At 48.4% G+C, this 141,990-nt stretch overlaps 2 protein-coding genes, 2 long non-coding RNA genes and 1 other non-coding gene across 24 annotated transcripts; 3 read left to right on the top strand and 2 right to left on the bottom strand.

Annotated features, from left to right (window-relative positions):
* Window positions 1–5,890: 5,890 nt before the first annotated feature.
* LOC131492551 (uncharacterized) lies at window positions 5,891–8,812 on the bottom strand. Its single transcript, XR_009252125.1, has 3 exons — window positions 7,238–8,812; window positions 6,727–6,910; window positions 5,891–6,185 (listed from the first exon to the last, which is right to left on the bottom strand). It is a non-coding gene; the product is annotated as an uncharacterized LOC131492551 (long non-coding RNA).
* A 41,041-nt stretch (window positions 8,813–49,853) lies between these two features.
* IRF2BP2 (interferon regulatory factor 2 binding protein 2) lies at window positions 49,854–53,468 on the top strand. 2 transcript variants are annotated; one of them, XM_058696189.1, is made up of 2 exons: window positions 49,854–51,664; window positions 52,249–53,468. In XM_058696189.1, the coding sequence occupies exons 1-2, from the start codon at window positions 50,614–50,616 to the stop codon at window positions 52,962–52,964; spliced, it is 1,767 nt and encodes a 588-aa protein (XP_058552172.1). In that variant the 5' UTR covers window positions 49,854–50,613; the 3' UTR covers window positions 52,965–53,468. The 2 variants fall into 2 exon arrangements, with proteins under 2 accessions (XP_058552172.1, XP_058552173.1); XM_058696190.1 differs by having other exon boundaries at window positions 49,856–51,616.
* Window positions 53,469–58,502: 5,034 nt separating this feature from the next.
* Window positions 58,503–132,954, top strand: LOC131492546 (uncharacterized). 19 transcript variants are annotated; one of them, XR_009252111.1, is made up of 11 exons: window positions 58,503–61,401; window positions 97,420–97,528; window positions 98,417–98,601; window positions 104,295–104,672; window positions 105,053–105,968; window positions 106,206–108,186; window positions 108,386–108,493; window positions 119,662–119,787; window positions 124,136–124,235; window positions 132,519–132,588; window positions 132,732–132,954. XR_009252111.1 is itself a non-coding variant. In XM_058696188.1 (9 exons), exons 4-9 carry the CDS (start codon window positions 104,619–104,621, stop codon window positions 132,565–132,567), a joined length of 528 nt encoding a protein of 175 aa, XP_058552171.1. In that variant the 5' UTR covers window positions 58,503–61,401; window positions 97,420–97,528; window positions 98,417–98,601; window positions 104,295–104,618; the 3' UTR covers window positions 132,568–132,703. The 19 variants fall into 19 exon arrangements, 2 of the variants coding, with proteins under 2 accessions (XP_058552171.1, XP_058552170.1); XR_009252119.1 differs by lacking the exons at window positions 124,136–124,235; window positions 132,519–132,588; window positions 132,732–132,954 and adding an exon at window positions 120,584–122,634 and having other exon boundaries at window positions 105,053–105,143; window positions 105,721–105,806; window positions 105,901–105,968; XR_009252121.1 differs by lacking the exons at window positions 124,136–124,235; window positions 132,519–132,588; window positions 132,732–132,954 and adding an exon at window positions 120,584–122,634 and having other exon boundaries at window positions 104,295–104,380; window positions 105,053–105,143; window positions 105,901–105,968.
* Window positions 71,956–72,028, top strand: TRNAV-UAC (transfer RNA valine (anticodon UAC)). The gene has a single exon. It is a non-coding gene; the product is annotated as a tRNA-Val (tRNA).
* Window positions 108,859–116,345, bottom strand: LOC131492549 (uncharacterized). Its single transcript, XR_009252124.1, has 2 exons — window positions 112,895–116,345; window positions 108,859–112,320 (listed from the first exon to the last, which is right to left on the bottom strand). It is a non-coding gene; the product is annotated as an uncharacterized LOC131492549 (long non-coding RNA).
* Window positions 132,955–141,990: the final 9,036 nt, after the last annotated feature.

The raw sequence follows: 141,990 nt of genomic DNA, 5'->3' as shown, positions 1-141,990 counted from the left end.
TACTTTTTGTGTGCCATTCCATCTGAAAAATCACTGTGATTTTGTAGAGGAAGTTGTGATGGAAAAGGCACTCTGAAGCAAGTTTCTTGTGAAAAGAAGCCAACCTACTAAAACTACAGTTAAGAAATGTAAAAAGTTACCGATTTTACTCCTTCGGATGAAAAGAAATTTATAAGCAGGAGAGAAATTATGGATAGAGGCAAGTTTTGACTACAGTAGTTCAGAGACAGGAACTCTAATTAGCCAGAGCAAGAGGCGACTGCTTCGGGAAATTTCTGAAATGTTAAATAGGAAAGCTGAGGGTCAAAAGCATACCGTGATGAGAATAAATGCAGAAGACTGTTTGCAAGGAGCTACATTGCATAACCATCAAAGGAAGGACAAAGACAGAGAAGGAAACCTGAAGCCCCAAATAAATAACAGAACACAGACCATAAAAGACGCTGAATATAGGGGCGCCTGGGTGGCTCTGTCCGTTAAGCACCCAACTCTTGATTTCGGCTCAGGTCATGATCTCAGGGTTTGTGAGTTTGAGCCCCACATCGGGTTCTGCCTGCTTGGGATTCTGTCTCCCTCTCTCTCTGCCCCTACCCTGCTTGTGCTCTCTCTCTCTCAAAATAAATGTTAAACAAACTTAAAAAAAAAAGATGCTGAATATAGCACACAGATACTCAGAAGGTACGGAAAGATAAGTCAGAAGCCAAAACTCAGTTACCATTATCATGCAAAGGAACAACATCACTCTTGGTAAAAACAAATGACTTAGCATGTGACCAATACTGCTTTTCTTAAGTACTGCAGAGAAAAGCCTGATAATCACCCTCTATCAAGCCCTACAAGTAGGAGACCTAGAAATGGTTACTGACCATTGTTATCTCTCAAGGAGTTGAAGCAAACTGACCTTACACATTGGAGTTCGTTAGCACTCGCCAACACAGATTACAAAATATAGGGAGGAATTCTCCTTGGGACATTAAGCAATATTTGCAAATGTGTGCAGGTAAGTGTTGACTACCTTATCACTCTGACCAGGAAATGGTTCTCAGCAACGGTGTGATCTCTTTTTCAAAGTGGAAAACATGAATATTATCGTCACCAGCTCATCGCGGGGAGGCACGGTGGAAGGGACCAGCGAAAACTGCAGCTCTTACGAGAAGAAATGGAAATCCAACTGACAACAAATATTCGTTGAGCACTACACTGTGCTAGGCACATGAGAACTAATACCTCCATGGCTGATAAAGCCTTTCGGAAGTAAGTCTTCAGTTAATCTGCCCGAGGTTAATTGAACTGGAGATCTCCTGATTTCTAGTTTTATGTCCTTCCTGTGTACTTTCTACATTTAGATGTTGGCATCATTCCTCCTTGGCTGAGTTACTCCAAGAACCCCTGCATTCTCAATCGTTAAAATGGAAATACGAATGCCTACCACATACGGTTGTTGTAAGGATTCGGTGTGTAAAAAAACCGAGACATGGTGCCGGGCACATAGCAGGTCCTCAGCCAATGTTGGTGTCTCTCCCTTTCCTTCACTGACGTCCAACTGTCCGCCACGGATAGCACCGCCAGGCGAGAATAAAACGGAGCGATGTCCCAAGGTGAAACGAGGGGACCGGCCAGCCAGGGCTCTGGGGTCAGGCATGGGAGTCCTCTTGGGCTGGAGGGGTGTCGTGTGAGGCCTGGGAGACATAAGGGACTTGGACAGAGCTTAGTGGAGGAATGAGATTTGCATGGGTGGAGAGATGGGCAAAAAATGAGCCAGTAGAGAGAACAAAGGCACCAAAGCAGGTGAACACAGCAGTTGTGTGCGAAGGACCCCAGTTGCTAACCAGTTTGCTAGGCAGCAGGCTAATAGTGAGGAGTGGAAGAAGGGCCAGGGGGTAGCTGAGGCTCTCCTGTGAGGAATTTCCATGCTCGAGGGTTTCAACTTGATCCTACAAGCGAAGGGGAGCCAGCGACGTTTTGTCAATTTGGAGCTCGTTTATTAAGATAAATCTGGGGCCAGTGTGTAGAACGGACTGTCAGGGAAGAGGTCAAAAAACAGAGAAATTTTATATTTTATACACACACGCACACGCAGTCTTTTTCATTATAATATATATATATACATATATATATATTTATTTGTATATATATAAAATCTACTAATTCCATTTTGAATGGCTTGGACATTAATTTTGCTCTTGTAATCGATTATAGAGGCTTAAAATGGCTGTGTTTTTTGCTTTTGTGACATATTATGGTCATATCTAGAATTCATTTGCTGTTAAATCAAGAATAAAACTCTCAATTACATTGTTGTTCCTACGGTAAAGCATAATCTACTTTCAGGCTTTCCCTTTGCCATAAACTCTCCAGGAACGAAACTCGATAAAAAGCAGAGACTCATTGCATACGATGGTAATTAAATCTCTGCTTGACAAGTAAAAGAGCGGGACGGTAGGGACAGGTCATTTGAGAGAAAGAGAAACAGACTTTAATATGTCAGCAAAGCATACGGAAGTGGGACACCCGTCATCTGTTTTGGGGATATGGGATTATGATATATATTTGAGACAAACCAAAATCCCATCAGTACCCAAATGATGGGATGAATTGTACTTTCAGAATGCAGGCTGGAAGGCCAAGATCAAGGCGTCAGCAACTTGATTTCTCCCAGGGCCTCACTCCTTAGCTTGTAGGGGACCATTCTCTCTCCATGTCCTCACGTGGCCTTTCTTCCTTCAGGTCTCTTCCTCCTTCAATAGAGACACCAGTCCTATAGGATTAAGGTCCACCTTTATGACCTTTTTTAACTATAATTACCTCCTTAAGGACCCCCATCTCCAAGTCACATGCTGGTTATGGTGGGGGGTGCGGGTCAGGACCGCAACATATGAATGGGGGGGGCGTGGAGGAGGGGACACAATTCGGCCCATAACAGGCCTTCCAAGGAGTTAGGGCTGTGGCTAGGCTATCCACCCAGATGGAGATACAAAGAAGGCACGGCAGGGATCTGCTAGCTGTGGGGCCCAGTGCAGGTGGCGGGGTGGGGGGGGGGGGGGACCCAGGAGCCCGACACCCAGCGCTGGGCTCCCGCAGGTGTGACCGGCGTTCCTCCGAATCCCGGCTGCCGTCCTGGAGATGTTTTTAAGTGTCCCCAGTTTCTGGAAAGGGAACTGAGCGTTCCCTGCGCCCCGGCTCCCTGTTGCCAAAAAGGCACGGGATGGAAAAACCCGCCTGGGCTGAGGACCGAGCGAGGGCGAGCGGGCTTTTGGGGCTCCAAGCCGATTTAGGTTGCGGTGGGTGGCTGTGGTGATTGGGCCTCTCCTTGGTGATCGGTATGACCTGGAGGTTGGCGTCGTTAAGGAGAGGTTTTTGTGATGACTTCAGAAAATTACTGTAAATAAGACGGTATTTCGCTGTTTGTAATTTTATGCAGCTCATTAGATCACGGTCAGATGAAAACCTTGACATTTGGGGCAGGAAGCATGTGGCAAGTGGGGGCGGGTGGACTGCAGGCGGGGCTGCTGCCCCCCGAGAAAGTCATGCAAGGGTCTTACGGAAGGGAGACGCGCAGAAGGATCTTTCGAAATCGATGCTGGTGACTTCCTCTTCCCGACAAAGTTCTCTACTCCTTAAACTCTGTCCTGCTGGTCGATGGAGGCAGGAACAGAGACATTGGGGGATGGGAGGGTGGACTCTTCAGGACACGTGGGAGACAGGCGTGCGGTGGCGGCAGTGTTCTGATTAGATCAGGCCAGCGGAACACGCTGTCCTTGCTCTGCTGTCCTTGCTCTGCGGCCCTTGGCCCTGGATGTCAGACGAACACAAAGCCTTGACACGTCTACAGCCAGGCTGCGCTGTTTGGGCAAAGCTCTAAGTGTTTTTCTGGATGGCTCAGCAAAAGGCAGAGAGTTTTTTATGGGTTGCTCTTACACTCGGCCCAAAAAAGCAGTCACCCAACACTGAACTGCAAAAAATGCAGACCTCTTGGTACCTCTTCTAAAAAAGAGCTTTGAAATGCATGCATATCTGTGCAACAAAATCCCACTGAAGATCTGTCCTGCATTGAAAAAGGGAGTATTGGAGCAGCAGCTAAGAGAATGGGCTTTCGGGTCAGGAGACCTAGGTTTAAATCCAGGCTCCGACGCATTCTCGCTGAGTGACCTTGAACAATGAGATACCCTCCCTGGGCATTAGGATAGCACCTACCTCCTGGTAGTGTCGTGAGAAACACTCAAGCCACGGCTGGGGACAGTGACAGGCACGTGGGACAAAGAGAGCTCGTGGTCGTAATTACTGAACAAAGGCTCCTTTGGACATTTCACCAGGGGTTAAGGGAGAGAGGAGACAGGGAGGGGGAAGGAGAGAGAGCGCGGCTCCGTTTACCTACCTACTCGGCTGCATATACCTACCTAATCATGGTACCCAGCAGGGGAAGGGCTAAGTCGCTCTTAGGAAACATCACTGTAAACGCTATATGATATTAAACCTCTCTTCCGAGGGCTTAGTTGACAGGCCACACATTTATTTCCTCTCCGCGTAGAATATGTTACATTTCCCTTTCTCTGACACTCTAGGGTCTTGAAAAAGCCAGGAAATACCTTTACATGCCTTGGCCCAGATTCGCCTTCCTGTCCTCTTCATCTTGACAACTGTCCCCGGCCAGGAGTAACTGACCTGCCGGCCCCAGCCCCTCCGGGTGAGAACTGCCATCACGCGAAATCTTCCCTCTGCCCAGCAGGTGCCTCAAAGCTTCTGGGAGTTTAGACCTTAGAGCAAGGCAGTGAGGGGAAGCCTCTTTCTCCCAAGAGAAAACCAGTGAAGGGAGCCTTTGCATGTAAATATATATATAAATACAAACCTTCGCAGCAACCAGGATAAATTTAACGTGCAGAAAAATACACACACCAGGATCTTAAGTGCAGCGGGATGCAGGATTGTAAACATGGTTATGATTACAGTAATGTGAAAACCAAATAAAAACCGACAATGCATTGGCAGAAAAATTTCCAGAGCGTTAGCCGTGGTGGTGGTCTTTGGGAGGTCGGGGGGTGAGGTGGGGGGCAGGGGTAGTTTTCTCCTTCTTCTTCTCCTTCTCCTCCTCCTTCTCCTTCTATAACAAAAAGAATCAATACGTCTATTCTAATACCCCTTTCACCTGAGGTTCCATGCATCACCCATGACCAGGCGACCCACCATCCAGAGAGCTGTGGAGGGGCCTGTCCCTCTCTGTCATATTTCACTCGCCCCTTTTCAGTTCCGGCCTCTGTCTCCTCTCCAGCCACGTTCAGTCACATTCTGGCGGATGTTCTTTCCTCTTCGGATCTTCCTGCATTTCCCATTCTCCTCCTCCTTTGCCCTGTTTGGCTACCTCCTACGTTCTCACGCATCCTCCCTGCCACTCCCTTCGTTCTGGGTCCTTCCTCCAGTCCAGCGTCTCTCCCCTGCCCTCAGGATAAAGTTCCAGCTCCTTCTGGTGCCAAGAGGTTCCTTGCTTGCCCTTCCCCACCTTCCACCGGACCAGGCTTCAAGCCTCGTCCTTAGGCTCCGGAGAAACCTGTGAATATGTTTGCCACAGCACTTAGCACATTTTACTGAAATTATCTGTTTCTTATCCATCATATCCCCCAAACGGGAAAGGTCTCTAAGGGAAAAGACCATGTCTTAGTCATGGTTGAGCCACCAGTTCCAACCACAGTCCATGGCACATGATAGGTTCTCAATAAATACTGACTCTCCTCCCAAAGCTTTTCCATGGCTGACCTCTGAATGCAGTCCAAACCCTTAGCCTGAGGAACATCCATAGGCTGATTGGAACCTACCTTTGCTGTTTTATTTCCCACAGCCCCCCACCCCCACCCCCGCTCCTGCCCAGCCCCAAGACCCCCAGCACTGCCATGCTGAATATCCACTTCCTCCCAAGCCTACCTTGGCCATAGTCTATCCACTCTTTTTCTCATATATGTGCCTCTCACTTCCCTAGACCTAATTAGACTTACATAAACCCCAAGCCACGGTCTGCAGGAAATTGGATCCCCCATGGTGTCACGTACATAAGAGCCTCTTGATGAGAGCTGTTGACTGGCTGCTGTTGGTCACTGGCTGGTGGGGAGGTCACTGGGCTGGGTGTGTCTGTTTTGGTTCCTGAGCTGTGGGTCCCTTTCTCACACAGTGTGCGCCTTGAGGGAGGGCCCTCAGACCTAAAAGGGAAAGGTTAGGTCACTCCAACCCTCCCCCGACTGCCCTGCCTCTGCTTCCTTATTTCCTGCCACAGGACAGCAGAGAGGCCCTGTCAACAACTGGCTGAACCACCAGGACCGGTAGGCGAAGGACCCCACACCCCGCAGCTAGCATCCTGGCTGGTCCCCAGAACCACCCAGCACTCCAGAGTTTGCTGAGTCTGTAGGTAAACTCTTATTGTGCAGGGGCGAAGCATTAAGAAAAAGAAAAGCAGGTTTGTTTTCTTTTTACTTATCAACTTCCAATAGCTCCCTTCTGAATGCTGTCCGGGGCAGTAGACTGGCATTCGAGAACGTACAGGTTTTGTATCCGTATCTGTCTTTCATCAACCAGACACGATCCAAAGCCACCCAGCCTGCACCTTTCACTCACTTAGCAAGAACCGGGAGGATTTTCACACACTGAATAAGTAGGTGAATTAATTAACTCAGTTGGGATTGTTGTGTATGTGACCTCACGTGTTCTTTAACAAAAGATGTCGGCATCCGGGAGTGGCTCTACCTCGTCCTGGTTTGTATCACAGGGGCTTTGGCTTGAGCCAACACGGAAGAATGTAGAGCACAGACCTCCTCAGCCCTGCGAGAACACAGGGCGACGTCACCGCCTCACCCCTTCTTGGTGTTTCTTCTCCCTCCATGGGTGTGACGTCAACAGGGGACCTCTGGCCTTGAAGAAGGGACTTGCCCTGTGGAAGAGGGGTTGGCTGAGGACTACTCAAAAAGGCATCCCCCTTTCCCCCCACCCCCAGTGAATTGAGGGGACCCAGGCTTGCATGGCTCGGGGGACCAGGAAGCACTGTAGCGAATAAGGGGATAAGACCCTTAGGGGCAGCACGGAGGGCAGTGGGTTCTCAGTTCTGGTTCTCCAACCCGGACCTTCAATTGTCCCCCATTGTATGCAGATCAGGGCGGGCTCCTCACCCACCACCGCAGGGCCTTCAGGTGTTCAAAACTGGGGCATGGCCTCTGCTTAACTAGAAAGAGGCCTGGGCTGGTGACTCACGCGAACTCACCTGAGAATGTGCAGCTCTTTGGTCCCGGCCCAGATGGCCTGTCTCCCGCGTACTGAGCCTTCTCCTCGTGTCTGTCGAGACAGCCTCAAAGCCAAGGGACCGAAGAGAGCAAACTTGATTTTTTTTTTTTTAGTTTATTTATTTATTTTGAGAGAGACAGAGACCGCTCGAGCGGGGGAGGAGCAGAGAGAGAGGGAGACAGAGAATCCCAAGCAGGCTCCGCCCTGTCAAGGCTGTGGGCACAGAGGCCCATGCGGGGCTCGAACCCACGAAACTGTGAGATCACGACCTGAGCTGAAACCAAGAGTCCGATGTGTAACCGACTGAGCCCCCCAGGCGCCCCAGGGCAAACTAGAGTTTTAAAACCTGGACAGTGGTGAGCATGAGCCTCCTTGGGACGCGGTCTTCCTCCCTCGCTGGCTTCTCTCACCTCCAACCACCAATTTTTACCTTCTTGAACTGTTGAGGCTGTTTGTGACCTCCTGGGAGCAGCTTGTCCTCTGAACTTGTGCATTTGTGGTCTCCTTCCAGACTGCTGCAGCCTGTCCGTTTTTAATGGGAAAGAAGTCCTGGTGAGTGTCAGAAGCCCTCTGTGCCGTCCAGATGCTCACGTAAAGACGGCCGCCATGATGGAGATGTTTCACCCATTGGTCAAGTGCCAACAGTATACAGGGCAGGACAGAGATTACATGGATTGCCCAGCGAACAGGCTGACCATCGACGTGCCCTCCGTGTCCCCATGGGCACCCCCCACTCAAGTTGATATTTTAAAAGAAAATAAACACACCCAGACAACCATCTCCCATGCCTCTCCCCCTTCCCTTCCCTTCCCTCTGATAATGGAAGAAACCCTTTACCAAGTTGTTGGCTGTTGGCCAAAGGCCACAGATCCTAGCCCTACACCCAGGGGCTGGGCTCACCCTTGAGACTGGGTCAACTGGAGATCCCAGTTGTCACCGGACCTCTCTTCACTTCTTAGCAACGCCTGTCACTGGATCCAGCTACATCCTGGCTCCCAAGCGGTTCTAGCTAGATTAGACCCAGTCTGAAGACAATTTGAGACTCTTGCCCAACAGCCTTTGGGAATCCTGAGCTTTTCCACTGGGAAAAGGGAGCTGCAGAAACCTGCCTCCCCCTGGGGCTCTGCCCAGCACCCGGCATCCTGCAGGGTTGCCTGGGCCCCTCCCAGCCCTGGTCTAACCCCAAGTGAGCTGGCATTGGCTGGTCGGTCTGGTCTCACCCGGAATCCTTGTTTGCCTTGGCCTCTGTCAAGGAGGCAGGGAGCCCGAGGAACCAGAGGGTTAAGCAACAGCTTCCCAAGGGCGAATTCCTGCCTGGCGTATCTGATTCCCGAGCCAAGCCTGGGTAGTTCTGTTTCTGCTGATTCCCCATCATACTGCACACTGCGTGCTGGTTCTCTCCTCTTGCCCGGCTGCCCCCTCTCAGGAGAAGGAGCTCGGTCTGACTGCCACGGCCCAGATGTACATCTTGCATGGGTACGCTCCTGCCAACTGAATTCTCAGAATATAGTAGGGGCTACCCTTGGGGCCGTTCTGGAGTTCTGTTAGCCCTTCCTCCAAGCCCAGCTTAATCGACATGGCCACGTGTTATTTACGATACCCCAAATAGGCAAGTGCTTGATATCAGGGTAGTTTAAATGTCAGAGGGGCAGGGCCTGGCATAACTCGTGAGGCTGGGACCTCCAAGGAGCAGATAAGAGCCTTCGTTGTCACTATGATGGCTTTGCCCAGTGTCACCCATCATTCTTCAGACCCTACACCCCCCACCCCCCGAGTGTTACAGGGTTGTATCTGATTATTTTTTCACATGCTTAGAAATGTATGAAAGACAGAGTTTCTCGGCCCTTCTCTAGAGCAAAGCTAATGGCACAGGCTGCAGCAAGCAGCCGTTCTACCCCCATAAGCTGGGAGGTGGTAAGCTGAGGAAAGCCTGCTCCTATCCCCATTTTCACATGAGATTCTAGAACCTTCCGGGGACCACCCCTCTTAGTAAACCTGTCTCAGCATAATTGTTAACACCCCCTCCTGCTCTCAAAAGCGCCAGCTGGACAGTGGGTTCTATAGTCATCCCACGTACCGAGGACGTCGCGTTCCTTCTAGCCCTGGTAAGGCTGGCACAGCTGAGGGTGAGAAAGGGAAGTGACTCGTCCAGGCTCACGCGGTGAGTCAGTAGCTGAACAATTTCAGAGAATCCAGGAGCTTTGACTAAGGTGCCACTCACCCCTGACCCCGCCCTGCGAAGGGAGTTGAAGGGACAGAAATTGGTTGAAACCGCACACCAGCGCCAAGAGGTGAGTAAAAACGGTGAGGAGACCAGCAGCAGAAAACATCCAGAAGACAAAAGGAATCCCTCAAGATATGTTGGTTGCGAGGAGAATGCCCACATGCCCATGCAGCTAACCAGCTTTAGAAGACACCCAGGCGGTGGGTGCAAAATAATACCGTGCAATGAGCCGACCCAGCATAGTGGGGGCCCAGTAGCTGCCGGATGATGGGTGAACGGATGAGTTACAAGCCCCCCCAGGGAGAAGGGAAGCACGAAGGAGTCATTGCAGACAATCTGGGGAGACGGCAGGGAGGAAGCAGGACGCTCCCTGCTGCTGGCAGGTGGCACAGGGCCGTCCTGGCCAGTGTGTGCTCCGAAGGACCCCGGGGTTACCTGCAGCCCCACCGCAGGGGGCTGCTTAGCGAGGTGAGCGTTAAGCCGGCTTCTGGAAGAGGAAGTGTGACCAGGAGAAAGAGGCAGGACAGTGCTTGGCTGGAACCCAGCGTGAATGAGGGATGTGTGGGGACAGTGGGCAGACGGGCCTGCCTGGGGCAGAAGCGCTGGTGGGGAGTGGGGGGGGGAGTGCGGGGGGGAGTGTGGGGGGGGCGGGGGAGGGAATTCAACAGAGATGGAAGAAAAGAAACAAAGAATGTCTGCCCAGCATCCTCATTTTTTTGGTTTTCTGGGAAAATGGTGAAACTCTTTCTTGCAAGCAGCGATTATAGAGGGTAGGAGTAGGAGCGAAACCACAGGGATTTTTTTTTTTTTTTCAGGACCGAAAAAATGTTTTCCCCAAACTAAACAAAGTTAGATTGAGAAATTCAACATGGTACCTTAGGGACCGGGTAGCTCATTGCTACCCCGAGGCCCGCCTTCCCACAGGCGCCTGCTTCAGGCTCTAATGGCTGTCTGGGGAGGAGAAGGGGACACTTAAACTTTTCAAGATCCAGACACTTAGGGTTGTCTTTCGGCAGAGTCGTTTTTGTCCCCTCCTGGAATGGCACTTGAGCCCTCCTTGGTAGTACCCTCTGCAGGCCCTCAGCGGCACAGGTGAGTGTGCGTCCCGCGCCCCCCTTACCTGCCCTGTGACCAGCCTTTTCCTCAAAGGCAGCTGGGAGCCTGTGACTTCAGTGTGGTCCTCCCCATTCAGTGCCCTCAGGGCTGGTGGCTGCCTTGTTACCTAAAAGGTGATTTCCCTCTAGATGGGGATTAGCGTCATTAAAGAAACAAAGGCATCCCCTAATTACAAGACTAAACTCTGCCTTCAAAGGGGGCCGGGGGGGGGGAGAGTGGTGCTGGGCCCTGGGTGGCCTTGCCCATACCAGTGTTTCCGTGATTTGATTCACTGAAACCATTCATTTGTAGAACTGCCTATTTTTTTATGTTTTTATTTTTTTAAGCGCTGATTTCTTCCTCAGTTTTCTTTTCTTTGCTTTTCTTTTTAATGTTTATCTATTTTTGAGGCAGAGAGAGAGAGCATGAGCAGGGGAGGGGCAGAGAGAGAGGGAGACACAGAAGCTGAAGCAGGATCCAGGCTCTGAGCTGTCAGCACAGAGCCCGACGTGGGGCTCGAACTCATGAACCGCGAGATCACGACCTGAGCCGAAGGGGGACGCTCAACCGACTGAGCCACCCAGGCGCCCCTGTTTATTTATTTTTAACAAAAACATAGGACGATTCAACCTTCTTTAGCAAATTGCAGTGATTTTTTTTTTTTAAGTTTATTTATTTTGAAAGAGAGAGCAGCATGGACAGGAGAGGGGCAGAGAGAGAGAGAGAATCCCGAGCAGGCTCAGCGCTGTCAGCACATGGACCCCCCACCCCACGCAGGCCTCGATCTCATGAACCAAGAGAGTGTGACCTGACCTGAAATCAAGAGTCAGACGCAGAGCCAACAGAGCCACCCAGGTGCCCCCAAGTTATAGTGAGTTTTGAGTGAATAAAAAAGTCAGTGGCCCCCCATCTCCCTCCGCCCCCCCATCAGAAACAATGTATCTGGTGATGGGAAACAGCACCCCCTCCCTCCGACTTAGGGGGAAAAAAAAACCCCTGCAACGGCTCCGTAAATTTTTGCTCTCAGCCATCTGATTTTTGTTAACTGCTAGATCTAAATCTAGTCAGGTCTTGTGCCTGCAAACCCCTTTAATTAGCATGATATCTTAAATTGTTTTTCAATTGAGGTAGCAGCCCTTCTGGTTCTTATCTGGGAAGCTGGAGGCCCTGAGGCCACCTGCGGGGACCCACAGGGGTGAGATCTCCCTTCTCGCCCAGGCCCCTGCTGTGGCCTGAGCAGCGAAGAAGCCTCGGATGGAAATCTGGGCCTTGTGCTGGGGAGGCCTCAGTGGGCCCAGCCTCTGCTGGAGAGAGGAGAGGGACAGGGATGTTTTAAGGGGCTTCCGCTCCTGCTCTGGGGCCTCTGAGTTGCCTTAGGGTGTGGGAAAACCCAGATCCTGCTTCTTCTGAAGTGCAGAGTGGGGACTGTCCCATCCTCAATGGGGGGGCGGGGGAGGCGGGGCTTCTCTGTCTCACACAAGGACCAGGGGCCGACCTGCAGTGTGGGAAGGAGGTGCTGTCCCGAGCTCCCCAGGCAGCTGGCTTGGATCCCGGACCTTGGCAGTCACTGGTGCCAATGTCTATGTCAGTGACCCAGCAGCTGTGTCTGTCTAGGTAGGTGAGGGCCCCATCCCAGAGCCAACCTCACTTTTTTCCAAGTAACCCAAGATCAGCCAATTGGAAAGACATCTTCAGCTCAATCCCAGGCTCTGAAATATCAATGGAGGGCCAAAGTGAAGATCTCACCAGAGGCTTCCCCCTACCCTGCCCCACCAAGTCAAATGGGTTAATGCCACAGGGGCGGAGGGCCTCGCACCTTCTTAAAGTTGGGGCCGTGTCCACATAAAGTCCTACAGTTGTCCACCTGCACGGAGACAAATGATTTATTTCACATTCCATTTTGCGCGTTGCTAGCTTTTCCCGAACGGGGTCCATCCAGAACGCTCCGTGAAAGCAACTCACCGTGGCTTGGCCTAGCGCGCTGACCCAAAACAGGGTCAACGATGTTCTCCGCAAGGCCCGGGGTGGGGGGCCGGGGGAACAGGGTGGGGTGGCTCAGCTCAGTCCCCAAGGTGGGGCACGCATCTCCCTCCAGTGAGAAGGCCGACAGGAGGACCACTGCCAGGCTTCTCAATTTTCTCTCCCAACGCTACAAGTCACATCTGCTTCAATTCTTGGTCACTGTCACCATCTGCGCAGAGGGGTCGGTGGGGTTGGGTGGGTTAGGTAAAAGGTAGCAAGAGCCCCTGGAAAGGGGTGTGAAGAGAAATTCTTCCGCAAATGGTGTAGGAACCGTTCGGAAATGGCTGGCCATTTGGAAAAAGAAGTTAAGCTTACCTTACTCTTTGGTCCCAATACATTTCTTGTAGGTAAAACTCAAAGATAACATTTGAAATCCTAAGATTTCACAATCACGGGAGCATTTGTTGATCATGTCTGCACAGCAAGTCCCTTCTGGCAAGGAAGTCACAGATGTAAAAACCATAAATTCCATACTACCAGAGCATATCTACTTTTGTATGACAAAGGCACCTTTAAAAACAGGGAAAAGATTTGCAACATATACTAGAAACACGGGACTAATTTCCTTAAATCACAAAGATCTAGTACAGGGGCTCCTGGGTGACTCAGTCAGTTGAGTGTCAGACTTTGGCTCAGGTTCCCACGGTTCGTGGGCTGGAGCCCCGTGTCAGGCTCTGTGCTGACAGCTCAGATTCCCATTCTGTGTCTTCCTCTCTCTCTGCCCTTCTCCCACCCGTGCTCTCTCTCTCTCTCTCTCTCTCTCTCCGAAATAAATAAACGTTAAAAATTAAAAACAAAACCAAAAGGCAAAACAAAGCACTCGTACAAATCAATAGACAAAACGCAGAATAACCCAATACAAACATTGGGCAAAGAATATAAATTGAGCAGTTTATAAGAGACGTAATACGAATGTCCAACAAGCACTTTCACTTGAAATTGAAGACACACATCCAGGTGGTAACTGGATGTCGCTTGTCGTCCGACTGGCAAAGAAGGTAAAGTCTGTAATAATTACTGCCTGTGAAGATATGTGGAGAAACAGGTATTTGCAAACATTGCAATGAGGACCGTCAACTCGAGGTCATTTGCCAATATTAAGAGTCTTCTAAGAGCAATTTAGCAACATCAATCATAATTTTCAATGTACATAACTTTTGCTCCGGGAATTCCGTTGCCTGAATTTAGCCCACAACTACAGCGGCAAAATCGTACCATGACACGTCGTGTTGTTCGGAATGTCAAAAACGCTGGGAACCACTGAGGCTGGTTAGCAAATAGAACTCTCTAGGGCACCTGAGTGGTTCAGTTGGTTGAGCGTTCAATTCTTGACTTCAGCGCGGGTCATGATCTCCTGTTCGTGGAATCGTGAAACCTGCTTGGGATTCTCTCTCCTTCTGCCCCTCCCCTGCTTGTGCTCTCACAAATAAAATAAAATAAAATAAAATAAAATAAAATAAAATAAGAAAATAGAACCCTGTGAAGCAGTTTCTAGAAAAAGGTTCAAAGTTTATTGGTGGATCTTGATTCAGGGGATCATTGATTTGTTGTTGTTGTTGTTGTTGTTGTTTTTAATAAGCAGAGAATGAAAGCCAGGCTCTGGACAAGATATTAGCAATATCTGGCAAAGTTCCCGCCCCCTTTTATTTACTGTGTATTTATTTATTTATTTTTTGTATTTTACTTGTGAGAGAGAGAGAGAGATAGAAGACGAGTGGGGGAGGGGGAGAGAGAGGGAAACAGAATTCCAAACAAGCTCTGCACTCAATTATCTGACAGTTTTTAAATGGTGTGCCTCATTAGCAAAACCTTTGGAGCACATTCCCCAACGTATTTGTTGATGTATTTATAAATATTTATGAGTACACATAAACAGTTTCAAAAGTAGCATAAAATGAGTAGATTAAAACACAGAAATCTAAGCTCTAATATTTTTTCTGCCTTCCCCTCTCCCGCATTGTTTTCGAGATGCTGTTAGCTGTGTGTACTTGTTCCACAGTAGAGAGAAGAGGAGTGTATCCCTGTGGCGATTTAAAAACGTGTATACAGGGGTGCCTGGGTGGCTCAGTTGGTTAATCGTCCAACTTCGGTTCAGGTCATGATCTCGTGGTTCATGGGTTCGAGGCCCGCATCGGGCTGTGTGCTGACTGCTCGGAGCCTGGACCCTGCTTCCGATTCTGTGTCTCCCTCTCTCTCTGCCCCTCCCCTGCTCACGCTCTGTCCCTCTCTCCCTCTCTCTCAAGAAGAAATAGGCATTAACAATTTTTTTTTTTTACAAATGTGTATACACGTTCTTTGACACAATTTCCGCCCAAAGGTGAGGTCTATATGCCTCGTCCCCTTGGAACCAGGCAGATGTTTGTGATTGTTCTGACCAACATGCTTTGGCGGAAATGACATGTGATTCCAACTCCACGTTATGAAATGTGACACTTGTTCCTGAAGCCTTCGGCCGCTAAGTGAGCAGTCAGGCTGCCCTGAGATCACCGTGCTATGAGGACGCCCAAGCTAGCATGGGAGGGAGGGAGTTGCCGTCCTGTCCCCGGTGGCCCTGGCCTCTGTCCGGCTGCGACTACAAAGCCTTACGAAGCCGACCACACAGCCGAGCCCTTCCCACCTTCCTGACCCTCAGAAACCATGCGAGGGAGATAAGAAAACGCTGGTGCTGCTTTAAACCTCTGCATTTTGGAGTAATTGCCACACAGCCATAAGTAACCAGAAGAATCGTGACCCTAACTTTTCACACGTGGCTGTACGTATGTGCATGCTGTGCGTGCACGCACTCTCTATAAAATTGTGGAAATTCCATCATGCATGCACACTTGCTGTATTCTGCATAATTGTGAAGGGGTAGAGAAGAAACCGCTGGGAGTGATCATTTTGGGGGTGGTGGGATGGGAGGCAGGGAGGTCATCTCTGCCAGAGGGTCACCGGCCATGTTCTACCATTGTTTGCATGCTGTATCATTTTTTCCCCCTGGAATCTTTCAAAAACGTTACCTGGCTTTGGAGGAGACATATTCACCTGTCCGAAGTCTGTGCACGTGAGGATTCTGCACGGTACCAACTCTGACTGGACAACAGCAGCTACATGCTTAACATGATCCGAGGCTGACCCTAGTCATTGATTGTGAAGACTCTGAGGTCGGTCCACATCCTGGCTCCACCGTTTCCTGTCCTCTCTGAACCTCGGTTTCCTCTTCTGTAAAGTGCAAATGATCCCAGCACCTGCCCATATTCACCACCCGCTGCTGCATAACAAATTACCCCGGAACATGGCCGCTTACGACGATAATCCGTTTATTATCTTATAATTCCCGGAGGTTATGAATCCAGGCACGACTTAGCTGGGGACTTCTGGCTCCAGGTAACTCATGAGGTCCCATCTGAAGGTCTGAGGAGGGGAGGCCCCTCTTCCATGTCAGTGCATGTGGTTGTTGGCCCCATACTATTTCTCGCAGGCTGTTGGGTCTCAGCTCCTCCCTGGCTACCGGCTGGGGGGCAGGGGCGGGGGTCTCAGTTCTCGGCCACATAGGCCTCCCTGCAGGGCAGCTCCCGGCATGGCAGCCGGAGAGCCCGAGATAGAAGCCAATCTTTTTATAGCCTAATCTTGCAAGTGACATCCCATTACTGCTACCGTGCTGTCCTTTAGAATGGAGTCTATAAATCCAGCCCACCCTCAAGGGGAGGGGGTTACATAAGGAAGCGAATGTCAGGCGGTGGGGATCATCAGGGGACATCACAGCACCCATGGGGTGGTCCAGAGGATTAGACGAATTAAGGTCTGAAACACATAGCCCGGTGTTTGAGACAGCATTTGCTCAGCAAATGGGAGTTCTAACTCATGTTAGAGATTCCTGTCTCGGTCTAACATTAAATGCCCGAGCGCCCTTTCTGCCACAAATTTATGGTGAGAGTTCAGCGAAGCCCTTTCGCCAACAACATATGAACTCATCCCTGCTGACGTTTTCCTGGAACTCCAAGAGCAGGAGTCCCTTAGAAGCTGGATCTGACCCTTTCATGACTCTGGGCCCCTCACTGAAGCTCATCATGTAGTCAACCTTTGCATAGGTATTTAGCACCTACAAGGAGACAGAGACTCAGGGAGGAACGAGGCCAACCCGGCAGACATAGTTACTGCCTTCACACAGCATACAGGTTACGGAGGGGGTCTGGACAGAGAAACGGCAGCTTTGGCCATTCTTGGGGACTCTTAGCCCTGCTAATGGGAGAGGTGTGCACCTAAATGATTGCTGAGGGTAAATGGGAGGGCTTTTAATTACTTTTTATGTTTGATTTCTGGAGCATTTAATTTTTTTTTTTTATTAAAACACATTTACTCTTTTTATTTTTATGAAATTCACTGATGCTGGGCGTGCCCTCACTCGGGGCCGAGACAGGGTAGTAAACTTCCTGCCAACCTCATGGGATTGGCTTCACCATGTAGAGGACACCGTGGTTCCCTGGGAAACTCAGCCCTGGTTGAAGGGGGACAGAGCTAGGATTTCCATGAGTATGGTCATCCTACAGGGCATTTAACTATTCTTTGTAAGAGTATCTATATCGTCTCAAAAGTACGTATTCATGTAGTCAGCCGCTACTTCATGAAAAAATAAGCAATTGCTACCCTTTTTTTTAAGGTGTATTTGTTTATTTTGAGAGGATGGGGGAGGGGCAAAGAGAGGAAGAGAGGGAATCCCCAGCAGGGCTCGAACTCACGAACCACGAGATCATGACCTGAGCCGAAATCAATGGAGCCACCCGGGTGCCCCTGCAATCACTACGCTTGAGGACTCACTGTGGCCTATGAGCTACAGAGAAAGCAAAGGAACAGGAACCCACGAGCGATTTATTATGTCTTCATAGAGACCAGAGGCGCCCGCAGAGGAGAGCCCAACATGAGCCGGGGCTGGTCTTTGGCCAAAATCCAGATGTGTCGGGGCACAACAGTCAATCTGTGAAAAGAGTGAAAGGCCAAGGTGTCATTCTGGATGACTCTGGCTGTAATTAACAGAACACCTGATGGAGTGGCCAAAACCAAACGATGCCTATCATCCTGCATAACAAGAAGTTTGGGGGCCAAGTGGATCAAGGATTAGTTAATTTAGAGGTTGGTATCGAGGACCCGGGTTCTCCCCGTCTTTCTGCTTCTCCATCCTCAGCATTGTTGGCTTTTGTCTTCAGCCTTGCCTCCTCATGCTTGTAAGACGGCTGCCCCAGCTACTGACTTCATGAGCCTTTCGCAACTGTGTGGGGAGGCGAACACACTAGCCACTGGCACCTGTTAGAAGCCATGTGGTGGCTCTCGGGAGCTGCGTGACAGGCTACATTGGATACGCCCGATCTTAGTAGAAGAGAGAATCCGTAGGTGAAAGAATGGGAATGAAGCAATGAATTATCTTATCTACCTTGCATTACATAAATTAAGTTCATGTGCTCACTTTAAGTAAAAATGGGTCTTTGGGTACTTTGGGGATCCTCCTATTGCTAAATTTCAAAGAGTGTGTTCTCTCAGTTCATGGTTCTCCACCAAATGTCCTGTCAAGAACATGCATCGGGCTCTAAGAAGACCATCATCGTGGGCTTGAATCAATCACGGGGGTAACAGCAAGAATCCAAAAACATTCAACAAGCAGAGAAAAGGGGCAAAAGAATGTAACTACAAAGTGCAAAAGGTCTCAAAACATTTTAGACCTTTGCTTCGGACTCATGAATCCCCTTTCTGTGTGGGCCAACAAAAAAGAAAAAAAAAAAAAAGAAAGAAAAGAAAAGAAAATTACTTACATGAGGCATGTCTTCTAGAGTGAGCTGATCCAGAGTCTTTATGAGACGAGATGAGAGCTAATTCATAATGACATATACAGGGAACAAACCTTGCTATGAAGGCAACGTGTTATCTTACCTAAACCGTATGGTATTAAAATTTATTCATTCGATCAGCAAGTATTTTTTTTAGCACCTACTCTATGACAAGCATTGTTTTAGGCTCAGGTTTTGTCATGGTGGCCCAAGTTTCCCCTTCTGATATTTACACTCAATAAACACTTATCAAAAACACTGCTGGACCTCAGAGCTATAACCTGAAATCAGCCATACCTTCCTGGAAAATATTGCCAAAACTTCAGTTGGCAAGATCAAGAACTCAGAAAATGGGGAGTTTAGAGCACAAAAAATGACAATGGTATTGTGTGTGAGTATTCGCACACCCATAAATGTGCACCCATAAAACAAAAATTCCGGAAGACAACAATTTTGAAAGAGGCTCTGTCTATATTAAAGATCTTCTCGCCTTAATCTGCATCAGGCGTTCGGTACCGATCTGTGGTGCCACGATTTCCTGAGGCATATTCTTCGGCAAATGTTATGTTACATAAACTCTGTGTTCTTTTTTGTTTGTAAAGCAGTCCTTACTGGCTTAAAAGGCAGTATCTTCTTGCGCTCACATCCTCCCTTGTTTTATTTGTGCCAATCTCAGCAAAATCTTGTGTAACTGTAGTAGTCAGCTCAACTATGTAACAAGCAATCCCCAAACCACAGGAGTTTATAGCCGTAATATATTTCCACTTCATGACACATGTAGATTATGGGTCGGCTGTGGCTCTGCCCGTGTTTTTTCTGATTCCAGGATGCAGGGGGAAGGAGCAGTGCTTCTCTGGAGCATGCTCTTCTCCTAGAAGGGGGCATAAGAGTGAGAGACCAAGCTGAACCACAGAATCACATTTAAAGTTTCTGCTCCTACTGGTATGTATCGTGTCTACTCACGTGTCATTCAAAGTAACGCACGTGATCGAGCCGGACAACGAGGTGGGGAAGCATTCTCGATCTATAAGGTCGAGACGTGGGTAGGGATGTATAATCCTTTTAAAGGAGAAGGAATAGGGGTACCCGGCTGGCTCAGTTGGTGGAGCACGTGCCTCGTGATTTTGGGGTTGTGAGTTCGAGCCCCACACTGGGTGTAGAGCTTCCTTAAAAATATAAAAATTCTTGGGGGGCGCCTGGGTGGCACAGTCGGTTAAGCGTCCGACTTCAGCCAGGTCACGATCTCGCGGTCCGTGAGTTCGAGCCCCGCGTCAGGCTCTGGGCTGATGGCTCGGAGCCTGGAGCCTGTTTCCGATTCTGTGTCTCCCTCTCTCTCTGCCCCTCCCCCGTTCATGCTCTGTCTCTCTCTGTCCCAAAAATAAATAAAAAACATTGAAAAAAAAAATTAAAAAATATATATATATAAAAATTCTTTGAGAAAAAAAAAACAACGAAAGGAGCAGGAGCAAATAATTGTGAACAAGGCTCTAATCCACCACAGTAATCACCTGGCTATGCCCCAAAATACTGAGGAACTCAAAAGCGCATTTTTTCTTGGCCTTCCTTTCCGTCCATTCACGGAAGGAGAGAACAGAGACACCTCTCCAAACCTGGCACACCTAACCCAGGAGAAAGGAAAGTCATCCTATTAAGGGGACTGTACTAAGCCCAGCATTTGATAAAGGGTCATGTACTTTTGGGTTTCAATTAACTAATACAAAACCACATTGTCACAACACCAGGTTTGCCAAAGGATTGCTGCGGTTTATTCAGCATTACGCTGGCAACGTCACCGGTTTGCTTTCAGTCTCTTGGGATTCAAAACCAAAAGAAAGGAACAGAAATGGCTGGTGCGCACGCTAACGCTTGCGTAATGCTTCCGAATTTGTTTAGGCTGAGCCTTCCACTGCTGTGATGGTAGGTGCAGCAATGATGAACTCGGCTAAGACAGACATGCTCCACTTGGAGACTCTGAATTAGAATCAGGAGGGGCAGGATAATATTTGCCCTTATGTGCAGAGTAAAATTATAGGGCTATGTGTGATTAATCACTGCAGGGACCTAAGTCATTGCTGGTGTCAATTTATGCCATTTGGACAACAGGAGAAGCTGGGACCTCATGCCTGCCAGCCTGCCTTTTACTATTTTTCACCACCTGCTCCATGCCCGACACCATGAGATATTTCACATTTACATATATACACACCTATTATGTCTATGTATCACTGATTTTTTCACCGTAACCAGGATTTACTTGTAGTCATAAAAGATGGCTTACCTTAGATTTCTTGCCATAAAGCTCTTTCCCTTTATATGACTTCATACTTTCTACACTTGGCTTAAAGGACACATTTTATGATGAGAAAGCTAAAACGAAGTCTTTCTAAACACCTGCCAAAAATGCAATTAACTAACAAGATGACTACTTCACTCCTCAATCTGTGACCTATTGAGATGATGGATGAATGGATGGGTGATAGATAGATTGGTCAATCAATAGAGAGAGGATAGATAGATGAATAGTTTGCCACACCCTCACTCTTGGTGTAAGAAGAGGAAGGGAGGAAACCAAGGTAAAATAGTCGTTTCTCATTGTCTTACTACCCACTTCGAATTGGAGAGACTTGTCAGTCTAGAAAAAACAAGAGCTTCTCAACGTTGCCATTCCAATGACCACTTTGAATATTATCTCTTCTTAAAGAGCTTGTTTTCACATTTTGTGACAATGGCTAGCGTATTATGAAGACGACGAGTCTTTAGTACTTTGTTATGGCGGCCCTGGCGCAAGCCAATACAGTAGATATTTTTAAAACTCAACTTTGGTTCAGTTTGTCGGGAAACAACAACAACAACAACAACAACATTACCGATACTTATCATCATAGGGGGAGGCAGCCTAGTATAGTGGTTCTCTGCTTGCCCTGGTGCGGGCCTGGGTTCAACTTCTCACTCCATCACTTAACTAGAAATGTGGCCTTGGACAAATCACTTAATCTCTTTGGGCCTCGGATTACATAAATATACACAGGGGTAATGGTACATTACCCTTCTCTCACAAAGGCATTATGGGTATTAAGTGAATTAGTGCTTTAAAGCCCTTCACAGAGCGCTTCACACCTTGTGACCGATACGTAAATATTAAATAACGAGATGGGAAAGTATGATGAAATCCAGTTTACAGAATCTTTCTAAATGCTAACACATTAACAAAATTCTAACTCTGGAGTACTCTTGTTTCACAGAGGGAATACCTGTTCATGGCATTCAGAGTTTTAACGTGTGTCGAGTCTGGGTTTATGTTAGGACAAGTGTCTACGACCAATGAACGTGGGTCCGACAATGACATTGGTAACCTCCATGTACTTCGACAGCAGTGACTGTGAGCCACGTCTGATGATTGTAACATTTGCCAGAGATTCGACGATTGCTGGCTTTCCTCCCAACATTTGGGGTGATGATAACATGAAGGAGAAAGTCCAACACATGTGCTGAAAATGTTCGCAGGTGCTGTTTGCATATGACTTGCGGCAGAACTGGGGTAAACACTCCTTGATTTCTACTGGTAAAACTTTAACCCAAGATAAACTTGCTGACTGCAAAGTGTCCCACATGACTGTTCGGTGCACGATAACTAATATAAACAGTGCGTGGGGAGCAGAGGCCTCCCAGGGTCCAGGGACCACTGTGTGGACCTTTCTGGAAGGCCAGCCCCGCCCACAGTCTGCTCCGCATTCCTCAGCCTCCTGAGTTGCTTCTGGAAGACCACGTGTGGGAGACACTGGAAGACATGGCACAGAGTTGTAAATCAGGAACATCACACAGTGAATGTTGACCGTGTGTGGTGACTCACTACCCCCAACCCACTGACTTCCAATACCCAGGATGGTTTCTGCCAGGAAATCCCGAGGGCCTGCTGATTGCCTGTGGTACATTTTCTTTCTTTTTTTACTTTTTAAATTTTTTGTAATGTTTTTATTTATTTTTGAAAGAGCGTGAGACAGAGCATGAGCAGGGGAGGAACAGAGGGAGAGGGAGACATAGAATCTGAAGCAGGCTCCAGGCTCTGAGCTGTCAGCACAGAGCCCGATGCAGGGCTTGAACTCGCACACTGTGAGATCATGACCCAAGCCGAAGTCAGACGCTTAACCGGCTGAGCCACCCGGGCGCCCCTACATTTTTGACTAATAGAATCTTAAACAGAAATGGCCAGTCATAGAAAATGCATCTTATAAAGCATTTGGGGAAAGAGGGAAATGGCTTCAAAAGGACATAGCCCCTGAGATAGATTTCTGAGGATATTATTTCTCTGCGATCAAACAGTGCCTCTGATACATCGAGAGTATTTTTACGAGTGTAAAAATCAACTAAAGGAGACTTGAACTAGTTTCCTCTCGTGTCAATTCAATCCACAGAGCCATTAAAATTTTCAAAACTTCAAGGCACTGAATAAATAGATTATCTGAACGGAAGCTTCTGAATAACCCATAACCAGTCTCATATAACTGGAAGTGGGTAGGCCCACAATACTTTATATATTTTTTATTTACACAGAACTGAACATTGTATAACCTTCCTTATCCAGAAAATAGCTTAGGATCAAGGGATTTTTTTTTAATGTTTATTTATTTTGTGGGGGGAGGGGCACAGACAGAGGGAGACACAGAATCTGAAACAGGCTCCAGGCTTTGAGCTGTCAGCACAGAGCAGGACACAGAGCCCGAACCCACGAACCATGAGATCATGACCGGAGCTGAAGTCGGATGCTCAACCAACAGAGCCACCCAGGTGCCCCTAGGATCAAGGAAGTTTTAAAAATTAAAACAAAATGGGGCGCCTGGGTGGCTCCGTTGATTTAGCATCTGACTTCAGCTCAGGTCATGATCTCGCGGTTTGTCAGTTCGAGCCCCGCGTCGGGCTCTGTGCTGATGGCTCAGAGCCTGGAGCCTGCTTCCGATTCTGTGCCTCCCTCTCTCTCTGTGCCCCTCCCCCACTCGCACTTTGTCTCCCTCTCAAAAATAAATAAACATTAAAAAAAATTTTTTTTTAATTAAAACAAAACTTGAGAAATACTTTTCTTATACACTTACTTCTCTCATAGAGAAATAGCCCTTAGGCCCCGACTCAGGAAACGGTTAATGTTTAGTGTACTGCCTTCACCAGTGTGATTTTCTCACTTTCATCCATACAGCACTTAAAAATACGAAATTAGGAGTAGAGAGACATTGCTATAGACATACATGCTGATGAGAAGTAACTACTGACATCCTGCAGAAGGGGAAAATAGAAAAACACGGAAAGCAGACATGACAATTCTAAAGGCACAGTGATCTCGGTCCTCTTGGTGCACAGGCCAATGTCCTATCTATCCCGATTGCCTCAGCACATACTTTTGTCATACAATAGCATTAGAATAGGTTCTCACTGGGATGACGTTGAGACCAAGAAAAGAAAAAAAAAAGGTGTTAAATATAAGCTTCCCACATTCTCGGAAAGCAGTAGAGATTGAATTGCATTTTTAGAAAGCTTTCCACCCAAAAACATCTTGTTTCCTCTCTCTTTCCTTTTAAAATTATTTTATTTTATTTTATTTTATTTTATTTTATTTTATTTTATGTATCTTATTTACCTTATTTTAGTTCGTTACTTTCTGGTTCTTTGAAACACAAGCCCTCGATTGCCTAGAACGGCTACTCCCCCAAAGAGGGCTGGGATTTTACGGTGGTTGTGTACAATGTGCCATATATCCAGCTATGATTATTACAGATCATGTGATCGGTGTTAGTTCATATCCTTTATGGGTCATCTCGCAGTTTTCCCGTGTTTTACTGAAGCACCGTGAAAGGTCTTGTTTCTTGCAAGAAGAAATGAGGGGTGGTGGGGAGCGGGGAATGCACGGAGGGGCTTGTAAGGAGAGGGTGTGTCAGAAAAGAACATCACACTGTCAGGGCAGGTGGGAGGCAAAAAGAGGTTTCCTGAAGAGGAGGAACAGAATTCCGCTGTCCCGTTTATTTTTACTTTAGCCCAGCTCACAGTCAGACCTCTGAAACAGCTCACGGTCACCAGAGGCCCTTTCAAATGATGAAGAGCTGAAAGAAAAATCCAGGTGACCCCCCCCCCCCCCATGATAGGCGTATCTTCCCAAGGAAAGAAAGTGCAAACGCAGCCGTTTGGAAGGCAAGCCTTGTCAGTTACAGCCTTCCTTTCCTCCCACGCACCATGCCTGCGCGTGCGCATCTTGTGTCGGGAACACTGCCACGTGGGGAAGGTGTAATAACTCTAATAGCTACCTCTACCGAGGACTTCCTATCAGCCAGGCACTGGGTCAAAGGGCAACACTAATTATCACCTGACCCTGTTAGGAAACTTAAGCAAGTTTCTTGAAAGACACAGAGCTTGCGCACAAATGACGTGGGATTTGAAACGAGGGTGCTTATTAACCCCTGGGCTATCGTGTCTCCTATTGAGATCTAAAAGTGTAACCCTGTAAAGAACCCTCATTTTTCCCAAGGGACAGGGAAGGGTTGAGGAAAAACAGCCCCTTTGACTATAAAGACCCGGAACAGCGGTAGACCCTTCTCTACACCGAATGATACTGCGGGGTGCGCTGGTGCTGACACACGGCCTCTCTGGGTGACTCACATGGATCCCCAACGTCAGGGGTTGGGAAAGGCTGTGGCCCCTGTGAGAGGAAGGCATATCTGGGGGTCGGGCAGAGGGGTTTTTGCAGCAGAAAACTGCCTGCTTACATGCTTCCGTGTTCACCGGGAGGCTCTCTGGGAACTGTCATTTTAAGGGAATGTACATGAATATCCCATAACTTTAAAAATTAATAGTTCTGGTATTAAAAGCCATATGGGCTCGTTGTAGAAAAATCTTAGGGGCGCCTGGGTGGCGCAGTCGGTTAAGCGTCCGACTTCAGCCAGGTCACGATCTCACGGTCCGTGAGTTCGAGCCCCAGGTCAGGCTCTGGGCTGATGGCTCGGAGCCTGGAACCTGTTTCCGATTCTGTGTCTCCCTCTCTCTCTGCCCCTCCCCCGTTCATGCTCTGTCTCTCTCTGTCCCAAAAAAAAAAATAAATAAAAAACGTTGAAAAAAAAAAAATTAAAAAAAAAAAAGAAAAATCTTAAAATACTTTTTAAAATTACTTAAAATACTTTAAAGAGCCAAAACCATCACCTGCAATCACAAATCCTGCCACTTAGAGATAATTAGTTAAAATGTTGGTGTTTTTCCCAATGCTTTTCTTTTTACATGGACATATATACATATTTAAAATTATGATTATATGGAATTTATGATTGCATATCTGCCTTTTTTGAGTGCTACAGATTGGGCATTTTCCTTTATGAACAAGTATCTTTGAAAATAGGATTTTAATTTACACAGCATCCCATCACATGGATGGGCTATAATTTATTTAACTATTTTTGTACATCGAGCTTGTCTTTAACTTTTCTTATATTACAAATGCTCCAATAAATATACGTATTCAAAATCATTCTACACACTTCTGATATTTTCTTAGGACAAATATATAGAGGCAGAATCAACAGGGCAAGGGATATAAACACATTTAACAGCTCTTGCTAAATATTTCTTAAAATATTTTTCAATATTTTTCTTAAAACACATTAAAAACTAAGATCTAAAGAAAGTTATGGAGAGAAATGACAGGTTTGGGTGGTTTTTTTCCTCTTCATTTCATTTTTTTTTTCCCTATTGCCTTGTTTCCTTTGGCCCAGGCCAGTCTAAGTATTTGTCATCTTTAGAGTTCAGAATTCATACCGCTTTTCATGTTTTTCCCTTGTGTCTTGGGAGCGCCCATCCTAGAGATTCCTCTATTATCGATGGTCTGTGTTGCCTTGCCCACATCTGGGGGCCCCTGACCTATGGTTCAAGGGCACTCTGATGGACCCTGTGTAGAACCAGGATTTCTCCTTAGGGAGTTGATATCAAGGTTAGAACACACACTAAAAGGCTTATTGTCTTTCAAAAGGCAAATAAAATATACAAGAAATGTTTATTCCATTGAAGTCAAAATCCTCTGTTAATAGCTTCTTGACTCTGTATTTCTACATGCTATTTCCAGCATTTTAGCCGATTTCAGGAATATCAAGGAACATTGTTGGCTGCAGAAGACCTTGCTGACTCCTCAAAACTCAACAATGGTCATTTTTGAATATGGTGTGCAGTTTATGCAATGAAGTTAGGGGTAGTGCAACTTTTTCTTTTACATAATAAAAAAATTAACTTTGCTGTTTATGTTTATTTTTTTTATTTTTATTTATTTTTTTAATTTTTTTAACGTTTTATTTATTTTTGAGACAGAGAGAGACAGAGCATGAACGGGGGAGGGGCAGAGAGAGAGGGAGACACAGAATCAGAAGCAGGCTCCAGGCTCTGAGCCATCAGCCCAGAGCCCAACGTGGGGCTCGAACTCACGGACCATGAGATCGTGACCTGAGCTGAAGTCGGACGCTTAACCAACTGAGCCACCCAGGCGCCCCTGTTTATTTTTTTAAAGTAGTAGTTTTTCATTGTTGTTTTTTAACCTGTATTTATTTTTGAGAGAGAGACAGACAGAGTACAAGTAGGAAAGGAACAGAGAGAGAGGGAGACACAGAATCTGAAGCAGACTCCACTCTCCGAGCTGTCAGCACAGAGCCTGATGTGGGGCTCAAACTCAGAAACTGCAAGTTCATGACCATAATTTTTCTTTTTAAAAAATGTTTTATTTATTTTTGAGTGAGCACAAGCAGGAGAGAGGCAGAGAGAGATGGACAGAGGATCCACTGACAGCAGAGAGCCCGATGTGGGGCTTGAACTCACAAACCATGAGATCATGACCCGAGCTAAAGTCGGATGCTCAACCAACTGGGCCACCCAGGCACCCCAATAAATATATTTTCTTAAGAGCTCCTCATGATACTTCTCATGCCCTACTTTTCCCCACTTTACTCTTCTTAAACTTTGTCTTCTATATCATACCAAACATGTCTTGAAAAACTTAAGCCAAATAATTGAATATTATGTACCAATAGAGTCACCAAATATATTCTCATATTTCAGGAACTTAGGATATATACACATCCCTGCTGATAGAATCATAGATTCCAAGAAAAAAAAAATGGACTTAGCTGGGATCTCAGGATATTAGCCATAACTTACTCATTTGAGTAAAGAAATCACAGCCTGGGAAACTGAAAAGGCTGGATACTGAATCTTTGGGTTTGTCATTTAATCAAGGATATGGAATGGGAAAAATAATAGTCAGAGTAGCTGACTTCTTTATAGCCTTTTACCGTTTATGAAATACACTCACATTCAACCTTAAAAGGTACCTCAATTCCGGGCTTTCAGCAAATGAAACCCCCACATTCTCCTCCATTCCCCTCCAGGAGACCCATGTGGCTGATTTTTTGTCTGGTATTTATTTCATTTATTGGTTGTTGCTGGTGATAGTATCCTCCACTTAGAGCTTCAAAAGGCATTTAAGATGAATTCATGCACAAAACACAGGCTATCATTTTAGGTAGACTGATCTTAAATGGAGAGTAACCCACCTTGCCCTAAAAGTTGAGGAACTGTGGCCACATCTGGGAGGCAGAATCACGGGATCAGTGGGATTTTTCAGATTTTTTAACAAAAGGGTTACTGGTAACATCCGCCACTTAGAGCACCAGGGACTAAATTGGATCTCCAAGAAACCCAAGATTGTGTCTTTCAAGGACTGAGAGAGTGGGCTTTGCCAATGAAGGCATCAGATCTGATTTAAAATATAAATCAGATTATATATATTATATATCAAATTATATATAAAAATATAAAATATGAATTTAAAATAAAATATAAAAAACCGATTTCTCTGCCAGTTTTATTTTACAGAAGACGATGACAAATACTTCTGTGATGTCATAAAGAAATGCTAATCACTCATCTGGAAAACACCGTCTCATGAATTCATTCAGATTTTCTACATGCATTGAGCACTTCTGGTTTTCAGGCACAGAGGAGGGATGCAGAGAACAAGGCGTGCCTCCTGCCCTCACAGTGCTCCCAGTCTGATGGCGGGGACATCCGCACGGCCACATCTAGAGAAGCAATCTCAAGCCCCGGGAAAGCTGTGCCTCTCCTGTAAGAAGGTGGCATAGTTCATGGTGACCATCTGGGACAGCTGGGACACCTTTTCTTCCATGAAGTGGGTTTTACAGTATCATGCGTTTACTCGCCCACAGGGTGTATGCGTGTCCTAAGGCTGCTGTAACAAATTACCACACCCCGGGGGGCTTAGCACAACAGACATTTTTTCTCATGGTTCTGGAGGCCAGAAGTTCAAAATCAAAGTGTCAGCAAAGCTATGCTCTCTCTGAAGGCTCTGGGGCGTATCTGTCCTGTGACCTTCTCTTAGCTCCAGGTGTTGCGGGCGCTCCTGGGCATTTCCTTGGCTCGTAGACACATTCTCCAATCTCCATCTCTGCTGTCACCTGGTGTCCTTTCCCGCGTCTCTTCTCCTCTTCTGGTCGGGCCCACAGTCACGTTGGATTAGACCCACCCTAACCCTGCATCATCTTATCTTCACTTGATTACATCTGCAGAGACCCGATTTCCAAATAAGGCCACATTCCCAGTGACCCTGACCCTAGTGACCCTCAAGGTCACCTCCCAGGGTTTTAGGACTTTAACAAATCTCTTGGAGGGACGAAATGCAGCCCATCACACGGGGATCTGAGACGTCTGTGCCCTTTTCTCAGCAGAGACAGTAAAATGCACCAGCTCTCCCCCCTTTGGATGGCAGGCTGCAGCCCCATGTGGCTGTGCTCAATGACAAACCTGAAAACCCCGGGTTCCTCAAGCTCCAGAGTGGGTCACAGATGGTTAAAATAATGCGGGATGTGTTCTCGGGGGCAAGAGGACGGAACAGGCTAAATAAAGTAGACCTTCAAATAAGTGACATTTCGTGGATCCCTGTCTCTTTCATCTTTCTGTGTCTTAGAACATTATCCTTCATCCTTCCGTCTTTTTCTCCTTGTTCCAGTGAAGCAGCAGCGAGAGTCAAAGTGCCGAGCTCCCGCAGTAAATTAGGTGCCCCTCAGCACCCCCGTTCATCCGGACAGTTCGCCGTTCATCCTCTGCCCTGATAGATCCTGTTTGGCTCTTTTCGATGGCGTCTGAACGCGCTACCTGTGCAAACTTTTATTTAGGCAGCAGACGGCACATCCGCTTTCTCTTTCAACCCCTTGCGTTGGTAGTGTTTTCCCCCAGGGAATACACAGTTGTAAAGCATCCAGTTCGGCCTGGAGCACTGTTCCCACTGGCATCAGTGGGAGGGCTGGCAAATAATCATCCCGACTGGCGGAACCCAAGAGGGGAGATCTTCTGTTGACCTGGACGATGCTCTGCTTGCCTGGAGATCATAAATGGAAAATTGTGATGGACCCAGCCCCTTCACAGAGGACGTGATAAGAAAAACACTGCATTCTGGGGCGCCTGGGTGACTCAGTCGTTTAAGGGTCCCACTTTGGCTCAGGTCCTGATCTTGCCATTTGTGGGTCCGAGCCCTGCGTTGGGCTCTGTGCCGACAGCACGGAGCCTGCTGTGGATCCTCTGTCTCCCTCTTTCTCTCTGCACCACCCCCTCCCAACTCATGCTTTCTCGCTCTCTCTCTCTCACAAAAATAAACATTAAAAGCAGTAACAACAACAAAACAGCACTGCATTCTGCAGGGAGGGGGGCAAAAGGCAGTGGTCTGAAGAAGAGGTTCCTGTGGAGAGACAGGAAGATTCCTGCTGCGGAGTAGAGGAAAAATGATTGTCTTTTCTTGCCATCAGAAATTGTCACTAAGCTTCCACAGCAAGTGGCACTTTGTTGGGTGTCATGAGAACACATTCATCTTAGTCCCTCCTACCTAATGTGAATTGCAAGGAAAGACAAGTGTATTAAGAGCATTCAGGCAAACCAGCAAGTATATTTGAAAATCTTCAGGTGGTGTGCAAGCAAAAGGAAAATGCATATAAAAGGAGTGTATGCATTCTCTGGTAAATGAATACAAGTTCTAAGAGGTCCTTCTGCAGAGGAAGGACTCCATCTTGTAACTGGAGACAGTTTCATGAAGGAATTTTATTTTATTTTTTTTTTTAACTTTTTTTAAAAAATGTTTATTTTTGAGAGAAAGAGAGAGACAGAGTGCAAGCAGGGGAGGGGCAGAGAGCGGGTGAGACACGGGATCCAAAGCAGGCTCCAGGCTCCGAGCTGTCAGCACAGAGCCCGACGTGGGGCTTGAACCCACAGACTGTGAGATCATGACCTGAGCCGAAGTCGGACGCCCAACCAACCGAGCCACCCGGGCGCCCCTCGTGAAGGAATTTTTAAAAATCTTTATATATCCTAATTAATTAGTAACAAATCAAGGGACGAGACTTGCAGTTGCAAGTGACAGAAATACAACCCAAATAAAAGGCGATGTAGTTGTTCATGCACACAGAAAAAATCAGGAGTAGACTTTCAGGGAGAGCTGGTTCCAGCCCGTCAAACATTATCTTCAGGAACATGTTCCCAGGCTTCAGCTTTGCCTTCTCTCTCTTGACTTCGTCCTCAAGCAGGTATTCCCTACTTGTTGACAGGATGTTCCACAGAAGCTCTGGGCGAACTTCCCACCAGTTTAACCCCTCAAGAAGAAGGTTCTTTCCCAGGACTTCCGGGATACCTCCTGGGGCTGACATCCTTGGCTCTGATAGGCTCAGCTTATAGCACGTGCTCATTCCTAAACCAATCAGCATGGTTCAAATTCTCATTGGCCAGACTTGGGCCGCACACCCACTCGTGGGGCTGAGGGTGACAGTGAGCCCTGCCACGTCTACGGGGACTGGGGGTCAGGGAGAAGTAATAGCTCCCTAAAGAAAACTGGGGTCCTAGTATCGCAGGAAGTTGAGCAGGAAAAAGCAGCAGATACCCATGACGCTACAGAAAAAAACGTCAATTGTTGTGAGATTCTGACCAAGAACTACAAAATCAACCCCAGCTTTTTAAAGTGAGTCTAAAAGAGGTCAAACTTCCAGCTTCCTTCAACAGAATTTCTGATTACTCTGCCGCCAGTAACCAAGTCAGCAATAAATTCGTTGTTTCTCTTACAAATCAAGCTCGTCTAGGAACATTTCCTGTTAATCCCTATTTTAGAGTATTGCAGAAAGTCCTGAATTCTTTTGTCAGGAATAAAGGTGACAGACAGACGTAGATAAAAACAAAATAAAGCAAAAGGTTATAGTGACTTTTTCTGTTTTCGCATGATAGCGTCAGCAGGAAAGTCTATTTTTGAACAGAGAGCCAATAGGCAACTTAAAAAAAAAAAGAAGAAGAAGAAGGCTTTAAAAAAATGAAGAAGAAAAAAGCCATCACTATTCATAATAAGGATGATGTTACCAAGAAAGAGAAGAAGATGAACGCTGGGAGATAGGGAACAGTTTCTGTTGGGGTGTTATAGGAGGCAAGTGACAGTTTCTGTCACATAGAAACCAGTTGCACTGGAGGTCTAGGAAGCACATATATATCATCTTCCAGTAATGAGACGGCATGATCTAGAGCCCAGAGATGACACGGTTGTACCACAGATTTTGTTTTGCAATAACGCTTCGCCAAGAGTCTCTCCGGGAGTGTTCAGCCCCCCAAAACGTTCTTGGAACAAACTTACTGCATTATAGCTAAGCAATTTAACTTTATTATTTTATTTTCTTAATGTTGCAGAGGGCTTTTGAATGGTCTAGATGTACTCCATAATCTGATGCTAAGGCTTGACAGAAACTCAACCAGATTAGGGTACACAGAGAACAACAGAGAAACGGGAATAATGACTTAACATTATTGCAGGAATCCTTGCACGTGGGATTACCCAACTCTAGAATTTCTGGTTGTGAACTTTTATGTGCAATGTGTTCATTTGGAGATGCCACTTTTGTGTTCCCAATTTCTGTTTCCGTTGTACGTCTATTAATTTGTTGTTGTTGTTTTTCATCTTGAGTTTTGTTTAATTGACCAAATATACTACTTTGCAAGAGAGCAAGGTACTGGTTGGGTGGGTCCACATGTGAGCTTGATGCTTACAATTATTTATATAAATATCCCCTCAAATAACCAGTATGTGATAGATGTTTACAATAAGATTCTAGAAAGATTGAGTGGGTCTTATATGAGTGCAGAGCCCTTGAAAGATAGAATAGCAGGCCATAAAAAATATGAAGGGAGAGGGGCGCCTGGCTGGCTCAGTTTGTAAAGCGTGCAACTCTTGATTTCAGGGCTGTGAGTTTGAGCCCTACGTTGGGTCTGGAGATTACTTTAAAAAAAAAGAATATATATATACTATATCTATATATATATATATAGTATATATATATACTATATATATATACACACATATGTATATACATATATATATACCTATATATACATATATACCTATATATGTATACATATACACGTATATGTATATATATATATACCTATATACCTATATATAGGTATATATATATATATATATATATACCTATATATATAGTAAACATTTGAAACACAGGGGTTATTGCCAAAAATCAATGGGCCAGCACCACTAGCTCGGCCCTGGGCTTGATGTCAGGTGTAGCTGGGTGATAGAAAGTAGATTGTCTATCAAGATTATTGCTTTCACAAAGCTCAAAGAGCACACATGACATTGTCAAGGCATAACTAAGCACTAAATTCTGGGACACTACACAAGTACCCTGGGGGTTCAGAGGAAAGAGACCAATGATCATGGGTGGACCCAGGACCACCCAAATGGGGAGCTGACCTGATCTTTGAAAGCTGTATAGGATTGGAATAGGTAGTAGGGGAACATTTAAGGACAGAGTAGTCCCCCAAAACTACCGAATGAATGAATGGATGAATGGTAGAACATGAACAAAAAACAAAGACCGCAAATCCGGTTCACGGGGGAGTGAAGGGAGTCCTTCACTGTCACCTTTGGTGGGTGTTAATGTGCAGAGGTATGTTGGTCAGCACAGAGAGGGGTCCGTGTAAGCAAGGCCTTAAAAACTGGTAATGAGTTTGGGTTGAAGTAGTGGAATTATGGAGCAGAGGGGAAAGATGATGAAAAGAGTGCTAAGGTCAAGTCAGGGATGGTCAGGAATCGTGTTGTGGGAGGAAGCAGGAGCCCACAGAAGTCTGCCAGAGTCTGATGCTTGGCAAGTCAGGCAGGGCTGGGGGATGGGTAGCGAGACTCAGGTAGGGACAGCAGGGAGCACGGGACCTACCCTATGGCCCAGCCAGATCTTCAGATAAGGAAGTGAGAGAGGAGTTGAGCTGAAGGTTGACTCATAATGACTACAAAATTAGTAGTAATTCAAAGAGAGCAAAGAGAGAGCCGAAGAGGCAGGGGAAGGTGAGCTGAGTTATGTGTTTGTTGGTTTTGAGCCAGCGATGAGATACACAAGTGGAAATACCCCATGGGCAGTTAGAAGTTCAAAGTTAGAATCCGACACAAGGGTAGAGGGGGACAGAGATTTGGAAGTCATTATTAGGGAGACAATGAACAAAACAATACGATAGATGAGGCCTCTGAGGGATCAAAACAAATAGAAAGACACTAGAATACCGACGACCGAGTCTAAGGCAACGTATAAATTAAAAATATGAAAATATTCTAGGAATGTTTAGTATGAACACGTGAACCTAAAAAAGGTCAGTTGTCCTTACTAGGGCTGCATTAGGACTTTTGCGGTCCCTGGAAATGCTGCGGGCCCCTTCCTCCATTAAAAACGATGTCCTACAACTGCACTGCTGTAAAGACAAATATAATGTAGACTGAATTAATGTACATTCGCTATTGTTATCCTATTTTCTCCCTTCTGATTTTAAAAGAAATTAAAATGAAAACATTTTCATGGGTCCCTAAAAGTATCATGGGTCCTGCTATGCCTAATGGTGTGAATAATCCAAAATCATGGGTAATTAAAAAAACAACAACAACAACTCATCTACAGTTGACTTCAGAGAGAGAGAGAGAGAGAGAGAGAGAGACCGAGTGTGTGTGTGTAAGGGGACGTCTGCCTCTTTTTTTTTTTTTTTTTAATATTATAAGTTAATATTTTAAGTAACTTTGATCCTCACAGGTATAACCTTCGCTCAGTTGAAGTGGCCCTGAATTGAGATGTGTGGCAGAAGGGATTCGGGGTGAGACTGAACCAACCGTTATTATTCTTTACTGTGTAGAAGACAGGAATTTTACTTTTATTTATTTATTTATTTTTATTTCTAAGATTTTATTGTTACATAATCACTACACCTAACACAGGGTTTGAACCCACAACCCTGAGATCAAGAATCACATACTCCCCCAACTGAGCCAGCCAGGAATTTGATTTTTAAAATGCATATTGTTGGGGCACTTGGATGGCTCAGTCGGTTAAGCCTCTGACTTCGGCTCAGGTCACGATCTCGCGGTTTATGGGTTCGAACCCCGCGTCGGACTCTGTACTGACAGCTCAGAGTCTGGAGCCTGCTTCAGATTCTGTGTCTCCCTCTCTCTCTGCCCCTCCCCTGCTCTCATTCTGTCTCTCTCTATCTCTCGGAAAGTAAAAAAAAAAAAAAAAAGTTTTAAATTTAAAAAAAGTTTTTTTTTAAAAATGCATATTCTTGGGTTCTACCTCTCAGAGAATAGCATTCCCTTGTTAAAATGCATCTTATGGGGCGCCTGGGTGGCTCAGTCGGTGAAGCGGCCGACTTCGGCTCAGGTCATGATCTCGCGTCCGTGAGTTCGAGCCCCGCGTCGGGCTCTGTGCTGACAGCTCAGAGCCTGGAGCCTGTTTCGGATTCTGTGTCTCCCTCTCTCTCTGATCCTTCCCCATTCATGCTCTGTCTCTCTCTGTCTCAAAAATAAATAAATGTTAAAAAAAAATTAAAAAAATAAAATAAAATAAATAAAATGCATCTTATACAGCCCAAGAAGGGGTTGTTTTCAGAATAACTGTGCGTGGTTTTGATGCTTTAGGGGCTTAATTCCTACATCTGTTTCCTGAATAAAGGGGAATTAACAATGGACCCCCACAAAAATTGGAAACCTGGAACAGATGATATTTAGCCAGGAAGAATTTCGGGTCTCAAATGAAGAACAGGATGGACGTTGAGTCAGACGACCTTACAGGGTTTAGGTTTACTTCATTGAGCAGAGATTCTAGGAAGGGCAGGAAGGGCCCAAATACCCAGAAAACAACAGTAGGGGACGGAGACTGAAGACAGACCTTCAGCACTGCAGTTCAGGGCAGCGCCACAGACATTCACTGAGCACCTACTGTGTGCCGAGTCCCAAAACCTTTTAGCCTGGAGTAAAGCAGCGGGAGGTAGAACACATACATAGGAACTTCCGGAGTTCTTACCTTCTTTGCGTTCAGGAGGCACGGGATATTGCTTAAAGAGCCAAAGTGAGGAAAAGAATTCAAGAAGTGATCGCAGAAGTGGTGGATGACTCAGAAGGGATTAGAGAGATAAGAGTCTCTTAGAGATGGTCAAAATGAGGTCATTGGCAGCTTTGGTGATAATCCTTCTATCAACCTCTGCGGTAAGTACGTTTTTGATCCCCATTTCACAGATAAGGAGATTGAGGTACAGAAAGTTTAAGGGCCTTGCCTAGGCTCACACAGCTGGTAACAGGCGGAAAAACTGGAATAGAAACCCTAGCTCTCTGCCTCCAGGCCCCGAGTTCTTAACTGCTGGGTCACTTACCCATACTGACCCACTCTGGACGTAGTAAATCTCACATTTACAGCTGACCTTTGAACAATGTGGGTTTAAACTTCGAGTGTCCGCTTACATGCAGATTGTTTTTCGGTAAACACAGGGCAGTGCTGTAAGTGTATTTTCTCTTATGATTTTCTTAGTAACGTTTTCTTTTCTCTGGTTTGCTCTATTGTAAGAATCTAGATAGCATAGAACACCCAAAACATACAAAATGCATGTGAATGGACACATGCATGTCAACGGTAAGACTTCTGGCCAACAGCGGGCTATCAGTAGTTACGTTTTCAGGGAGTCAAAAGTTGTGTGTGGATTTTAGACTTCGGGGGGGGGGTCGGCACCCCTCACCCCTGCATTGTTTAAGGGTCAGGTGTATCTCAACCTGCAGAGGAAGTGAAGCACAGAAAAAGGGATTTGCCTGTGTTTACACAGCAATGCGACAGCAGAGACAGGAGTGGTACCCTGTCCTGAAGCCTGAGTTACCCTCCCAGGATGGAAACCTCAGAGTGTATGCCGACAGGGATTTGGAGCTTCAAGGGGAAGCTGGGCCTCTGTTAAACAGAACAAACATTTAGCTAGCCCCCAGTCCATAATCTATCTCTGCATTTCTGGTGCCCTCCAGAGAGAAAAGCTTTACTTGAGAAGAAGGGACTTTGTTTTCTCTCTCTGAACATCTAGAAAATTCTAGGGCTTCAACACCATTTCCCCATTAGGCCCACATAGTCTTAGGTACACATTCTCCATCCCCCTTGACCAGATGGATGGAAAGCTTACCCTGAACCTGACATTATTAAAGTATTTTAGTAGTATATAATAATTACATAGCAATATAGTAACATATATGCGCCTACGTGCGCCCAGACACACATCTTGGTTTTTGCTCTGAGTTCTTAAGAGGGTAAATACAATCTAAGCATAAAGGGCTGTAATTTGCTTCTTCTTCTATCAAAAGTTAATGACATTGCTTTATCAGTAGAGAGCGTGTGTAACGGACCCACTGGCCTTTCTCTTTCCAGTAGTGGAAGAACATGCCTTGGAAATGTGTCTACACGGACGATGGGGAAACTGGAAGGACAATTGTCATAATGATTGGGTAATGAAGTTAGGCCCCGATTTTTGTGACTACAGTAATTGCTGCCTCTCCTGTTGCCACGCTTAAGGAAAATGGCGGCAGAATGGCCATTAGAGAAGTTGAAAGGGAGACAGTATCATCTGTTGAGGAAAAGTAGTGTCAGCTATGACTATATTACGGATGCCATAGCTGAGGATAGAAAGAAGTGTGCCTGCCTGCCTGTTCCAGTACATTCTGTGTGTATCTTTAAAAAGTATATGGTGGTTATGTTTTTAAAAACCTAATACTACTCAAGTATTCTAGAGGAACTTACTATTTTTTTATAGCCCTGTGGTAAATTATGAACTTTATAAAGTGTTTTTTTCTATAATTCTGAATAATCAACTCCATTTTATGTGTTTTCTAAGGGATACGGCATCCCACGTAGAGTGTTGCTAAAGCTCAGTAACAGATACAAATGGGTATTAGTACTAAGAGAGGATAAGTACGGAGAATTAATGTGGAAAAATGAAAAATTCCTTTCCAGTATCTTGGAAATGACATTGGGCAGGGAGGGACTGATATAAAACCTCAAGGCCGTGCCGTTGTCTGGAGAAGCCATCTTGGCATGGCGTCCTGTTCTGAGACTCTGACTGCCCAGTTTTGCTCCTTGAGCAGTCTATGCTCTGAGTTCGTGTGGGGTTAAGAAGGGAATTTACCATAGTCATTTTCCCTCCCGACCTATTATAAAACCAATGGGCTGCAGTGATTGGCAAACTTTGTTTTCTTTCAGGACAACACAGCGAGAGGCCATCTCAAGTGCTCCATTGGGGTGGGGGCTGGGGGAGCAGGCCCAGGGTCCTGGCCTTGGAGGTAGGAGGGGGTGTGACGCTGCTCTTCTGCGGGCACCATCCCAAGGGGCGCCTGAGGATGCAGCACTGGCTGTGAGCCAGGTAAATTGGAGGCAGTCCTAGAAGTAAGAACATCCATCATGCTTAGTAAGATCTTAGGTTGTAACGGCTGCCTTGAGCCTCCAGACATTTTTTATAAAGCTCTCGGTCATGAAGCACTCTTTCCGTCTCTGCTGCCATATGTTTTTCCAGCTGGACCTCCACCAGTCTTCCGCTCTCCAGAAAGTTCTCATTCATTCAGCCCAAGGGTATCTCATCGGCTTTTCTGAGGACCTGCTGGAAATTTCAGCAGGAGTCTTGGCCACATGGAAAATCCAGCTCCCTGAGCCTGGAGATGAAGGTCTCAGACTGGGATGCTGCGCTTTTCTTACTCAGTTTAAAAGTGGAGAAATGTAAATATACATGTTTAAATATGTGAAACTGCATAAGGAAAAAAAAAAACTTATTAGCATGCATTTGCTGTGATTCAGACTTCCTCACCAAATCCAGCAGCAGGGAAATTCAAGGACGGGTTTTTGTCCACAGACTGGGATCCGCCCACTCACTTAACTCTGAGGAGCCAGTGGCCTCGAAACTTGTTTCTTATCGTTCATCTTCTATTCACCTGGGGCACCCGGGATGTTTTAGCTTTTCCAGATGCTGTTTTTCAGATTAGTTGACACAGTGGTTGGAGTCAACTCTGTGACACACTTTGGAGTCCTTGCTTAGGGGCCAAGACTTACGCTTTCGAATTCTAGCCAACTCTTTGTGATTCAGACGTGGTTCCTGCCCTGTTGGTCATTTTTCCTTTGGGTGAATTTAGAAACCAGTTCTTCATCCTCAAAAGCCTAGCTGAGAAGGAAATTGTTCACACCTTCTCTGTGGCAAATTCTCCTTGGAAAATCCTCATGAGGAATTGGGCTGTCCCTGTAAAGCTTTGGCTTTTTTGACATATTTGTATTTGATTTACAGTCAAAGCTGAGTCCACCGCCAGATTTTAATCGTGCCCCTATTACTTACTTGGGAAGTCACTGACTACACCCATCCCCCTTCCTCCCACTCATTGCCCCCCTCCACACTGCTGGTTTTCCCGTGGTCCTCCCACCCCCACCCCGTTTGCTGCTGTGTATGGCCAAATCTGTTCTCATCACCTTCACACTATGAAATCTGAGGGGGCAAAAATAATGCCTATGATGATCTAAACTATCCTTGGAGCAATTCAAATTAGCAGTATAAAATCCAAAATTTTGACAGGTATTAGTTTGGGTGGACCAATTAGATTCAAGGATAGCTGTATTTTTAAAAGTAGGCAACAGAAAGCAAGATTGTGGGCAAGTCACACCAATTTTCACTTTCTTTCTAGTTTGCTGGCTTCACTAAACGCTTAAGCGAGAACATAATTTCAGTATTTCTAAACTGATGGTGTAACTGCTCTGAACGTTGGCGGTATACCTCCCAACAGTCACGATAATACAAGCGGCATATATGTGGTAGGTTACCCATTAAACGAGTGTGACAGATCGTATTTCTGGTTAATTGTTAGTTCCTTATGACCTTGGACTTCGCCTGTGTGTTTAATAACACCATCTGCTGTATAGGGTAGCAATATGACCTTTTTTACATGAGGATTACTGTTCTTACTTTGTAAACAGCGCTCAATCGGAGGTGATGACACTCTACCATAGAATTATTTAAATTATACTACCTATGGAAAGCCTGAAGAAAGAAAGTGATTTTCTTCCCTATGCCGGCTTTATTGGTTCCACCTAAAATATCGTAATTTATATACCATAATAAAAGCATAAAAATGATTTACAGGTTGTATTCTTGGGTCTGTAAGATGAAATGTTTTGAGAGACCTCTGACTGTTGGGCCTGTCCTGTTTGGCTTTTTCCAGACTAGTTTCTCATCGTGTATAAATCTCTGGGAAATTTCCCAATAAAGCAGACAATTAAAAAATAATTCCCACAAAGTGAAATGAGATGAGACTTTTTTTTTTTTTTTTTTTTAATCACCACTCAAGATTGCACCTCTACGTCTCTCTTTTGGGGCATGTTGAGAATCCTGCTGGTGTTCGAGAAATATGAAAACATCTACTGACATGTCTCGTATAATAAGGCGAATGTTGACGGGGTTTTAAGTGGGCTACGTTTGTTTGAGACCCACAGATAGATGCACCTGTGAAATGAATCCATGGGGGCTGGTGAGGCAGGGAGGAGGATTTCCTTTTAATTTCACCAGGTTCGTGCTGTATAGTGTGCTAAGGCAGTGCAATTCTCCGACCGGCAAATCATAACTTCCTAAAAACAGGGGCTCTATGGAGTGGGAGAACCGGTTTGCACCTAACTGATACCTCCTACATGGGGGAAAGCGGCACCTTTCTGAGTCAGGAGAAAGAAACTCCATTCACCAGCTCATTCATTTATTTTTCCCCCTAACCCATTCCCAGCCTTGATGCCAAAAGGAGCCGAGGTGAATGGAAATTGCTACTTAATCTTACTAGCGAAATGACAGCTCCTTAAAGGTGGAAACTTTTTGGCCGCAACTGTGATTTTTCATTCTGTAACATGGTGACACTATTAAGTAGGAAGGAGCACTGGAAAATAAAGCATTCTAGGTCAGGGGTACACAATTTCGAACTAACTTTTGTTTTGGACTGTGACAAGGCTCATAGAATTGACCATTGTACATCCAGCGCTCACACACCCATAACTTCGTGCTAAAATGCGGACACTTCACAGAATATGGGTTATCGTTTGTTTTGTTTTAATTACTGGGAACCGGAAAGGTTGGCCTGAACACCCACCGCACGAAAATAATCAAGAGGTCGTCTACCAACAGAAAACAACTTCAAAAGTCTGGAATGTTGAATTCTGAGCCTAAACCACTTGTCAGCATCCCAAAAAGGCATGTCCTGACATGTTTTCAGTAAAAGAGGGCTTCAACATTCCAGGCTTTTAAAAGAATGTCTCCTGTTACAGCTAAAAGGGACCGTTTATCTTTTTCCACACTCTGAATTCATGGAATCTGGAGGTCTCGTTTGGGACGCTCATTTTAAAATACGTCGAGTAATTTCTACATGAGAAATAAAGAATATGGCTCCTTTTTATTTTGTTTGTTTGTTTTGAGAGAGAGAGCAAGCAAGCCAGGGAGGGGCAGAGAGAGAGAGAGAGAGAGAGAGAGAGAGAGAGAGAGAGAGAAATTCCAAGCAGGGTCCGCACTGTCAGTGCACAGCCCGATGTGGGTCTCAAACTCACGAACCATGAGATCATGGCCTGAGCCGAAACTAAGAGTTGGACACTCAACCAACGGAGCCACCCAGGCACCCCAAGAATACGGCTCCTTTTTGGTTGTAGAAAAGTAGTTGACATGAAACATTTACATATAAGTGCTTCCCACCAACACCATCTTTGAAATACATAGAATTTAAGAAACTTCATTAGGTTTTTTCATAATCAGACCCAAATAGGTGAAAACCATATGGAAGGTTATGAGTAGTTAACGATAGTTTGACGTTAGTTAACAAATTTCAAAATATCAGGATTCCTAGAACTTAAGTCTTCTAACATCCTTTATAAATTCAGTATATAGCCAGCAAAGAAGCCACATAGCTATTAAGCAGTGGAATCATGGGTGAGAATACAAAAAAACCTCAAAACAAGTTTCCACATCCTGCTGATCTATTCAGCCAAATGCCTGTCAGTGTATGGAACAGTTTTTTGTTTTTCTCAGCTGAGGTCCTCTCGAGTAATCTAAAGGGTCTGTCAATAGTATATTGAATCTTTGCCCATTTTATTTGAAGTATATACACAATCTTTGCCCGAATATGTATATAACCTTTGCTGTTTTATAAATTTATATACACAATAAGGTGGTCTCTTGTGGAGAGAAATATTTTCCGTAAGTCTCGAGAGACTTTAATTGGGCACATTAATGCTGATACAGATGCTTTTACCCTGGCTAACTTAAACTAAGCACAGACCATGGCTTAGCCACTCCTGGCCTGGGATCTGAGCCCAAACCAAGCAGACATAATGTTCTCAGATGATGTGATGATCTGAGAGCCACTTAACCTAGCAACTTTATTTGGATGGCACAATGCCCCAAAATAATGGGCAGACACTCACCGGTCATTTTTCTGCGTTGTTTTGTGATGGCACGCGTGTCAGAAGATGTTGGGCTTGGGTTTGTCCAAATCTCCCATATTCCCATTAAATCATCCACCATACGAAGGGTCGGAGTAGAAATGGTGTCAAGGTCAGCGTCTCCTCTCCCACTACAGAAAAACCCGGGCCCGGGGGTATCCAAGTGGCCTGCATCAGGTGACCTGCCAGGTGGATGAGGGGAACCCCATGGTTCCTCAGCTATTTCCCGTGCAGGCGTTTACATGTATGTAAAAAAAGAACCTGGGAAGAAAACAGAAATAGGAGGTAGCCCACCAGTGGGCTAAAGAAAGAACTGCAGTTTGGGAAACCTGAATGCTGGCCGTTGAAAACAGCGGCACCTTTTCCTCGAAGACCAAGGCTTCATGGTCTTGGTCTCCCCACTTTACCAAATTCGTAAAGTGAACCGACACGGATGTGTCAGTCATGGTGACGGGTAACGAATTGATCTGTTAATGCAAACGTAGGTGGGTGGGTAGGTAGGTAGGTAGGTAGGTAGGTAGGATGTAGCATAACAGCAGTCTGAAAAATGTTGAAAATCTCGCTGTCTCTGAAATGCTGAGAGATAACAGCCCCTAGGAAGTTCACGTGTGTGTCGTTCCCAGGCATGTTTCGGACCAGTTTCCTCACTCAGGAATTTGCTTGAAGGGCTGAGAAGGCTTGCCAATGAGTCCATCAGAGTTCATCTGTTTTTGCATTTTAGCCGTCTGTGACAAGGTTTTTAGTAAACACACTATATTTAGGCCGTCACATAGGAACTCTCTGTCTCTATTTCTGTCTACTAGTGGTCTTTTGTGAGGGCACACACTCAGGCGGTCTGGTCCCCTGTACTTCTTCCCTGTATCCGCTCAGTTCTGAGTGTGAATCTTAATGGTCTCAGGTTTTGCACTCCCCTTGGCAAAGAGGTATCGCCATGTGGGCACAGGGGCGGAAGTGTTAATGCATACACACATTTACTCTAATTAATAAATTACAGTCCTCGACGAGTCTTTTTTCTTCCTCTCTTCCTTCTGCAGGGAGCTCTCTGTGTCTCCTTTGTACATAAAACTGATCACACACACACACACACACACACACACACACACACACAAATCGGAGAAATAGTTTTGCTGTTATTTAGCTCTTTGGGTACCAATGGAATATCACCTATACACATAAAATAATTGTTGTAAATAACACTACTTTTTGTGTGTTTTGTTTTCTGTTCTATCTGTTGTGGAGAAGCTGTTGGGTTGGCCCTTAGTTCTTCTTCCAGAGGAATTGTTCTATACATAGGTGTAATTCAGTGTGTTCTGTGGAGGGGGTACGTTCGAGATCTTCCTACATGGCCACCTTGGACTGGAACGCCTTCTTTTTATTTGTTTGTTTGTTTGTTTCTAAACACATTAGGCTAGAGCAAGTAAACCACTAGGACAGATTATTGCAACCCCATTGGTAAAGGCCAAATTTTCCTGCTGATTGGCATTCTTTTATAAAATACATTTTCACCTTATCAAGAGAAAGTCAGTCTGGTTCATATTGGCTGACTTCTTTTTTTCCTAAGGGTTTTTAAAAAAATGATTATTTATTTATTTATTTATTTGTTGTTTAATTTTGAGAGAGAAAGATAACATAAGCAGTGGAAGGGGCAGAGAAAGAAAGAGAGGGAGAGAGAATCCCAAACAGGCTCCACACTGACAGTGCGGGGCTCGATCCCACGAACTTCGAGATCATGACCGAGCTGAAATCAAGAGTTGGATGCTCAACTGACTGAGCCACCCAGGTGCCCCTGGCTAACCTCGTTTTCATAAGAAATACAAACAATGACACTGAGGGCTTATTTAAATAAGTTATGATCATTTTGCTTCCTCTAGCTCCTTCATAATCATGAAATTCTATGAAATATCTGACTTCATGTTTTTTCTTTTCAGTGCCCCGCAGCCCATTGTATTTGTCTGAGTGCAAAGTAGTAGGGATTGGAATCCTACAATAGGAATTACATGATTTCATGAGATTTTCCTTTGCTTTGTAAGGAAACAGGTCATAAAGAATTGGAAGTACAGTATTCCAGTTTGGTGACTGCCCAAATCATATCCTCACCCAACTAAATCCCAAAATGGAAGTTTTTATTTTTTTAATATTTATTAAAAAATTTTTTTTAAATGTTTACTCTTGAGAGAGAGAGAAGGATAACACGCGTGGGGGAGGGGCAGAGAGAGGGAGACACAGAATCCGAAGCAGGCTCCAGGCTCGGAGCCATGAGCACAGAGCCTGATGCGGGGCTCGAACCCACGAACCCGCAAACTGCAAGATCAAGACCTGAGCCGAAGTCGGACGCTTAACCAACTGAGCCTCCCGGGCGCCCCTTTTTAACGTTTGTTTATTTATTTTGAGAGAGAGGGCAGGGTGGAGAGAGAGAGAGAGCACACACAAGTGGGGAAGGCACAGAGAGAGAGGGAGAATGAGAATCCCAAGCAGGTTGCACACTGTCACTGCAGAGCCCTGCTGGGCACCATCTCATGAACCGTGAGATCACGACTTGAGTGGAAATCAAGAATAAGGCACTTAACCGACTGAGCCAGCAGGCACCCCTGGGATGGAAGTCTTTTATCCTACCGCCAACATCAATTTTTATCTGAAGTTTGTAAAGACCAGCACAAAATAGTTTGCCATTTAAGGAGTCCCCTACCAGGCACAGTGTGGTGGCAACTGTCTCTCACCCCCATCATCTCCCTCTATCTGCTGTGACTGTTTGCTTTTCTTCGGATGGCATGTCTTGTGAACTATACAAGTACTTTTTTCCTATAAACATAGAGATTGGCAAATCTTAACATTCTTTTTGTCAACACTCACAAACGTTAACACTCTTTTGCTAGGTTTCTACACTGTGCTTGCATGATTTTTTAACATTCAAAATGCAAACAGAATCTTCTAGACTATACCATTAGACAATAGGACTCATATCTGGATTTCAGTTCTGATGCTTAACTTTAAAGTTACTGTAGGCAAATCACTTAATCTTTCAATACCTTAGGTTTTCGTTTCTTAAGAAGGATGACAAGATCATAGAATTTATGCTTGAAACAATCTTTTTTGAATGTCCATATGAAAGGCATAATAAATACTAGGCGATCATATTATTCTTAACCTTTTAGAATTGTAACATCTTCCATTTTTGTAGTCCCCTTACTACCGAAAAGTGTACTCAGGAGAGTTACATTTTAAGGAAGTAAGCTAATGAAAGAAAATTTACCACCTTAATATTTTCAAACATTATCCTCGAAGTATATTCACTATTTTGTCAGCATCTTCCTAGTGCTGTCTTTTAAAGGATTTTGGTGAGTGTCTCGAATATCCGCTAAACTCACATTCAGACATTTTTCCAGAAAAGTACATTTCATCATGCTCTTTCCAAAAAGTCAATAGGAGGGTTCTGGCATCCAATGGCTGTTGAATTCCCTCCAGTTCTCCTACAAATTTCCTTGCAGACTGAGAGAGTGTGTGACCTCAATCTCTCCTTTGTCTGTATTTTTCACTTAGCTCTTTAAATTCTGACACAGGAAGTACTTAGCCTCCATCCAAGACCCCAATTTTTACTCTAAAAGGGGACCCGTACCTGTGTTTACACACAGGCTGGTGACTAACAGCTGCTGATTCTTAGACCCTCCACAGACAGTTTATCTCCTCCACACGCAAAAGTCTCTTTAATATCTGGATGCTTTCTGTGCACAGGGGAGGTAGGCTACAGGGAGAGGTCAAACAGAGGGAAAGTATTTCTAAAAAAGTATATTTGCAATTGAAAAACCAGCAGAACTGTCTCCTAAAACGCTATTACTTAGAAAAAAGGCTCTCCTATTACAGAAGTTTCCTGTATGTCATGACTCTCTGTAGTAGGCACAGACGTATTCCCATAAACAAGTATGTTCAAATGCCTATGTATAATTTTTTTAAAGTAGATCAGACCTGAATAGCACATGCGCCCTTTCAGTCTTAACGGTGGTTTTGCATAAGGAGCTGAGGATGTTATCCACAAAAAATCCACATGACACGCGGCTGCATTTTTTTTTTCTCCTTCAAATATGTCAGGGTCAGAGTTTAAGAAGCTCTAGTAGAGTTGCAACATCATGCTATTAATAGAAACTGCACTCTAAAGAATGAAGGCTGTGATTCCACATGTGGATATAGGGTGAAGTGCATGAACTCAGCAGTCTCTAGGAATATCACCTCTTGGGCAGTGCTCCCCGTGCAACCCTCCCCCAGCTGTGTGTCCTCAGGCCAGAGTGCCCTCAGGGTCTTCTGGAAGGAACCTTTTTTTTTTTTTTTTTTTTTTTTTTTTTACACTGCCCTGTGGGGTGTCAGTACAGGGCCCTGCTGTGTTAACAAGAGCATCATCTCAACTGGGGTAAGCTCCGGGGACCAGATTCAGATTTTAGATGTTTAATGCTCACATGGAGGAAGCCCATGGAAATCTCCGTGCGGGGAGGTCAGATTTGTTCTACCCACTGAGCCATTGCTTAGAACTGCTCCCTCTGTCTTACCTTCCGATCGCTTCCCTTATCCCTGCTCTTTTTGGATGGTATCCTACAGAACGGCTCTCCTTTTGCTCCTAGACTGTGATTTTTATTTAAAAAAGAAAAAAAAAAAAGGCCTTAGAAATTAGAGCTGGAAAGGACCGTTGCCTCATCTAATCTCAGCAGAAGTGTTCCCCGTGGAATATTTCCTTTAGTTCTTAAGACAAATGGCAGCATTTCGGCGATCTGGTGAAAAGCCAGCCTCAACCCACGGCCCCACCAACACCTGGTGCGGCGTCCACCTGCCTGCCTGTCCACCTATGAACGCGTAGGAGGGCCCTGCAGCCAACCTGGTAACCTTGACTCTGAAAGGCAAAGATTATCATAATGCTCTTCTGAGAGGACCAGCAGCCTTAAGCAAGAGGGCAGAGTCTACGTGACTAAAACATACCAACTTCCTCTTTCATAAGTCATCACATGATGAACTACAATTACAATTCCTGCCTTGTCTCTGCGAATTGCAGACGCATTGCCTCACCCTAGAAACCCTGCTTCTGTGTGTGGAGGAGGCGGCCGTAGCTGCTGCGGCAGCCGATTTGGATGGGATCCAACTCCAGTCTGGGCCGGCAGGGAGGGCGGTGGGTGGAGGACAAAAACAAAGCTATGTTTACTTAGCATAGATCGATAAAGCTGCTTCAGAGCTACATGAAAGGCCAGGCAGCATGAAAGACTTTTGATACAATATAAGGAATTGCTGCTCTGGATCCAGGGCCAGCCTTAACCCCCTTGATCCCGGCTCCTTTTATGGCAAAGAGAGACCAGAAGTAAACCAGCCTCTCCATGCTCCGGCAGGCATTTCGTTAGGGAAGTTACAACAACTCTGTTTCAACATCCAACTCACAGTGTAATATAAAAAGGAAATGCCCTTCGTTTGGAGAACACAAGCTCTGCTCTACAAAAATCCTTACTTTGTACCTCTCAAGGCAGCATTTGTATTTCAGGATTTCTATTTTGGGATGGAACGGCAGGCTTTCCCTTGAGGTTATTACAGTACCAGCTTGCAGGTAAATGAGTATAATTAGGCCATGGCTCTAAAACAGAGTTGTTTTCTTTTAATGTTTCAGTCGCTGCCTAGTGGGGCCATCTCTTGGGGGTGTTCAGATGGCCAGTCTCGCTGCAGCACAAAGACTGGAAGTGTTCCACATCAAAGTCACGCGCTACAATCAGCGGCACAGGGACTGCATGGAGAGTGACCAGAGGGACACGTCCTCAAAGAGGTTCGAGACAGCAGGTACTAGGGGTGACGAAGCCCACTGGCACCAGCTGCTCCAGGGAAGGATCTGGGCAGGCCCTATTCTCCCGGCTAGAAGAGGGTGAGGCAGGATTGCAATTGCAAGCAAGATCCGGGAACAGATGGGGAGACCTTTATGGCAAGCACACCTTCTCTGGAAATCCCCAAGAGAAGACATGCAGGGTTGGCCTGTAAAAACACTTAGATCTGGCATTACGCTTTCTGTGCCACTTTCGAACAGGTTTTTTCATGTGCTTTAAGCAGCTCCCTCCACCGTTTCTCTAAGGGTGTTTTTCCTCTTCCTTGTGGTTAATCCTTTGAAGCAACCTGGCATTTTCAATAGCAACAACTAGAGAGAAACGTCAGCAGGATTTTTTTCTCTCTCCACCTACCAATCCAGTTGTAGGAAAGATAATATAATTAGTACCCTGTTCTTCCCACACTTAACCAGCCCATTCCAGTCTCACGCAGAGATGTGGGCCTGTTTTCCAACAAAAGAAGCTCCAAGGGCCGCCCTTCCAGAGTTGAAGTGTCTAGGTCCCAACTGAGGGTGACTAAGCCCGCGTCTATTAGTCGGTAAGACTAACGACCAGCCAAAAGTGATTTACCCGTAACACACACCAGCTCCTCCTCCCGATACAAGCGTGAAACTCAAGTGCTCACTTCAGTCTGGGCAGAGGCTGTGGCCGCCAACAGTGGCGGGGCGGGCAGGCTCTGCGGCCGCACCCGGCTTTCGCGCGAGGCGGGTATGCACCCGGCCAGGGACTGCCCTGGCCTGGGCCGCGCCGTGGGTCCCGCCCCACTACGGCGCCGGGGCCTTCCGCCCACGGCCCGGACCCGCGCGACAGCCGCCTGCGGGACCCGCGAGCCGGCCGGCTGGCCAGCCACCCCCACGGCCGGCGCGGACCCCGGCGCCCGCGCCCCGCGCCACCTCCAGTCCAAGTTTGGGCCCGGGGGCGGGGCCTAGAGGCCCACAGTCGCCGGAGGGGGCGGAGCCTGCGCGGTGACGCGGCCGCGCTGGCCGTAGACCCCGGATCCCTGGAATGTGCATTCGTTCAATGAGGCCGCCAGTGCCAGCGGCGCCGAGTCACGTCCGCCCGGAGCGTGCGCACTCGGCGGCAGCGGCGCACGCGGGCCCGCGGCTCTGCGCCCACGTCACGCGCCCGCCGCGCGGTCCTACATAAGGCGGCCGGGTCCGCCAGCGCCGCCGCGAGGTCCCTTGCTCGGCAGGTTGAGCCCGGGCTAGGAAGGAGGGGAGGACGGGGGAGAGAGGAAGCCTCGATATTTGCGAGGGGTTCGGCGCTCCCGCTTCCCTCCGGAAGGGCTCCGCCGAACGGCGAGTGGACGCGGTCCCAGGCTTAGGAACAGACTCTTAGTAAAACTTAAGGGGACTGGCGGCGCCTGTGTCCTTCAAAGACAAATGCGCGTGTGAAAGCACTTGGTGGAGTTCAAATGGGACTCCTTAACAACAACAACAAAAACCTGTGAACCACGTTAGATTTAAAGTCCCCATCCTCAAGAGAGTGACAGCACCAAGTCACAAAGTGGCCTTGCTTTTAAAAACACGAGTCTTGGCATGATTTGGCCTCAAGCTTCTGGAGGGGAGGAATCCTGGCTGAGTAGTGGAGGCAGCCGAGCGGGTGGAGGGAAGCAAACCGCGCCAGCGTCGCCTTCACTTCGGGGACACCGGTCGCGGCGCGGGCGGGCGGCGCTGCCCCGCGGGCGGGCGCCGAGGAGCCGGCTCTCCCGGCAGCGCTCGTTCTCTCACCGCGCGGGGGGAGGGGGAGGGCGCGAGCGCGGGGGAGGGCGGGTGCGCGCGCGAGGGGAGGGGGCCCGCGCAGGCGCCGTGCGAGGCTGTCGAAGAATCAAGTCTGTAGAAGTGGAGCGGTCGCGGCGGCAGCAGCAGCAGCGACGGCGGCGGCGGAGCTGAGGCGGGCAGGGCGCTGACGCGGGCGCTGGAAAGCGACGACGCCAGGAGCTGTGAGAGAGCAGCGGAGCGACCCGGGGCCCGCGCCGCGCCCGTGCTCCACGCCGCCCGGCTGCCGCCGCCGCCCCGGCGCGGCATGCCCCGCCGCTCGGGCTGAGCCTGCCCCGGCGGCCGCCCCCCGCCCCCCGCCCCCCCGGCCTCCCCGCCCCCCGCCCCGCACTCCGCGCCGGCCGCCGCCGCGACCTGCTGCGCTCCCCCGCGCCCGCGCGGCCCGTCTTCGCTCCGGTCTGGAGGCCGGCCGCGGCCCCGGCCGAGCTCCCGCCGCCGCCTGCGCCGCGCCCGCCGCGCCGCCCCGCCGCCCCGCCGCCGCCCGCCCGCGCCGGCCGGGGGGACGTGCTGCCGCGGCTGCAGCCCCTCGCCCCGCGCCCGCCGCCCCTCGTGCCCCGGGGGCGCTGCGCGGGCGCCGAGCCTTCGCGGGCTTTGCCGCCGCCGCCGCCGCCTCTGCGGCCACCGCCGCCGCTGGTGGGGGAGACGCGGGGTTGGGGGGGGAGGAGGGCGCGCGTGGTGCCGGCGGGGAGCGGCGGCGCCCCCTCCTCCTCCTCCTCCTCCTCCTCCTCCTCCTCCTCCAGCGCCGCGGGCTCCTCGGACATGGCCGCGGCGGTGGCGGTGGCGGCCGCGTCCCGGCGGCAGTCGTGCTACCTGTGTGACCTGCCTCGCATGCCCTGGGCCATGATCTGGGACTTCACCGAGCCCGTGTGCCGCGGCTGCGTCAACTACGAGGGCGCCGACCGCGTCGAGTTCGTCATCGAGACGGCGCGGCAGCTCAAGCGGGCGCACGGCTGCTTCCCGGAGGGCCGCTCCCCGCCCGGCGCCGCGGCCCCCTCCGCCGCCAAGCCGCCGCCGCTCTCGGCCAAGGACATCCTCCTGCAGCAGCAGCAGCAGCAGCTGGGCCACGGCGGCCCCGAGGCCACCCCGCGCGGCCCGCAGGCCCTGGAGCGCTACCCCCTGGCGGCCGCCGCCGAGCGGCCCCCGCGCCTCGGCTCCGACTTTGGCGGCAGCCGCCCGGCCGCGGGCCTGGCCCAGCCGCCGACGCCGCAGCCGCCGCCCGTGAACGGCATCCTGGTGCCCAACGGCTTCTCCAAGCTGGAGGAGCCCCCGGAGCTGAACCGCCAGAGCCCGAACCCGCGGCGCGGCCACGCCGTGCCGCCCACCCTGGTGCCGCTCATGAACGGCTCGGCCACGCCGCTGCCCGCCGCGCTCGGCCTCAGCGGCCGCGCCGCCGCCTCCCTGGCCGCTGTGTCCGGGGCCGCGGCCGCCGGCCTGGGCTCGGCGCAGCCTGCCGAACTGAGCTCCCACAAGCGGCCGGCGTCCGTTTCGAGCAGCGCGGCCGCGGAGCACGAGCAGCGCGAGGCGGCCGCCAAGGAGAAGCAGCCGCCGCCGCCCTCGCATCGCGGCGCGGCCGACAGCCTGGCCGCGGCGGCCGGGCCCACCGAGCTGGGCGCCGAGGGCGCGGGCAAAGGCCGCGGGCCCGGAGAGCAGGACTGGGTCAACAGGCCCAAGACCGTGCGAGACACGCTGCTGGCGCTGCACCAGCACGGCCACTCGGGGCCCTTCGAGAGCAAGTTTAAGAAGGAGCCGGCCCTGACTGCAGGCAGGTTGTTGGGTTTCGAGGCCAACGGGGCCAACGGGTCTAAAGCAGGTAGGGGCGGCTGTGGAGTGAGGGGCTCTAGGGGAGAGAGGGGCACGCAGAGCAGAGGAGGGGGTGCTGTTTTCCATTCGCCATTCTACCCCGGCCCAGAAACAACAAACACCCAACTTCCTGATCTGCCTGAGGCGGAACCAGTGCTTAGTGGCAACGTGTTCATGTGCTGAAGCAGCATAACAGAGATGAGTCAGACTGGGCTGATAGGCACTGACACAGGGTTTTCCTTTCCCAGCACATTCTTGGATGGGAGCATGAGGGCACCAGTCACCTTTTAACCTGTTGGGGGACGTTGGCGATCGAATGCTCGGTTTAACCTGGGGACGTGCGTGCACGTGTAGAAACAGGCTCCTCGGTGCATGCTGTGTTCTGTGGCTTTTTACAATACCGCCTCGGAGCCCCACGGGTCTAAGTGTCCTAACTTGCACGTGCACTTGAAACTCCTGTGAGATTTTATAGACCAGCTCTGAGAGAATGGAGGTTCTTTAGGGGGTCTTGTTTCGTGTTAGAAAGAGCGAGATCCTTTTCAGTACACATCCACTTACTTCCTTTTTTTCCTTTTCTTTTTTTCTCTCCCCCAGTGGCAAGAACAGCGAGGAAAAGAAAGCCTTCTCCAGAACCAGAAGGTGAAGTCGGGCCCCCTAAGATCAATGGAGAGGCACAACCCTGGCTGTCCACACCCACAGAAGGGCTCAAGATCCCCATTACTCCTACATCCTCTTTTGTGTCTCCGCCGCCACCCACTGCCTCACCTCATTCCAACCGGACCACACCGCCTGAAGCGGCTCAGAACGGCCAGTCCCCCATGGCAGCCCTGATCTTAGTGGCAGACAATGCAGGCGGCAGTCACGCCTCGAAAGACGCCAACCAGGTTCACTCCACTACCAGAAGGAATAGCAGCAGTCCACCCTCTCCGTCGTCTATGAACCAAAGAAGGCTAGGCCCCAGAGAGGTGGGGGGCCAGGGGGCAGGCAGCACCGGAGGACTGGAGCCAGTGCACCCTGCCGGCCTCCCAGACTCTTCTCTGGCAGCCAGTGCCCCCCTGTGCTGCACCCTCTGCCACGAGCGGCTGGAGGACACCCACTTTGTGCAGTGCCCGTCTGTCCCTTCGCACAAGTTCTGCTTCCCTTGCTCCAGACAAAGCATCAAACAGCAGGGAGCTAGCGGAGAGGTCTATTGTCCCAGCGGGGAAAAATGCCCTCTGGTGGGCTCCAATGTCCCCTGGGCCTTTATGCAAGGGGAAATTGCGACCATCCTGGCTGGAGATGTGAAAGTGAAAAAAGAGAGAGACTCGTGACTTTCCGGTTTCAGAAAAACCCAATGATTACCCTTAACTAAAACTGCTTGAATTGTATATATATATATCTCCACATATATATATATATATATATATATATATATACACACACACATATGTATATATATACACACACACATATATATATACATATGTATATATATATGTATATATATATATATACATCCAAGACAAGGGAAATGTAGACTTCATAAACATGGCTGTATAATTTTGATTTTTTTTTGAATACGTTGTGTTTCTATTTTTTTTTTTTTTTTTGACGACAAAAGGTATGTACTTCTAAAGGCATTTTCTTCTTTTGTTAATGTTATTAGCATATCTTTGTGCTTTATTATCCTGGTGACAGTTACCGTTCAATGTAGGCTGTGACTTGCGCTGCTTTTTTAGAGCACTTGGCCAATCCGAACTGCTTCTAGCTGTATTTGTATGCACTTATTTTAAAAAGAAAAAAAAAAAAGCCAAATACATTTTCTGACATTGTAAGATTGCCTTACTGTCTGTTATTCCTTACTGCTGGCTCCTCTCTCAGGCTGGAGGCCAGTTGGTGGAGAAGGAAAGGAAATGAGTGAAGTGGGCGGCATGCCAGTGGGAAATATCACCAAGTTTCCCCCAAAACGTTGTCCTCTCGGAGTAGTAGGAAAATAGATGGTGAATCTTTCTCTGTTTCGTTCTTAAAAGTTCAGTTGTTGGGATATTAATGACTGCCTGGGAGTTGCTGCTGAGAGATTTTCAGGACTCGTGTGGTTTTGGTGGGGGGAGGGGGATTTTTTTTTTTTTTTTAAAGGCAAAGTTGACCACTGTTCACTGCCCACGTGATCAGTTGTAAGCTTCCAATGCTGCCTGCTAGCCGGTTACATAATACACGATTCAGTGACTGAGGGCGGTGACCGCGGATGGCGCGGCGCACAAGGTGGCACTGCCATCTTTGAACAGAGCCTGGCTCTGCAGCGCCACTCATGTTTTGAAACACCCCCCCCACCCCCCCCAGAGCTCTGTTTGTTGTTGGTGTCGTCGTTCCTTTGAAAAGAGTCTCGAGGGAAGTTACGGTTCAGGTGAACTTGGAGATTGCGGGATTGGTTTCGTTTCTGTTTTGTGTTTGGTTTTTGTTTTGTTTTTGGTTTTGGGTTTTTGTTGTTTTATCATTTACCTGTAGTGCTATTGCTGTTGGTACTCTCACCTACACCCTGTTTCTAGCGAGTGCTAAATACAGTATGGTACAATGACAGGAACAGCACATAGTGCTGCCAGGACTGCCCGTGGGCATATCAGTGACAGCCCAAATGGGGGTGGAGGAAACCTGTAATTTCCTTCTTACGTGTGTTTGACATACCAAGTGAATAATACTGTTCTTCTGGAAAAAAAAAATTTTTTTTTTGATAATCTAGTGACAATTAAAGTAAGGGTTTTAATAATAGACAGGCCCCACCTCTCAAACTATTCTTAGAAACCTTTTGTAAACTAGTTTCTTTGGATCACTATTTTGCATCAGTAAACTGATTTTTTTTTTTAAACCAATAAATCATCTGTTATTAGAAATAGTTGGCTCACAGTGATACTGGTTTTTCTTTTGTGCTGTTACGATTTAACATTGACAGGAACACTATTCGAAATCCTTTTATGTTCAGGTGTTTGTAACTTGGCCCTATAATTAGGCTGAATCATGGCTTCAAGGTCTACTACAACTTCTGTGTATCGTTTACGACCTAGCTTCTATTTTAATTTGAAGATAGAGATTGTTACCCCTCTTTAGATTCTTTTTTAGTTATGTTTTTCTTTCTTTTTTAAATTGCTCAAATATTTTTTAACGGTCGAGTTATATTAACACTTGAAAATCAGATACTGCACCAAATACAGTATTTTTTTTTTTTTTGGTAGTGTTTTTAACGAGTGCACCTATAATTAATGCTGTGCAAATTCATGTTACCGGTCATTGTTATATTACAAACAGACTTGCATGATTAACCAGTTTGTTGTTACACTTTTTTTTTTAATTGGAGCATCAATGACTCAGATCAGACTGGTTTCTCTTATGTAAATGCATACATGCAGAAACACAGAGTCCATTTTACATGCCCATAAAGACATTTGTAAAGAATTCAACTATTATGGTTTGTTGTATAAATGTGTATCTAAGCACTTTATTATAAACTGGAATTTGACCTCATAGATTTTTACAAGTTGATCAGTCATTTGACCTGATTCGTGGTAGCTATCTGTATGTTTTGCAATCTTAATACAGATAAGCTTTCCAAAAAGATTATTAATAAAGAACCATCCTGCTGTTTTGAGTAAGTCTTTCCAGCTGTGGAGAAGACAGCCTATGGATTCTCTGTGCTGGTGTTTAGGAGGGGGAGAGTACGGACAGCTTGAAAGGGCTGTGTTTGAGATTACTCCTATTAAAAACTAAGACCTGGAGGAGTCTGGCCCTTGGGTGGCCTTCGTGGAAGGCTTGCAGCTGTAAAATGTTGATTGGGGTTCTTTTTCTGGCGTTCTCTTAAGTTAAAAAGTTTAACATTGGGACATGGGTTTGATCTTTTGTTGTACCTGATGACAGTGCAGAGTCTCCACAGCTGGATAAAAATGTCAGAAAGCTACTTACTGTACACGGGCAGTATCCGATTTCAAATCCTAAATATTTCAGCTGTGCTTTTAATACTCAAAATATTAGGGGATGGGGTGTTGAAGCTTTCCCTTTTTTGCTTTACCAATTTATAGAATATAACAGATGTACTGTCTTTCATGTGGCCTCACATTAAAAGTTATGAGAACGTACACATGGTTTACAACTTTTACTATATACCTTCCCTTGGCCACCAAGTATTTTTAAAGTGTGCCACCTTTTAACCTTTACTTTTTTTTAAGTTGAAGGTGATACCTTTTTCTATATATGATGAAACTCATGTCAACTGAAGTGAGTGTAATCTCATATCAACATTATTATATTTTAAAATCACGCTATGGAAATATCACCTGCATTCTGTCATTTGTCAGATTTACAGTACCTTTTTTTTTCTTTAACTTTTAGCATTAAATAAAAATAAAATTGGGAGCACTGAAAATTTTCTGAGGCCTTTTTTAATGTTTTAAAGTTAGCTTAGAATGGCTATTATTGTAATCACTAATGGCAATGCGACCAAAGGATGTGTGGGCTTGGGGTTGGGGTTTGACTGGAAGAACAGGAGGTAAAAGACACAGAACAAAAAGGCAACTGATGGTAGGGGGAAAAAAAAAGTGCTAGGGACCGGGGAAAGGACAACTGGATAGGGGAAACCGATTAAGAGAAGAGCGGAACAAAGTACAGCCAGAAAGTACTTGTTTATTTTCAACTTGTAGTAGAGCCAGCCCCTGTACAACAGGAGACTGGCAGGAGATCCTGTCCACACCTCAAAGGCTATCGAGACCAGGAGCTACTCTCTGGAAAGCATCAGAAGAAAACAGCCATGTTGGGCCACGTGAAATGCACCGAAGACAAAAGGGGGAAAATAGTAGCCTGCCTTTTGGAAAGCATTGGAATAAAATGAGAGCGAAAAGCCAGGGGGATTCCTGATGTCTTGAAACCTGAATTTATAAATAGAGATAAAAGGTGGGAAGCACCGGGAACCATTTGCAGACTACTGTCTACTCGCACATAGTAAGAGATGTTTGCAGCTTTTACTCGTTTTATTGATCAATGGCTTGGCAGACTTCTATGAAAGGAAGTTGTGAAGCTTACGTAGAGTTTGGGGATAGCGTACACATAGACTGATTTACTACGTGTTTTAAATTAAACAGCCACAGTTAATGTGTAACTGAATATTTTTCGGTTGGGGTGGTCCCGTAACTCGGACCCGTGGCTGTACGTGTTTCAATAATTTCTTTTTATTAGTAGGCTGTTTAAGGCAGTTTTCAAGAAACCGTATTCTTAATAAGTTAATTACAGCTCATGATACGCAACACGATGTTTCATTTAGGGATCAGGTTAAAAGAAATGTTAAACCGTTGACTTTAACGTAAGAATGTTAAATTTTATTTTTAGTAAAATTTAAGAGACTGCAGCTTGCAGAAGTCATTTTTAAAATTTCAAAAGCTCCTCTCAAAGTAAACTTTAATGATTGCATTCAGTTTCCAGTTAAGAAGACCAAACGAGCCAGACTCTTGATGTGGCAGATGTCTTTGTTTATTTCCCAAAGGAGGGAAAAAGTTAAAGGGAAAATACAGAGAACTCCCTTGAATTCCTAGACTTAAGTCCCTTGTTACTCAAAGTTGTTTTGCATATGATTTATAGATGGTTTTATTTGGTTTAGTGAAGAGTAAAATGTTTCTCTTCCTGATTCCAAAGGGTATGCGTGGAATCATTCAGAAAAATGTTCAGTTGTGTGTAGGCCACTAGAAGTCCTGAGTCACCCTCATTTGCTTGCCTTTTCTTCAGAGGGAACAGTGTGAGAAGACACGCCTTTCCTCTGTCACAGACCAAGGTCAGAGGCACCAATGAATGGAATACATATTTACCTACTTCATCATCTGGGGCTCTAGAAATGAGAGGCGGGGTGGGGATGCTATTTAACTCCTTCTGTGCCACTGGTTAGGCCTCTGGCAGCAACAGTATTGATTACAATCAAATAAAAATTATGGTGTGACTTTGCAGATTATTAATTAGATCCTTTGTTGCTGTTTCTCTTGACAGCCTGCATTTTCCTCCAGTTATGAACCCCTGACAGGAATTTAAAAGGCACAAAACTATACAAAAAGCCAATTTGTAAATTACTTAGGAGGTCGGAGGATGGAAAGTGACGGATTTATGGATTATCTGTGGATTTCTCTATTAATCCCCAGATAAATCCATTATTAGGGATATCCACACTATCCCTATTTACCATTAACTAATTTGTACCTAATTTAACAGTGAACTTTGTTTTAACCCATCCGTCTGTTAACCTGCTGTTGCCCCGTGTTAATACAACTTCACATGCTTGATTTAAAACAGCTTTCCTTCTTTAATTTGAGGTATAATTTTTTTAATTATAGAATACGAAATCAACATCAGCATGGATCTTTATCACAGCATATTGTGTGCTTCTGTGTGGCACTAAGCCACGTAAAACAACCCATACAAGCTACAGACGAGGTATTTTAGGGCAAAAAAGTACGCCCTAGGCAAAATCATTTTTAGAATCATTTAGACATTGGGACGTAAAGCCGTTCTTTTATTTTGAATCTGAGAAACAATCGAGCAAAATCTCCTTAATAGAACAGCCCTATTAGAACGGTATAAACAGTCTTAAATATTGCTTTGAAAACAATGTAGCCCTTTAAAACTAAAAGTCTTAGTAGAACGAGTCTTCAGTGCACAAAAAATTTATCACAAAGTCAGCCATGAAAATCCTCTAGGAGGTGATTTACTTTTAGGTCAGACAAGGTCTGGATAAGAGACCACAGGATTCCTAGTTTAAATTGGAAGCATCAATACACTGGTTGATCTCATCTTTTGAATGGACTTTAGAAGTTGGATTGCATAATCTAAAGAGCCTCCTCAGACGCCCTTGATGCTGAGATAAGACATCCTATATAGAGTAGTAATGTCCCATTTGAATATTTCTCTGTTTATATTTTGGGGAAATCAAATGTGGTCTATAATCTGTAGAACCCATCACTTAACCACTTTTGCTTAGCAATTACTATTTCATTCTTAATGTCCCTACTATCCATTAATATTCAGATGCTTACAAGGAGACAGGCATCACGCACAACAAAGGAGTCACGTTTTGTTGTGTAGGTTATTCAGGCAGCAAGTTTAGCAGACCAATCCTTGGGTCACTGCATACTTCTCTGCCTTTTAGAAAATCTCTTTCCCCTGGCAGTTCAAATCGAATCTTTTGAACTGTAAATATGGCTATTTACATTGCCAGGAAAAAATAAGTCCAGAAACATGTCCTCAGAATTAAGGGCCAAAGTTTATTTTAATGTACGGTGAGAGTTTACTAAAAGTAAACCTTTATTGTACGATTTTAAAATATTAACCACACTCATAAGAGTTCTGCAGAGAACTGAAACGTAGGAGTAGGGATGGTCTGGGGCCGAAGACATCAGCATTTTGTTACACACAGCCTTGGCTTTGGGCCTTCCATGTTCTCCAAAGCCTGAGAGACGACGCGGGATCTGCAAGACAGAAAAAGGCTGTTGCATGCCTTAACCCAGGCTAAAAGGCCTCTTACCTCCGTTTTGTTATTTCTGCCTCCAAACAGCATTCCGATTAGCTCTTTTTGGTGATAAAAGATAAAGATTTATTGTACCCCACCTACAACTGGAATCAGAATTTCACAGGAGGGTCACAGTCATTAGAGAAGTTTTTTGGAATATTATTCTCTAAATAAGCACCATGTGGGGGTGTTGCTATTATTTAACACCTATTAAGTAGGCACATCATTCTAGGCTTTGAACAGCTGAAGAGTCCGGGCCCCAGCTTTCTTGGAGCTTACAGACAATCCCGCAGACAGGCAGGGGAAGGTCGGCGTGCTCGATTAAGGGCACATACTGAGCAAAGTTTAACTACTTGCTGGTTTCCTTCCGCGAGTTTGGAAAATACATGGTCTAGGGCTAAATTCTTAACCCGGAGGATTGAGTCTCGTTCTAGAACTTCTAACCGGAACCTCGGTAGGGCTGTGACACAGGAACGCAGTCCAAAGTCCAAAGTGCTGTCACACAAGAAATTCATTATGCCCAGCATGCAACCGACATGCATGAAAGGGGCCGCTGGACCTCGGTTATCTTCCTACAAATCAAGAAGCCATTTGGAAACATCGGGGCCAGGTCAAAATCGTCAAACTGTAGCCTTGTCTTTCTCCACTTTTTTTTTTTTTTTTTAATTGTTGCTCACAGTGGCGTTTTTGAAAAGGAAGAAAACAGCCGCCAGCACTGCCAAGCCCTGTTTACTGGAGGGGAAGGAAAGGGGAGGCGGCTCCCTGACTCTCCGGCAGCCTGCGTAAGGGCCTGCGCCCACGAGGGGACCTTGCTGCGGTTTCCAGCGCGGCACCCTGACTCACGCCGCGCCCGTGTTTATTTATTCTAGAACTTCTGCCGGGGCCGCACGGCCGCCGGCACAGCGCCTTCGCCCCGCGCCCCGCGCCCCGCTCTGCGCACGTGGAGCCGGGCGGCGGGACCCCACGCGGGCGGCGGCGCCCGGACCCGCCCCGCCGGCGCGCCAGCTGCGCGGCTATAATTAGAGAGGAGCCGCGGCCGCGCGCCCCCGCCCGCGTGCCCGCGTGCCCGCGAGGGCCGTGCGCGCGCGCGCGCGGCCGCCCGCGTGCGTTCCGCGGCCTCGCGCTCTGGACCGGTTACCGAGTCGTGCACCAAATAAAGTAAAGGTCTGGCTCCTGCCGGGCGAGGCGGGCGGGCGAGCGGCGTGCCAGCCGGCTCCGGGGTGTGGCGAGCCCTCGGTTGCCCAGAAAAGATGCAACGCGCGTCAGCAAGAGCCTTGGCTGCTGCCGCGAGGGTCCCTGACGCGCTGCCGGCTGTCCCGGGTGGATTTTCTAAGTTGGGGAGGGCGCATGACAAGAGCTGCCCCAGATGTCACTCCCTTTTTGGAAATCATGAGGCTGCCTTTTTTTTTTTTTTTTTTTTTTTTAACGACTGTGGCTATAATAAGGCAAACGGTCCACGCTGGTGGAGTAAACTCTCATACTTAAGGGGCATCCGTCTTCGGGGAAAGCACAACGAGGCACGGGTGCGTGTCCATAAAAATGTTATTTATTAAGCGAACCTCAGGACATGCCCATATGGGTACTACAGAGTCAAATAAAGTACTGCAACCACCGACTGCCTAAAAGGGAGTTGCCTTTTTACAGAGAGACCTTTCTTAAAATTACAGCAACGGCCAAAAAGTTTTTTCTTGCGTCATAGCACCGTTGGGCACTGGAGGTGCCCCGCAATCCATGGACTTCTAATTTCCGTTCATTGTTAGATTCAATACTCTGCAGTAACGTCTCAAAAAAAATCCAAGAAGCATGACCCCATCCTTGCACAAGATGACGCCGAAATGGCATGTAGTACCAGCCTTGGAGTGCGGGCCGAGGAACTTCACTGTGGACTGAGGGTTGTGTAATAGTTTCAGGCACGAAATCATTTTAGAAGCGTGGGATGAATTCCTACAGAACCGTCCCCTCCTGTATTTTATCGAAGAACTCGCAAGGTTTCTCAGGTTGCAGCTCGATTCCTACGAAGCTATTTTTGCTCTTTGCCCGAGCCCATTGGTCTTGACACAGCATCGCTAGAGTCACCCGCTCCGCTCCTGGACAAAAGACCTTTGAGAGCGAATTCTGCAGAGAGAGTCTCTCTGAAAACACACCTCAGAATTGTCCAATTCTGTCCCAGACACACGACAACACTGGAACAGAGGTCGGGACGTCTCCAGGTGTTCCTGGGCTTTGGGTGATCATTTCAGGTAATTCCATTCATTTTTGTGTTTCTATGTGCCATTATTATTATTATTATTATTGACCATGTGCTTAACTTAGTGGGGGCAAAGGAATCAAACTGGACTGTCTCAATGGCAGCTTTTTGGTTTTTCATCCATCGGCCAGACATAAGAAAGCACTGGGTGTGATACCCATTAGGTACTTGGGCGCCATGAATGTGTACCACTAAAAATATAGATGCTTGGTTATTATATTAAAGAGGAAATAGCAAATGGTCTTGAAACACTGGAGAGAAGGGGCTCCCCCTGCTGTCATCATAGAAGCTGCATCGTCTCTCTGGCTAGAGTAGCAAGGACATCGCAGGGTAAAGCATAGTAGCCGACCATTCATGAAGTTCTCATCACCTTGGGGGACGTATAGTTCTATTGGAAATAAAAAAAAAAAAAAACAAACACAGACCACAAATGAAGGCAATGAATACTTTTCTTAAAAGTTTCCTATGCTCACATTCATTTGCTGAAGGGCCAGCGTCCCTATAAACCACTGAAATGGCCAACCCAAGTCCACGGATGGCTTTAAAGGCAAGGGTGGTAATTGCCACCTGGTGGCAGGGGGGATTGGGGTGAGCCTGTGTTTGAGCATAGTGTGCCTTTTTTTAAAAAAAAAATCGATAAAAGTGATGTATGACGAAAAATAAAAGAACACCACTAAATTTCGACCTTGGTAAAAATGTTGGATTTGTAAAAAAACTCGTTTCCTTTTCCTATAAATCACACTCCTCTGCACATGGGTCTTTACATCTGTAAGTAAGCCTTCAGAGCTCATGAACACCACGGATTTGTAGCCCTGGGAAGAACTCGATGGCAAACATTCCCTGAGTGAAGTGTCAGCCGTGACCAGACCGAGCCGGAGGTCATTCATCTGTTTGCTGAGAGGTTGAGGACTTGGATGGAATTAGTCGGGTCGAAGGTCTTCACGGATGAGGTCAATCGCAAGCAGTTAGGAAGGAGAGGAGAGGGGCGCCTGGGTGGCTCAGTTGGTTAAGCCGTGGACTTCGGCTCAGGTCATGATCTCACGGTTGGTGAGTTCGAGCCCCGCGTTGGGCTCTGTGCTGACCGCTCGGAGCCTGGGGCCTGTTTTGGATTCTGTGTCTCCCTCTCTCTCTGCCCCTCCCCCTTTCATGCTGTGTCTGCCTGTCTGTCTGTCTTTCTCTCTGTCAAAAATAAACATTAAAAAAATGTAATCATGAATCTGGTCACCTCTCTCCACCTGATGGAAACCATCATTATCTCTTGTCTGAAGCACTGCAGAAGCTTCTTACCTGTTCTTCCAGCTCCTGCCTGTCTTCTCTGCAGTTTGTTCTCAGTTCAGCAGCCAGAATAAACCTCAAAGATACTGGCCTGATCTTGTTTCTTCTTCATCCAAAGCCCTACGATAGTTTTCTATCTCCTTTAGAGTCAGATGTGAAGTCTTCTGCTGGCCTGCGAGGCTGTGCTACCTCTCAGACCTGGCTCGGACCCTTGCTGGCTCCATTTTAGCCACACTGACATCCGCGCTCTTTCCTGACCTTGCCGAAGAGGCTCCTGCCTCAGGACCTTTGCATTTGCTCTCCTCTGTTTGGAATGGTCTTCTGAGATGTACGCATAGCTCGCTCCTTCACTCCCTTCAGGTCTCAGCCCCAGTGTTCCTGTTGCTGTTGTAAACATTCCCACAAATTTAGTGCCTTAAAACAACACAAAATAACTGTCTTAGGGTTCTGGATGTCAGGAGGGTAAATTTAAGATGTTCACGGGGCTGGTTCCTTCTGGAGGCTTCTGGGCAGAACCCGTTTCCTTGCCCCTTCCAGCTCCTAGAGGCCGCTCACATTCCTCGGCTTGTGACCCCTTCCTGCCACCACTCTGAACCCTTGCTTCTGTCCTCACGTTGCCTCCTGCCTCCCTCTTCTAAAGACTCTTATAATTGGGGCGCCTGGGTGGCTCAGTCGGTTAAGCAGCCGGCTCTCGGTTTCACCTCGGGTCATGATCTCATGGTTGCTGGGTTTGAACCCCACGTTGGACTCTGCACTGACAGTGTGGAGCCTGCTTAGGATTCTCTCTCTGCCGCTTCCCCACTTGCACGCACATGTACTCTTTCTCTCCCTCAAAATAAATAAACTTAAAAAAAAAAACCCCGTATAATTACACTGGGCTCAGCTGAGTAGTTCAGGATACTCGGCTTATCTCAAAATGCTTAACTTAATCAAATCTGCAAAGTCTCTTTACCAAGCAACATCCCGTATACACAGGCTCAGGGTGTTAGGATGTGGACATCTTGGGGAGGGGTCATTACTCAGCCTACTGCATGCATACTCTCTATAAAATAACCGTCCCAACTTACCCCCCATTCTAGAATCCTGTCCCTGTTTCATTCTTCCCCTTAGCACTGTTCCCCATCAGACATTGTTTGTGTCTGTTGGTTTGTAACTTTCTGTCTCCCGCGCGCCCCTACCCCTGCATGCCTTGGAGTGTAAAGCCTACGAGACAGGGCAAAGCACCCCCCTGTGGCACAATAGTGGGGGGTGTGGGCATGTTCTCAGTAAATATTTGTTAAAGGGCTGAATTTAGTCTCTGATCTTAATGAGGGGAGTGTGGTGCAAAATAGTGAACGGTAAGAAAAGAGTCAGGGGGCACCTGGGGTGCATGGGGCTCAGTGAAGCATCTGACTTTTGCTCAGGTCATGATCTCGCAGTTCACGGGTTTGAGCCCCGCATCAGGCTCTATGCCGACAGCTCAGAGCCTGGAGTCTGCTTCGGATTCTGTGTCTCCCTCTCTCTCTGCCCCTCAACAGCTCATGCTTGCTCTCTCTCTCTCTCTCTCAAAAATAAACACTAAAAAAAAAATTTTTTTTTAAAGAAAAAAGTCATAAAAATGTATTTGGAAGATTTCGTGGAAATACGATCATTGGACTGCAGAGAGAGAACATCAGGAGGGCTGCACAGAGGAGGAAACTGAAGGGGGCCAGTGGCAGGGCAGGGCTTGGGAGAAGGAACAGAGCTCAGCCAGGTGGGATGGATCTGGGGATGGTAAGCAAGCACGGGGATCCTACAGGAACTGTTTAGCCTGGCAGGAGGAGAGTCCAGGCGGACAGATGCAGATTCGAAAAAGCGGGAAGAAAAGGTCAGGGGCATATGCTAAGGAACCACATCTGAGTCGGAAGGGTGATGTAACCTGAGATGCTTTCTGCAGGGGTAGGAGGTAGGGGGCGGGGTTTCAGGTAAAGCAGGAGGTAGCAGGCAGGAAGCGCATTCTCCTTGGGGGTGGGCGGTAACAGCCTCTCCCAGGGGGCCCCCCAGAATGGTGAGAATGTGTTCTGATGGCTGACCCCAAAGAGTTCAGCCTGCTCTGAACTTCCACCTTCTCCTGGCACAGGAGGAGAGAGGAGGGCGGCAGGGGTGGGGTGGGGGGATGTGCAGCAGCTTGGCTCACCTAACAGCTCCCCGGGGCTGGGGGGGGGGGGGGGGAGGGCCTTCCAGGCTGGTTGCAGCTGTTCTTTTATGGAAAGATTTGGCCAAGGACAGTGTGAAACGGTCACAGTCACGACTGCCTTGACTCCACCAGCCTGGCTGTGCCCTTGGATAAGTTCTTGGGTGTCTCTAAACCTCAGCCTCCTCATCTGTAGAATGGGGATAAGAATAGTGCCTACTCCTTCAGTTTATTGTGAGGGCTAAGTGAAGTGATACATTAAGTCTCCTCGGAGCAGTTATACCATAAACCCAGAGTCTAGTTCTTTATCCCTCAACAGGAAGCACCCGAGGCCCCGGGGGGCGGGGGGTGACCAACTATCTTCTCTCCCCTCACCCAACCCCTAGAGATCTCACCACTCAGGTCTGCCCCCCCCAACCCCCCACCCCCGGGGCCCTCTGTGGACAGATCTCTCTGATAGGCCTTCTGGGAATGCATATTTAAATTGCAGCCCTCCACCTCCAGAGTCCTCTGGCAGGGAATCTCCCCCACCACTTCCAGTGGGAGTGGATTTCCAGCCCTTCGTCCCTTCTCTAGCCTGAAAACTCCCCCCTTCACACTCGGGTTGTGAGTCTGCACGGCTCTCCCCTGCCCAGCCTCATCTCGGGGATCTCTGGCCCATCCTTGGCCCTGGTGGAGAGGACAGAGGAAGGCCACCAGGTTCTGGGAGCCGGAGAGAGGCTGGGATGGAGAAGCCTGAGGCTGCTTCAGTCCTGGTTCTGTCTCTCTCTAGCAGCAAGGGCCAAGGTCAGTTTTTTCATTTTTTATTTTATTTTCTTAAGGTTTATTTATTTTTGAGAGAGAGAAAAGACAGAGTGCGAGTGGGGGAAGGCCAGAGAGAGCGAGAGGGAGACACAGAATCCGAAGCAGGCTCCAGGCTCTGGGCTGTCAGCACAGAGCCCGATGCGAAGTTCGGGCTCACAAACCTCGAGATCGTGACCTGAACCGAAGTCAGACGCTTAACCGACTGAGCCACCCAGGCACCTCGTGTTCTAGATTAACCAAATGTACATATCACTCACCCTACCACAGGTAAGGAGGGAATGTTTAATACCTATAGTATTAGGTATAGAACCAAGAACTTGAAAAGGCACTGTAAGCTCTAAGGTAATGTAAAAATACTGACTTTTACTACTTAACCTGGGATTTCTCTACCGATAGAAACTTTACCCTACCTGAAGTTAGGGACTTACTTCCCCTCACACATAATTTGCAAAAATATCAAGACAACTTTGCTCTGATCACCTGTAAAGTATTGATCCAATAGTGTTCCCCCAAATCCCCAGCTCACCCTAAGGACACAGCTCTTTCTGGGAGGCGGTTCTCACGGTTATGGTGCAGTTACAAACCCCTGGGTCACATTTCTACGTGGCCTTGCAGAAATGTTACGCTCAGGTTGGCCATGGGCTCCACGGTGGGGGGCGGGGGGGTCAAAGTCACCAGGAGAAACTGCAGACTTCGTCCCCACAATGCTGGGAGAACTCGGGGTTAGGCTGCCCTGGGCACCAGTCCCCATAGGAAGGCCGCAAGAGACAAAGTAAGTCTGAAAACAGATAGCTGAAGAGGCTTAGTCTTTGGGCAGACCTGAAAAGAGACTGGAGGTACCCTCGCTACCAAAATACGTAATGTGTGCTAAAGGGGGTGTGTAAAACTAAGTGTGTCTTACTTCAGTGTGTGCTAAAGATTTCATGTGGGATTGCTAATGTGGGAGCTACTGCCTGTCTTCCGTTTTTGCTGAGTCACAATAAATGTATTTCTAAGCGACCATGGAGGCTTTGGGAAGACATGGTCACTCTACGGGGCAGGAAGGGGCAAAGGGAGCTGCACAGAGGAGGAGACACTGAAACTCCTCGGCCCCGGGCTCCTTCGTCATCCCACCATGAAGGCACACGTCTACCCCAGGCCTCAGGCCAATCCAGGCATGACGAAGGACTTCTGAGTGCCTCTGGGTCCCAGGATCACCTTGTACCACTCGCCGAGTTCTCATGTGACCGCCTGAGTGTCCTTCCTCGCCCTATCCTAGAACCACTGCCCCTGGGGAAGGCTTCTAGAAGTTTCCGTGGCTCCTCAGTCACAGCTCTCAGCTACCCCCTCAAGCTATAGTCTCGAACTGTAAAGGGAACTCATTGGCTCTTGGACCTGAAGAATCCACAGGCAGGTCAGCTTCGAGTTTGACTCACTTCAGGTTTGAGCCCGTGTCTAAGGGCACATGAAGTACTGTAGCCCATGGGACTGGTGACCCCTGGGGCTGAGCGGTCTCCACCTGCAGGGTCACAGGCAGCAGCCCTAATCCCTGGAGAGGACAGCTGCCTGGAAGGAGGGGTGCTCCCGCCCTGATGTCAGAGTTAGCCCTGCATGGAGGGGCAGGGTGGTGGCCGGTAGGCAGGTAGATAGATGTGTGCGCCTCAAGACTTCTTTGTTCCTGATCGGTCTTCCTCTGCCACCGAGGGAGTGATCCCCAGCACTGAACTCATGGTGGCCAGCTCTATACCTGTTAGGACACGGGCCGAGCTTTGGGGTGCCACGGGGAGCCACTGGAAGCCGAGGAGAGTGACTCACCCTCTGTTGACAGAGGTGGCGTGGCCGGGACAGAGAATGCAGGAGGAAGGTGACTGGAAGACATGTTGGGACAGCCCAAGCGAGGGGGCTGTCTCTGAGATTTTGATCTGTAATTTGTTTTTATATGTTGAAAAAAAAAATACCTGAAGTGGGACTCGTATCTTCACAAGCTATAAAATGCCTCTCTCGTGCTCCCCCTGTCTGTGCCACTTCCCTCCCCACCAGGCTGCCATTGTCGTTACCGGCAAGGGCGTGTCACCTAGCATGCGAGGGGAGGCCACCGCTGCACCCTTGCTGAGAAGTACACGGATCCTCCCCGCACCGCGCTGTCCTCGCACCGCGCTGTCCTCGCACGGGTGCTCCAGGAGCGCGCCAGCTTGGCCGCGTGCACTTGGCACTCCCATTCGTCACCGGGCGACGAGAATCTTCCACGTGCCGATGGCGGGCTGCAGGAACCAGCAGACCACTAGTTGGACCTGAGCCTTCAGGAGAAAAACTCAGCAGAGTTGTGCCTGGGGATCCTTCTGAGCTAGGGAGAGACACGCTAGGGGCAAAATGTTGCTGGAATTAAACAAGGGTGCTGCTAGATAACCTGGCACAGAATTCTAAGTTGTGCAGGAAAAAAAAGAAAAATTCCGCTGAACGCTAACCCAGGGCTGTGTGATTTACAAAGCCTTTTGCTTCTGTCAGGCCTTTGAAACAAAAGCATCAGAGAAATCGCGCCTTGCTGAAAGTTATTCGGTGAAGCCTCCATTTAAATCCAGACCTTCTAACCCTAAATCCTATCTTCTTTTTATCACTGGTTTACAGCATTTACGGGTAACGCTTTTGGGGACCCTGGCAGCATGGGCAATATTAGTTAAGCTGTGCCACAGAATGGATTCTACAAATCCCACCAAACCCTTTGCTTACCCACTGGTTTATTCTCATTCTTCATGCTTAGTTTGCTAATGTAGGAGTCACATGTCCCTGTTGTCTTTATTCTCCTGGTTTAATCAGGAAAACGAGCCAGAGGAGCCGAAATGATTAGCTTGGAATCATTAGAAGAGGAAAGAATTTATATTCACAGTGACTGTATTTCTAGTCCATTGATTAGGCAATTTTGCTTTTATGAATCAATCGGGGTGATTGCTATGCTGAATAAAATACGGAATTGCTATCACAAAGAAAACATAAATTATTAGCTTTAAAATGCATACCGTCTATGCAGGGAGCTACACAGTGTATGGAATGTTTCTCATTTCCTCTTCCAGATTTCTACCTGGGTTTTCTCAAGGGGTACTCCTATAGGCTCTTTGGCTCTGTTGTGGCACGTGACGGGATGATCCAACAATGCAGTGTCCCAGCGTGTGACATTACTGTTTAGCTTCCACTAACAGCCCCTTGTAGGTGAAGGGTGGTGTTCCAAGTCAACACAGGGCGCTTTAATATCAATATCAATAACCACGCATATCTTGACTCTGCGGCTTACAATCCAGAAGGCAAGGTGATTTTTAGAAATCCATACAATCACCTTTGGAGACTCTAAGAACTAATGCCCGAACCATCTCATCTCCTATTAACCGGTTAATTTTTTTTTCCCTAGGATATACAGAGGTCATTTCCTAAATTGCACATTTCCCACTGATTAATCTCAGTGGATTGCCTCTTACTATAGCAAATATGATAATGTCCAACAATTATAATTCATAATTATGGAACTTTATTTCATAAGAGGGTGTTTTAAAAGCCAGATAATCACTTTTAAGAAGACACTAGAAAATTGAATAGGGCAGAATAGAGGTGGAAGGAGGAGGAGAAAACAGAATAAAAATAGCAGTGGATGAAGCACTTTAAGACTAAAACCTCGCAAGGCTGGTGTTCCATGCGTTAAGAACAAAGAAGGAGGCATTTGGCTTTAGTACCGTGGGATTTTATGGATTCTGGATGCCAGAAGTTTCTTTCTTTCTTTCTTTCTTTCTTTCTTTCTTTCTTTCTTTCTTTCTTTCTTTCTTTCTTTCTTTCTTTCTTTCTTTCTTTCTTTCTCTTTCTTTCTTTCTTTCTTTCTTTCTTTCTTTCTTTCTTTCTGTTTATTTTGAGAGAGGGAGGAAGAGAGAGTGTGTGTGAGCGAGCAGGGGGTGGGCAGAGAGAGGGAGAGAGAGAGAATCCCGAACCCCAGGCAGGCTCTGTGCTGTCAATGCAGAGCCCGATTCAGCGCTTGATCTCACAAACTGTGAGATCGTGACCTGAGCTGAGATGGAGAGTCGGAGGCTCAACCGACTGAGCCACCCAGGCGCCTCTAGATGCCAGAAGTTTCTTGATTTAATTCATTTGACACACATTTATTGTATGCATCCTATACATTGAGGCACTAAGGAGTTTAGATTGTTATAATTTTTTTAAGATCTGGCCATCTCGCAGCCTACAGAAAATGGACTGGCCCATGAGATAGACAGTTGATGAGCATGGAGGAAAAGGGAAAAGAGAAAGAGAAAGAAAAAGCAGAAATGAAAGTTTAAGTAGCAGCAGCAGCCAGTGCAAACAAAATCCCGCTGCAAGACCTTTTTCCCCCAAATAAAGCTGTCAACTGTTTCTTAATTAACACTTTCCTAATTTTTCTCAGCGAGCACTAGGTTCTGTAAGTTATAAGTACCTCCCAAGGCACAGTGAGGAACACAAGATAAATAAGATTCAGACCCTATTCTCAAAGAACTTAGACTCTATTTGGAAATTTCAAGCAGTGCACATTGAATCATGGATCCGCTCTAAGACAGCATTCAAGCAGGTACAGGAGACCTGATCCACACTCTGGGGGTGCAGTTCAAAGAAGGCGGTAGGCCCGGCAGGGGTGGCAGGGACAAGGAAGGGTTCCCACAGAAGATGGACACCAGAGAGGCCTGAGAGGCGGCACAGCAGAGGGGAGGCAAGAAGACACAGGCAGAGCAGAAATTAGCATCGTGTGTCTTGGGATCAAGAAGAAAAATCTGTGCCTTCTGTAACCGCAGGATAATTACGAGGGGGTCACGGGGAATGCTGTTTGAGTAAGCGGGGGAAGCTGGGACCTCCAAGCTTTCGGAAACTCAAGCACAGGGAGGTCGGGAGGCTGGCCGCGGGTGAGGAAGCCGGCCACGGCCCAGATACTGGTGGAGAATGGAAAAACCACTTTGCTGACAGGCCTTTACGCCACTCCCTTCCACGGAACTGGTCCCGGATGGCCGCAGAGGAGCTCACGGAAGAGAATTTCAAAGAGGTTGTTGATAAGGCTTGGAGATGGAGCTGATTTCGGGCAGGGGCGAGAAGAGGGTGTGGAGGATGACTCCAAACCTGCGAATATGCCTCATTTCCGCCAACTGGAGCAGGACTCGGGCTTGGGAGAAGATGACAAATGCCTAGATCAGAAGACTAAGAACGACTCCAAGCGCAGCTGGGGTAGCCTCAGGGCGAGGGTCAGAACTGCCCGGTCCTCCCCAGCCCCCAGGGTTAGGCAAGGATGGCAGGAGGTGTGCGAAAGCTGCGGGGGTGCCCGGTAGGGCTGAGCATGGGAGGGGGCGGGGGAGGGGGGGAGAAGGGGGGCGGGGCATGGAGCTCTGGGCGCTGGGGAGACTCACTCCGTCACTTCCCCCCCCCAACCCCCCCACGGGGAGCAGTGTATGCATCTGTGCTGCCCGGGCACTGCTCCTTGGCTCTCGTGGCCTCTGTGGCCTCATTCAGGGAGCCCGACCCGCTCACACGCGTACGCCAGGCACCGTGCGGGGTCCAGGAGCTCATGGGGGATGGGGGGGCTCTCAGTCTCCCGGGGAAGGCAGAGATAAGCAGATGTGGAGATCCGAAAATACGAGCCGTCACTCCGAGGAAAGCATCCGAAGCAGCCTCCTCGGGTATTTCCTGGGGGTGCTGTGTTGAATTGGCATTGAAGGGGGCAAAGACTTCAGAGCACTGACCGTCCTTCAGCAATTCTTGGCAGGAGCAGAGGGTGGCATGATTTAGGGTGAGAAGTTTGTGTCTCAAAGTTCAGCATATAAGAGTCTAGGGCTGTCGTCGCAGCAGCTCGAGGAAGTTAACCAGGGTAGCCCCTGGGAGGCTAAGACGAGGGTAGCCCCAGATTAGACGCTGGGATGCGTTCCCACATCCCCAGTGGATGCCCGAACCCCACGGATGGTACCCAGCCCCATCTATGCTATGTTTTTTCCTACCCCATACATCCCTATGATAAACACCTACTTCCTTTATAAATTAGGCACAGTAAGAGCTGAACAGCAATAACTAATAATAAAATCGAATAACTATAAGCCTATACTGTAATAAAAGTTACATGAATGTGATCTCATTCTCAAAATATCTTATTGTACTTCCTGCGAGGATGTGAGATGATAGAATGCCTAGGAGGTGAGATGAAGTGAGGCGAGTGAGGTGGGCTTGTGACCTGGGATGTGTCAGGGGCTCATTTTCTTCCCAACTGATTGACGGCAGGTAATGAGCCGGGAAAAGTGAAAACACAGGACTGTATAGCACATGCTCTTTGAGCCGGGAACTGAGTCTTCAGGTTCCATGGTGTAGCGGTTAGCACATCTGCCTTACACGCAGAAAATCCTGGGTTCGATTCCCAGTGGAACCACAAGCTTGTCTTAGTTTCCATTTAAAGCTGGAGGATGAAAACGGGCGTGTTTTCATCTGTGCCAATCAGGATCTTCTTAAATACGATTTCATGGGTATGTGCAAATGTCCTGAAGTGCAGATTTTCTTTTCATCAACTTATGGCACAGAGACCCGGCTGAAATCTCAGCTCGAAGGTCCCCAGCTCCGGGCCCAGATGTTCCTGATCTCTGTCCAGCAAGGATGACAGGCACTCACAGCATGGAGGGGAGCCAGGAGCCCCCAGTCCAGGGCCAGCCCTGGGGGCCGTATGGCACTATGACCTCTTCTCCCTGAGGTTCCTCTGACTTCACCCCTGAGATATCCTGAGTCCTAGACGCACTGCTGTGCCTAGAATGTGCGGTACGGAGAGAGGAAGACATTCGGCCGAGTCAGGAATAGCCTGGGTTTTGACATCAAAGAGTCTGGATTCCAATTCTGCCTCCACAGTGCCGTTAGCCATGTGGCCTTGGACATGCTCTTTGCCGTGGTTCTGTCCCCGTGTGTCGACTAGGCGTAAGCAAAGCACCGGCATCACGAGGAGTTTGTGCACGCTGGACGAGATGATTATGGAAAGCGCTTAGCACTGGCTCCTGCCTACTGCTAAGTAGGCACTCAACGGGCAGCCCTCGGTCTCAGAGTGTGGCTCCCCTCCCCGTGTTCTGTGTGAGCTAGGACCCAACAGCTCTGCCTGTACCCTTCTTCCCTTCTCTCGGGCGACACAGCTCCAATACCGGCTACCAGAATACGAACCCTCGTTAACAGGTGGCATCACCTCTGAGGTACCTCCGCAGTGCGGCCTGAACCCCACTCTGCCCCCCACCGTGTTGTTCTCCGGCTAATGTTCTGGTTAATCCAACCGCTTGAGCAGAAGTGTCACCTCCCACGCTGTCCCACATACTACCCACCGGAAGATGGGGAGGCGGGATCACGGCAGCCCAGAGGTCTGTCTTGCCCAACAAGTCCTGTAGGAGAGCCCACAAAAGAAAGAGGCTCTTTGCCACAGGAGATTTATTATTACTATTACTTTGCCGACAGGCTCAGAATTTAAATATAGGACGCTGAATGGCCAGAACCTCGGCCCAGCCCTGAGCGCCTCCGGGCATGTTCCTGAACCAAGAATTCGAGTTTCTGCCCAGTGGGCCCGCCGTCTGAACTTTCTGTTTCTAAAATCACAGTTCTTGGTAGCCAGCTCACATTCTGAGCCACAAAATTCTGAGAATTGTTGCACTCGTCAGCTGCTAAGTCACCTGTCCCTCAGCCTGGTCCCTTCTTCTGTCATAACAGGACTTGTGTTAGAGTCTATGAATTTCCCTGTCACATGAAAATTGGCATCCCTTATAATACCATAATCGCCCAGAAATCCACCGTCAGGCCTGTCATAATTAATCCATTTTCAGGATCCCTCAGGGTCTCCAAATACAATGACCGGTGGCAAATTAATAGATCCTTTGGATCGTCTCCTTTCGCTTCATCAAAGAACTGACCCCGTGATGGAAATTTAGTTTAATTAGGACAATCGCTCATATTTAAAGAGTGCCTCACAGCAAAGAAGCCCCCAGATTCCATCTCTTAAGCTTCGAAGCCGCACCTCACGTGACTTCGAGCCAACTTTCAGGGAACAGGGATGTTCGTCCCCATTTGCTGCCCGTTGACAAGCAAGAAGATACTCACAAAGCTTGGGACTCCCGCTTCGGTGTTGACTTTTGTTGCTTCAGCTTATGTGTATGAACTATCGGCGGCACAAAAATATATATGGGATGGTTTCTTTTTTTTTTTCTGAGTACCTACTTCATGAATAGGGTATCCTGTGTACACGGTGAGGCTGTAAATAGACTTCAGTAGTGGAGCGCTGGAGTGGACAAATATAGAATGTAGCCTGTGGTCAGCAATGCCACACACACTCCCCCAGAGAGCCCCATGCTGGTATGTTAGCTGGTCTGTCTGGAAGCTTTTTTTTTTTTTTTTTTTTTTTTTAGGTTTAGTTGCATGATAGTACAAAGAGCCTTGTGTTATGGTCTCAACACTACTATTTATACCCCATGACCCATTAAGCACTGATTCCTTGGTTGGGGTTCTCCCAACAGCTCGAGAAAAGAAACAGGGAAAAAAAATAGCCTGACTGGAAAAAAAAAAAAAAAGGGAGTTCTCATTTACAATCCTTGAGTCAAGAATTTGGTAACATGACCCCGGCCAAAGCCTTCGGAGGCCTCGTATCAGATGTTGTTATTTTTGGGTGGCTTGAAAATACGCCTGGTTGAGGCGTGGGCACCCGAGTGGCTGTCGCAGGAAGCAGGAGCCAGAGTGGGCCCGGGGCTCTGTCCCGAGAAAGTCCCCCCAGGCAGGGCCCAGGGGCAGCCAGCTGCCGGGCTGGCCCCGGGCCTCACAAGAGGAATCCGCAGCTTGGCCGGAGGAGAACTTCACCTTCCCTCAGTCAACCTCCCTCCCCTGCAGAGGGGTGTCAGACCTCAACATTCCTCTCTTGGTCTCCCAAAGGCAACTGGACACTCTGTGCCCCCCCCCCCCCCCCAAACACCCTAGGCACTGAACCTCCCTGGAGTCTGACGCACCTCTCCCCCCACTTCCCCCAGGGGACTTCATTTTCTTTCAACAGGGCATTTCCCCTGAAAAGTGAATTGCCTCCCCTGTTTGGGAAGAATGCCCGCTGGAGATATTTTTACGCTCTGTCTGCAGCGGGTGAAAGGGAAGCCCGGCTGAAGTGATTCCCCGGTAATGCGCTCCCCGAGCCCCACCGTGCTGTGCCAGCGTCCGAACGGACACGCTGCCCACGTTCGGGAACGCGGCTCGCTTGGCCTGTCCCGCCGCACCTCCCTTCCAGCCCGTCGTGACCAGCACACGCGCGTGCTTGCACACACCCGTGTGCACCCGTGCACTTGCACACGCATGCACGTGCACACGCGTGCGCACACACATACGCGCGTGCGCACACACACACACACACACACACACACACACACACACACACCTGGCTCAGAGGCCAGATAGATGGTTAGGTGCTGTGTTGTGGCCTTCTAGTACATATTTGGAAACTATTCCAGAGGAGCATGAAGGGGACGTGTGGGCCCCTCTTCCGTGAAAATAACTAAGAAAGATCTCAAATAAACTGTCCCGAGCGCACCCTGGAGTCGGAGACAGGAAGCCGAAACTCTCTGCTTGCATAATTCACGTGCCCTCAGAGTTACCTTAGTTGAAAAGGTCTTTAAAATATTTAGACCCGATCCCTCTTCCTACGAAAATCGATGCTTGGCGGCCTATGAATCCTGTAAAGTAGGAGACTGTCCATTCTTTTCTTTTAATTTTTTTAAATGTTTATTTATTTTTGAGAGACAGAGAGACAGAGTGCACGTGGGAGAGAGGCAGAGAGAGAGGGAGGCGCAGAATCCGAAGCAGGTTCTAGGCTCTGAGCTGTCAGCCCAGAGCCTGATGAGGGGCTCGAACTCACGAACTGTGAGATCACGACCTGAGCCGAAGTCGGAAGCTTAGCCGACTGAGCCACCCAGGCGCCCCAGGGTCCATTCTTGGCACAAGTGTTAGTGCCTCCAAGATGGCTTCTGACTGATCTGGCCCCACAGGCCTGTGTGCACCCACCGGCCCTCCTTATGGAAATTCAACTTGTCCTTTCTTGTAGCTCAAATCCCGCCTTCCCCGAACAACTTTCCACCGGGCCCCACGGTAGAGATGGGTGTCGTCCCATCTCCGAATGTTCCATGTTTGAGCTGGGCCTGGCTGGTTGAGGAGGGGTTAGCGGGTCAATGAGATGGCTAGAGGATGCAATCGTGACGAGCCAAGGGCGGTGTCGCACAATCCAGAGAGGCAGAAAGATGCGTTAGGTTGTAGGAAAGAAAACGTGGGGAGAGCTGGGTTGGAGAAATAACAAACCTGAATTTCAGGTGTTGTCAGCCACGTGAAGGGGGTTGGCTTTAATTGAAAGACAACAGGAAGCCGTGGTTTTAAGTCGAAGCGTGAGTGGATGTTGCTTGCGTCCAAGGGGTATCACTAACGTGGCAGCCCAGAAGTGTTTGTGGGTGCATAAATGAACATCGGAAAACTGTTGTGGAGGGCTCAGAGAACCTCTGTGACAGTGTTAGTTCACGTTACATCCTCCCATTGGGAAGTTGTTGTGGTCTGAATGTCTGTGTCCTCCCTACATTCACATGTTGAGGCCCTAACCCTCAACGTGATGGTGTTTGGAGGTGGGGGCCCTTGGAAGGAATTAGGTTCAGATGAGGCCATGAGGGTGAGGCCCCAAGGGTGGGATTAGTGTCCTCATAAGAAGAGCAAGTGAGTGAGACCAGAGCTCGCTCGAGTTCTCTCTCGCTCCCCATGCCATAGGAAGACACACTGAGAAGGCGGCCATCTGCAAGCCAGGAATTGGGCCCCTCCCCAAGACCGAATCTGCCGGCACCTTGACCTTTGACTCTTGGCCTCCGGAACTATGAGAAGTAAGTGTCTGTTGTTTAGGCACACTGCAGTATTTTGTTATAGCAGCCTGAGACAACTAATACATAAGCCATCCGAAATGCATTAATATAAATAAAAGTTATTTTGGGGGGCACTTGGGTGACTTAGTTGGTTAAGTCTCCCCACTCTTGATCTCAGCTCAGGTCTTGATCTCCGTGTCCTAAGTTCGAGCCCCGAGTTGAGCTCTGCGCTGGGCGTGAAGCCTACTTAAAAAAAAAAAGTTATTTTTCTATCAAGAACTCAGTTCCTCATCAAAATAAGCATAGTATGCATGGACGCAGACCTGAAGACCTGTGTGTTGCTTATTCTCAAAAAGACCAATCTCATCTCATCTCTCTAATAGATAGATTGGGCTCGTCAGCAGCCTCCCAAAACTCAGCAGAGGCATGAATCTACTGTCTCTGGTGCGAAACGGTCAAACATTTTTCAGTCCGTCCCAGACAAGATATTATGGGGCTTAAGATGAATTAATGTGAATTTAATCCACGGCAATTTTGGGCCAGTAATGTGCTTTTCAGCCTTCATGCTGCCAAGTGTAGGCTTTGTGGGGTTTTGGCCTAGCATTGCTTGGGCTCATGAGTGTAGTGCGGGATGATGAATTGCCATATTCCTCTGGAGAACGGTGTAGTTTGTCTTGATAGTGGTGCTAGGTGTATGGCAATGGTATGTCAACACAATTTTATTTCTCAGCCCCAGATATTTTCTCTCCCCTACCAGGTTGTCCAGTTTTCTTAGGAACTTTTTCTTAGACTTGGCCCCTCCAGCGGATTCTTGATGGTCTGGTTATAGTTTGGAGAGTACAGCTCTCAGATCCAAGAGATTGGTACCTTATAAATTGTTTCTTCAAAGACTTTAGGAAGAAGAAACCCACTGTTTTCATTCCCTAGAACCAATGTACTTGAATTCTTTCTGCACCTGCCACAAAAATATGGAGTATGTTGTATGAAATACGTTGTCGGTATATGTAATTTCCTAAGAAGGAAGACTTATAAATCTGTGCCTCTCTCGCCTAATAACTTGCAATGCCAAGAGTTGGTTTCCACCCAATGCAGTCGAAAGTCAGAGCGCAGAAAGGAAGGAAAGATCACAGGCATTCATTATGATGCCTGTCTGATGAGGAATGCCTAGGACGGTGTCTGGGGATTCTGGAAACTCAGGTGAGACTACATGCTTTAGCCTCTAACTCTGAATTTGGATACTTCTGCTGTGGCCAGTAAGGTCTGGAGCCACCCAAGGTGTGTGCGTAGCCTTGCACAAAACTCCAGAAGCTTTTTTATTCCTGAAGCACCCTTTCTGAAACCTGTGTATTGTCTCACGTTTAATTTTTTTTAGGTAGAGAGAAGGTTGACCTGAGCAAAAATAAAACTTCCCTCTTTAAAACCAAACCAAACAAACAAACAAAAAAAATACATGCAAACAAACAAACAAACACAAACAACCTAAAGGAAAAATGCAAGTCTCTGCTATCCCTAAGAACTCTTCTTTTCAGCAGCATTAGAGAGGAGAGGTGGAGGTCACTGGATTTCCTGCCCCTCGTGTCCCTGGCTTGGTCCAGTGCTGTTGAAGTCCTTTCTCTTCTGAGTGGCTGTCTGCAAGTTCGGGGGGCAAAGCACAGGAAGGGATTCGGTTTTCTAAGCCTGAAAGAAAGGCACATCTGGGTCAGATGCAGCTCTGAGGAAGGCATCCCTTTGAATGTGTTTGCTCAGGCCCACCTTCCAGCTCTCTCGATCCCCAACCCCTCCTCTACAGAAGCTCATGTCCATTTCCTCCCCTCCACTCCCTGCCTGCCTGTCCCCTCCGCAAAGCCTCCCAGAGTGCTCTCCACCCCCACAGGCAATCACCATCCTCGTGACTGAGCCCGTGCGTCCCGCGACAGTCACATGTACTTCGGGGTGATGTTTGTCAAATCAGCTAAAATGGTTCTTGATAGCTAACGACCACCGTCAACCCTTCACCTTATTCATAAAATCCTGGGCTGGCCTTCATAGAGCTCTGCTGGTTGGTGCTTCTCAACCCTCTGTGTGCCTGTCAGTCACCCGGGGCACCCGTTATATTCCGGGTTCTGAGTCAGTAGGTCGGTGGCACTGGGTGAGAGTTCTTGATGTTAAAACCCAAGTCAGGCACAGGTGAAGCAGATGTGTAACGGAGGCTCGTGGTGGCTCCACTTAAAGAGAGTTTCGAGGCTCCTGGGTGGCTCAGTTGGTTAAGTGTCCCACTTCAGCTCAGGTCACGATCCCATGGCTCCTGAGTTCGAGCCCTGCGTCCGGCTCTGTGCTGACAGCGCGCGTCCTTCTTCGGCTCCTCTGTCTCCCTCTCTCTCTGCCCCTCCCCTGCGTGCTCTCTCTCAAAGATAAATAAACGCGAAAGAAAGAAATAGAGTTTCACCCCAGCTTCTTCTGAGGGCTTCTTCCCAGCTATTCATTGACATTTTTATGTCCCTCGAGGCTCGCTTCCAATCTGGCACACCCCTACGAGAATGCCAGAATCCTCTCTCAAAGGCCGGAGAGCGGTGACGTACCCAGCGGCACTGGCCACTGCAGAGAGGAGGCGTTCTGATCATGAGCTGCTTTTATCTGGAGCTCACTGACCAAGCGGTTCCACGTCCCTGGGGAGCATTTGATGGACAGCGCTGCCTTTAGAAAGTGATAGAACTTTTCTGTTGGCAGAATTTGTATTAAAACCTCAAGACGCTCGGTTCTTTTCATCTCCGCTCCTCCTAATTTATAAGACAAAGCCTAAAGTGCTTGATCTGTAACATGCATCTTGCCAACGGCAGGCAGACTTAGGGAGAGCCTCCTCGGCCAGGTAGCTTTCATTTTCAGGGATGTACAGAGCCAGGGAGCCAGGCCTGACATGCAAATGATTAGGTAGTAGCATAAATCATATGAAATTGGGCCCAAATCCATCATTCTTACTTTCAGAAAAAAAAAAAAAAAAAAAACTTTCTAAATAAATAACATGTTTTCAGTCTGAAACTAACATGATCCCAAACCGTTTTAAAAATAGAATAAAAGAAAAGGAAAAAGAAAAAACTCGCTCCAGTACATTAATAACCACTGTTAAATGCAACAATTATCAGCATTTCGTTGTAATATTCTTTTGCTTTTCCTGTGTGTCTGTTTTCATGTGTAGACTAATTTTTCCATAATTCTGACATACGATATGTGTCATTTTATATGCTTCTTTTTTTCACTCACTGTTTTATCTGTCATAAGTATTCTCCATGTGATTATAGCCTTTATCACCATCATTTCCATGTGCTGCAAATTAGTCCATTGAATGGTTATACCAACGTTTGTCAATTCAGTTATTAATGCGGCTAAACGTATTAGGCATTTAAGCTGTTTCGAAAGCTTTACAAATACAGTTGGGGCACAAATGTGATTTATCAAGTGTCTGCATACAGAATACAGTGTGTTTCAATATTTTAATGAGCTTGAAGTCCATAACAGATGTATTGATCCAGATTATATGTGTATGTATGTATATATATATATATATATATATACATATATATATATATATGTATATATATATATTAATGCTTACTTATTTTTGAGAGAGACAGAGACAGAGTGTGAGCTGGGGAAGGGGCAGAGAGAGGGAGACACAGAATCTGAAGCAGGCTCCAGGCTCTGAGCTGTCAACACAGAGCCTGACACTGGGCTCGAACTCACGAGCCCTGAGATCATGACCTGAGCCGAAGTTGGATGCTTAACTAACTGAGCCACCCAGGTGCCCCGATCCAGATAATGTTTTTAAAAATGTATTTATGAGAGAGAGAGAGAGAGAGAGAGAGAGAGAGAGAGAGAGAGAGAGAGACACCCAAGCAAGCAGGCTGGGCACTGTCATCACAGAGCCTGACACGGGGCTTGAACTCACAAAGCGGGGGATCGTGCCCTGAGCGGAAATCAGGAGTTGGACGCTTGACCAGCCGAACCACCCGGTGCCCCAGATACAGATAATTTTAAAGAGGTATATAACAGGTGACACAATTAAAGCATTTATCAAGGATCTCGAGGAAGCCAACAGGGAACAGACATGGCCTGTCAGCCTCTGCCACGGAGAGGGCGTGGGAAGGGGGGAAGAGGCAGGGATGGTTGCAGAGAGATTTAGAGTCCCAGGGGCCAGGGTGAGCGACCACCACTCACCTGGACGTCACCCCATGCCCATGGGTCAGTGACTTCCCTCCCTGCGTCCCAGCCTCCCCATCTTTTTTTTTTTTTGAGAGAGAGAGAGCAAGAGAGCGAGTGAGCATGAGCAGAAGAGGAGCAGAGAGACAGGAAGACGCAGAATCCGAAGAAGGCTCCAGGCTCTGAGCTGTCAGCACAGGGCCCGACGCCGGGCTCGAACTCAGGAACCGTGAGATCATGACCTGAGCCGAAGTCGGATGCTTAACTGACTGAGCCACCCAGGTGCCACCCCAGCACCGCCCCCCCATGTAAATCAGATCGGTGCCTACCTCAAAGGACTGTGGCAAGGATGAAGGGAATCCACAAAGTGCTTAGTAGGATACGTGTCCTGGTGCGCATACTCAACGAGGTCAGAAAACACCATTGGGGCAGCGATCATAGGCATCGGGAGCTGCCTCCTCCTGCTGTTCACCAGGTCTCCTGCTCTGGTGCCACATGTCTAGTTATTTAAAAGCAGTAAATGAGGCCAATAAGCCATTTAAAAAATGTTTTATCCTCCCACCTTGATATGCCTTCATGACACAAAAGAGAAGACTCTTTATAGAGAGGCACCTGGGTGTCTCATTGGGTTCAGCGTCCGACTCTTGATTTCGACTCAGGTCATGATCTCATGGCTCGTGAGATCGAGCCGTGCGTTCAGCTTTGCGCTGACAGCACGGAGCCTGCTTGGGATTCTCTCTCTCCCTCTCTTTCTGCCCCTCTCCCTCTCTCTCTCTCTCTCTCTCTCTCTCTCACTCTCAAAATAAATAAATAAACTTAAAAAAAGGGAACATATTTATAGAGCTATGGTTTTTCTATGACTAAAAAGTAGCAAAATATGGAAGGAGGAGGAATATGATCCTTTGTAAGCCTGTCTGGGATGTTGTTTGGCAAGCGTTGGTTGGATGACTAAAGAATAAAGACATAAATTTATAATTTTTTAAATGTTTATTTATTTTTGAGAGAGTTAGAGACAGAGTGTGAGCAGGGGAGGGGCAGAGAGAGAGGGAGACAGAGGAGCCGGATGCTTAACCGACTGAGCCACCCAGATGCTCCAAGACATAAATTTATAAATTATTATATATTTATTTAATAAAATTCATCTTCTTACCTTCATTTCAGTAAAATCATTAATTATATTCTTATAATCAAGAGTTTCACAATCTGTGTTCCAGTGATAGCAGCAATCTAACAGATTAAAAATAAATGTAATTATATTAAAATATACAAAATTGTAATATATTTTAATCAACATGTAGATTAGCATCAATGTGAGAAGCTAAAAATTTAATTATTTTAGATATGTTTTCACAAAACTAATTTTTATTCCAAAATATTCAGAATTATCCATTGTAACTGAAATGCAAATACAAATTACTTAGTGAATATGAAAAGTTAAAATAAAATTATTTAAGTAGATCTGAAGGTTTTTAGAAGATTTTTTTTAGTATATAATTACATCTCAGTGTGTATTTTTATAAAAATAAAACTATTTGCAATTCTAGTAAAATTTGTTTGGCTGCTAATGTCAAGAACTGCTTTTACACAGGTGCACCCGGGTGGCTCAGTCGGTTAAGCATCTGACTCTTGGTTTCGGCTCAGGCCATGATCTCAAGGTTCGCGTGTTCGAGCCCAACGCTGGGCTCTTTGCTGACAGGGGAGCCTGCTTGGGATCCTCTCTCCCTCTGTCTCTACTCCTCCCCTGCTTGCACTCTTTCATGCTTTCTCAAAATAAATAAATAAACTTAAAAAAAAAAAAAAGAACTGCTTTTATACATCACGTATATCTATCTAGGACTATATTTGTGTATATAAGTAATGAAATATGAGTTATGTGGTATTGCAAAATGTATGTGCAATTGTCGGGTATCCTGTGTGTAATTTTTTAGCACCCCAGGGACCCTGGGTTGGAATGTGAAGAGAAGAAAATGGGACTTTCAGCTCTACTGGGAAATAGTTATTGATCACACAAGAATTTATTACATCTTTGCTATAGGAGGGGAGAATTAACAAGGAAAAGATTTTGTGTTTCCTCTTCTCCCGGCATTTCTGCTGCTTGAATTCTCTCTACGCCTCGGAGTCATGAGTCATGGTCATTTCCAACGTCAGTAGTAGTGCGAACACACCTCCTTGGCACTCGGTACTCGGATGCAGGGCCTTTTACTTCAAGGCCAGAGATGCAGGAGGTGTCCCTGGGGCCTGAGCGGTATTGGTCACAAGAGTGGATCTTTAGGATTATCGGTTGTCATGCCTGCATTGAAGCAAAAATGGACCTCGAGTCATGCTTGCACGCACGTGTGTGTGTGTGTGTGTGTGTCCAGGATCAGAGACTCTCTTGTAAAGGCAACTCTCCAATAAAGAAACACAGGACATCGTGCACAGATATTTCTTGGGATAGATTTTCCACAGTGTGCAAATCCTTCTTATAAATACCATTAACCACAGTTGTTCCCTCACTGACTTTGAATCTATTCTAGAGTCCCGTGCCCACCCTGCATGGCTTGACGTTTAAAACACTGTGTCCTGTGTCCGTTTTGACAATTTATTAGAAAAGGTAGAGGAGAGAAGCTCCCTCCTTTCTCACCACCAAGACCCATTCCAGAATTCGACAGCCCCCGGAATCAGAGCAGCCCGTTGGCGGGAAGGCCCCAAGACCTAGAGCTGCCGAGCAAACGTCCGGAGGAGGAAGGATAGTCAGCAGGTCCAGATGCGGCTCTGAGCCACCACTGTGTTCATTAAGAAGCTCTTCGAAGCTTGCCCCTTTTTTTCATTATCTCTGAAGCTCAGTTGGACTTTCCTTCCTCTCAGAAGCTTCCAGGGGTTTGTCAGGGGAACAAGACTCCTAGGAATTTAGGGGAAGTGTGTTTGGATGTGAGGCCACTGTTCTGACAACCTGGGCTGGGAGAAACTGTTAGGGCCGTCTGCGGAGCTGGGGCTCAGAGCCCTGGAGCAGCATCGGACATCAACCTGAACTGGCCCGCAGAGGGGATCAGAGCCCACACATCCAGTCCCCGAGTCCCACGCCACAAGCCAGGAGGAGCGGCCCGGTGTCCAGTCGTCTAGAAAAAGGCAAAAGGTAGTGCACGAGGCTTTGAATTCAATCAATTCTTCCGTAAAATAAGTCACATTTCTCCTAAAAATTGTTTATACCTTTACCCCTGGCTTATCTTAGATCTCTAGCCTACACTGTTTGAATACCATCATTTCAAAATGGCAGGTTTTTCTTCTCATTCGGTTAAAGCAGTGACCTCATTTCCCTCCGTGCTACCTTAGCTTTCAAATCATCCTTCTCCCGAGGTATGTTTAAGGGCAGCGTCTCAATACACTGCGTGTTGCTTTATGTGTGACATAACTAAATAATTATATCCTATAACGTTGATACAGATGGCTTTCAGGAATATAAAGACTGACGGAAAGGCAGGGAGAAGGGGAAGAGAATCAATCTACGTTTCCCCTGGGAGATGATAAGTCATTTCGGTGAATCTCTCTTGAGAGCCCACTGTGTGTCTGCCACTGTCCTAACGCTCGGATCGGTTGTATATCTTCTCCCGAGCTGCTCGTAATCTTGGAGGGAAGAGAAACCACGTATACCAACGACTGTGAATTAAGGGAGACCGAGCTGAAGTTATGAGAGAAAGATAGTTCAAACTGTCGGCAGCTCTCCGTATGGATCAGGAAGTTTCGTGATGGGTGTCTGAAGAAAGGCGTATGAGCAACGTCACAGGGGCCAGGAAATGTCGGCTGCCTCGGGAACTCAGCCGTGTCGGATAGGGTTCGAGATGCCGGGCTGACATGCGTGGCTTCCTTTGGTGGGCAGTGGGGAGCACAAAGGTGGTTAAGCAGGGAGGAGTCTGATGAGAGCTTCCTTTAGGAAGATAAATCTGGCAGCAAAGTAGACAACAGATTCAAGTAAGAAGAAGCAGGAGATTGAGAGGCCTGTCGGAATGTGTGATGGGGTCTTGACATGGAAGAAATGAGGGTCTGAGCTAAGAGGGAAGACAGGACACTGGCCAAAGACTTCTGGATCTACCGGTAGGGATACACTCCCATATTCAAGGCCGAATGATACTCCTACACCCGCCCACGTCTGTTTCTGTTATGCTTTATGCACATCAGTTGCAGGTGTGGACTATGTCGAGAACCTGACCAGTGTGACTTATGTCCCAGGTTGGGACACTCCAGGCACTGTCAGGGTTAAAAGAAGTGTCGCAGGAAGAACACAGCTCTGTTGTTGGCTGTGGGTGTAGGTGAATCCCACAAACACAGTAACGAACACCAGAAAATTCTAGCGAGCCGAAAGGAAACGAGAAATGAGCCAATAGGCACACAGCGGTGCCAAAGGCCAGGTGGGCAGGAAAACTGAAACGCTGGGATGGGTTTGAGACCACAGCCTGCATGAGACCTCCCCTTGTCATCAGGACATGAAGCCTTGCTCAGCGACGTTTGATTAACTTCTGCGTTAGGCGGGATTCCTGGGAATCTGGGTCTGAGGCTGCAAGGTGCACACAGGACATTTATCAGGGAATGCTCTTGGGACTAACGCCCGCTGGTGGGGTGGGGGGGTGGAGGAGGCCGAAGGGGGGACAGGGAGGGGTGTGGAATTGTGAAGTAGTTGCAATAGCTCTGGAGTCAGGATGGTCCTTAGGGCTTGACCCCAGCTGAGGCCAGAAGGCTGGGCCTGTATCCCCCATCCATTACTCGGTGGCTGCCACTGTTCCCCAGAAGGGTGGAGGGGGACCTTGGTGACTCCCGTCAGGCAGGGGTGGTTTCTGGAGGGAGTCTCAGCTGTGAGCCCTCGGCAGCCAACGCTTCCAGCAGCGGGGGGGAATAAGAGCCTCCATCCTGGAGGAGAGATCTCAGAGTCAGGCCACGGCATCTCCAGCATCATCCGCTTTCTGGGGATTTGCCTCATCTGTTGGGAGACTCTTGGGGTGCAGGCCGGCCGAGGGAACACTGTCACGTAGAGCTCTGGGCTCCTCCAAGCCAACACATGGTACAAAGCCAGCAGCTGAGGGACACAGAATGGCAAGGCCAGAGCCTCCGAGAGGGCCCAGCCACGTGACCTTGGGCACACGACTTCATCTCTTTGTCCCTCAGTTTCTCCATTTGTCCAATAGGGACAAAATTAGTACTTACCTCATGAGTTCTTGCAAGACTAACTGAGACAGTGCATGTGAAGCGCGTCGCACTGGCCCATCAAATGCAAGGATCTGTGGACAGTGGCTGCCAGAACGTTCATTGCTGCTAATCATTTCGCAAACTTGGAGAAAGGCCTGAGACGAATGTTGAGAGCCCAAGTCCTCATCCAAGAGGTCTAAGAGTTAGGGAAGTCGGATCCATCCCAGAAGCGAGAGGTAGGTTTGCGCAAGGTGGGGAGTCCCGACAGATACCCAGCCCGGGACTATTGGCCCTTGACCTTTACATGTTTGTTTTCAACTGGGTGCAACTTGGCGGAGACAGCCCTACCGACAAGACAAGAGCGAAACCACATATTTCTGGTGAAAAAGTTGCTGCCTTCTTCCTTCTGCCCTATTCCTTTAGTTAGGTTTAATGGCAAGCTTAGCCTTCCCACTGAGTTTTCTTCTCCCTTGAACTTGAAATCCTGGCTTTGCCACCTGTCACCTGTACGGCCTTGTGAAAGTCACAGAACCTCTCTGAACTTCAGTGTCCTTGTCCTTAAAATGAGACGGATAGTACTCGATCTCCCTTGGTGGTTGTGAGATTTGAATGAGATATTTGGAAGCAGTTCGCAAATTGTAAAACACAATGTAGATGTCACGGTTATTGGGGGTGTTCTGCTGACTGCTTTTTCTTCTCTTTTCTCTCTCTCTCTCTCTCTCTCTGGATACGGTGTTCATGACCAATAGAGAGGCTGGGGAGGACAGCCACAGGTTAATGAACGCGAAAGGGTGAAAAGCCCCTGGTGAAACTGATCTGACAAGAGCTTTCTTCTCTGAGCAAGGACGATGCTATCTTTTGTCCCTTCATATACGAAGGGCCTTGTTTGTGCCAGAGCCTGTCCGAGGCCCTTAAGGTCTAGAGAGAGAAGACCTCCATTATCTCAAGGTATTCATGTCATCTGTTTTGTCATGTGTGCTAGATTATTTTTCCATTGGTAGCAAAAGATTTGCACACGTTCACCCACGCTCTATCTCCTCGCCCCTAAACCATCTAGCTAAAGCCCTCGTGGGAACAGTAAGACCCTCCCAGGCCTATGACATCCTTAATTCTTGCCACACTCAATGTGGCAGCAACCTTTGACGGAACACCTCACTTCACGTGCGGTGATACCCACACCAACGCATGTTTAACTTAACTCAATTGGAGTGGAGAATGGGGTCTTCTGACGAACAGAAATTTCAAGGCTTAATGAATTTTAATTCATCGATCTTTCTTTTAGGAGTAGTGCTTGTTGTTGATCTAGTTTTCAAAAACCTCTCCCTACTCCATGGTCTTGGAGGTTTGTTTTTGTTTTTGTTTTGTTTTGACATTTGGACCTGAAATGTGACTTGAATTAGCTTCTATGGCTGTGTGCAGGAGGGGATCTAATGTCTTTTTTTCTCCAAAGGTGTATTTTTTTTTTTTTTTTTTTTTTAAGTAGAGGACACTTCCATGATGGTAGGAAATGGGAATGTGTTGTAAGAAAGAAACAAACAGAACTGGGTAGAGATTCCAGGCAGTTCAGAAGAATAGGCCAGTCTCCAGGGTTTATTAAGATAAAGCTCTGCAGGCCAAGGGGTAATCATGGGGGCTAATCCCTATCCTCAAGGAGCTCACTGTCTCAGTGTGAACACGTGATTATGACAGATTTTCATCTATGTCCGGGAACCCCTCACCTTCATTAAAACTTTCACAGTTGGGGCGCCTGGGTGGCTCAGTCGGTTAAGCGTCCGACTTCAGCTCAGGTCACGATCTCGCGGTCCGTGAGTTCGAGCCCCGCGTCGGGCTCTGGGCTGATGGCTCGGAGCCTGGAGCCTGCTTCCGATTCTGTGTCTCCCTCTCTCTCTGCCCCTCCCCCGTTCATGCTCTGTCTCTCTCTGTGTCAAAAATAAATAAACGTTAAAAAAAAAAATTAAAAAAAAAAACAACTTTCACAGTTAACAAAGGATTCCTATATGTGCTTCTTCACAATGTATTCCCGACCACGTCTGTACCTGTAACTGGGATTCACAGAAGCTCAGGGACTCACCCAAGGTAACACAGCTAGTGAGCACAGGGCCGGACATACAATCTGGAATGTTTTCTCAGCCTGGTGTTTTTTCAGCCACGCTGTCTCTCAGCTTGATCTCCACTTTCCAGTGGCTTTTATTATACAATGAAATCTGCTAAATCTGTTTCTGTCTCTCCATCTATCGGCCCTATTTGTCCTATTTGTCCAGCCACCAGTTTATCTGTCCGTGTATCTACCCATTGTCTATGCGTTCATCTGGAATGCAGTCATCTGCCTATCCGCCTACCTATCTGGGAAGGTCGGGCGGGTGATGGCAGAGTACTGGGAGGGTGGGGGGAGGGGGCACCTGAATTCAGCCAGATCCCAAGCTCACCCCCAGCCAGTTGCCTAACATCATGCCGGTCACCTCGTGCGTTTGCAAATCAGTTTCCACGTGTATAAAATGAGGTGTTTGGACTCAACGCTTTTTAAAACGTGGCCCCTTTCTAACTTGATTTTTCCGACTATTGTCTCTAATACTATTTTCTTTACTAATAAATAATTTACTTCACCTCCGTGCACCTTTTGTCTACAGCTTACCCTCATGCCCCTTCCCTGCTTCTTTGATTGCAAGCAATAAATACACAGCTCATAGTCACGCAGGCATGAGGCTGTTGGTTTACACCGTTCAAGTACCGGGTTGATCACAGAGTTGAAAGGCGTAACGGGTAGAGGCAGGGTCTCTGAACTGGAACTGGGGGTTCTAAGTAGCCATCCATATCTTATTCTGATTATCTGTTCCTGTTTATCCGTAGGTCTTACTCTTTTAAAGGAGGGCCTTTATCCACACTCTGGGAAATATGGCCCCTGCCAGCCCCCGATAAGCAGATCCAGCAGAGAAATTCTCATGCTGTGTATACCATAATTGAAGGGGGAGGGTCTGACTGTCCTCTACCAGGTTTTATGGTTGGGGGACAGGATGATTATAGCCAAGGGCCCTTTAACCCATAACTCTAATGGAACTTTGTGGAATAGAAGAACATCTCTTCCCCCCCCAAAAATATATGAACAGGCCCCCCAAATATCCTTTACACGCACTGATCCAATAATAAGGTATGGGTGGGCCAAAAACCAACTTGGAAAAGTTAAGGCCGAATAATGGTTAGGATCATGGGCCCTGGAAACAGTTCTCCCGGATGAATTCGAGGAAATTCACGTTGACAAGCCAACGTGGCCAAATTATGTATCCTCTTTAGGAGAATAACATTACCTATGGCAACAAGTTATTGTGAGGGCCAAGGACAAAAATGAGGTTGTCTGTTACTACTGCCACAACTGCCCGTTTGAAGAGTGTCATAAATAATAGATTCTGAACTAAAATGATGCCTGCTGATGCCTGACCTAGAACTCCTCCCACCGTCCCGTGATTTGGAAGGTAGCAGATGAAGCAAGACGGAAAGGGAATGAGCAACATTGTGACGCTGGCATTTCTGGATCCTTGTCACAGGCCGGTGGCCAGCGTCCCCTCTTTATTTGGCCTCTTATTGCCCCGTGTCACAGAAGACGGAACTGAGGCATAGAGTGATGAACGTCCAGCTGGGTCACACAGCCAGCTGGTGGTGGAGGCTCCGTTAGGGGCGTTGCTGACGGACGGACAGAAGCGTAAGCGGGGTTTCCTAGAGTCTCTGGCCAGACGGGACGAGCTTCGACGTCGTCTCTCTTCATTGTGCTTTGCCTCGTGTGCTGTTGGGCTCGCTGTGGGTGCCCTGTCTTTTCAGAGAACACGCGGACGGATGTCGACCGCGGCAGCTGATGGAGAAGAAAACAGCAAAAAGGTACAACTCAGACGCCAACACTTGTGGATGAATTTACAGTTGTAGGGAAGAGAAACTTCCCAGGTAAATAACGTTGTTACTGTGAATTAAATGCCTGGCTTTTATGCAACCTTGGGATTGATTTCTGCTACGAAGGAACAGCGAACGTAAACCTACTTCAGACTCCGTCATCCTTAGTTTTTACTATCCAGGGATTTCAAAATCAGAAAGGCGTGTCAGGTCATCCATAGACCTGTTGCTCTTTGTTATTCAACCCTGCAGTCTGGCGGTCCGCTCCGAATTTCTGCAGGATGCCTCATCCTGTACCTGCCGCAGAGGCGTGACTCAGCCCTATTGAATAACTCCCTTTTCCCCCGTATGACATGTCAACTTCGTTTCATTGCTATGGCATGTTTCTTGCCCTGTGGCTGATAAACAAGGCAACCCAGGCAGGAAACCAAAGCAAATTCCCTACTTCTGATTCCAAGCGGGAGGTCTGCCAGCATAGACCTGGAAGACACGCTCCCTTACCTTGCCCAGTCCCCTGAGGAAGCTGGTTTTCTCTCCCTTAGCCTCCATCCCTCCTCTCGTTCCTGGCCCCCCCGCCTCCCCAGGAGAGGACCACAAAACCCTGGAGCTCTTTTTACCTGAAAAATAAATCCAGGAGCAAGACCTTTTACATTACGTTTATCAAAAGGGAGGATGTTCGTCTCATGACTCCTTTAAAATGAAGCATTTGTGTCTGAGAGGTTTCAAGTGACTGGTGTCTGTAGGACCGGGATCCACGCTAGGATTCTCTGACTACATCACAGCCAGGTGGCCATGCGGAAGTCTGGGCTCAGAGAGATAGCACGGTGTCATGCGTGCAAAAAGAAAGGCTTTGGGGTTTCCGAGCTTCGCTTTTGTTATCTAAAAATGGGGATTAAAAAACTTTCTTTTTGGGGCGCCTGGGTGGCTCAGTCGGTTGGGCTTCTGACGGCTCAGGTCATGATCTCACAGTTCGTGGGTTTGAGCCCCGCGTCGGGCTCTGTGCTGACAGCTCGGAGCCTAGAGCCTGCTTCGGATTCTGTTTCTCCCTCTCTCTGTCTGCCCCTCCCCTGCTCACGCTCTGTCTTCTGTCTCTCTCTCTCTCTCTCAAAATAAATAAACATTAAAAAAAAAAAAAAACTTTCTTTGGGGGATTGTTGTAAGAATGAAATGAGAGTACACATCAACCACATGTGAAGATATATCCCAGATCGGCGTGATGGTAACTTTTCTCATGGACATGCTGTGTCGCGTTCACCGTCATACTGGTTTCTGCCTTAATTGTTTCAAATGACAAAACAGAGCTAATTATAGTTGCCACTAAATCATGTTTTAAAAAGATTGAACTAGTGAAAGTACAAATTCGTAGAACTTTTCTGGAGGCAAATTAGTATTATCTATCAAATAAATATATATGTGTGTATATATATATTTTAATAGAATTTTACTCTAGGAATTTGTTAGGAGAGTAGGCAGATGTCATTCATAAGTATGGTAATCGTGACATGGTTGACAATATGAAAATTTACGAACAACCTATAAATTCTGCATAGGAGACTGGTTAGGTAAATTATTATACATCTATACAGAGGAATACCGTCTAGGTAGCCATTAAAAATCATTTATTCTTATGGGAAATATTCATTTGTGTATCATTAAGTGAAAATTGCAAAGAGTAAACTGGGGTACACTGTTATGTTAATAAATAAGAAAAGCACGTATATACAACGGAAAGAAAAAAAGAAAAAAGGAGGGTTCATACCGAAACGTTAATCATAGTTTTCTTTGGCTGGAATCCAAGTGATTTTTGTTGTCCTTTGTGTTTTCTGTATTTTACTAATTTCTTGTACCCCATATACTTTATTTCTTTAATTAGAAAAAAACCATGAGTTTAAAATATGGCCACTTAACTCATCATGTTTTCAAATGAGCATTAAGTTTAAGTTTAAAATGCTTCAGAGAGGGGGCACCTGGGTGGCTTCGTTGGTTGGGCTTCTGACCTCGGCTCAGGTCATGATCTCACAGTTCATGGGTTCGAGCCCCGCATCGGGCTCTGTGCTGACAGCTCAGAGCCTGGAGCCTGCTTCCGATTCTGTGTCTCCTCCTCTCTATCCTTCCCATGCTCTGTCTCTCAATAGTAAGTAAATGTTAACACAATTTTTTTTAAGGCTTCAGAGAGACTTTGAAAGAACTTATAAATGTGTACATAGAAACAAAGCTGAGAAGAAACACCTCAAAATGTGCATAACATGATTTCTGTGTGGTGGTTTAGGCAGTCATTTTATTATTGATCTTTTATTTTGCTGAATTTTCAAAATTTCTACAGTCTACATGTATTACTTTTATGAACAGGGAAAATGCTATCAGCGTATCTGAAAAATTGGATAATTATTATTTACTAAGAGTAATATTTTCTCAGTGCCTTCTGTGATTTCTGGTTGATTTGAGCTTTTTTTTTTTTTTTTTTTTTCTCCTTTACTGAATTTAGTTTATCTTGCAAGTAAATAAACTGACTCAGAGGCAGCCCGTTTGTCAGTTTCAAGATGTCTAATTTGAAAAAAATCTAATTTCTTTTCTTCTTAAAATCTCTCATTCATATATCAGGGAGACTTTAATTTGTAGCATCAAGTTATTCAAAGCCCAAGTCCTAAGCTGCTGGAGGGAAGACAGTTCCCAAGCACGGCCAGCTGAATCTGAGGAAAGCCTGAAAATCTTCCGGGCGAGTCTGGCCTCACAGGATTGTCAGCCTGATTTTAGATCAAAGGGGCTCAGATAAACGCATTAACTTTCGACTACTTCTCCTCCAAGCCTCAGATCCCCTGGACGCTTGCCCATTTGGGCTGAGACCTGTAGGCGGCTGTTTTTGGAGCAAGGGTGCCTTGAGGTCACAGCTAACGCACAGATTTCCATGTCTGATAAAACAACCAGCATGTGTTTACCAACATGAATGGTATTTTTCAAGGTCAACGCTGGGTTCCTAGCAAATGGAAAAAATAATTGGCATGCAGGATAGAAAAAAAGCCAAGAAAGTTGTAGGCCTATTGTTAAAGCCCTCTGTACAGCACACAATTTTAGGGAGGCCTCTCGCGGGCCAGTCTGCCCTGTGCACTCCACCCTCTCGCCCACAGATTGGATCTCACCCTGGACATGTACAGGGGAATGAAGTTGGGACATGATTACATTTTTCCCCATCTTTTGTCCTCTTCTTAAAGGGTCACAGTTATTTTGGTATTGGATAAGAGCTCTTATTGACAAAGACGAACAAGGCCGACATGTGGTTAAATACCATCGCAGGTAAGAAAATGAAAAACGAGAAAACTAGCAACGTATTTCTTCCCTGCATCCGTGCGCAGGCCCAACTTAACCCCGCTTTCAGAGACGCCCTTATGGGATGCAAACCTAACTACTGTTCCCCCTTCAAACCTGCTTCTCTCTGGGACAGGACCTGAGCTCCTTGGTGTAGCATTTGGGGGTCTTAGCCACCGCATATCTCTTTAGCCACCTCTACCCCTCCCACTTCACACCCAAACTTCCTGTCATGTCCTGGACCCCAGGAGGGTAGGTCCATAAATAGCAGGACCCAGAACACGGTGAAACAGCAGGCCCTTGTTCAAAACAAAAATTCAAGGATAAGATTAAAAATTTCAAGGGGCTCCTGGGTGGCTCAGTCGGTTAAGCGTCCAACTTCAGCTCAGGTCATGATCTCGCCGTTTGTGAGTTTGAGCCCCAAGTCGGGCTCTGTGCTGACAGCTCGGAGCCTGGAGCCTGCTTCGGATTCTGTGTCTCCCTCTCTCTCTCCCCTTCCCCTGCTCGTGCTCTCTCTGTCTCTGTCTCTTTCAAGAATAAATAAACATTAAAAAAAAAAAAAGAAGAATTTCAAAATGGCGGCCACAGAGCATTAAGCCCCAAGTACAAGGCCCGTGCGACTTTTTGGGTCAAATGCCCATGAAGTCACCCTAACCTGCGGCACGTTTTCACCTCCGTTTCCTCGCTCCTATGGTGTGTGGCCTGGAGTGTCCTATCTATTGTCTGCTTCCCTCATCTTCCCTCCTCCTTATTCTTTAAGATTCACTTGGCTTGGGTATCTGTGCCAAAGAGTCTCCCAAACTTCCCTCCCACAACCCCGCACCCACAAGTCGTGGTGGGTATTCCTCTTCTGAGCACCTTTTAGACCAGTGATTCCCAGAGGCTGAGCCGGCAACCACCTACTGTATATGTACCTGGGGCGGTTGTGAAAATGGATCTGAATCTCAGGGAGAGGAGCTTAGGCATCTGCCCTCTGAGAGTTCCAGAATGGATATGCATGCACACTGAAGCTTGAGAACGAACGCCCCTTGCCCAGTGTACTTGCCAAGCCTGTGTTCAGTTCCCTTGTTTCCTTAACATCTGGCCCTACCTACACGTGGTTCCTTGTTTGCTGGACGGAGCTAACTGTTCCCATTTCAGGTCTGCCTTCTTTCCGCTCGTGCTTCTCACTGGCTCCCGGGTCCTCGGAGCCTCTCCTCCTTTCCCTCCAGAGTGAATGCAGCTCCACGTGGCCTCTCTGGCTGGCCCCGGACCCCAGGAGTGACCCGTGGGGTTGGCACTTTCTGGACGGAGCTGCCAGGTGGTAACGTGGTAAGTGCCCGGCCTCCATGATTGCGAACCCCAAAGGAAGACCCTAAGTGTTTGCTTCTTGAGGACCTCCAGCTGGAGGAGAGAGAGAGAGAGAGAGAGAGAGGGATGACCCTCTCTCCACAGAGGTGCGCGTGAGAGAGCATCTCATTTTCTCTGTGGTCAGGGGCCCTCGTGTGAGACCTCAGGCAGTCTGCAGGCCGAGGAGACTACTGATGGCACCACCAGGCCCCAAACGGCCGGCATGTCGAGAGGCAGCGGCGAGCTTGTCTGTGGATGGGTTTTCTCGGGTCCCAGCCCACGTGTTGGGAGCGCTGATCACAGAGGAGCTGTGCACAAGGCCTGGCAGAGCTCCCGTCCCTGTGCCTCAAGCCCGAGCTTGCAGAGGAGGGCCCAGACACTGGAGAGATGTGGATGACAGACCACCCCAGGCCTGAGACTCAACACAGGGCACTGGATGTTTCTTTTGCAGGAAGGGGGAAGAAGTGCCTGGGGGGTGGTGCGTGAGCAAAGGAAACAACGGCCTGAGGTGGCCTCCCCGGTGGACTGGGGGCATGAGCTGTCCGTGTGGCCCCCATGCTGGGCTCACCTCAGCTCGGCCCCGAGGTCTCGGCCGGCCACACTCTCAAGACCACCCCAGGGCCTCCGAGACCCGTGAGCCCCACGATGAGCAAGCCAGCTCCAGGTCTTGGGTCTCCCCGTGGCCCTCCCTCGAGGCATCTGGGGCACGACGACACCAGCTTCCCTCGGCCCTGTTTTGAGGCCTGTCTACCAGGAGCTGGAAGACCGCCTCCGGAAAACTTGGCCCTCTCTCTCCTGTTTTGATTAGTGTTTTTGCTTTGTTTAACAAATACCTCACGGCTGTTGTTTCAAAAATGAGTTTTTTCTCATTCGGGGCATCGTCAAATCTGGATCCCGTGCCAGCCAAACTAGGCAAAAATTTCTAGGCCTCCAGGAAGCTGTTACAGAGAGGGGAGCCCTGTGGTTCCCACAGCGTGAAGGAGGACAGGTCACCCCACGGACCATTAAGCAATTGTCTGGGAGCCAGTTGTCTGCTGGTCTGTGAATAGTTGCCTGAGTAAGCAGATGTCTCGCGGATCATGAGGTAATTGGGGCCACGATACCCAGTGCTTCAGCCACACGATTTCTCCGTCTCCCCTTGAAATTTTCCTTAATCGTCATCATCATCCTCACTCGCTGTACGAGCTTAAAGCTACTGAGTGCTCAATATGTGCAAGGCACGGTCTTAAGCTTCTCCTTAACGAGTCTCGTTTCCCATCATACCCCTGAAGTGTTGCAGTTATAACCCCTTTTACGGATGGAGTGATTGAGCCTCCGAGGTGCAAGTGTCCTGTCCGAGGTCAGACGGATATCAGGATTCAAACATCCCACGTGTCCTAGCCATAGTGAGCCTCTGCAGATACGATTCTCTCCAAGTGCAACCTGGTCCGAGGACCACTTCCGCTTTGTAGCCTCCCGTTAGCAGGCGGGGCTCGCAGTTCTCTGCAGCACCTGCCACACGCATTTATATTTCTGTCTACCTGTGGTATAGTAAAAAAAAAAAAAAAAAAAAAAAAAAAATGTATATTTTGTCTTTGTCCCTGGTTCCTGGTGCAGAGCTCTTAAAACCCTTGGGATTTCCTGAGTGATAGGAATGTTACTTATTTATTGTATTATTTTTTTAATGTTTATTTATATTTTTGAGAGAGAGAGAGGCAGAGAATGAGTGGGGGAGGAGCAGAGAGAGAGGGAGACACAGGATCCAAAACAGGCTCCAGGCTCTGAGCTGTCAGCACAGAGCCCGATGCGGGGCTCAAACTCACAAGCTGTGAGAGCATGACCTGAGCCAAAGGTGGACACTTAACTGACTGAGCCACCCAGGCGCCCCAGGAATGTTATTTATAAAGGTCCCTTAGACCATACCTGAGTTTATGCTAATGAGGTGACTCCTGAGGGCTCCCAGAGGAACCAAACGCGTGATTACAGGGTAGGAACTTTCAGTCCCACCCCACCTCATCCTCGACCTCCAGAGAGGGGGGAGGGACTGGGGATTGAGTTCAATCACCAATGGCCAATGCCATTAATCATTAATCAGCAATGTCTACTTATTGAAGCCTCCATTATAAAATCTAAAGGACAAGGACAGAGGAGCCTCTGAGTCGGCAAACACACTCATGTGCCAGGAGGGTGGTGCGCCCCAACTCCATGGAGAAAGAAGCTCCTGCGCTGGGGACCTTTCCAGATCTTGCCCTCTGTACTGCTTCATCTGGCTGTTCATTTCTACCCTGTGTGATAAACTGTATTCTAAGTATAGTGCTTTTCTTTTTTGTTTTTTGGTAATGTTTGTTTATATATGACAGAGAGCACGAGTGGGGAAGGGACAGAGAGAGGGAGAGAGAGAGAGAATCCCAAGCAGGCTCTGTGCTGTCAATTCGGAGCCCAAAGCTGGGCTTGAACTCATGAACCGTGAGATTGTGATCTGAGCCAAAGTTGGATGCTTAACGACTGAGCCACCCAGGCACCCCAGTGCTTTTCTGGTTCTGTGAGTCCATCCAATGAATTGGTGAGCCTGAGGGCAGGTGGCAGGAAGCACTGACCTTGTAGTCAGCCGGTGGAGGTACAGGTAGCCCCGGGACCCCGCGAACAGCCAGTGTCCGATATGGGGGCAGGATCGTGGGGTCAGTTGGCGTTGGAATTGGTTTGAGTTGTGGGTCACCCAGCTTGTGCCAGAGGACTGGAGAGTGGCTGGTGTGGAAGAGCTACCCCAAACCCCACCGGCCAGTGAGACTTGTAGGTCTGGGGAGGGGCTCGTGTCGCTGGTTAAACAACACAACGGGGGCGGGGGGGGGGGGGGGCTGCAATGCGTTGCGTGCTCAGCATGGCTCACTCCTCCACCTGCAACTTCAGACTCTCAACCCCCAGCGGGAGCTTCTGGAACCTCTCTTCACCTTCAGGGGTTGAGACATATTCACTGGGTTAGTTACAGTGAGCCCAACCTTCAAGTGAAGGGGAGTAGTAAGTTTCAGCGCCAGGGTTACACTGATACTTGGTGACAGAGCAAGGACCGGGCTTCCCAGTCTCATGACTGACACACCTCTACCTCACCATCTTTCAGCTTTCCAAAGTATCCTTCCTGATCCGATGCCACAATTCTCTGGGGCCAAAATGCAAAATGAAGTCACCGTGAAGCTGCCGTTGACTCACTACGGGACACTGGTTTCCAGGTCGGTGTCACTTCCACTCCACACTCCAAACTGGACTATTTTCCATCAGGGGGTATAAATGGCCCTTAGGTCTCAGCTTCCTCCCCTCGCCCACCAGATGTTGTGAGTCATAGGCCTATGAATCTCAAGGCCTCTGTCCAATAAAGACGCAGGAGCTAAAGGCAGGTGGGGAGGGGGAAGATCTCGGAAAGTCCCCACTACTGTCAGCAGCTTCCATGGCAGGGAGGATTCACCGGGCTGGCTGGGTCCGGAGCTTAGAGGCCAACTGAGAATCTGTCATCAGCTCCCTCTTGTTCCAGAAACAGCTTCTTCAAAGGGGTCTGCAGCAGCGGTGGGGAGGCCTGCTCAGAGTCTCTGGGATTGTTGGAAGGTGGAAGGAGGAGAGGAAGGTGGGGAGGACGCCTGGAGCCCTGCCACCCGAGTGAGGCCGGTGACAGGAAGAATCTATCAATCTTGTGTGCAGAGCCAAATATGGTGCTGGGGCTCAATAGGTAATAAACAATGGTCACATTGCGGGCTCGACAAGGAGAGACATTACAGATGAGAGCCAGGGGCAGCCTGACGTCACTGTGTGCGGCCGAGCCGGCTGGCTCACCCTGGGCTGCAGAAATTCCATATTTGTCCTTTCTGAGCCCACATGTGCTTTCTTCTCCATGTGCTCAGAGCAGGAAGGGGAAACTGAGGCCCGTGTGTCGCTTGGGACATGTATCCCCGGGGGTGTGGTAGGAATTGAGCCTGTCTTATATCGTGACTTGCTTTTGGCAGTCTTGTCCACATGCAGCCAGGCTCTTAGCGGCAACAGCAAGAGATCCATGAGTGGAAATCACCAGAACTGGCACTTCAAAAAATTTATTACTATTATTTTTAATGTTTGTCTATTTTTGAGAGACAGAGACAGAGCATGCGTGGGGAAGGAACAAAGAGAGAGGGAGACGCAGAATCCCAAGCAGGCCCCAGGCTCCGAGCTGTCAGCACAGAGCCCGACACGGGGCTCGAACCCACGGACCGTGAGATCATGACCTGAGCCGAAGTCGGACGCTTAACCGACCGAGCCACCCGGGCATCCTGAACTGGTACGTTTGTTAATGAAAATGGTTTAAGCAGACATTAAAGTGTGAGTTTTAGATACTTCAGGACTGGTTTGTTGGGGGGTGGGGCGGGGACACGGGGACACCTAAGGCTGGCCGCTTCTCAGAGCGCTGAAGACAGTCTAGCTGGAGACCAGCTCTCACACGTACAGATCTGAGAGCAGGGCACGGTGTCTTCCCATCCAGGCCAAACGGTTGGCGCACATAAGGGCAGTGGGGCCAGGAAACACCCATGCTGTCTTCCTGCACATCACGAATAAGGTGGCACATATTCCTTTCCCTGTGCCTGTCTGTATTCAGGTTTTCTTAACAATGAGATTTCTCTGGAGCGCGTGTCCTATATAACTGCAGAGACGAGTAGCTGACGAGGGAGGTAGTGTCGACTCGCACAGGATTCTGAGCCAGAAAGTCCTGGCTTTGTGTCTTAGAACCCCAGCTGTGCCCAGCACCAGCTGTGAGACCTTAGGGTGTTCACCTCACTCCCCATAAAAATGGGGCAATCTCGGGGCGCCTGGGTGGCTCGGTCGGTTAAGCGGCCGACTTCGGCTTGGGTCACGATCTCGCGGTCCGTGAGTTCGAGCCCCGCGTCGGGCTCCGGGCTGACGGCTCGGAGCCTGGAGCCTGTTTCCGATTCTGTGTCTCCCTCTCTCTGACCCTCCCCCGTTCATGCTCTGTCTCTCTCTGTCTCAAAAAAAAAATAAATAAACGTTAAAAAAAATTTAAAAAAAAATAAAAAATAAAAAAAAATGGGGCAATCTCTTCCTCTCTGCAGGGTTTTCGGGAGAGGCAGAAAGAGCCTCCAAAAGGGCCGAGTGTGGTAGGTTCTCAGGAAATGGAATGAATTCGGGTTCTCCTAAACTGAAATCATAAACTACCTGTAGGTTGTCATTGGCTAGAAACCCTCCTCACTCCCGCTTAGAGCTCTCGAGAACAGGCTGTGGCTTTAAAAATGCAGATGCCTTCTGCAGAAGAGGAAAGGCTGTGCGAGGAAAGCCAAAGGGCACCGTGTCCTAACTGGCACGACTCTGTCTGCACCCTGATGCCTGCCTTGCTGGTCCCAGAATGCTGAGCAGGGACCCGGACCGGGGCTTCTGTGGTTGCGGGCCCAACCGTGAGGCCAGAATACATCACCATTCTTTCCCCGATGGTCATCCCCAGGGAAAATGCACGGTAAGCCTCAGAAAGCCTTCAAGGGGGTCAGCAGCACAAGGTGTGGGAACCGGAGGTGGGGGTGGGGAAGATGCAGTTCCCGGGCTGCCCGGAAGCGACTGGCGCTCTGGAGTGTGTTGCTGATGGCAATATGGCCGCCACACTTGGCGCCGGAAGCGATGGTCGCCATATGCATTTTATGCCGTCATGTTGATTAGACCCGCTCCTGTTTGCTCTCTGCAAATACTGCCTGCATGGAAAATTAGGAGAGCCACGTGCATTTGCTTTATATTGTCCAGGATGGAAAACCCCGGCCCTTTGTGCCAGAAGGAAAATATCTGAGAGGCTATTGGTCTAAGTTTGTTTTTTTTAATGTTTATATATTTACTTTTGAGAGAGAGAGAGAGAGTGAGAGTGCGCGCACAAGTGGGGGAGGGACAGAGGGAGAGGGAAACACAAAATCCAAAGCACGCTCCAGGCTCTGAGCTGTCAGCACAGAGCCCAACACGGGGCTCGAGCTCACAAACCGTGAGATCACGACCTGAGTGGAAGTCAGACACTTAACCGACTGAGCCCCCTGGGCGCCCCAATGGGGTCTGAGCTTTCAATGTCACGGAGAGAGAATGCGCCAGAGCGGCATCAATGCTGATGGACCAAAATGGTGAGGAAAATGGGGTAAAAATGGGAAATAAATTAGGATGTCTGAGAGGAGGTCACTAACACCAGAGAAGGATTAAACCCCAAACACTACTTAATGAGTTTTATGTGTAAGTTTGCAATTCATATTAGTCCCACAGAGAAGCTACATTAAGAATAGTGGATTAAATAAATAAAGAAAGAAGAATAATGGCAGACTGTGGCGATTGTCATTTGTCACCCATAGTGCTCCACGTTTCCACTCGGTGGCAACAAAACCAGTGATCTAAATATTAGCAAGTGGAACACACGATAAACATTTAGTTATATATTATTATCCCTGTAAAGTCATTACAACAGAAATAAAAACTGTTTTTTATTTTAACTATTAATATTCATCAAATGTTAATGAAAATACCTAACAAATAATTATGAAAAACACATGGCTTAAGTAATAAAGATGAAAGAGATGATAATCGTTGTGAATATTTAATCTGCAAAATAAAGAACATACCATTAATAAGACTTAATTATGTCATTAAATATTTAACTTCACTTTCACTACTAAATTTTGTTTGCACTTGGCATATTTCAAATGCAAAAAGCTTTTCAATAAGATTTGTGGTTTCAGCAACATCAAATGCCAGCGCATCTAAGTTTGACTTACGGTCTTCATCAAATTGGTCAAACATCATTTTATTTATCATTAAGTGAAATGAACGACGCTCTTGGCGTTTACTGCGAGTTATGCTTTATACAAAAGAGGGGTTTAATAATTGATTCTAGGTTAGAGCCACAAAAACAGTGTTTTCTAGTGGTGAGGAAAAATAATTGCTTCTCTTTTAGTTTTTTTGTTTGTTTTGTTTTTGTTTTGTGGAGTATCACACTACTTTGTGTATTCCCTACCGTTTGCATAGAAAAATGCAGATCTGATTCTGCCTTGGCTTGCTAGAGAATGGATCCTACAGCAGCCACCAATAGACCCACCCATTTCCTCAGAATTGGTCCCTTATAACTCCTGTTTCCCGAAACACGCTTACAAGTAACAGACGGTAAGATAGGTTCCTGGTGCTGCTGAAGGCACTGGGAACTCCCCCCCCCCCCCCCCCCCCCCCGGCATGAAGTGACAGCCTCCTCTCCGTCGCCCAGTGCAGGGCTTGGCCGTATCGCTCAGTGGGCACAGCCAGACCACGCGCACAGCATAGGGACACAGCTGGCCCTGCTCGTCACAGCCAACTACGCGCATCTCTTCACATTCTGCGTTCAGTGGCATCACACTGGTGGCTGGAAATCAGCCATGAAACGTTTACACCAAAGAAATGGGCAAATACTACTCTGGGCTCCACCGCGCCCCCCACCCTAGAGGGCCCGTTAAACATTTACTAGCGCGTCCCTGCACGCACATGAAGGGATCTGGACGTGATGCCCGGCCGTCTCCTCCTGTGCCCTTTCCCTATCCGGGCCTCTGATGACCCGAAGCTCAAACACTCTGTGGTCGCCAGCAGGGCAGGGCACCAGGCACCCACCTCAGGCAGCTCTCACTGTGCGGTGTGGCCGCTCGGTCTTTCTCCCCTGGCCTCTTGAGTCTCCTGACCAACTTTTCTTCCTGGTCAGGCAGCTGAGGCAGGGGCGAAAACGGCCTTGGCAGGCTTTTCCTTCGCTGACTAGAACATAAAGAGCTCTTTGTTGGGAGAGGAAGGCCAATCCTTTCATGGAAGTCTCTAGCTATGTTTGCTGCTCAGTCAGTACCTCAAGTTGGGCCCTGAGGGCCAAGCAGGAAACTGGACGAGAGGCAAGGGACCCACTGTCCCAGTTGGCCCAGGACTGAGGGCCTTACTGGTACTAAAACCAAGGGTAGTTCCAGACGACCCTAGCTGGTTGGTCACCCTCAGGGCGTCTCCCATCATTTCTCTCTCTCTGATGCTGGACGCTGGGTGACATCAGGAGGCCCAGATCTTTGGAAAGGCCTCTTCCTCCTCTGATGGCTGCCGGCAAGAACAGGAGAAAGCAGGGAAGAAACCAGAATTCCTGAGGGGAGATGCAGTGTTTCCATCCTGGGGCATAAATGAAGGTCGTGGGCTCAATCCGTCACCCATTAAGGACCCCAGTTACCTAATCTCCAGGGCGTGAGCCCCAGGTGCTGGGAGAGGCCTGCAGGGAGGCTGGTCTGGCCTCCCGCCTCCTGACTGTCAGGCCTGTGCAGGCCCATTGATATTCCAGGGCGGTCGCAGCCTCAGAGTTTCCCAGCCCCCACAGACATGCTCTTCTGACTTTCCTTTCCAACTTGGCTGTCGGTACCTGACTGGCACACTGGTCCGGCCCTTGGGGGCAGCAGCCTGGCACGTCAGCCTGTCGATACTAGACAAACAGGCCCATCCTGACCCCTGTGGCAGCCTTCAGGGATGTGCTGGCTCTTTTCAGAGGAAACATTGGTGTCTGTGCAAAACTTCCAACTTTGAAAGAATGAACGGTGACCAGAATAATAATGGGGCGAGTCGCCCGGACTCCTCGTGCTCAAACTTGTCTTAGAGTCGAGCCGTTTTTGATCGTCTCCCCGTTCTCCCATCTCTGCGGTGAGGTGGGCAGTCAGGCGGGCCCCAGGGCTGCTGGGCTGGGGGTGGTGTTGGGTGGTTCCCCTTACTCCTGAGGGGCTCTGTCCACATAGGGGGTGCTCGTGCACAGGCTGGAGTCTGTCTTGTTAGCCAGCAAGAGACTGATTAACTGTCCCTAGAGATTCAGAGGCTGGGACGGGTGACTTTAGTCACCGCGTAAGGCCCGGCCACTCATCGGTTTTGCCTCCCTCCACGTGCCTGCCATTTGCCAGCCCTCTAAGGGTCCGCTCAGGGACCACCCCTCCGAAGTCTCAGCAGCTCAGTCAGAGGCTCCCTCTCCAGGCTCACCTGGCACTCAGTGCTTAAGTCTTTCATGGCCCTTGCTCATATCAACACTATTTTTTGTCCTCCTCGAGCACTTCTGGGCGGAAGGGAGCTTTTCATATCATCTCTGTATCGATAACAGCGCCTTATACTCAGTAAATGCTCAGTAAATGCCCACCGAGGGTTTTGAATGCTTGCAGGACTCCCTTTGAATCACAGCTCAAGGGATTCCCTCTCCCGGGAAGCTTTTTTGGGTTAATCAAGGGTACCTTCACCTTTAAGTATGATCCCGACCCTCCCTTATGTTGGGAAGTAGTGAATATGGTGTAATTAGTCCTGATAGCTAATGTGAGTTGAGCACTCACAACGTGCCAGGCGCTGTGGGAAGCACTTCACGTGCCTTTCTGTCCTTGAGTGACAACACCCCACTGAATTAAGTTCCGCTAACATGGTCCCCATTATCCAGATGATAAAGCGGAGGCACCGAGAGGTTAAGAAACTTACGTAAGTTGACTTGTCTGGGAAGTGCTGAGGTCAGGATCGAACCCATCTCGTCTGGCTTTCGACTGGCTCGCTCACGATGTCCTACTCTCTCTGAGTTTTATATTTGGTTGCATACTGAATGAATGGTTGAAGTCCCCAGGGTGGCATTTCTGTGATGAAATGTGCCTGCACAGTCCAACCGGCAGCCCCTTTTCCCGTGGGGCTACCGAGCCCCTGAAATGTGGCGAGAGTGTGCCCAAGAAAACAAAACGCTTACGTTTTAACTAATGTCAGTTTCAATAGCCTCATGTGACTAGTCGCTACTGTATTGGACAGCACAGCACAGAAGCTGAAGGACGTATTTTGACTGTCTTTTCTAAGTCTCTTACCACGTAGTCCACGGCCATCCAAGAAGAACTTGGAATGGCTAGTCTTTGTGTCTTTCAGTGCTGGGAAAACACCCAGCTATTCCTTGCGCTGAATTCGTGGACTAAGTCGATGTCCATCCTTACAGTGTTTTTTTTCTACCTCCAGTGGTTTCCCGCACACGAAGACATGCAGAGCTCTAGTTTCTTCATTCACAGAGGCCTGGAGAAGAACAGACGGTCCAGGGCGGACTGGTAAACTAGCGCTGAGACCAGGGACAGGAAGTGAGCTACCCTAACAACACCTACTACGTGCTGGGCCTTGCGTTGGGCATTATCTTATTTACTCCGAAAAGCGATTGGGCGGCCTCACTAATTCCCATTGTATGGTTGGGGAAAACTCAGAAAGTCACACTCAGGAAGTGACAGAGACGTGGCTTGAGCTGAGTCCGTGTGATTTCACTGGCCCGCCAACTTTCATCTTAATCACAGAATGTTCACTGTTCCACGGCAAAGGGGAATATTCGAGACCGACCACCTGTTCGAAGTGTGTGTGTGTGTGTTTATTGTTCCAATAGTGATACAAGGCAAGTGGTTAGAATTTAGCGTCCTAGCAAAATGGACCTATTTTGTATTATTACCTCTCTGTATTCCTCATAGGATAGAAAATTCTAGAGCTGCAATGTCCAATACAGTAGGCAGTAGCTACTGTGGCTGTGGGCCCTCGAAACGTGGCTCATCGAGATGTGTTACAAGTATAAAACACATACCAGATTTCAAAGATTTGGTATGGAAAAAAAAAAGAATATAAAATACCTCACTGATGATTTCTGTATGGATTATACTGAAATGATTGCATTTTAGATATATTGAGGGTATAGAGCAATTGATGTTCTTTCTTTTTACTTTTTTAAATATGGCTCCTAGGAAAATCTAAGCGGCCTCTGCGGTTCACATTATATTTACATCGGAGAGCGCCAGTGTCTAGGGGAGTGTATTTGCGAATTCTGGATAAAAGGTAAGCGGCTTGTTAAAATTCTCCTCAGCCTCAGAAAATGCTTTCGTGCCACTAACACCGGCCCCGAAAGGAAGCAAAGTTGGGAGGCTCAGTCGCGGCGTGGGCCCGTGCAGTCCTCCTGGCCCCCCGCGGGCCGCGCTGGGGGCTCCGTCACGCTCGTGCCCTTAAACTGCGCCATCATTTCTTTTCTTGAGCAAAGTGCTTCGTCATTCCTCTCTGGGAGGCAGGTAGGTGATGAAACCACGGCACAGAGAAATGACCTGATCTCTCCAAGGTCGTTATGGAAGGCCATGGCCAAACCCCGCAGAGCAGTCTACTGCAGAGTTTACCCCCCGAAATGCTTTTCTGGTGGGTGATCTTAACTGCAGGAGAGCAGGTTCAATGCCCGGGCTTACGGGGGTGGGGGAAGGGATCACAATGTCTGCGAGTGCCTGACCCCACCCGTCCCGCGTAGTATTCACCGCTCCCTGGGCTCAATAACTTCCATTCTCCTAACGGAGATGGAAAGTGCCGTCGTATCCCTCTTTGATGATTTAAAAGTGTTGTGCGTCTTTTCCTCTTTCCTCTTTCTATCCAGCCCTCTCCCTTCCCCTTGCCGCTTTTCACGTTTCCATAGCAACCACCTCTCTTGTATCCGTGACTGTGAAGAGAAATCTTGCAGATGTTAGTAGAGATCCAACACCTTCCAGCAGCTATTTTGATTCACAGTCTCCTTATCTCTCGGCGCTGATTTTCTTGTCCTTTCTTCTCCCTACAGCTGCTCGCTTCCCCCCCAAGTACCTGCAAGCCCTTTAGCGTGGCTCCCTCTGTCCTCCACGAGCCTGGGTGAGCTCGGGGCAGGCCGGCATCTCTGGGGCTCATCAGAAACCTTAATTCTTCAGGTGGCTCTGACACAGCATGCTAGACGCGGAAGCTCCAGGGGGTGGCATCAAAGGCCGGAGGGCAGTGGGGTAGGATCTCCAGACGCCCTTAGGCGAGCCCCCTTACCTGAAGGCCCGCAGAACACAGGGAGGGCCTTCCTCGGCCATCCTTCCCGCCTACCACATCCCGCTCTTTTTCCAGCTCCCGCTCGCCTCCACCCCAGCCTCGTGGAAAGCTCGGGACCACACCCGTGCCTTTGAATGTCTTCATTCTGTGCATTTCCCGCAGAGGGATCAGCCACCTTTCCTTGCTGGTTCAGAGGACAGGGCAGACATGGGAACACGCACACGCACACGCTCTCGTCAGGGCTTTGAAGACCCACGACACCTGAATCCCCCACCTCCCCTCTCAGGGCCAGGCTCAGCTGGCCATCTGGAAAGGCCATCAGAATGGGGCTTTATCGTTCCCCTCCCGAAACTGTTTGAAGAGTTCATAGCCTACAATCCCTCCTTGGAACCGGGCATTATTCTCTTGATTACACAAGCCTGACAGCCTGATCATAATAAACATGTAACTGAAGAGAACCTATTCCTTTCCAGCGGCATTATTTATTCACCTAAAGCAAAGGCTGAGCTATATTTAGCATATGATGTCAGTGGGTTGTTTGGATTCTTGGAAATTGGCAGGAAGCCACCTCTCACATGATATATGAAATCACTGATAAATGCTTCTTTTCACCAAAAGAAAAACAGCTTAATAAATGCGGTCCTTTTCTGCTTTCATCTTCTCCCTCCCTCCCTCCCTCTCCTCCACCGTCCTCCCTCCCCGCCGGCCCCTCCCCCTCCACCTCCTCCCGCCCCTTCCACGTCTGGGATTTGTCTTTCTGTGGCACAGCTCAGCAGAGCCTGTGAAGTGGAAATGAGTTGCTCAGTATCACAGATCAAAATGAGGCTGTTGGGATGCTCGGGATGGTTTTTTTCCTCTCCTAGAGCCTGGAAGGCGGCCAAAGCGCGAGTGAATCAGACACACACGCACAAAAAGGCAAATCTATACAGCAGTGGCTTTATGGGGCCCAGTATTTATGGTGCAGCACTCGCTCTGGGTTGCTATTTTGCAGGCGAAGATGGGAAATAGATAGTGATTCAGGATTGCCATTAAGTGTGGAAACAGCCCCTGTACAGATTGTGTGTAATAAACCAAGTACGGAGAGAAGCCGTAAGAAGCCCAGGATTTGCCACACTGGATCAGCCTTGAGGCCCATCAAGTTCAAGCTCCTGATTTGTGTGCTGGCTAATACCTGGTGCTTGGAACAAATCTTGCTGCCTTCCCTCTGTCTTCCCCGCCATGCGCTTGGTCCATTATACAAGGCTGTCGGAGGGCTTGGGCGGGCCTGTGTGTTTGGAGTTAAATTAATTCTTGCCCTCCTGTGGAGATCAGTTTATATGGCCCGAAGCGGAAGATTTAATTGCCCTTCTCTTAGCTCCTGTAAAAAGCAGCGTCATTACTGATCTCGTGGATTCACCCAGGCCCTTTCATAATCAGCTGTCGCGTTTAACTCAGTGACCCCCAGCAGGGGCCTGGTGGGTAGTTTTCCTGGCCATGGGGAATGGGGAAGGCATGGCCCCCAATGGCGGTGGTTCATTTACGTTTGTCCTCAGTGCCGTCCCGCGGCCCCCCGGTCCTGGCATCGGAAGACATCCTGAAGACCAGAGATGCACTTGTTTTCACCCCTTATTATTTGGGGTGTCTTCATCAGGTGCCTTCCAACATCCGCTCTGTCAAACAGTCCTGCCTGTAACCGCGGGCGTGAGAGTTTCAAAGATGCCACCGTGACACTGGCTGCTGCTGGCCTTTCTTCCGCACCCGCCCCTGGGCTGAGCCGGCTCCCACAACTCTTCAATCTTCAGCCTCAGTCGGAGAGGAGAACCGAAAGGGAGGAGGAGGAGGAAGTGAGAGCAAACCAAAGCTGTGTTCCTCCTGTACCTGCCTCGGTTCTTAGTGGGGTGCGGGATAGATGGATGGGGACAATAGACAGATTAACCGGGACAGAGGGGGGATGCACCCTGGCATCAATTACTCAGCGAGAAATCCCACCAAATGAACTCTGGTTGCAGGTCAAAGCTGTTCTCCGATTCCACGGTCAAATTAGCCCTCGCTTGGGACTCCATAATAGGGACTGCAGGTGAGTGGGGAGTCTTTGTTTCAGCTGGGATTATTTGTTTCCTTCTCAAAATGAGGGGTGTTGGACCCTGATGACCCGTTAGCTCCCTTCCAGGCTCTGAAATTCTCAGGTTCTGTAATTGTATGATTCTGTGACTTTATGAGTCACCCAGGGGGATTTAACTCTTTCCTGGGAGGTCACCGCCCTCCTCTCCCCGCAGGTGAGGTGAATGAGCTCTCAGACACAGATGCTTCAGGAACACGCCCTGAGGAACAGAGACAGGAACAGGAACAGGGCGCCGAGGCTGCTGTGGGTCCTGAGCGAGCAGGTAAATACGCTTCCTCTGGACGCACATTTGCTCTCACTTGGGGACATGGCTCACTCAGGCTCTCTGGAGGGCCAGATCATGTTTATATGAGGATGATGATTGCTGTTTTCTGCAAGGAACGATTCTTTTGGCCCAGGCTGCTTGGGAAGCGGACTGCCTCTCTGTCAGCCCTCGATCTCACATAGTGTGGTACCGTGGCATCTAGCAGGGCATCACGTGACGGAGCCAAATAACCTACTTGCCCATCCCTGGAGGCTGGCCCACGGTTCCCCTAGGGCTGGGCTGCAGTCACTGTCTGTTTTATCACATGACCTCGGGTGAGGTGTGGAAAGACCAGATGCAGGTGAAGACAGAGAGAGACTGAGAAATTTTAAAGACTTTATTATAGTCACGGTTCCCTTGAGAGAGCACGGGACACCATGCAGGATCTCCTGGGTAAGCACCGGGGGCGGTCAGGGAGCAGAAGGAGGGGGCATGTGTGGTTTCCATGGGAGGGAACAGGCGAGGCAGGACAAAGTCATGCTTAGGATCGGCTAGTGTTTGAAACTGGCCTCCCTGTGAAATCTGTGTTCACTGGGACTGTTAGAGTTTATAGTTTAAAGCTATCTGAGGACTCCAAATGTTTATGGGTATATTAGGGTTCTTCAAAGAAACAGAACCAACAGTGTGTGTGTGTGTGTGTGTGTGTGTGTGTGTGTGAGAGAGAGAGAGAGAGAGAGAGAGAGAGAGAAAGATTTTAGGTAATTAGCACAATTATGGTGATTATGGAGGCTGGCAAGTCCAAAGTCTGCTGAGTAGGCTGGCTGGCTAGAGACCCAGGGAAGAGTCAATGCCACAGTTCAAGTCCAGAGACAGTCTGCTGGCAAAATTACCTCTTGCATGGGGATGGGTGTGTGTGTGGGGTGGGGGTGGGGGTGGGGTCAGTCTTTTGTTCAATTCTGGCCTTCAACTGATTGGATGAGGCCCACCCACATTATAGAGGACATTGGATCAGAGTCCAATGATTTAAATGTTAATTTCATCCAGATACACCCTCACAGACACGTCCAGAATAATGTTTGACTACATGTCTGGGAACCGTGGCTCAGCCAAGTGGACCCTCAGACTCGAACTTCGCATTGGGAGAGTCACAGTTTTGCCTACGGGTCGCTAATAGACCTCCCCCCCCCCAACCCCAGGTGGCTGTCAAAGCATGCGCTTTACAGAAATTACAAGTTTGGTTACTAGACGGTCATTGTCTCCATTAAGGGGTAGCTCTCACGTGGCAGGATCTCCAAGGTCTCCTCACCTCTCAATGCCTTCGCACAGGCAACTCACAGCTACCCCAGGAAAACGCATGGCTTGCAAAGCACATTCCCTCCCATTATCTCCTTGCATCTCAAGACAGCCAGTGAGGGCAGCAGTCCTGCCCTCCTCTCAGGAACCAGAGAATGTGAGCGGAGAGGTAAGACACCTTGACCCACTCAGGTCACACAACTTGCAAGTGGAGAAAGCCAGATTTGACACTCATCTTCCAATTCCAAGTGACGGGGGCTGGCTTTTCAGGAGCCATCGTCACGTGCCGGGCATCCCCCTCGATGCTCACACGCGTCCATTTGCCCGACTTTCTGAACAACCCCGTGGGGGTTGCTTCACCCTTTATGCGCGGGGAAGCTGAGGCCTTCCCACCGCGTCGCATGGCGGGGCAGGGGTGGGGGCTGGGTGTGAGGCCAGGCTGGAGTCCACGATCTTCGCCACCTCCCCCACGTCCAGGGCTGACGCCACCCTCTCCACCTGACACACTGCTGCTGCCCGGTCACACCCCACACCCATCGCAGGAGACCAGGAATAATCGCCCGGTCCGGCCGTGTCACTAAAGGCCATGAGAAGGTTGCATGACGTTTTCGAAACCCCACAAGGTGGAGTGAGGTCCCGAGATGAGGCCGGGGCTCCGGAAAGCAAGTGTCACTTCCCCCAACCTCACAGCTGGGGGTTGGTCCCAGGTGCCCCAGCTTATCGGGAGGGCCCCAGGGCCTTGCTTCCCTCCGAAGCGTTCGTTTGGTCTCACGTCTTTTGCCGTGTCCCCACGTGACCTGCTGGGCCCTGACTGCCGTCGCCATGATAGGCCAAATGTGGGAGACACATTCATACGATAAACCTTTACCAAGTGCCAGGCACTGCGCCGAGAGCCAAAGCTGAGAGATGACGAAGGGGGCAGATCGGTCAAGCAGACAGCATCAACTGGGTGGCAGGGCCACCAGGCCACCTGTCCTGTCAGGCCTCCGGAAAGTACTCCGGACCCACAGGCGGAGGCCTCACCAGCTCTGCCCAAGGGATGCTGGCCGCCCTGCGGGAAGGGGCGGGTTGACCTGGAGCCGAAACGCCAAGTCCATGGATGGAAGAATGAGGGAAGGGCAGCCAGGCCAAGGGATCAGCCTGTGCAAAGGCACAGAGGCGCCAAGAGCATTCGGTTGCACATAGCTGGAGTCTACAGCATGTGAGGCATGGCCAAGAAGGCCCAAAAGTCCGGCTGGATAGACCGTCAATAGCCTGATGTCCCGCCGAGAACAAGCTTGATTCGTTCGCTGAGAAATACGCTGGCTGATCCTGGAGCAAACCCTCCAGTACCGCTGAATCTTTGTCAGCGGTGTGTGAAGGTCTCCGATAGACTCCGGGTGGTTATTGAGTCTTGGTTTGTGCTCAGCCCTAGGAAGGAGCTTCGGGGCATGCAGAGAGGGTTAGGTATGGGTTCCTGACCTCAGAGAGCTTACAATCCAGTTGAGGAGCAAGATTAAGGACGTGAACCATTTCGAAGCCATCCCAGGAAAAATCAGCAGGTATCAGGCAGTGTGGCCTCTTGAGTAAGTGTGGCGAGAGGTGGCGAAGGACGGGACGGTTTATGACGCGGGAGAAGTCACCGCTTCCTGCTGCTGACCCGGGAACGACCACGTCCCCTGACCTCCCCACGAGCCCCTGTCCTTGTCCCCGGCGGATGCTTCACGCACAGCCTCGCCAGCTGTCATTGGCCTGGATGCCACTTTCCCCTTCCCTCCCGTACCTCCCAGCTCACGCCTGTCGGCGCTGAGCACGCTTGTCTCGGACCCTCCTACGTTTGCGGTTTGCCTGCAGCCACCCAACTCCTCCGCGGAACGTGGGCCTGGGGGAGAAAGACGTTCTAATGGATTCTTGAATGATGGAGGTGTCCGATATGAGGCTCCGCGTCCTAGGCGGCTCTCTCTTTCTGCCAGAACCCATTTCTTATGGGCTCCTCTGAAGGCACTCGTTTGTGGCTGGCGGAGAGCTCCTTGGCGCGCCCGCCCGTGTGTCTCAGGGCTGTTGCTTCAGAGCCAGGCAGTCGTCTCGGTGCGGGCCCGCGGCAAACGCGTCACCTGCACGCGTGGCCCGTCTTCTCCCCTGCAGCGCGAAGCGGGGATGATTGAAACGCGACGTTTTCAACCCCAAAGCAAATTATGGCGAGGAATCAGTGTGAAATTACTCTCTTCTGCCCAGAGTTCCTTTTTCAAAGTCAGGCAGCAGCACCCGGGATGAAAGTTGGCCTGTCAGACAAGCCCATTCAAGCTTGCAATTCCTCTGTCATTTGCCCGACAGGCTTGTGATAAAGAGCAAGGATAAAAAAAAAAAAAAAAAAAAAAATCTGCCAAAAATAGTGCCACCGAGAACCCTACACCAGGGCAGGCTCAGGAGCCAAGGCCGCCCTGGCGCAGGCCTCTCAGATAGGATGGCGGCGGCGTGGACTTGTTCTGACAGCGATGTCGTGTGACCTCGGATTTCGGCACCGGAGCCGTGGAGAGGAAGCGGGGCACGAAGCCGCATCTGTGAATCAATCCCTGAAGAAAGGAAAGGGAGAACAAAGTTTACATTGAAAATCTTGACTTTCCAAACAGCATGTCGAGACAGCCCCGCAGCGGACAGGTTTGCTGCAGGCCTGGGATGCGCCCTGGGCTGCTGCAGGCCCGGAGATTCATCTAGAAAGAATACAAGGAGGCTCGTTCTCCCTGGTGCCCAGGGCACTCCCCTTTGCGCTCTTTCGGGGGACTTCGATTCCACTGGTTGGGGGGGGGTGCCTTGGGAGCCCGAAAGAGGGCGCGTCCCCTCTATGGCCGGGAGCGCGATGGGCCCAGGAGAACATGGAGGAAGATCTGTCACCTGCGAAACTGTCAAAGAGGCCACTGTAACCTGGTGGCAAATGCTCCAGATTACAGGGGACGGGCAGATCCTGTTCCAGCCCTGTTGCCAGCTCTCAGGGGGAGGTGGCAGGGCTTCCAGGGCTTGACGCCTGCTCCCAAGGCCGAGGCCGAGGCCTCCAGCCGCCCCCACCTGCCAGGTGACAGTGAGGCTTCTCCCTTCGAAGCTAAAAGGTCACGCCTGTACCCAGATTCGGATTTTGCTGATTTATCTCACCTCCTGGGGCTGCGTGCTTCCTCTGATGGCCCCTCACCTCCCCGAGGTGAGGCATCGTTTGCTCCAGTTTATAGATGGGACCATTGAGTCTCAGAAAGGTTAGCTACTGTGGCCCAGTTCACACTGCTAGGAAGTGGTTGATCCCAGAGTCAAATCCAGGTCTTTGGGATTGAAGTCCAGTGACTTCCACACAAGGAATTCTCCCAGCCTGCCTCAGAGGCGGCGGCCCATGTGCAAATGGGGAGGGTCACGTGGTCCCTCTGGGTGGTGATTTCACCGTCGTGGGATTGAGCTTCATGTTGGGGTCTATGCTGAGTGTGAAGCCTGCTTGGGATTCTCTCTCTTTCTCTCTGCCCCTCTCCTGCTCTCTCTCTCTCTCTCTCTCAAATAAATAAAAATAAATAAAGGCCAAAAGAGCTGTGACGATTCTAATATGGTAGCCATTTTGCAGCCAAGTCCTTACAGGGGCCACAGCTTCAGAACAGTTCGATAGGCCCCACCGTCTGTGATAGTCAATGTCACCGCTGCCACCACGGTCCTCGTTACCACCAGATTTTACACGTGCACGGTGCTTCTGATCGCTGGCTACCCGGAGAGTTCACCCGGGCCGGGCTGTGCCCACTTCTGCCGACTGTCTTCTGTGTCACTCACAGCCTCCTGCAGGCAGAGACTTCCCTGGGGAGGTTTCCCCGGGGGACCCTTTTCTTTGGCATCCTTGAACAGCTGTCACCCTGTCCCAGTTGTTTTTCAAGAAAGGAGGTCCCCAGGGTTTCGCCAAGGCACGCTCAAACTTGACCCCACCATGTCGATTGATTCACTTCCACCCCCTCTGGGGGAAGGGGCGCCAAGCCCTGGGTGCCCGCGGCCAGATGCATCACCTGTTGTTTCCGACCCGAAATACGAGTTCGGCCATGCGGGGATCGCAGTGGTTCCCGAAAAGGGAACCTTCTCTAGCGGACCCCAGGACCTCTGGGCAGACCGGCTTCGCGCCCCAGGGTGGTCAGCAGAGCGGTGAGAGCAGGGCACGTAGGTAATGCGGTACAGAGGGTGGGTGAGGGAGGCCGTCATTCAGCACGCAATTCTGAACTGGGCATCTGCCAAGAGCTTCTCGGTCATTTCCGTTAGCCATGACTTCTAAACATCCTTGGGACGTGGGCAGGAACTGTTGCCTCCGTCTGGGAATAAGGAAATGGAGAGAGAAATGTCTCCAGGGACACATCCACAGGGTGAGAAGAGGTCAGAGCCCTTTGTAATGACCACTGTCTTTCAGCCCTGGCCCTGCGTGCATCCAGCAACTTCATGGGGGAGGGCGACCCTGGAGCGTGGCTTCCATCCAGGAATCGTCTGAAACATTAACTTGCCACAGGCCGGGTTGAGGTCTGGGTGACTGTCACACGGCACGTAAGGGGCAGGCTCAGAGGGGTAAGGGATCGGCAGTAAATCACAGAGTGACTGGCACCTTCTCAGCACGGAAAAAGGAGGCTCTTACTCCCCAGCCACGCCTAGGGCCAGCTCTGAAGCAAGATATATTTTTAAACACAAGCCTCGTAGAGAAAATGTTCCCTAGCATGTCCCCATAGCCTACTAATGGGGCAACTGTTGGCAACCAATGCCATCAGCCCGTGCTAAGGGCTGTGTTCTCAATTTTTGGTTCTATTCTTGTCCCCTGGCATACGATAGGGCTTGTGTCCCAGGAGACTGCAGGCCACTGACGAAAAAGAAGTTTCAGTAGGTTCTCGCCTGCTCTCAATTCCAAGGCTCTCTGATTTCGTTCAGACATCGGGCCTGTGCGCCTGTGCTCATTTACCGAGTTGGAAACTTCTTTTTTTCTTCCTCTTCTACTTCTTCTTCACATAGATGCCATGGAAACTGCCCGATGCTTCCCAGAGGCTGGGGTACCCCCCTGTTTTGCCTCGGGGCGGCAAAGGGCTGAAGTCTGAGAAGGTCGGCTGCCCCTCCGATGCCTGGGCAGGTAGCCACTGTGGTCCTCCCTGGTTTCCCAGCGGCTCTGAGTACTGAGAGAACCACCGCAGGTGACTGGCTTCCCTCCTTTGCAAATGCAAAGAATCATTCCAGGGTCAGTTTTGTTTCTTCTCGCTCTGATCAGGGTCTGTTGCTTAGCCGGAGAAAAGAAAGACACCTTCCAGTCCTCATTAGAGTGGCTCTGGTCTAGTTTATTCAGGGTATCCTGCTAAACCCTGCTGGTGTGTCCCTGTGTGTTATTAGTGTTGCTGTAGTCGGGTCGTTGTTTTAAGGAAGCCCGTTTCTGAGCGGGGCGGGAGGAGACGCCCTTTGTCTGCCTCTCGGCCCTGTGGTCCTGGCCCTCGCCAAGGGAACCGATCTCGCGCTGCTGTGTTTATTTGAGTTATGTAATATAAACAGCTCCAAGGAGATGAGCTCCTCCACGTTTGTGTTTAGACTCAGGCTTCACTTGTCCTCTGCAGAGCTCATCACTTGGGTGGTTTCCTCTCGCCTGCTCTGTTTTGCTGCCGGAGAACAAAACAGCCTGCCCTTGACCCTTCCCCAGGACCGGCCCTTTCCTCCCCTGACCCAGCAGTGAGAGCAAGGCGCTGCTGATGCGTGTCCTCAAAGGCTCTTCACAGGCCGAGGGCAGGGGCGGGGGGCCGTCCAAACAGAGCGGAGACCATTGGTGTAGGTACTGACTTTCTCTGTGGCTTCTTCACGGATACGGGGTTCCCCCATGCCAGGAGTATCCCTAGAATATTTAAAACCTAATTCCACTTAGCATATGGATTCACACTCAAGTTTTCAGCAACACCCCCGATGTGTAAAACGTGTGAGGACAGCCAGGAGGAAAGTTCAAAAGGTATTGTAGACGCCCGTTCCACATTATTTTACGGTACACATCCATTTAAATATTTTCAAAGCATTTCATTGCTCATTGGACCAAGTTCATGGCGTGTCCCCCCGATGACTCCACACTAAGGAAAACATCTTCTCGTTGAGTTTGTGCATCTTCTCTTTGAGTTTGGCTTGGCACCGTGGTCCTCAAGGCCCAGTTGGATTGTGATACGTTTTTAGGAACGGTTTTCTCGAAACAACTCTCCAAGGGTCGAGTCACTTAGTTCTTTATTTATACAGTTGTCTTAATGCAGATCACAGGTATTTTCGGAATCGTTACTGGCTCTCCAATTTCTTATGGCAAGATGCCATCTCTGTCTCTAATAACCCCTGATGCTCATGCTTGCCATTTACCGGGGTCACCAACCTCCTCGGGGTGCCAAGAGTGTTTGCTCTTGTCGTGTCTTCAGACCTGTGAGCTTGGGGAGGCAGGACTAGCAAAACAGAAGGCCTAGAGGTTTGAGCAACAGGGGATGTGGCAGCCACACTTTTCTTCCCACGGTGTTCCCAGAAAATTATGAGAGGAAGGAGGGAGGGAAGGAAGGAAGGAAGGAAGGAAGGAAGGAAGGAAGGAAGGAAGAGGGAAGGACGGAAGAAAAGGAGGAAGGAAGGGAGGAGGGAAGGAAGGAGACGGTGGGGAGAGGGTAGGGAGGAGGGAAGGAAGCAGGGGAGGAAGAAAGGGAGGAGGGAAGGGAGGAGGGAAAGAGGGGAGGAGGGAAGGAAGGAAGGAAGAGGGAAGGACGGAAGAAAAGGAGGAAGGAAGGGAGGAGGGAAGGAAGGAGATGGGGGGGAAGGAAGGGAGGAGGGAAGGGAGGAGGGAAAGAGGGGAGGAGGGAAGGAAGGAAGGAAGGAAGGGGGGAAGAAAGGAGAGAGGGAAGGAGAAAGAAGGAATTTATAGCAATGAGAGGAGGGGAAGATGGAATTGGAGCCTTGTGTGTTCAATACTCGGAGGTCTACCAGCTGAAGCCCAGCCAGGACCTGTGACAAAGCCACGCAGCGTCCCCGTGTGCCTTCAAGCCCTTCAGGACTTCCGTGCATCGTTCCGGCAGTGGCTGCAGCAGCTTCCAACTCTTGCATCCCGTCTAATTTGTGAAGTCCCAGCTCTTACCCTCCCGTCTCCCTCTACATTCCTCTCCTTCAAGGTCAAATCCCAGCGCACCTCAACTTTGCCGTGTTTTCCGGGGCGGTGGCGAGAGCCCCTCCCCGGGGAAAAGGTGGGGGGGGGGGCCGGGGACGGCATTGCGAGCGGCGGGGCTGGAAGAAATCTGCTGGGGCCTTGACTTTCTCACACATGTTTCAGATGTGCAGGGTGTGATTGTAAACAGCGTCTTCTGCGCTGCCAAAGCTGGCCTCCCCGCCCGAGCCCTGTTCCCAACACCCCAGGGGTTCCAGTAATAGGGCGTAAAGCAAACAAAGAAAAACAGTAATCTGGTGTTCCAATTGCATTTTTCGTTTTTAGAAAATGGTAATGATAGGTTATTTGATTACCCTGGGTTTGGCTCTGCTCGCTCTGTATTAAGCACATCTGGTATTTGGTAACAATATAAGTAGCTGGAGATTTTTGGCTCTTGAAAATAAGCTTATCCAACGTTGCCATGCAGTTTGGAAACCCGTCAGAGAGGCCAGCCAAACTTGTGGAGATACAAGACTTTTTCTGTAGGCTGGGCAGCTGGCCAGGACGGCTAAAAAATGTGAATTGGCTAAGCACGGCTGCCACGCAAACACTTCTGGAAATTTCTGTGCTCGGGCCTGCCAAATGCATTATGCACAACATGAATTACAAGAGTTTCTAGCTCTCCCAGCAGTTGTGTTTTGAATTTAATTCTCCTGCGCGCTTTATGAAACATACACACACAACCAAAATGAGAAAAACACCGCAAAAATCCACTACCAGGTTTTTGTTTTTTTTTGTTTTTTTTTTTTTTGTCTCTTTCCATTTGCATTGCCAAGTGTGCAACTTTTCCTGAATTAGGAGAAATGGCCTCAAACTTTGGTTTCAATTACGTTAACTCTAACACGTGGGAGGGAAATGTGCTTCCTGGAAATTCTAGAAAGGAAGGATGTCTCGCATCATGGAGACAGCCTAATTTCTAAGTAGGAAAAACAATAAAGCGCAACCAAAGGGCTCAGAAGGAGAAAAACACATACAGCCTGCAGTGCTCACGGCCGGTGATTGGGACTGGGGCCTTGCCGAAGGGCTGTAGTCCGAACGGAGCTGTCAGCAGAATGTGTCTCTCCTGTGCCCGAGACGGCATCCTTGCACAAAGGTCCCTGGTTCGGCCCGGCCGGCCGGCCGAACTATCAAGCTCACGAGGAAATTTCGAGGTGGAGGACGGGCCCCGGAGGACACGCCACAGCCGGTCAAAGGGAAAGCGGGCAGGAGAGAAGCAGCCAAGCCTTCCAGACGGATCCTGGTTCTGCCCAGGCTTCCCTCGCCTTGCAGGGCTGAGAAACGTTTGCATCATCTATTTTGTGATTCCAAATTGAGACTTGCCTCTTTCTTGTGATTCAGATGAGCTGGATTGCTCAGACTCTCTGCCCAGGATTGTAAAAGGGCCTGGAGCTCTCTACTTCTATTCTGGAAATGACATTATTCATAGGATGCATATAATTCAATGCGAAATAATCACACCAGCACATGGAGAAGACAGGACGTCGTACGGCGAAATCCTTCCGATTCCTACCAAGTGTAATGCTTTCTTGATATACGGCCTTTCTCGCGAGAACTTAGATAATTGTGTCAATATTAGTAAGCTGAAACTCTGAAGAGTTCTAACTGAGGGCTAATGCTCCCACCTGCGTCGTCTGTCAAGCCAGTACGCTAGTCTGTGCCTCCGTTTCCCTTTTGTGTTTGCTTGGCCCTACCGTTCTCCCAGGGTGTGGGAAAGGTCTTGAGTTTGAGCATCAGGTCCTGGCTGGGACCCTTGTAACTCTGTGACCTCCTCCCGGTGGCAAGTCTCAGCATAGTGTCCTCACTTGTAAAACGGGGACAGTGGCATCCTTCCGCCCCGGCACGGTCACGAGGAACCCAATGTAGTAATGACAATGCACCTGTTTTGCGAACCGTAAAGCGGCATACAAACGTGGGTTGTTATTGGTACCTTTCAAGTCCTAATTATAGAACTTTGATCACTTAGATTCCTGTGAATGTGATAGAGAGCGTGTGAGGCAAAGCGGTCCATGCACGTGTGTAATGTGATCTGGGAATGTATTGGGACTGGGTGGCAAGGAGGGGAGACCGTTGCTTTCTGCATATGATGTAGGTTGACCTCTGTCAGTATGACTCTTAATTAAAGTATGTCACCTGCCTCCCCCTCCCTCTTTCTCTCCGCGCCCCCAGCCCCCCCTCTCCACCCCCGCCCCCCCGCTTCCTCCCTTCCTCTCTCTATTCCTTTTTTCACAAATCCATTGGCAGCAATCACGGTTAATGTGCCATTTGACTATGTCGACCTTGGATGGAAGGTGAGCTTGCCCGAGCTAATTAAATTTCCTTTCCCGTAGTGAACTGTATCCCAGAACTATCGTTCACACTAAGCAGTGAAACAGGTTTGGGCATGTGAAAAAAACAAAAAAAATAAAAAGCTGGGGCCCCAAGAAAGTACTCTTGGCCTCATTTCCATTTGGCCCACATTGTCCTGTTCTTGGCTTAAATTTGGATCCCAGGACACATTTTCTCAGTTTCCTTTTCTCATGTTCCTGGATCTTTGTTGTAGAATTGTAGGAAACACAGAGTCAGGGGAGTCAGCCAAAAAGGATTTCTCCCCTTCCCGGGAAGGTCTCGGGTCCTGTCTCAGACACTACAGTGTGGGCAGCCCCCTCTCCACACGATTATTGTTTTCTTCGCCGTGGCCAGAAGTGGGGGGCTTTGAATTCACCTTGGTCAAAGGGGCTTTTTCTGTTCTCAGTTTTAAGGAGCCCCCCCGCCCCCGACTCCCCGCGAACCACAGCGCCCACCAGTGAGCCAGCCTGGTCCCGCTTTGACCTCCGGGATCCGGGGCTTCTGAGGACAGATCTAGAGCTCGTGAACTGGGGTAAGTGTGGCTCAGCGGCAGCATGAACAAAAAGGAGACAGAAGGCCACTGTTGGGCACAGCAGAGGGAGAGAGTGGGGCCCGGGGGCGGGGTGACAGGGGCGGAGGAGGGCATGACTGGAAAGAAGGCCGGGCCGCCGCCACTGCCATCCCAGGCAAGGACGGTGACAATAGGCCAACAGCTCACACACGGCACAAGGGCTGCCTCTGCCGGCCCAGCACTCCCTGTTGAAACCAGCTGGCACTGGTGTTAGTGGGGTCACGGGACCAACGTGGAATTTTCTGGAATAAGAGGCAGATTGGGAAGCATTCCCCAGACATTGCAATATCCAACCAGCCCCTCCTGCCATTTACCTTTCAGGCTGACCGCTGTGAATAATAATCATGAATATTGACTGTGCGCCCTCCCTCTCCTGGCTCGCCACTGTGAATTATTTTAGTCTCACGGTCGCGCGGCACAGTTTTGCTATGAGGTAGGCACTGTCGTTATCCCTGGTTTTCAATGGGAAGAACCAAAGCTTGGGTGGTGGGTTAAGTGACCTGACCAAGTTTACGCAGCTCGTAGCAAATGCCGGGCTTCTCTTTGGCGTCCCGTTTATGGTTACCACACGGCCACCGCCCGAGGCTTTGGACAACTGACCTCTCACCCCCATCCTGTGTCGTTAATATTATTTTTGTATTTGATGGCAAAATGGGCTTCCCGTGGGAGGGGGTGCGCGCAGAAGTGCATATTCTCCGTTCCTTCTACCGGTGAGCTCCGTTGGTGCTACCCGGTTTCCTCGGTTTTGTCTTCTCAGTGGTTGCACCAACTCTGGGCAGGTGGACACATCTCCACCCGGCCAGGTTACTGTCGCAGCCCTCGCTGCATTCTGCTCCCCAGCCCTCGTGACAGCAAGAAAACCCCACGCTTTTACGAAAAAAGCTCGTATTCGAAAGGATCGCTAAGCTTTCTAGTCCACCCCACTGATGGCCGTTTCATAGCCAAACCATTTCATCTGACATTTTTAAAGTGAAGATGATGGGTGCCTGGGTGGCTCGGTCGGTTAGGTGTCCAACTCCCGAGTTCGGCTCAAGCCATGATCTCGCGGTTCGTGAGTCTGAGCCCCACGTCAGGCTCTGTGCTGACAGCGCAGAGCCTGCTTGGGATTCTCTGTCTCCTCCTTCTCGGCCCCTCCCTGACTTGTGCCCTCTCCCTCCCTCAAAAAATAAACTTAAAAAAAAAAAAAAAAAAGTGAAGATGATCTTCCGCTTTTGTATATTCAATATTTGCCGAGTACTTACTAGGTGCTTACTGAGTTCCTGCTAGCACAAGTACTGTTTGGGGCACTGTCTCCAAGAGTCTGCATGCTTAGGATGGGCATACTCTCGAAATCCTAGTGTTCCGGGGAAAGCATTTCTTGTGATTTTTCCCGCAGCACCCACTCTTCCTCTCCAAGGTGACCCCTCTAAGCCGTGAGAGAAATTAAAAATGCCTTCATGGAATCATTATCCCGTGATCCTCAATGTGATTGCTAACGTTACCACTAGGACCTTTCCGCAAGTCGCCAGTTGAGCACCTGTGTGTATGAGACCGGGAGAGAATGAGGGAGAAAAGACTGCCGTCGCTATTGTTCCTAAATGACAAGATTGGTTTTATCACCATGGTGTAATTATTAGTGTTACGTATCACCTTTACCTCTTATTTATGTAATAGTTCAGAAGCTAAAAAAAATTCTTTATTTCTTGGCAAATCTTGGATTCGACGGCCATTTGTTAAATTGGGTGGAGCATGAGCTTCTCAGATCCTAAGTGTATTTGTTTTTACTGCCGCGTAAAGTTACCATGAGCTCAGCAGCTCGAAGTGACACACGTTTATTATGTCTCATCTTCTACCGGTTAGCTGGGTCCTCTGCACAGGGTCTCACAAGACCGTAGTCAGTGTGTCCACTGGAGCTGGGGTCTCCTCTGGGCGCAGGGTCCTTTCTCTCCCAAGTTCATAGGGCAGAATTCATTTCCTCCCAAGCGTCTCCTGGTAGGTTTGCTTCTTCCAGGCCAGCAAGTGCGAGAGAGGATCTGATGCTTTGTCTGTGCCCCTCTAGATTTTCTTTTAAAGGGCCCATCTGATTAGGTCAGACCCACCCAAGATAATCTCTCCTGTGATTCAGCCAAAGACACCTGATTAGAGACCTTCATTACATCTGCAAAATCCCTTCACCTTCGCCACTCGCATCATGAAACACAGGGATGAGTGATACCCTTCCACCTTTGCTGCATTCTATGGTTGGAATGCAAACCAAGGCCCTGTTCGCACTCAAGGGGAGAAGGTTACATGTTACCAGGGTGAGGGACGCTGGGGATCATTTTAGAATCTGTGGATAGCAAGGTTGTCTGCATGCTTTTTCATCGATTTATACTCAGCAGAGCAACAGGCATACAATGTAAAAATAATTGACGGGTCCTGAGAACGTAGCGACTGGAAACAGATTCATGTTTTTGAAGGCGCACTCCAGAGCACACTCTGAGAAAGGTCACTTTCTCCCCCCAGCAGGTCTTAACAGGGGAGGGTGGAGGGAAGCATGGGTAGGTGACGGTTCAGAAAGCACACGAGCTAAAAGAAACACGAGCCGGAAAAATCTAGGTTCCCGTTCTAGCTGCTCCTCAGAAAGCTGTGTGAGCTTCCCCTATCTGGGGAGCAGGGTGGGAGGGAAATGGTAGCTGCCTTCCCTTGCAGGTCTGCTGAACAGGCAGAAAGAGACCAACAAACCCTTGTGGGGACAAAGGTCTTCACTGTCCTGACACAGACTGTCGGGAAGCTGGTGGATCACACTGTGCTTCTGTCTCAAAAGGCGGGTGCGTGATCACATCACCAGGAGCCGTTTTTGTTTTTGTTTTACTTTTTTTAAAGTTATTTATTTGTTTTGAGAAAGAGAGAGAGAGAGGGAGAGAGAGCGCGCATCAGCAGGGCCCGGGGGGTGGGGGTGGGGGTGGGCAGAGACAGGGAGAGAGCGAGAGCGTCCCAAGCACACAGCCCAACACGGGGCTCCGACTCACAAACTGAGATCACGACCCGGGCCGAAATCAAAAGTCGGATGCTTGACCGACTGAGCCACCCACCCAGGCGCCCCTGTTTTCGGTTTTGTTTTTGGCGATAACCAGTGAGGCGTTCTTGAAAGGCACCCACGTCTGTCCCATAAACTGGGGAATGCGTTCTCTGTGCACACATGAGGGGAGAGAAGAGCCCCTTACACACTCCCTCCAAAGTTGTACCTTAAACTTGAGGTCCAGAACCTCTGATGCAGCCTCTACAGCTGGCTTGCACGGTCCCCTGCATGTCTCTACAAGGCACACAAAGGAAGTGAGATAGGGAGGAGTGTGGGGCCATTCTCGGTCACGTGAGAATTGCTTCTCAGTTAGCCAGATCCGTGCAGCTGCACAAAACAAACACACATACAGTCCAGGCTGGCGAGACCGCCTGCAGAGTGAGCTTCCCTCCTGCAAGGAAACAGTCGTCTGATAATGTGTTAAGATCAGATTAATGTAGGAAGTAAACATGTAATAAATAATGATAGTGTAATAATGGTGTCTGTTGAAAATATGAGACCCGGAGTATGGATTTCTTAGGCTAATTTTGCCCTTATTTAAAAGAAACTGACAGACGTGCTTTATAAAATGGAAGATAATTTAACAAGGAGAGAACGGAAGAACACCAACTCATTTTCCTTGTTTAACCGTTGCCTTATTCTTTTGGCTTAGAAAGGACAAGTGAGTTTTTGCTTTCTTTTCTTTCTTTCTTTCTTTCTTTCTTTCTTTCTTTCTTTCTTTCTTTTTTAAAAAACAATTTTTTTTAACGTTTATTTATTTTTGAGACAGAGAGAGACAGAGCATGAACGGGGGAGGGGCAGAGAGAGAGGGAGACACAGAATCGGAAGCAGGCTCCAGGCTCCGAGCCATCAGCCCAGAGCCCGACGTGGGGCTCGAACTCACGGACCGCGAGATCATGACCTGAGCTGAAGTCGGCCGCTTAACCAACTGAGCCACCCAGGTGCCCCTCTTTCTTTCTTTCTTTCTTTCTTAGTTTATTTATTTATTTTGAGAGAGAGAGAGAGAGAGAGAGAGAGAGAGAGCATGAGCGGAGGAGTGGCAGAGAGAGGGGGAAAGAGAATCCCAAGCAGGCTCCCCACCATCAACACAGAGCCTGACATGGGGCTCGGTCTCACAAACAACGAGATCATGACCTGAGCTGAAATCAAGAGTCAGACATTTAACCAACTGAGCACTCCAAGTTTTTGTTTTCTTAGAGAACTGGTATTTAAATTGCACCCTCCACATCTCCCACCCTGTCCTCAGTTTCCCCACGCCATCCATTACAGATACGAGGCCATGCCTGGGTTCAAAATTCTCCGGGGAGCCACAGGACTTCACCCTCAATGCAGGAAAGAAAACAGGCGTTTTTAATGATCTGGAAGCCAGGTCAGTTTCTGATTTGCACACCTCAGAGCTTTCAGTTAATGGAAAGGCCCCAACAGCGTTATCGCAACGTGTTGTTGCTGACTCATCAGAAAGACCAGTCCTGTGATGAAGGAACCTGGGTCGTTATTTCTGTCGTATTCCTGTATCAACTGAAACATGCATTCTAGCACATGAAGCCATCTGAGTAAGCCACCTAGCTTTTGAGTCACACACCTAAGATATTTTCGTATCTGAGATGCGTAAAGCACAACTACACGTGACTCAGAGACACAGGCAAACAGTGGCCCCGTAAGAAACAGGAAGGGAAACGTCTTATAATAACCGCCTGGTCTGGACTATGGACTCTGTTGGGATTTTCAAATGAGGGGATCTTGTTGGTTTTGAAAGCCATGTTGACAAACTGATACCGTATTTTTAGCATGCCTTGAATGGAAAACATGCAAGATATGTGAACAACATATTTCCGAATATGACACATATTTATAAAACACAGCAAACGCATGACAGATTGAGTAGGATATGTGGAAAAAAATAACAGCTGCGGTACACCCTATTTCTTAGCAAATTCACACACAACAAATGACATTCATGTCCCACGGTTTGCAAAATCTATTTTTTAAGCATTTTAGGAAAGGAGGTACGGAATGAAAATAAAAGTTTGCAAAAGAAAAAAAAAAACCAGAAGGTGGATGTAAATTTAAGTGACGTGTCATGTAATTATCATGCGTAAAAGCATGCTGCCCTTTGATGGGAATGATACTAAATGAGGCATTAGAAGTGATTTGCATTTTCAGGTGGGCTCAAATGTCATGTATAAGGGAAGGCATTTGGAAAATTTCAGTATAAAACAACCAAGAAGTGTGCCGAAGGTGTTAAGATTTACTTGGATGGAGGAGAATTGGTGCCGATCATAGTTTGGGTTCTGAACTGAGACAAATCTGGGTTCTGAACTGAGACTGGGCTCTGAACTGAGACAACTCTGACCAGAGACACTTGGATTTGGATAAAAGGCCATAGGGATCCATGGTCTGTTCTAAAGCAGGGACTTAGCACGAGACGCAGCGTTTTTAGGGGGATAGTGTTAGCGCCTGTGAGCACAAAGTAACCTCTGAGGACAGTGGTATGAATTCCTTATGTGTGTAATATAGGCATTTAGGATTTACAAAGGAGTTTTCTCATTTTCAAATGCGTAATCTTATCTGAGCTATGGAACCCCCTTGTGAGGCATGCATTCATCACGCACACAGTCCTAACAAAGAAATCAAGAGTTGTGACTTTGGGGTCACACTCAGAGGAGGCACCAATCCTAACAACCAGGATGTTTGTCCCTTTAGGATGATCCCCGGGAGACATGAGGTTACGGGTATTTTTTTTTTTTCTCTTCTTCTTGTTACTTCTGTGTTTGTCCAAATTTTCTGCAATGAGAAAATATGATTTTATAACTCTAAAGTGACATGAAATATTATTGCTGTAAACAAGGGACAGAATCCCCCGTTCTCATTCCTTCTAGACCATTCCCTTTGCTCCACCCCCTACTGGAAGCTGGGACCGACTTTCCTATGCTATTCATTGCTGGCCTCTGCCCCCAGCTGGAGCTCTCCCAGAACTCAGGGCTCTGTTCGTAGGCTGAGCTGGTGTAAGTCAACTTAGAACAGGTCAGCCTGGGAGTCTAGAGGACTAAATTTGCGTCCTGTTTTCTACAATGCTGGGAAGTTCCTTCATATCTGTATGCCTTAGTTTCCTGCTCTGTATCCTTTTTGCCAGATATGGAGTGTTTCAAGATTCCCAAGCAAACATTGCCTTATCAAAGAAAGGTGATGCGAAGATTACATTCTTGTGGGAGACTGCTAACGTGTTGAAATACCGCACTTGTGTTTTCTGCTTGGCCTTGGCCTTACCGAAAGGAGACTTTGGGTAACAGAAGTAGGGGGAGGGAAAGAAGGTGGGCATGAGAGACGGTGGAGAGGGAGGTGTACCAGTTGGACCGAGGCTGGAGTCATTAGCGGGCATTCTGAGCTCCTCTGGCCCTTCCTGGGCGGGCGTGGCTCTAATGGGACCTCCCTCACTAACGGACACGCCACAGAAACTCATTCAAGGAGGCCATCTGATCTAGCGTCATAGATAATAACAGACCAGACTGCTTCCTTGACCTTGGGCAAGCAACTTAGCCTCTCAATTTCCCACTTTCTCTACCTGTAAATAAATGATCTCACTGGGAGGTGAAGGATAATTGAGATCGAGTTTCCAAAGGATTTTTAACTCCTTCGAATGCATCAGTTTTAAACTTTGGGGAAGGGAGGGTTCTTGGAACCCTCTGAGAATCTAATGAAGGCCAGGAGGCTTTCTCCCAAAACGACATGTACCTGGCCATCAACTTTCATATAAATTCGTACGGTTTATAAATTCCCTGAAGCTTAAACTTCCTCTAATTTAGGGGAAAAAACCTATACCTGCCTTAAAAGCAAAGTGCTATAAACATGTAAAAGATAAATAATGTGTCATTTTCGTGTCACTGCCATCCTGTGCATTTCATTCGTGAAGCTCATGTGTTGTTATCACGACTATGCTCCATGCATTATTGTTAAAAATACTCTGGGGCCCCTGGGTCGCTCCGTTGGTTAAACGTCCAACTTCAGCTCAGGTCATGACTCATGGTTTGTGAGATCAAGCCCTGCATCAGGCTCTATGCTGGCAGCGTGGAGCCTGCTTGGGATTCTCCATCTCCCTCTCTCTCTCTGCCTGTCTCTCACACTCTTTCCAAATAAATAAATAAACTTAAAAAAAATACTCTACTTTCTCTATTGGTTTTCGTCCTTCCCCGACACCCACCACCAGATTATTATTATTATTATTATTATTATTATTTACATTAAGCACCTTGGAACCAAGGATGCTTTGCTACTGGTGTTCTGTGTAAGACGACATAGGTCTCTTCCATCTAAGTATAATCTAGTAAATAGATAAGAATATGTATAATTAAAGTGAGCTGCTAAAATGAGTTCTTTTTTTTTTTTTTTATCAGTCTTGGACAGTTAAAATTGCAATGCTTGAGAGAGAATGAAAAGTGGCCCCTCGTCATGTTATAGAGGGCACTTGACACAGGCATTCAATCTGAGATTGATTAAAATTTGCATACTTCTTATTATTTATTCTAAAATAATTGAAAAGCAGTGGTCTTGAAGAGAGAATTTTTTTTGAAGAACAATATTTTATGCATTGGTTCCAAAGGAACCAGCCCATTTATTCAATAATGAAAAAAGGCATTATTTTCACATCGCCACCTGATGTCTTCTGTTTTCTCCCGTCATTATTTAGCTCAGCTGGAAATTAGGCATCTTCTTCCGTGACGCTTAAAAAAAAAAACAAAAAAAAACTTGTGTTGTGAAATAGCACTATCCTTTGTGGACGACTGGACTTCAGAAAAAGACACTTGGCATGGGTTAACATGCTTCTTGGGCTTATACTGGACCCTCCTTTCTTTTCCTTTTCCGTTTTTGGCACAATGGATAGGTTTTTAGCACGCCAGAATCTGTAGTTCTTGTTCTCTGAGATGTATGCGTGTGTATATATATATATATATATTTTTTTTTTTCCTTTTTACTATCGTCTATAAAAGGAGCCCGCTATTGATTGTAGCTGACTGAGTCGCTTGAGTTGATATCTAAGCAACGCTAACCCAGATAGGGATTAGCATTACATCAGCTGTCAGGCGAGGAAGCCTGGCAGAGTGCCAGCCTGTAAAAAACGGAACGCGTTTGCGTCACTGTTCCCTTGGTGATGCTTCTTGGAGCCTTGTCAGCTGTCCCCTGAGGTTGTTTCCTTAATATGTCAACAGACATTCCTGAATCTTTAATGCTGGATAGCTCTTTTCCTCTTCCAAAAACACTTAGGTGACCAAACAGCTGGTGCTATGATCTTTCGAAATGTATCTCTTTCATGAAATACGTGTTTGCTCTGTGTTTGCTCTGTTCGGAACAGTCGAGGGGATTTAAGAAGGTTTGGATTTCTGCTTCTCCCATGTTGGAGGACCTATTTTTGAAGAAACAGGACAGCCAGCTTTAGTGCTGGGAGCTGCTTCTCTGCTTTTATGTTCCTTCGGAAAACCCCGTATTCCCTCACCAGCTTATCCAAACCCTCCAATTATCCTGTTACACTGTGACATCTCATAGAACAAAACAGCTGGTTGAAAAGACCCGGCTGGAATTTGCCCCCATTTATGATTTGCTCTCTGACCTGGCTCTAAGAACATCCGCGAGACAGAAAAAGGTGTGGGCAGTGACCTTGAGCGTCCCCTGCTTACCGAGAGCCGCGTAGAAGAAAGGTTTGTCACCCGTTGCCCACGTGAAATCCATTTCCTCATTTTCCCGACGTCTTTTTTTTTTTTTGCCATCCTGGCAACTCGATCTCTACTTCCATCTTGGAAAATTTTACACTGAAAAGTAAGTGGGTAAAGCCTCGCGCTAACATACCTTCTTTCTCTCTCTCTCGCTCTCTCTCTCTCTCTCTGTCTGTCTCTCTGCAAGTAAACGTAGCCCATTGAAACTGGGTTATTTCTCCCTGCTCAGTGACCCTCCAGATCATTATGCCGTGGCTATACCAGTTAATTACAGTCAATAGTTTGAGCAACTTAAATTTGGAAAGAAGTCATTCGGGTTTTGGAGGGGTAGTGTGGCGGTGTTATTAAATTCATTTAATCATAAGCGACCATGATGGAGTACGTAACTGGGGGGAAAGCCACTTTCACGGTGTGTGAGCCTCAGACTCCGCTGTCAGAGGAGCGCCTGGCGTCGAGCGGGCACACATCTTGTCCTTTGGAGACACACTAAGGGCCCCGAGAATTCCGTGGCCGTGGAAGCTGTCTCTGGGCTAGGTCTCCTGGGACGGCCGCTTCCTCATTCTGCCAGCTGATGTAGCAGTCGGGTTTCTGTTCCGCAAGTCCTGTGCCCCCGGCGCCCAGCCTCCCGGGAGCCCCTTGATCACCCCCCCTGCAGAAGGTCCCCAGTGGCTCCCCGGGGGACAATGGGAACAGAGCTGCCCAGGAGAGGAGGGAGTTAGGACCCTTGGGTTTTAGAATTGAAGGGAATTTTTAGAGTTCGTGAAACCCAAGCCCGACATTCATTTTAAGAATGAAAAATCTGAAGTTTGCTGGTGTGGGCTAGCTGGTATCATATCTGGGAGGAGGACCCATCTCTCTGCACTGGCTTTTGTTTTTCTTATTTTATATTCAAAAAAAAATATTTATATTGAGAGAGAGAGAGCATGAGCAGGGGAGGAGCAGAGAGGGGGGGTGGAGAGAGAGAATCCCAAGCAGGCTCCATGCTGTCAGCAAGGAGCCAGATGGGAGGCTCGAACCCACAAACCTCAGGATCATGACCTGAGCTAACGTTAAGAGTCAGATGCTTAACCGACTGAGCCACCCAGGCGTCCCTGCCCTGCTTTGTACAGCAGCAGCTCTTGTCCGGGGGCAGAGCTGGGCTGGGGCAGCACAGGCCACTCTTCTCCCCGGTTCAGTGTCCTGTCCAGTGGAGTCAGTGGCTCGAGGACCACTGAGGCCACATGCAGCGTGGAACTGAGCACTACGGATGGGGGCTCCACTCCAGCAGGCTGTCACCCAAGCACACCTCTGTTTTTCCTCACTTAGCCGGGGGCCTGCAGGAGAGCTTCGCTGTGCTGTGTGCACCCCACTTACAGCAGCGAGGGAATGCCATCCCCGACCGCGCACACCCCCTGGAGGGACCGACGAGGCAGCAAGAGTTAGCCCAGCCGTTGCTTTGGGGCCAGAGGCACAGAGTCTGGATGGTGCCGAGGACAGCATGTAACAAGACTCCTTGTCTCTTCCCCTTGGGAGCCAGGAAGGGGAAAAAAAAAAAAATCACAGACACCTGTAAGAAAGTGGAAAGAGGACTCTTAGCCCTCATATAGGGCTTCCACATCCGGAATAAGATTTCCTCACCCTTACTTCTTCCCTTGCTGCCCCAAACTCCACGCATCCCCCATGGGCTGGGCTGGCGCACGGCTGGCTCAGCTCGGTGGCTGTGATTCGGAGGGAGGGCTTGGGGGTCCGAACTCCTGCGTTCCAGTCCCCGCTCTGCCACTTGATAGCTGTGCGATCTCGGGCCAGATTTTCTCCTCTCAATGTCCTCATCTGGGAAATGGAGAGAACGCTATTGAGTTTGATGAATATACCAGAAGGATTAAGTGAGGTGGGGCCCCGTAGCGTGCTTGGCAAAGCGCCCGGCCCAGAAGGGGTCAGTACGCCTCAGTCGCCGCTATTAACATCGCGCGGAGAACGCTTGGAGAGAATTCTCAAGGCAACTGATAGACACACATCTTCTCCGGTTTGGGGTGGGTGTGCGTTGGGAACCAGTGTACCGGCCTGGCGAGCAGGAGGTGAGCCGGAGACGAGGAGACGGGTTGGTGGGAACAACACAAACGACCTAGACCTTGACCGAGCTGCATATCAACATATATCCCGCCTAAAGGGTTGGAGCCGGCTTGCACTTGCCTGTGGCGGGGGGCACCTGGTTCTCCCACGCAGTCTGACCACTGGACACGACTGGGGGGAAAAGAGAGAAAAGAAACGCCAAAGTAATAATGGTTAGCATCGGCATGGCACGGTCACAGTCTCGGGAGGACCTTCATCTCTGTAGACAGCAGAGGGTTTTACACTATCCTCTTTTTGCAGATGAAAGAAACACTTTCTTAGACTCTAGGGACTTGCCTCAGATTGAAGAGTGAATAAGTGTTGGCGGTCAGGCCTGGACTCCCTTCTTTCTCAGAATGTTCCTCCCGGTCACACTCAGATGCATGCGCAGGTGTGCGCACGCTCCTGCCCGCATACACACGCACACACGTGTGCACACACATGGAGGCACACAAGCGCACGCTCAGATGGGCACGATCTAGGCCAGGGAGACCCGGCGTCTGCAATGTGCTTTGCTCGCTCCAGTTGCCGGGGGTCCTGTAGCGCTTGGAGAGGTGGCTGCAGAGACCGGGGTCCGGCCCGCTGCACCGAGGCTCAGATAAACCCGGGAACCAGGAACCAGGAACCTGTCACCCCCTTCCTTCCCCCGAAGGCACCGGGGCGGACAGACTGGGCACGGGGAAAAAAGGCAACGTCCCCTTTCGTGTTTCCCAGACGTGCCTTTTGCCATCACGACAACTGCGAGTTGCTCTGGGAATCAGTCCTTCTCCCTCAAGCTCTGGAATGAGTCATTTGGCAAAGAGCTGCGTGCGGAAATTACAAAGCTTCCGTGTCACCTATGGAAACCGTGGTGGGGCTTTTGTTTGTTTTGGGTTTATTTCTGCCGCTGTCCTCACTTCCGCTGTGTGAGAGGCCAGTGGGGAACCACATGCTTCACACGTGCTGCACATGCGCACCCCGCCTACACGCGGAGGCCTAGGGCGCAGGCTGGAGGGCCCCGGCTTTCCTCTCTCTGCTCGCCCTTCCAATTCCTCTGAGATCACATCCGCTGCAGCCTTGCCCCGCGGGCCACTGTCGTAGGAAAGCAGATTGGGCCAGTGGAGACCACTGTGGGCTGGGCTCGGCCCCACTGCGGGAGGCACCTGTGCGAAAAGGCTCCACCTGGGACACTTGGGACATGTTTTAAGGGGACACTTTCTTGCTTCACGTCCTCTACAGGCTTTAGGGGTTTCTTTTACCATACATCTTTTGTTTTAAATTTTATTTATTTATTTTTAGAGAGAGAGAGAGAGAGAGAGTGTGTGCCAGAAGGGCAGAGAGAGAAGGAGACAGAGAATCCCAAGTGGACCCCAAGCTCAGCGTGGAGCCTGATCGCGGAGCTGGATCTCTGAGTCGGAGGCTGAACCGACTGAGCCCCCCCAGGTGCCCCAAACCATAAACTTTTTTATGCCCTTGATACTTAATGCTCTTTTCATGGTTGGCTCACTGAAAAAAAAATTTTTTTTTGTTCCTGGAAACAAGAAAGGAGCTCGTAATTTTTTTTTTAATTTTTTTTTAATGTTTATTTTTGAGACAGAGAGAGACAGAGCATGAACAGGGGAGGGGCAGAGAGAGAGGGAGACACAGAATCCGAAACAGGCTCCAGGCTCTGAGCCGTCAGCATAGAGCCCGACGCGGGGCTCGAACTCACGGACCGTGAGATCATGACCTGAGCCGAAGTCGGACGCTTAACCGACCGAGCCACCCAGGCGCCCCTCATATATTTTTAAATATTGTTACCTAGTCACTGGTGATCTGGATTTGAGGATTGGGACTTTAGTTCTTTTCGGAAACCCTGAGCCGGTCTGGTCTGTACACAGGTGTCCACCAGGCAGCTGGCTGATGGAGGCTGTGTCACAGAAAGTCTGAGAGTCTGTGACTTCTTCTATGGTGATTATGGGAGTTTGGCTACCGGGCTGACAGGGCTCCCCCCCCCCCCAACCTATGGAAAATTGGGTTTTGCTGCAGGTTGACCTTGGAAAAGAACGGGTAAGTAAATATAATTTAAATGGTTCATTTATTTTTTTCTTTAGGGACATGGAAAACAACCAAGACCCTTAGCTGTAGAGAACAAACTGATGGTCACCAGAGAGGAGGTGGGTGGGAGATAGGTAGAATAGGTGATGGGGATTAAGGAGTGTACCTGTCGTGATGAGCTCCGGACGAAGTGTTCAATCACTATTCTGTGCACCTGAAACTAACATAACCCTGGATGTTAACTCTACTGGAATTTAAAATAAAATTTAAGAAAAAACACACGCCTTAAAGAAAGATGCTGCTGAAGGAGAGCTCAAAAAAAAAAATAAATAAAGGTTTACATAAACTGCTTATTTTTGCAAAACTGGCCCTTGCTGATTTAACTGGTGGCTCACTCGTTCGTTCATTTCCTGACCGCTGTGGTGGGCCAGGCACCCTGCTCTGTGTCAGAAACACAAAGTTTAATAAGACATGGTCCCTGCCTTCAAGGCGCTCATAACCCGGTAGGAAAAGCAGTTGCAGAGACGATCGGGTAACTGTGGTATGTGCTGTACTTGAGGCTGAGTGATGGGCTCCACCCAGCGTGGGGGCAAGGCTTCGGAGAGAGGACAAACCGTGTCTTTAACGTGGGTTTAAAAATAAGTGCCTTATAAGAGCCAGTGCCTTGTCTCCCTCCTCCTCTGTCTAACATTTGTCCACGGTGGCTCTAAGGAATTTGGCCACGTTATCCGGCTACCAGTAAACAACTACGCCACCCAAACATTAGAACTGATACGCACGTTCAGTAAGGTTGCAGGATATAAAATCAATATCCAAAAATCACTTGCATTTCTATGCACTAACCACAATCTATCAAAAAGAGAAATTAAGAAAATCTTATTTACAAGAACATCAAAAAGGATAAAATAGGAATAAATTTAACCAAGGGGGTGAAAGATCACCCTGAAAACCACAGAACATTGGTAAAAGAAACTGAAGGAGACACAAATACAGGGAAAGATATTCTGTGTTCATAAACTGGGACAGTAAATATTGTTAAAATGTCTATACCACCCAAACTCTCTACGGATGCAGGATTATCCCTATCAAAATTCCAGTGGCATTTTTCACAGAAATAAGAAAAATGAGCTTCAAATTCATATGGAACCACCAAAGGCCGGGAATAGCCAAAGCAATCCTGAGATAGAACAAAGCTTAACAAAGAGGCACTGTACTTCCTGATTTCAAACAAGGCTACAGTAATCAAAACAGTGTGGCATTGGTCTAAAAACAGACATACAGGTCAATGGAGCAGAGTAGGCAGCTCAGAAATAAACCCACACATATATCATCAATGGCTGTTCAGCAAAGGAGCGAAGGATTTACAAGGGGGAAAGGATAGTCTTTTCAATAAATGGTAGGGGGAAAACTAAATATCCACATGCAAAAGAATGAATGAAATTGAGCCTTCATCTTCCACCATACACAAAAATCAGCTCCATATGTATTAAAAGGCATGAACATGAGACCTGAAAACATAAAACTCATTGAAGAAAACATAGAGTAAAAGCTCCTTAATATTGGTCTTGGCGATGATTTTTTTTTATTTGACACTGAAAGCAGAGGCAGCATAAGCAAAAGTAAACAAGTGGGACCCATCAAATTAAAGAGCTTCTGGGGGGCACCTGGGTGGCTCAGTCGGTTAAGCGTCCCACTTCGGCTCAAGTCATGATCTCACGGTTCACAAGTTTGAGCCCCGCGAGGGGCTCTGTGCTGACAGCTCGGAGCCTGGAGCCTGCTTCGGATTCCGTGTCTCCCTCTCTCTCTGCCCCTCCCCTGCTCGTGCTCTGCCTCTCTTTCTCTCTCTCAAAAATAAATAAATCATTAAAAAAAATTAAAGAGCTTCTGCACAGCAATGAAACCGTCAACAAAATGAAAGGCGACCTACAGAATGGGAGAAGATATTTGCAAACTATATGTCTGGTAAGGGGTTACTATCCAAAATAGACAGAGAGCCCATACAACTTAATAGCAAAATAATAATGATAATAATCCCAATTTAAAAAACGGGCAGAGGACTTAAATAGACATTTTTCCAAAGAAGACCTACAGGTGGCCAACAGGTACATGAAAAAGTGCTCAACATCCCTCATCATCAAGGAAATGTAAATCAAAACCACAATGACAGATCACCTGACACCTTGTCAGAATGGCTAAAACACAGGAAATAACAAGTGTTGGGGGGCACCCGGGTGGCTCCGTCAGTTAAGTGTCCTCCTTCAGCTCAGGTCATGACCTCACGGTTCGTGGGTTTGAACTTCATGTCGGGCTCTGTGCTGACGGCTCAGAGCCTGGAGCCTGCTTCCGATTCTGTGTCTCCCTCTCTCTCTGCCCCTCCCCTGCTCATGTTCTGTTTCTCTCTCTCTCTCTCTCAAAAAGTAAATAAACATTTTTTTTTAATTAAAAAAAAAAAAGAAAGAAGTGTTGGCAAGGATGTACAGAAAAAGGAATCCTTGTGCACTGTTGGTGGGAACGCAAATCAATGCAGTCACTGTGGAAAACAGTATGGCGGTTCCTCAAAAAACTAAAAATAGAATGACATATGAGCCAGTAACTACACTACTGGGTATGTACCCAAAGAATATGAAAACACTAATTTGAAAAAATATAGCCCCCCCCCGTGTTTATTGCAGCATTATTTACAATAGCCAAATTATGGAAACAGCCCATGTGTCCATTGATAGATGAATGGACAAAGAAGATGTGGGATGTGTATACAGTGGAATATTACTGAGCCATGGAAAAAGAAGGAAACCTCGCCATTTGCAACCACATGGATGGATCTAGAAAGTGTAAGGCTAAGTGAAATAAGTCAGAGACAAATACCATGTGATTTTACTCATGTGGAATTTGAGAAACAAAACAAAGAAAAAGAGAGACACGCAAGAAATTAGACTCTTAACTATAGAGAACCAGAGGGGAGGTGGGTGGGGGGAGGGGTAAAATAGATGAAGGGGACTAACGCTTACTAACACTTAACCGTATTGAGCACTGAATAACGTATAGAATTGGTGAATCAGGGGCGCCTGGGTGGCTCAGTCGGTTAAGCAGCCGACTTCGGCTCAGGTCACGATCTCGCGGTCCGTGAGTTTGAGCCCCGCGTCGGGCTCTGTGCTGACCGCTCAGAGCCTGGAGCCTGTTTCAGAGTCTGTGTCTCCCTCTCTCTCTGACCCTCCCCCGTTCATGCTCTGTCTCTCTCTGTCTCAAAAATAAATAAACGTTAAAAAAAAATTAAAAAAAAAAAAAGAATTGGTGAATCACTATATTATACACCTAAAGCTAATATAACACTGTACGTTAATTATACTGGAATTTAAAAAATAAAGATTAAGATAAAATTTTTTTCAAAAGGAAAGGAAGACTAATAAAATTTAGGAGCCCTGAAAAAAAAAAAAAGAAAGACGAGATAATAAACGCTGGCGAGGACGTGGAGGAAAGGGAACCCTCGCACACTCTTGGTAGGGCTGGAAATTAGAGCAGCCCCTGTGGAAAATAGTATGGAGGTTCCTCAAAATATTAAAAATAGAACTACCATGTGACCTAGCAATACCACTTCTGGATATATCTCCAAAGGGGAAAAAAATCATTGTCTCAAAAGGATATCTGCACCCCCATGCCCACAGCGGCATTATTCACAATGGCCAAGGTGCAGAAACAACCTATATGTCCTTTGACGGATGAATGAATAAAGAAAATGTGATGTATCGCAATGGGCTATTATTCAGTCCTCAAAGAATCCTGCCATTTGCGGCATGGGTAAGCCTGGAGGGTATTATGCCAAGCGAAATAAACCAGGTAGAGACAAATAATGCCTGAGATCACTTATATGTAGAATCTTTAAAACCAAATAAACAAATAAACTGGGTCTCAGAAACAGAGTTGAATGGTGATTCCCATGGGGGAAATGGCGAGAGGTTGGTAAAAGGGTACCTTTCAGTGATTCGATGAATAAGATATGAGGATCTCCGGACGCCCGGGTGGCTCAGTCAGTTAAGCAACCGACTCTTGATTTCAGCTCAGGTCACGATCTTGCGGTTCGTGAGTTCAAGCCCCGTGTTGGGCTCTGCGCTGATAGCGTGGAGCCTGCTTGGGATTCTCCCTCCTCTCTCTGCCCCTCCCCTGCTTGTACTCTCTCTTTCTCTCTCTGTGTCTCAAAACAAATAAACTTGAAATTTGCTGCGAGAGTAGAACTTCTGTATTCTCACTAAAACAAGTGAATGTCTGAGGTGCTGGACATGTTCATTAACTCAACGGTGGGACTTCTTCACGACCATCACATCGCCATGCTCATAGCGACTTTTTTTTTTTAATTTTTGTCTATAATATGGGACGTGTTCATTAACTCAACGGTGGGACTTCCTTCATGATCATCACCTCCCTCATAGCGACTTTTTTTCTTTTAATTTTTCTCTATAATATGGGAAGGCTTACAGTTTCGATATGTATCATTTGTAGCACTTAAAAATATATTTAAGACCCTGCCGTGTTGTTACAATTTTAGTCATTAGCTATTAAAATGTATTCACTTATTAGAATTTATTCATAGAATCCATTATTCATTGTAAACATCTGGGGAAGGAAGGTACATAGACCTTCTCCGGCCCCGGTGCCCAAGCTAGTGCTTCTGCTGGGGAATTCAACTCAGGACACGGCTGTGTGTCTGGAGGACGTTCCCTTTAGTTTTCTCTCCCCTTCATGCCTAGTTGCGGCTTTTGGAATCGTTTCAGTTGGACAGAAAACCGAGGAAGTTATGTCAGATGAATCATTTCACTGTGCGTTGTTGTATAGAATCACTTCCCCTGGATAATTAATAAAAGATTGACAGGAAGAATGTTCCTGGAATAATGAGCAGGCAGTTTCAGAACTGGAGCTTGTATTTTCCTCATTTTGCTCGAGCCACGGTGAACGCCCGGTTTTTGCCACTTGAGGATTTTTGACAGAGGTGAAAACGGCCTTCTGAGAGCGACTGCACGGCTGGTCTTCGGTAGGACGCAGCCTGGGGACTCCCGGAGCGGAGACCCCCCACCCTCCCCGCCGCAAAGACACCACAGAAGGCTGCCACGACCGGGCAGAGCCCCTGCCAGACCCCTAAGGCCGCCTCTCCGGGATCACCCGCTTTGCACACCGGTTTTGGCATTTCGTGGCTCTGATTCACATCTTTATAATCTCTTATATTCACATCATTATAATTCTCATCTTTATAATGAGAAGAGGTTTCCAGTTTGTAGGGAAGTAAGTCAGGCAGTGCAGATTCAGGTGGCATATAAGTTTTTTTTCTGTTTTTACATAAGATGGTGCAAAAAAAGTTTTCGCGGACTACACCAGGAATCCTAAATCCTGGTTGGTCAACACCGCATAGGGCTCACGTTACATCGAATCGCTTTAAACCCTGTAAACTAATGTGGGGACCATAGAACTGATTTGCTTTTTGGGTCAATACGCTGACCTGACTATAGCCCCTCTTTTTCATATTTTTGCCTTTTAAACGAAGTTTGTTCCTTTCTGCGATTACCCTCTCCTCTCTCTTTTACTTGTACGTGCTGAGACACGTCACGACTTCATGAGTAATCTTGATAACATCACTCAGATTAAAAAAGAACTCTGGCGCTGATCTGAACCGTGACCTCTTGCAAGTCGCTGCAAGGCTTTGAACTTCGGTTTCCCAGACTGGAAGAGGAGGCGATTGGACTAGAATGTTTCTGGTTCCTTCCAGTGGAAAAAGGCTGTGGTCCTGACGTGCGCCTGGGTTGGCTTGGGGCCGAGCTTTACGGCTTCATTGTGAGGTACCTGAGGGTTCCTCGGGGATCCCTCTGGGGACTCTGCCCTTCCTTCTCTCCATCTCCCCTCCACCTGTCCCTAGGTGCTCACCTCCCAGCCTTTCAGGACTCTGCTGCCCCAGGCCAAGAGCTCAGACCGCTCTCGGCTGCCACTGGGCCACGCAGGACTTGACCCTTATCTCTCTCTGCTCCTCCCTCCACCCCTAACAGAGCTGCTGTTCTGTGCCTTCCATGGTGGAAACTCATGCAGGGGTCTTCAAACTGGATCCCCTAGGAGTGCCCGAGACCCAGAAGACGTAAATAGGTTTCTCTCCCCAGAAGCACACAATTGCTTTGAAAATGTGTGTTTTCTCTTAAAAGTTCGTGGAACACATGCATTCCAGTTCGAAATGCATCTGTTTGTTTCATTGGAAGAATACTGCTTTAAATAACAGAGGAACGCTAATCCACAGGTAAGACAGAAGCTCCAGGAGAATATTTGAGAAATGTGGAACAGGTTCGCTGAACCACTGGCACGGCTGGAGGAAGAGCTGTTTGCGTTATCTTGCGGTCCTTCGAGCCCTGCCTCCTTTCTTACATGTGTGCATTTTGCATGCACGCAGCAATTTTTGCGTACGTTAGTGAATTATTTCCCCGGATATGGTTTTGTGTGTGTGTGTGTGTGTGTGTGTGTGTGTGTGTGTGTTCCAGCCCACATGGTAGGGAGGGGGACACGATGAGGGGACGCTCTGGGGGGCAGGGCATGCCAGGCAAGGGGGTCACCGTCTTTGCCCAGCTGTCTGGACTGCTCCGGGTGACTTGGACCCGTGCCGCTCTGGGCAGGTTCCTTTCCTAACCTGAGACGACGGGTCACCCTGCTCAGCCTCTCCCACAGGCCACCGACGTCTTGAACGTTGTTGGAAGAGCTGCTGTTTCGACAGTCAGTAGAACCGTAACTTAATTTTCACCCTTTACGTGGCCAATTGCACGTACAGATGATGGTCCTGTAACGTCTCCCGACAGGGTGTTGGCCACTCCTGCTCAGATCCTTGGGGGGCTGGGGTCCCGGAAAAGTACCGCTCGTCTACACTCTCGGGGGACTGCCTATACCTCCAGGGCCGGAGTGGAGGGGATGGTTCAGGTCAAAGGCAAGTGTGCCTTAGCCAAACCCCGTCAACCCCTCGGCTGCTCATTGACGCCAGGGTGCTAATAAGGGACCTACCTCACCGGGGGGTGTGGGCGCACTTGAACTGATTTTATGTAGCAGGACACAAGTGCTAAGTATTATTATAGTTATAGGAAGAGAGCCACCATTAGCATTTTTAAGCCCTAAGGATACTTGAAAATCAGAACCTCACGGAGGTGCGGATAATGGCTGCCTGAGAGCTGGAAACTGCTTATACACAATCACCAAGCTGCCAGCGTTTAACTCATCACGGTGCAGAGTAATTTGGGTTACATCAGCCCGAAAGGGGGCTGGGGAACCTGGAAGGGGTGGTAATTAAAAAAAAAAAAAACACATCCTTTTCTATGTGTTCATTTAATCAACCACTATCAGCAGAGTGTCTGGATTTGATGCTGGCAGGGGGTTGAGGGGCCCCGCAGCACAGCCAGCCTCCAGGAAGGGAGGGACGATCCTGAGTGGGGTGCGGGGGGGTTATTCCAGAGCTGACGGAAAGTGGCAGGATCCTGGGGCAGATGGACAAGTGCTGGGGCTCCGGGAGGGCCTGGCACCCTGCAGATCCCCCCTCCCCCCAAACTGTTCGTGGAGTGAGTGAAATAAGCAAATAAAAAGGAACAATGGTCAGAAAGTCCAGGGGGGGTGGGAGGTATTCGGGCAAGTTCAAGGCAGCAAAGCCCAGGACAAACCATTGAGTGACAGGGTGTGCTCGACCTCAGAGGGATGGCACAATGGCGGCAGAGGTCCCAGGTACGGACCTGGGTTGTTCACAAGAAGCCACGGGCACAAAAGGACAGAGAGAACAGGAGCAGGGCCGGGCCCTGGGAAATGAGCTGAGCTGACAGCTGAATCCCCCAGACACCACCGAAGGGGACTTGCGGCTTCACCTCTGAGTCCCAGCACACCACACCGCATGCCCCGTCGTCTCTGTTCAGGTGGGCCTCCTCCCAGGTTCCCCGGCAGGAGATTTTTTACCCAGTCTTCCATTGCCAGCTTGCCGGGTGCTTTATAAATATTTTTTTCAGTTTATCCTCACAGCAGTGAGTTGGTGGTCAGCGTTGGCCCAGGTTTTCCAGTGACGAACCTTGGCTCAGAGAGGTTAAGTGGCTTGCCCGAGGTCACACAGCAAGTAAACACGAGCGATCGGGGTTGGCACCAGGAACGTCTGACTGCAAAGCCCAGATTTGTTCTCTATCAAGTCCTTTCATGGACTCACGGAGCCTCCAAGCCGGGAGCGGTCCGGAAGGTCATTTCGATGAGCCCTCTCAGCAATGCAGCAATATTTCCACCCCCCCCCCCCCCATTCTCCATAAATTGCTTATGCTCTTGCTCAGAGAAATGGCAAACAGGGACAAAAAGAAAGAGGAAGCAGGTGAAGGGGGAAGAAGGAAGAAAGGGAGGGGGAAAACAAAAGTCTGGCTTCAATGAGCATATTTAGGATTTCATTGACAAAAAACAACCTAGCAAGAAGCCACTTTACTTTCGGCATACCTGAACAGTTTGGATTTCGTGTTTAGTGTTGTCTTATATCAAGTGACATTTGGAGACGGGCCCTGTCGCCTTCTGGGGCTCGAAAGTCCCAAAAGGGCCCGATCTGCTCAGCTCAGTCCTGGCCTCTGAGAAGGGCCCTCTCCCTCCAGGCAAGGCTTTGTCTCCTCTTGACAAACGTCCTAATTCGCTGCCCTCATAATGGAGCTTTTCTATCACATCTCCCAGTTTGACCCCGTGTCTGTAGCAGCCCAGAGGGCCCCCGTCCCGCCTGCCCTGGCTTCCGGAGTGAGACAAACCCAGGGTGAAGGTAGGAGACAGGCCGGAGATGCTCCCCCAGCCGGTGGAGATAAGAGAGAGTAGCTTTCCCGGATCTGGGACCTCGGGGAGACAGAAACTCTGAGAGCCTAGAGTTGAAGTGGGGTGCAGAAAGGCGAATCGGTCAAGGCACAAGGGCTCTAGTTCTGTCTAGCATGGAGCTTCTAGAATTCCAGGTGAAGAGCAGACAAGGCTGTGACCCGGCGAGGGTGGCTGCCACGACCTCCTGTTGCCCGAAAATGTGCCAAAGGGCACCGGGATCCTGAGAGCGCAATGAGGCAGGCTTCCTGCCCTCAGGTTGCCTAGAATCTAGGCCAGGAACCAACTAGAAGCGACATGAAAATAACCATAAGGGCAAGAGGGATTTAAAAAGGAAGGGACATGGTTGGATGCGGGTAGCTGGAGGACCTTCTGGCGGGAGGAGAGTCTCGAGTGAGGACATGAGGCCTAGGATGGTCTGGGCAGGGAGGGTGGGAAGATAGGAGGAAGAAGGACCTGGGGAGGGCTAGAGGGGAGTTGAGGGTGTAAGAGCCA

This window comes from Neofelis nebulosa, chromosome 13 (assembly GCF_028018385.1).
Source record: "Neofelis nebulosa isolate mNeoNeb1 chromosome 13, mNeoNeb1.pri, whole genome shotgun sequence".
In the NCBI taxonomy this organism is placed as follows: Eukaryota; Metazoa; Chordata; class Mammalia; order Carnivora; family Felidae; genus Neofelis; species Neofelis nebulosa.
The sequence above is the reverse complement of the archived record's forward strand: the minus strand, read 5'-3'. Positions and strand labels throughout refer to the sequence as shown.

Bases quoted from the DNA above. Each gene is read 5' to 3' on its own strand.
- IRF2BP2 (XM_058696189.1), top strand. From the start codon at position 50,614: ATGGCCGCGGCGGTGGCGGTGGCGGCCGCGTCCCGGCGGCAGTCGTGC. The intron at 51,665-52,248 runs GTAGGGGCGGCT...TCTCTCCCCCAG, and splicing joins GGCCAACGGGTCTAAAGCAG to TGGCAAGAACAGCGAGGAAA.
- LOC131492546 (XM_058696187.1), top strand. From the start codon at position 108,102: ATGAACTCTGGTTGCAGGTCAAAGCTGTTCTCCGATTCCACGGTCAAA. The intron at 108,187-108,385 runs GTGAGTGGGGAG...CTCTCCCCGCAG, and splicing joins CTCCATAATAGGGACTGCAG to GTGAGGTGAATGAGCTCTCA. The intron at 119,788-124,112 runs GTAAGTGTGGCT...CCCTGTCCTCAG, and splicing joins TCTAGAGCTCGTGAACTGGG to TTTCCCCACGCCATCCATTA.